This window comes from the organism of the source record quoted next, unplaced genomic scaffold, assembly GCF_019419815.1.
Source record: "Pyrus x bretschneideri cultivar Hongxiangsu unplaced genomic scaffold, Pyrus_bretschneideri_v1 Contig21, whole genome shotgun sequence".
NCBI classification, from domain to species: Eukaryota; Viridiplantae; Streptophyta; class Magnoliopsida; order Rosales; family Rosaceae; genus Pyrus; species Pyrus x bretschneideri.
The window spans coordinates 2,481,659-2,602,885 of NW_025999513.1; the positions used below are offsets into that span (position 1 = coordinate 2,481,659).

The window sequence follows — 121,227 nt, forward strand, 5'->3', positions numbered from 1 at the left end:
TAGTATTAGTAGGATGAAACTACAATACAAGGCTTATACTTTTGAATAAGATGTTTTACAAATAACATGATCAGAACACTTTGTGCATTTCTCCCTATTACCACTGATATCTAGAGAGAGAAGGAGATGGGTTTACAGTTTTCTTTGGGGCGTGTTCCCTAAGAGTTAAGGGCTAAAGTCCTAGGTTATTAAGAAATCTGGTCCCAATTGTAGGATGGCAGAGTTGTAAAATAAGTTGATGGCAGTGTACTAGAGAGACTCACTAGAGTTGTAAAATAAGGATAAAGCAGCAGAATGTTGCAGCAGCTCAGCCCATAAACCATACAAACATGCGTTGCCAGGTCGAGACATAATTGGTTACATAATGTGTACTTGTTATATAATGATTGATTTTTTAGCAAGATACTGAATGTATTGTTAAATATTCAATATGATTCTATAAGATTTAGTTTTGCTCAAGTAACAGATTCTAGTCGATTGAAAATATCTTCTAATCAATTCAAAAAGTATTTCGATTCCATAGAATACGCACAACTCATGATTAAAATTATATCTATATAGTTCATTTTGTAAAATAAACTTACAGTTGCATTTTAATAAAATTCATCATGCAGTCCTCTAATATAAAAACAAAAAAGAACATCAAATATAGAAAAATGCATGATTATTTTGTTGAAATATCCCACATCGGTTGACATAGAAAAAGAAAAGTTTAAATATCCAAATCTCACTTCAACTAATATCGAAGCCTTTTGTTATAAACCCTAAACTTGTTGGATTGTGCAGATAATAATTAACAAGTTGGAGATTGTTGTGTTCCTTTCAAGTGCAAATATAAGGATAGTATAACGGCACAAGTACGGGTTTCGAACCACATGAACTGATTAGACCTTTATGACTTACTAGCTTTATGTGAACCCTAACTAAACAATGAAAGTGATAAATTGAGTTTGGATTTTGTTGGAAAAGTAAAGTAACTTAAAATGCAAGAGAATGTGAATATGAATGATAAATTGATGGAACTAGAGATATTGATTTCACCATAACAAGTCAATTCCATGAAAAGTAACTCAAACGTATTCAGTTCTCCAACTTACAACTAGGGTTCGTTTTACTTATTTATGATTATCCATTTGATGTGTAGTTGTGATGAAGTACTCCCAATCTGCAACCTAGTTGTGATGTTCAACTTAGATTACCAATTAAGATTCCATTAAGAACTGTTGGAGCCCAAAAATGTCACACACCAATCCAACCAAGTTTCAAAGCCTAATTGTCATGCAAAGCCTACATTCAAGCCCAAACACATGTCAAGGCATGAGATTGATGAGGAATATATTTACAAACACGCTATGCCACGGTGATTAAGCCTAATACTCACTCCATGCTCATGCCTCTTCATCACGCCATGCTTCCTCATGCGAATCACTGCCATGCTAAGCCCAAGTCACATATTCGAGACTTGTCAAGTGGATTGTGGTGTGGATGGTTACAGAAAGTTATTGGGCCTACATGGAATTAAGGTTATGGAAGACTTTGGGCTCCTTGGGGCCCCAAGATCCAAACACATACCTTTGCATTTCACACGTGCATCATTGAGAAAGAACTAGCTTAGTTTACCTTTTTCCCTAGCAAGCTAACTCCCTTAGTTAGGACAAAAATAGATTCTTGCATTAAATGTATGTTAAGCCCAGCAAGTTAGGCATTTAATGCTAACTTTCCCTTCCCAACCTGCACAGACAACCAATGCACAAGAGCCATGAGACGCGCTACCAGAAATAGCGTCTATGGAAGGTCGCCCTAGGAAAGTTGCATCTCAGGAAGAAACAAATTGCAAGGTTTCATCAATGTAGCTATCTTACACCAAAAGGGGAATAATATGAGGCTACGGAGAAAGAAAGGGGAATACCAAGCCACAAAGGGAGATTCCCTTGAAGCCTAAAGGAAAACCCTTCACTTACATAAGGAGGGAAAAGCCATTACATAAATGAGAGGAGAGGAACACGCATAATAACATAGAAATAGAGATAGAGATAATGTAGTGAGAGAGAACCACCTAGGACAAAGCCCAGAGAGTTCCATTTAGCCCAAAAGCATACTCCAAGCCTCAAGAATCACCATTCATGGAACCTTAGTAATTCCCACAGCTTTCTATCAAACATCTCAACCATTAGCCTTACTATCACCCTAGGAAAGCCTAAATCATGCAGCTAAGAATGCCATGCAACCATGCAAATCCCTTCTCTCTCATGTTAAACTGATAATCTTCTAGCTTCCATAGCACACTTCACTTAAGAAAGTCATTATCTTGATCAATCAGGCTATATTCAAGTCGTTGATATTACCAAGGTATTTCCTAAGACAAGCTAACTCTTGCAAGATATTCTGGGACTTGGTACGAATCCGCACCAAGGAAGACAAGAGGATTTTCTCAAAGTCCAAGTCTACCTCGACCTGAAAGTCTTTTAACAAGAACAATAAAACTTCAAAGAACCAAAGAAATCACATGGCATGATGTTTGCATAACAATTTCTTCATTCGTTCACATGTCCACCAAGATTAAGCATGATGTGTACTATAACCTTGATCAAATAATCTATGGAAAACTCTAACAGGAATCAAACATTAAGATAAACAAACAAATTAAACTATAAAATCAATGAATGAAACAAGAGAACAAATTGGTAATTGAATACTTTAACTTAATTTCATAGAGTAGTTTTGCAAGGCTACATCCATTAGTACAAAAACACACTTGCGCGATGGCAACTTGCGCGACGAAGCAAGTTGAATTGTGCAAAGTATGTTTGCACAACGGTGACAACAAAACATCACGCAAAGACATTTTGCACAACGGAACTTTGCACAACGAAGACCAACATGGCACAAAACAGCTTCGTGCAACGAAGGAACACCTTCGTGGCCCAATGTTGGGAAAAAAAGGGTAAAAGTCTTGGTTTGGCGTCAAAATATTGCGCGACACACAAGCCACGTCACGGAAACGTCTTTTGCGTGACGAAGGTGTGCATTCGTTGCGCAAAATAGCTTTGCATGATGTAGGTGCACCTTTGTCACGCAAAGCAGTTTTGCATGATGCGCAATGAATGCATGCCTTCGTCACGCAAAGTCAACAACTTTGTGGTATAACATAAGATTTTGTGGTATCCACTTGTGTAAATATTTTAAATTGACGATTAAATTAGTTCATTGTATTCATATAGGATCAAGGAGTGTAGTTGTAAAAAATCATCAAAATCGAAGTTAAAATAACTGCTAAATCGTGAATTTTCGTTTATAACCGTCGAAAAGTTTTGTTCTGTTACTTGATCTCTGAGTTTTTTTTTTTTTTTTTTTTTTTTTTTTGCAATTTTTGGCGTATGCGATCTCGAAGCATATGCAAACAAGTTTGACGGTTGGATCATTGAAATTAGTTTCATAGGATGCGTATCACATCAAATGATAGATTCACTAACACTTAGAGTTTATTTATATTTTTTATTAAGTATAACATAAAATTTTGTGGTATCCACTAGTGTAAATATTTTAAATTGAAGATCGAATTCATTCATTATATTCATATAGGATCAAGGAGTGTAACTGTAAAAAATCATCAAAATCGAAGTTAAAACTACCGTTAAATAATGAGTTTTCGTTTATAACCATCGAAAAGTTTCGTCCTGTTACTTGATCTCTGAATGTTTGTTTTTTGCGATTTTAAGCGTATGTTATCTCGAAGCATACGCAAACAAGTTTGGCGATTGGATCGTTGAAGTTGGTTTCGTAGGATGCGTATCCCATCAAAACGATAGATTCACTAACACTTAAGAGTTTATTTATACTTTTCATTAAGTATAACATAAGATTTGTGGTATTCACTAGTGTAAATATTTTAAATTGAAGATCGAATTCATTCATTGTATTCATATAAGGTCAAGGAGTGTAGCTATAAAAAATCAGTTAAATCGTGATTTTTTGTTTATAACCATTGAAAAGTTTTGTCCGGTTACTTGCTCTCTGAATGTTTATTTTTTGCAATTTTCAGCGTATGCAATCTCAAAGTATATACAAACAAGTTTGACGATTAGATCATTGAAACTAGTTTCGTAGAATGCGTATCCCATCAAAACAATAGATTCACTAACACTTGAAGTTTATTTATACTTTCATTAAGTATAACATAAGATTTTGTAGTATCCACTAGTGTAAATATTTTAAATTGAAGATCGAATTCATTCATTGTATTCATGTACGGTCAAGGAGTGTAGCTGTAAAAAATCATCAAAATCGAAGTTAAAACTACCGTTAAATCGTGATTTTTCGTTTATAACCTTAAAAAGTTTTATCCCGTTACTTGCTCTCTAAATGTTTATTTTTTGTGATTTTCGTTGTATGCGATCTCGAAATATATACAAACAAGTTTGACGATTGGATCGTTGAAACTAATTTCATAGAATGCGTATCCCATCAAGTTGAATGGTATATATATTTATTAAGTAGCTTAAATTTATTTTTTTTGTACGTATAACACTTAAGAAATTGAATGGTATGTATATTTATTAAGTAGCTTTAAATTTATTATTGTAGTTTGGATCGGGTTTTTGTTGGAAAAATAGATTATTGTGGGTTTTATGTAAGAAAAAGTTGAATTTAAAAGGAGTAAAGTCACATTTTCAATAAATTTTAAAATTAAAAAAAATAAAAATAACTAGCACAACACCACAGTGTGATAGTTGCACAAAGAGCCTTTGCATGACGTCATAATTTATACATGCATCACGCAAGTGGGTGAAATTTTGGGGCTCCAATTGTCAAAATTAGGCGCTCTTTTGAATTCGAAAAAATGGGGTAAAATTAGGCATTGCAATTTTCAATTGTCCAAACATTTCTCTTTTACTTGGTCTCTCACTTCCCTCTCTCTCACTTCGGTCGTCCTTGTCTTCCTTCATCTGCCACTTCCTTGAGTGATTTTCGAAGACGCTGAACATCCACCACATGCAATACAGTGCATGAGGAATTCTTCGCCGTTACCCACCCATCGTTAGATAAAGACAAAGGTAACTGGGTAATTAGGAAGCCCTAATTATCATATATACACTTAAATTAGGGTTTTATTTGTTGTTACTTTAAGTGTAATTAGGATAATTAGGGTAATTAGGGTTTTATTTGGTGAGTGTTGCAAGAATCTATGTTTGCTTTAATCCTAAATTAGGGTTTTATTTGAAAGCTCTGGTTGCAAATTTGTGATTTTTTTTAATTGGTTGCGGGGCAAATGCATAGGTAATTGGGCTCAGGAAAATGGAAAGAAGGAAAGTTCTAAAATTAGATATTGCTATTATTATGTAATAGAAACTACAGTAACCTTTTTACACTCCTCTGCACACTTTTTACACCTGCTTATTAGTCACTTATTAATAACTTAACATGCTTAGCAAACCACTCATCTGAACACTTTTCTGCACACTTTTTACAGCTGCTTATTAGTCACTTATTAATAACTTGACATGCTTAGCAAACCACTCATCTGCACACTTTTTGTAGCTGCTTCATCTTCAACATTGTACCTCATGGTCCAACTTTTGGAAGTATCTTCACATAGCTTGTTTTAGTTTTCAGACTACATGCTAATTAATGTAAGATAGAACTTGTGGAAAGTGGCTTGATCTTGTGCATATTTAGCATAAGAAGAACCCTTGCAAAAGATGGCATATAATTAATAGTACAAAGATGCAACTCTTCTGGTGTGATTTGATTACTTACTAGCGTAACTGAACCAGTGATGATGGGGTTGATTAGGCTTTGTTGTCTTGTCAATTCGGCCAAAGGAATTTGTAATCCTTTTAGAAAAACAAATTATATAATATAATACATGTAAGAGAATTAGTGCATTCCTATAACAAGTTGGAGATGGACTGGAAGCAAAAGTCGTTATGTTCCACTATGAAGAGAAAGAAATGTATAACCAAACTATGTAAAGCAAGCAAATGAAAATTACTAAATGAGAATTTGAAAATAATAAATGAGAATTTGCAATGCGCCTATGTCGTAAGATACAATTTTAGGATTAATAATTGGATTAAGGTAGATTTCCATTATATAAATCATGTACCAATTGCCATCTATGATGACTTCTTATCCCTTCAAACTTTCTCTCTACCTTAGCTAGCTAGCTATGAACTTGATGATATTATCATGATGTCAATCAATTTAATCATTGAATCACTACTTTTATTTCAAATGGTAGCTACAAGCAAACTTGATGATATTATCATGATGTCAATCAATTTAATCATTCCATGTACTTAAACTTTCAATTTACTTTGAGAACTATTAAATGTAATGAACTTTGGTATTGCCCTTGTTCCCTTAATCTGTATATTGCCTTTGTTTCCTATATCTTCTCTGCAACCTATTGGAGTCTACGTGAGAAATGGCTCATTTCTTATGTTTCACATGGCAGCTCATTTAGAACAAAGAGGGTGTGCTTTACCACAAGGATATTTGTCTTGCAAAGTAATACTTTCCCATCCAAAAGTTTGGTACATCCTGAAGTCCTCTCATGTTTTCAATTGCTCTAATTTATTATTACGTGGTCTTCTTTGAGTTCTATTTCCCTCCAAATTGCTAGTGCTTTGCTTTCTCATGTTTCTTGCTTCGAACATTACTAGTGAACAACGACTGATTCCTGAACATTTCTTCAACTATCAAGGGGGCGCTTGGGAGGTATTGACATGTAGGTGTAGATATATGTGGTTTGACATGTAGGTGTAGATTTTTTGTCCCCAAGTGTCTATCTTTGCTTTCTCTTTTTAAGAAGAACTTGTTGCTTTTCAATGATATGGTATTGTGATTGATGGGAGCAAAGCAAATGTGAGGATGAATTATAATTGCTATTTAATACTTGTTTGTGACAAGTGGTTTACTAGATGTCACTTGGTTCCATTTTCTTTTCTAATTTTCTCTGCTTCTGTTTTTTTTTTTTTTTTTTCCTTTTTTTTTTTTTTTGGGTTAGTAGATATAGTGGACTGGGATTGGTTACACAGTGCTAACCATAACTTCCCTTATCCAATTTTGAGCTAATTTATTGATAAGGATTCCATATGCATACATCTCCTTTCTGTTTCCCACTCTAAAGAATCAGATACCTCTCTACATTTTGCTACTGACTGGTTTAGACTGGTTGATGCCCTTGTTGACATCCAAGTTCTGTCTTGTATGTGAGTCGAAAAGGAATTTGTTGGGTGGCATCTTTTTACTATTTTCTTCTTTCCACATGTTTCTTGTGTGAACTTTACAAGAACCTCTTTTGATTGATTTTCTTCAAGTACTACTACCTCTATCTTTTATGTTCCTGTGTAATTTTCAAACTTAGACCTCATGCCATCAAAATCACATGGATCATTCCACATGATTCATTTACTAAAACACTAGGATTTTCTTTGTGTATGAGCTAAACATACAAAACATTGTAGGTTGAAAAAATATGAATGCAAAGATGTAGAATATTACTTTGTATTGATTGAATCGAATACCCATTACTTTGTTTTTTTTTTTCCTAAAATGATTAGTTTCAAATGCAAGAAAGGATTAGTTTCTAATGTTATATTTTTATGGTTCAAAAAGTGTATAGATTTCGCAGTTGATCGTTCCTGGTCGAAGTATGACTAATGCTCCTCTCACATTTTCAGCAGCTACTGCTTCATCCATGAGTGCTCCATTGATTGAGGAACCTACACCCCTTACTGAGGATACTCCTACGACGTCCTAGATTGCGGCCCAAGAAGCAGCCCGAGAAGCCCAGATTGTAGCCCAGTTATCGGCTAGGACGAGAAGACGAGTATAATTTTACAGGCCTTACATATGTCCAACCTTTAAATCTCGATACCAGCACCTGATCTTGCTCCATCTTCGACCTTCTAGCCACATCGCCCAGCCGATACGCAATAACCTGATGCATCAAATCTAGATGACTACTTGTAGTTTTTTCTTTTATGTTCGGACATCTTGTATGTACATTTTCATATATTTTATAATTAAATACTTTTTCTTGGTTTATTAATTATTGTTTATAATTTAATTACAATATTTATAAAAAAAATTAAATAAAAAATATTTTGTCAAAAAAAAAAAAAGGGTTTGCGTAACGAAGGTGTAACCTGCATTGTGCAAAAGGTCTTTGCGCGATGCGGGTTACTTCTTCGTCACACAAACCTTATTTTCACTACCTTTGCGCGACGGTTTTCACGTGATTAAGTGATCGTTGGACTAATTTTCAGGCAACGTTTTTTGACTTTGTGCTACAACAATACCTACGTCATGCAAAGTATTTTTTGTACTAGTGATCGAAATCCCTAGCTATGAACTTAATTACATAAATGATCACTGAATATATAAATATGAAGAACAACATGAGTGAAATTAAAGTTTATAGAAGAAACCCTTGAAGCAATTCTAATGTGGAACTCCTTTAAAAACAGTGTAGTTGCGTGGTTCCTTTGATGGCAGCAGATGGTGAAGGGAAATAGGGTTTTGTTTCTAGAAGAAAGGCCAAAAAAAGAGAGAAGAGAGAGCGAGCTTTGTGCATCCACAAGAGGGAGCTTGTGTAAAAGTGGCTGAAAAGCTAGATTTTATAAGTAAAAGCAGCTGTTATAGAATACCAACACAACTCAATAATTGAGCCTTTATTTCAAACCTTTTTTTTGTTTTCTGTTATTGGTCTCTTAAAAGGCCATATTCATCACCATATTCAATTGTTCACTTTGAATCTCTCTCTACAATAGAATCCTTATTGAATTCTCCACTTTCAGCACCATTTTGCCTTATTTGCCCTCAAATGGACTCTAAAATACAATTAACTGCACGTTAACACAAAAGAGGGTAAAACACAATCAATTTAACTCAAAAATATCACAAAGAGACTAGGAATAGATGGTATAGATGCATGACATATATAAGTTATCAAATACCCCCAAACCTAGTTTTTGCTAGTCCTCGAGCAAAACTAGAACTAAAAATAAACAAAACAAAGAAAAATCTAGCTAGATCACGTTCGATGGTTAAGTGATTGCACTGAGTAAGTGAAACAAGCCTTTAAACCTCTAGGTATCCCTAGTAGGGGGAGTTGTGTCTCCTGAGGGTTTACAGTGATGACGTCCACAAACATTTATAGACTCTGCAAACAAATTGGTTAAAGCATACTTGAAACAAACTAATAATAATCAATGAAAGCTTAGTCCTACGTTTAAACTAAAAGTCTGTCACTCCAATGAATCGTATCATGTGTGTAGTGTAAAACCATAACTCTATGACTCATGATTTCAAAGACACCATACTCAAATGCCTAAGATAGAATTCGTCTCAACTCTAGTCCTCACATATTTCACTCAAAATTTTACACATATCCTAATGTGTGGTCTCTTAACAAACATATGTGAGTGGAGTTATGTAAAAGTGAATCAAAATGCTCATATAGGAAATATGAAATAAAAGCACGATTTCTGAACAAGTCTCATGAAGGGAATCAAATATTAAGAATATGGATAGCACACATACTTACCAGCACCCATGAATACATCCCAAAGATCAGCTAGGTCTTTCACAAGGTTTTAATGTAAGGCTTAGGCACGAGGCTATGAAAGACTGGATAGGAAATACTAGAGCTTGGGACATACCAAAGTGTCTTTGTTGTGAAATAAGCAGGCTCTTCACTTGAATTGGTCTTTGTTATTTGTTCTTGGTGTCCATGACCCATGTGTGGTAGTGAAAGGATTTGGAAATTACATCTTTGATTTTGTTTCTTTTCTTTTTTTTTTCTTTTTATTTGCAATTCCAACACATGTTACCTTGGTACACACCACATTCTTGATCTAGAGCTTAATCTATCTTTATCTTCATCACTTTGGTATTCCCCAAACTATAAGGTATGGTTTAATGGGCTAAGATGGGTAGAGTTTGGTGAGGGTGATAAAAGAATTAGGTTAAAAGTATTTGACTACAACAAGGGTGAATGGAGCACACAAAGGGATGGGAATTAGGCCTTGTAGTGGTTAAAACATGCAAAGCCTAACATCGTCTCAATTTCATTCATAGGTGCTGACAAGCACATGGCATCTGCAACATAGGATTATTCTTAGCATTCAATCAAACAGAAATAATTAGATCATTTGAAGTGAAACTGAAATAAAAAGATGGGAGTAGAAACACTTTAAACCCTTTCAAAGAAGCAAATAGGTTCAAAATAGCTCGCTAGGGTAGTCTTCACTATTCTTCTTCCAAAATTTGAGCATGATACTTTAACCATAATAAATCAAAAAGTACTAGCCTTGTGAAAAAAATTATGATACAAAACATTTTCATGACAACACCATAGTCTTGATTGTAAACATAGCCCTCATATACATTCACATTAGTAAGCAAAAGCAAATTTTAGCCAAAAACTAAAATCAAACAGAAAATTTCAACCACACAGCCAAACCTACACTAAGCATTGTCCTCAATGCGTAAAAAAACGAATGAAATGTTGTAATGCAGCAAGACAGAGAGCGCAAAGAATTAAAGTAAAATGAAAACTAAAAGAAAACAAATAAAAGAAAGAACACAAACCCAGCTAGGTTGCCTCCTAGCAAGCGCTTTATTTAATGTCTAAGCAAGACATGGTACCATGATAGATGAACGCCTAGGGTGGCAGGAAATCAAGGTACCTCCGAACCTTGGTTGGAAGAAGTGGTTTCTTTCAAGGGACTTTGAATATGGTGCGTTGAATTTCCAAAAGAACTTTGTTGTGATGGCATTTTAGTCTCTCCTTGTGAAGAACCATATCCTCAAAAATCATTGAATGATGTGGCTGGACCAATGATTTCAATGGATGAGTGCTTAGCTACTAAGGATGAACAAAATTCATTCAAGGCAGCAATCTCATCGTCCAACTCCGAATCTTCTTTCATATGGTGAATGGGCAGCAATGATTTGTCGTCGTCTAACCTTCAATTCATTTTCCTCTTGATTTGGTAGCCAATCATCTTCCAAAGACTCCAAACATGCCACCTAAAAAGATGTAAAACAACATGGAGAATCTGACATAGAATTTGAAAAACATTCAATTGAATTAGAAGACTAAGGAAGAGCTTCAAACACTCATCATGCTTTTGTTTGACAAATCTCCTTGGAAAAGGAACTAGTGGAACATATCGCTTGGGAGGAGTGTAAAGCTCTTTATCTTCGTAAAACTCAAGAACCTCACTATGAAAATATGCACAACAAGCTTCCTTTGGTTGTTCCTCTTTTTCTTTTTCATAATCACCACCGGATTGTTGTTCATTTAAAGCTTGAACAATCTGAATCTGCTTCGAATTTTCAACTTAGTTAGTGCTATGAAGTGGTTCTGAATAGTGTTACTCGTTGATTGTTGAAATTGCAAATTGTTTTGAGCAAGTAGCTTCAAAAGTATCCTCTAAAGAATTGTAAAAAGAGTCATGTTGTGGTGGATGTGCAAATTCTTGATTTGGAGCTTCCATGTTGTTCCAAGGGTCATGATAAAGGTTCCTCCATATAGGTCTATATGTGTTTGACAATGGTTGCAGTGGCCCTTGGTTTGGTGTGAGTGTTTTCGGACAAACGTAGAAAATTCATCTCTCATTGGCCATAATTGAAGAGGATGGCTGGTCTGACCACATAAAGGACATACACCATACATCATATTATACCACTTGAAATCAAAACAAACTAAATTAAAAGTATAAAAAAAAAAAAAAAAAAATCTAAACTAATCAAACAAAAACATATAGGGTTTATAAAGAAAGCAATTAGAGGAGACTAAACACCAAAATTTTGTTGTGTTCCTTTCAAATGCAAATATAAGGATAATATAATGGCACAAGTAAGGGTGTCATACCACAAGGACTTATTAGACCTCTATAAGTTACTAACTTTATGTAAAACCTAACTAAACAATGAAACTAAAAATTGATTTTGGATTTTTGTTTGAAAAGTAAAGTAACTTGAAATGCAAAAATATGTAAATATGAATGACAGATTGATGGAACTAGGGATACCGATTTCACCTTTACAAGCCAACTCCATGAAAATTAAGTCAAACGTACTCAGCTCTCCAATTTGCAACTAGGGTTCGTTTTACTTATTTATAATCATCCATTTGATGTGTGGTTGTGATTAAGTACTCTTAATCTGCAACCTAGTTGTGATGTTCAACTTAGATTACCAATTAAGAATCCATTAAGAATAATAAAACTTCAAAGAACCAAAGAAATCACATGGCAGGATGTTTGCATAGCAGTTTCTTCATTCATTCACATGTCCACCAAGATTAAGCATGATGTGTACTATAACCTTGATCAAATAATCTGTGGGAAACCCTAATGGTGATCGAACATTAAGATAAACAAACAAATTAAACTATAAAATCAGTGAATGAAACAAGAAAACATATTAGTAATTGAATACTTCAACTTAATAACATAGAGTAGTTTTGCGAGGCTACATCTAAATCCCCAACTATGAACTTAATTATACAACATGATAACATATTATATAAATATGAAGAACAATATGAGTGAAATTAAAGTTCATAGAAGAAACCTCCTAAAGCAATTCTCATGTGGAACTCCTTCAAGAACAGTGTGGCTGGGTGGTTTCTTTGATGGCAGTAGATGGTGAAGGGAAATAGGGTTTTGTTTCTGGAAGAAAAGCCAAAGAAAGAGAAGAGAGTGCTCTGGGCAGCCCCAAGATGGGGCTTGTGTAAAAGTGATTGAAAGATAGATTTTATAAGGTAAAAGTGGCTGTTATAGAATGGCAACACATCTCAATAATTGAGCCTTTATTTCAATTTTTTTTTTTTACTGTTATTGGTCTCTTAAAGGGCCATATTCATCACCATATTCAATTGTTCACTTTGAATCTCTCTACAATAAAATCCTTATTGAATTCTCCACTTTCAACACCATTTTGCCTCATTTGCCCTCAAATGGACTTTAAAATACAATTAACTGCACATTAACAAAAGAGGGTAAACGCAACCAGTTTAACTCAAAAATATCACAAAGAGACTAGGAATGAATGGTATAGATGCATGAAATATATGAGTTATCAAGGACAATATTGATGTGGTTGGAAGTGGACATTTGGCTCATCTCTTTGATAATCTGACAAAGTATCAGAACCAAAAAGCAGGCTTGTACTGTCACATGATGGGTGGGTCCCTTGGCCCCACGAGATGATGGTGGGTCCCTTGGCCCCGTGTGTTGGATGAGTTCCCTTGACTCCACGTGGTTGCTAATTATTTTGTTGAAATATCCTACATCGGCTAGAGACATGAAAGAGGAGTTTAAATATCCCAACCCCATTACCAAGGCCTTTTGGGCTACAATCTTGCATCTATCGGACTGTGCAAATGATAATTAACAAGTTGAGGACAATATCAATGTTTTGAAAATAAATCTTTAGCTCGTCTCTCTGATAACTTGACATATTTTTGGAGTGCAAATATCTGTGTTTTTATGCTCTATCCCGCAAGCTCAATGCAAATGCCTAATAGGCTTTGTTTTCTTTTGGGAGAGAATGGTTAATTATTATTTATTACTGCACTAGCTGCATGCATGTCTCACACCAAGTCAAAATACAAGCAAGAGGAAGGGTGATTTTTTCCTTTCTTTAGATATCAATTTGGAATAGTGCATGTTACTCCCACTGTTTTTATTTCGGAGAGGTTTTTGGTAACAATTCTAGGAGCATTTAGCTAGCTATTTTTCTTTCCCTAAATGAATATTAAGGAAAAGGAAATAGAAACTAGAAAAAGCAATGTTATGGGGTCACGGATTATTTTATTGTCTATCAATTTGTTTGTTAACTACAGACATGGTAGGCAAGAGACACACTCCTTCACCAACTGTAACTTCACGCTGTCGTTTAAAGTTTGCAGCTTTCGCATAGAAGCTTCGTGTCACAATGGTGTAAAGGGGGAGGCTTCAGCTGGTTTGCAGCTTCAGCCCATCAACCCACAAGATCAAAACCTTCAATCTCTTTAGGCACCATGCACTACCGCTACATAGATTGCATATCGATAACTCCCACATGAAACCTTAAGCGATGCGAAATCCGAGTTGATGCATCCGTGGTACCTCAAGGCCGCTGGCCCTTCATCAGACGTTACAAGTACATAATCAAGGTTGGTAAGTTTAGGTGGTTTGGTGGTAGCTACATATGGATTGAGGTCGGTTAGATTGACAATCATGTCCATGAATTGGTTTTTGGGTACCAACTACCAACCAGTCCATAATAATCTCAGCAAAAGATCATGCTCTACTGGCAGTATAGGATACCTGATGGCTTTCCAGGTTCTTTCTATCAATCATGTTGGGATATTATTGATTTAGATGTTATTGCATTCGTACAAGTTTTTTTAAGCGGGCTGACTTTATCCAAATGCTAATTACAACTTTGTGGTCCTTATCCCTAAGGTAGAAGGGGCTACCACCATTGCTCAGTATCGGCCAATTGCTCTTGCTAACTTTCTATTCAAAATTATTCTCAAGATTCTCGCTGATCGACATGGCCCTATTGCCACTCACATAATTTCTTCTCATCAATTGGCATTTTTTTAAGGGTTGACGTATTTCTGATTGCATTGGCTAGTTTCAGAAGGGTTCAATTTTATGGATAAAAAGGCAATTCTTGGTAATGTGGACATAAAAGATGACTTTCTATGCCTCTCACGTATATCACGAAGGAAGTGCAGTTGCAGACAAATTTGCTAACATGGGCTTGTCTTCTCCAACTTTGGTATAGCATGATTCTCGTCCAAAGGCGCTTCATGCCGCTTTTTTTTTTTTCTTTTTTCTGACTATGTTGGCTTTCCCGGTTTCCACTTCTCAAATTAATGTGCATTTCTGCATATAGGTTTGTCTAACTTTCTTGTTTTATTTTTTCTTAACCTTGTGATGTTCCTTGTTCTATTTTGTAGGTTTAGACCTTCAGGTTCGGCTTTAAAGGGGTTAGGTTTTATGTCTCCCCCTCTTTTCCTTGCATCTTTATTGTTTTTGTTTTTAGAAGGGTAAGGTTCATATCCCCTTTTCTTTTGGGGTTAGCTTTATGCCCCCCCCCTCCCAAAAAAAACAAATTAGGCGTATCATTTTTTTTATTAATAAAACTCCCCTCGTACCGTCAAGGTTTTTTTTTTTATAAAAAAAGAAAAAAGAAAAAAGAAAAAAAAAACCCCGTTTGGTACTCAAAGTTCAAAGTTTAATATTGAAAATTGTTTTTAAGTTAAATACCAAATTTTATGAAAAAATGTTCTGAAGAGAAGTTAATCAAAGTTATTTTTAAGAATGATCAAAATCATTGACCAAGCAGACCCTAAATTATTTACATGAATTCCCTCTTCCCCTTTATTTTATCACACTATTGTTTATGTACAAACTAGTTTTTGTATTTTGTATAATGACATTTTACACTATCATACACAAATTTCCAGTCTTAATTGTTGCCAGATAATCAAAGGCGATTCCGGTAGTGTTTAGTGTGTTCTTGAAAACTAAAAGCAGTTTTGGATGCTTTCCCCCGAAGCTTCGGGCCAGTTTGGGAGTGTGATTCATCATTCTAGGAGGACCCTCCAACACTCACTCTAGGAAAAGTGCTTCCCCTCAGAAGTGATTTTGACGGGAGCTTTTTAAAGTGCTTTTTCAACAAGATTCATGAATTTCTAATAAAATATTTGGTAGACTTCTCACGAGCATAAATGACAAGTACTTTATACAAAAGCATTCCAAAACAGGCTCCCAATCACCACATGGAGCACCAACAAACGCTCTCTGGTACCGCACATGTTCAGAACCTACTGCTAAGTTGCTACCTAGTTGCAGATTACCCTGAACAACTAAATTTATAACCAGTAAACATGGGCAGCCAAACACAAAACTCCTAATATATAGAACAATAATTTGGAGGCTTTTTTGAGTCACCTGTTCGTCGTAAATCGCAGAAATAGCTACCAAGAAAATTACAAACCCTACTCGTACAACCGGCTGCAATGATTCCAGGGCAATCCCAAACACTTTGGCCCAAAAGAAATAAAATAACTTAAGAATACATCATTGGGACATAAAATTATGAGGTTTGCTACAGATTATGATTACTCAAAAGTTCAACCTAGGATTTCTAAGTTTCGGAGTTTGTATGAGTTTTGCTGTGCTCCAGTATCAATTCGTAGAGGTTGTCAGCTGTAGGACGATTCTCCGGATTCTCCTCCGTACATTGGTAAAACAAGTCAACAAGAAATCTCAGTGTGTCTAAGTCAGCCTCTGTTCCATCAAGTTCTGCGCCCGCTGGAGTCATTACTGGCTCATTCAACGACCGAAACACCTCCAAGTCATCCGTTAAATTTGGTCGTTTTCCCTTCTGCAAGCAACAAACAAGAAGCAGCAGATTACTTCAGAAGTAACAAAACATTGAACGTACAATTTCATTAAAAGATACACAGAGGCAACCTAAAAAAATTAGCTAACGCTCTCGACAGTCTACATGCTTGATTGAGTCTTAATGCCAAGCCAACTTAGGCTGTGGAATAATGAAGCAATATCATATGAGAATAACATATTCACTTTCTCACTTCACTGACAGGAATAGAAATCTGGTTCAACAAACAACAACTATTGATGTATTCCACGTATGCAGCATGTACGAATTCAAATCAACAAATGTATGGAGACCTCAAAATCTTACAAATAAATCCCACTACTCATTCTTATTACACAATCTCTAACAATCCATACAAAATTGTCCATAAAATAGAGATAGAACAAGAGAAGTAGTACCGTCAGAAGTTCATGAATCTCCAAGTCAGGTACTCCTAAGTACGGAATTTGCAAAGTCAACATTTCCAACAGCAAGCACCCAAATGACCAGATATCAATTTCCTGTTACCAAAAGGGAAACAAGCTTAACAACACAAAAAACCAAAGTGACACAAATTTAAGATAGCAAAAAGCTACAATATTGGTGTTCGAACCCTTGGAACCATCTCGGACTCCAATGGGAACGTTTTTTTTTTTTTTTAGATAGATTGATTTTATGCAGTGCTATTTGTGGTTGTCCTAGCTTTAAAACAGTTGTTTGACAACAAAAGATACGGTCGATTATACTAACTAGATCCTATTCTAACATATTTCAAAAGAAAACTTGTCTATAACTTAATGAACATAGTAAATGAACACTTCAATGCATATCTATATCATTTTGTATACAAATAGTTCACCACCAAACAGATGTAAAAGAGGTACAGATCAGAGAATAAATCAATGATTAGAAATATGTGACAAACTGACCAGAGGAACTTACCAATCCATAAATATTTTGTTCATGCACTGCTCGCAAAACCTCTGGGGCCATCCAGCGAGGTGTTCCAGCACAAACATTAGCAGAAGGTATTCCAACGTGGGCAATGCAGCATGTATGCAAGTAAGATCGAAGGGGAATTGCCCTATCAAAATCACAGAGCTTCACAACAGGTGTTCCATCAGCTCTCTTTCTATCCAGATCAATCAATATGTTTGCACTTTTTATGTCCCGGTGAATAATGTGCTTTGAATGCAGCTCCACCAGTGCACATGCAACATTTTTAGCAATGCGCAAAGCTAACTCCACTGGGAGATGCTTCTCACCAGCTTTTGATAACTTTTCTATATAATTCTGTCAGATGATGGGGATGAAAATATTAAAAAAAAAAAAAAATACAAATCAACCCCAGCAAAATTAAACCTGAAACTTTACTATCTACAGTTGAATTCACCTGTAAGGAACCCCCTTTTATGTCCTCCATCCAAATTATAGACTGCAATATACGATGCTCACGATTACCATCTCCAGGAGGAACCCACTTGGAAGATATCTGATGTCCATACATTTCCACTATGCAAGGGTGTTTCAAAGCACCTAAAATCCTTATTTCCCCTAAGCAGTTGTAGTCAAAGTTCCTAATTTCATCCATTGAAGTTCCATATACCACGGAAGTACGCATCTGCAGCATCCACAAGCAAACAAAAGCAAGATTTAGATCATTAATTGTAGTAACAAGCCTAGGAATTTTCAGACCTATCAAATAATTGCCAGCACAGCCAACTACTTAAGGCCTGAAAATAGCTCCAAAGTTTTCCGGCCGGACAATGGATTAAACTTCAAGAAACACACCTTTCCTGCTGCCTCATTTGATCCATATTTGCGCCGGACGAGAGAAGTAACAGAGTTTTTCAGAGTTTCATCACAAGAGGGCATATAAGGTAAGGAGGTAGGAGCAGGGCTGTTTCGAATTGGAAGATAAACTTTGGTCCGACTGAGAGGAATATACCTGCCATCACAAATTGAATTTACACACAAAGTCTCAGCAATAAATATCCTCTAAGAAATAAACATATTATGCCATGTTTTTGGTATGTAATAAAATTTATATTCGAAAAAATCACCATATGTTTTACCACCCAAGCAGGCGAAATTACTTTGGTATTGCAAACACAGTGACCCAGAACATGAATAAGCTCTAAAAAAACATTTTACTGTATTCAGAGCATCTTCAATAGTGAAGAATTACCAAGATCATTTACATGATATACTGACCTACAATAATATTCGGGATCCGTCTCCGCTCTTATATCATGTGGACGACATGCATCAACTAACATTCGAATCTCTTTGGCACCTCTCTTGATTAATACAATATTCCACGCATGTGGCATGAAATCCAAATAACCCCTAATAAGCTCACAAGGTACTCGAGGCTCCACCCAATCACAAAGATACTACAGAAATAAAGTTTCATCAGATTAGAATACCAAATTAATACCTATTGCAAATAATAGACATCGGTACAAATAATAAATGATAAATTTAATACAAGAATAACCTTCAATAGCAATGCTCTATGCCGACACACACCAAACTGCAAGGTTCCAATGGGAACTACAATGGAATTTCGTCGTGCTTTGATAGAATGAAGAGATTTCTCACAGACATCAGAAAAAATGATATCTTCAACATTCTTTACAACTGGTTTAGTGGACAAACTAATAAAGCCCTTGTTTCCAGTTGGGCAGGTGCAAACAAAAGGCTTCTTGTAGTCTGAAAGAGGATTAGCTTTTCGTGACCATTCAACAAGAGCACTCCTATCACTCCCCCCAAAGTGATCTGATACAAACAGAGCAAGTAGTGATGCAATCTGCAGCATATCAGCCTTATTTCCATCCGTATTTAAACGATTCACCAATTCTTGGGCAGAACATAAAATTACATCCAACTCTTTATCCCATTGCCTGGAGATAAATTAAACGATACGACCATTATCAGTAGAAAACCAAGAGGACAGCAAATACGTGTCAACATAAACGACTTGCATAAATAATAACCTGTCCAAGAGAACGACTTCACGTGAGTCAAGACGGAACTTTTCATCATAGAGTTCTAGTGGCATGAATGGCCTGTCACGCCCTGCATCGTAAAAGCCATCTGAAAGATGGTCCTCAGTGCTGCAAACCGAGATGTCATTATATTTCCGAGACAAGTTTGAACTATTAGAACTGTATCTAGGATGTTTGGGCCGTCTCGGATTATCAAGGCACCCATCAGGGTGCCTTTTGGGTTGACAAATACTTTTTGATGTATCTGAAGATGAACCTTCATCTTCCTCACCATAAACCCGTTGATTGGGGGCCAACGATGCATCAAACTCACAACAATCCTTTTCATCACTTTCATCTACTGCACTAGAGTCTGGACTCACTGATGAGGAATTTCCTACAGAATGCTCCTTCAAACTCATATCATGGCACACAACATTTTCACTTTGCACTTCCCTAGATAGTAAATCTTTCTCAACATCATCATCCAGATTGATAATGACTGATGCACCTTCAGGGTAAGATTCAGAAGCAAGAAGGTCAGGGTTGCCTGGTTTGCATTCTCCATCTTCCTTCACATGTAACTGCTTGGAAAGATCAAGACCTTTCAACTTCCTGCTGTTGTTTAAGCGTTCTTGACGAGCTCTCTGCTGCAACCTATACCCTTGCTTCCTCCACCTACCTGACCTCCGAGTTGCACAGCACCTACTGGTCGATGAATGCGTGAAAATTAGACTCGTTGAGTTATGATGAAAGCCTGTAAACACATTAACAGTACGATATCAAATACTAATATATATAATAGAGAGAATCAAGGAGAGAGCGTTGACTACCTAAAACTGAACACTAAATAAATTACATATGTAATTCCACAGCCTTACCTCTACGAAAATGGCTTTCATTATTTTTCTGAAGGGGGGTTTCATATACATCCATTTCAACAGAGGAAATGGAAATACCATCACTGTGTATGTCCTTCCCACTTCCTTCCAAATTGCAACATATCCATGAGGGTATTTGACAGAAAGTGAGAAGCTTGTTGTACTGCACCAAAGAAGATCACAAAACAAACCGTTAGGTTTACATATAATATTAAAAAAAACAACTAAATAACAATTACTCTAAAAGAAAGTTAAGACTATACATAATACAATTCAAAAATAAAAGAAACCAAAAACCTAATTAATAAACCATGGCTTTGCAAGTGAACTTAAACACTGTTTGCAGAAGTAGAAACAAAATGAATTAAAACAGAATATGCACCATGGTTGTAAGAAACATGATCGCCTAAAACTTTAAAGTTTATGTTAAGGTTTTAAGTGGTTCAGCACAAAAAGAATAAGCACACTGCCATCATGAAGAGAGTAGCAGCAGAATATGATTTTCCGCAAGTTATAACGGATAGTATGTGGAATAAAATAAAATCTTGATCCAATGAATTAAGTGTTGGAATGTCATCAGTGGAAATAACAGATAGAAGAATACAAACCCTGAAAAGGAATACTTGACTATAATAATCCTAGTTTGTAGTAGTATGTAAGTACCTGAAGATTTAAAATCTGAAGGTTGTGCATCAAGTCAAGTTCAAGAAACCCTAGTGATGTCAACCTATTATTTGACAGGTCCATGATCTCCAACCTTTGCAAAGAGGACAAAGTCGAAGGTAATTCCACCAATTTATTATTAGCAACTTTTAACGATATCAAATCATTTAAATTACTGATTTCAGCAGGCAAATTCTTCATCTTGTTGAATGAAAGATCTAGATATTCCAAAGTGTTTAAGCAGCCAATTTCTGGAGGGAGGTATCTGCAGTAAACACACCATAAAATGGATAAGTTAAAGTAGGTAACTATTTTTCCCATGGAAAAAAAAATAAAAAATAAAAAAATAAAAAGAACCATTTTTTATGATTTACTGGATGCCTAAATTACACAAACATAGACAACCATTTTAATGGTAATTACAATAATAAAAAACACAATTTCACTCAATAGCTAACCAAATAGCGATAATTAACAAGAAGATTACCAGATCCTTAAGTTCCAGACCACAAACAAAACTCCCATCAGTGTTTCATCAGAAAGATCGATTATTGACTAAGAAAATGTTCTTGAAGACATCATGTTACCAGTACATTAAACTTGCATAGAAACACCTCTACTACATATTAATATTATATCTTTCACCAATACAAGGGTCTCACTTTACAATCCCATTAATTATGATTTCTCTTCTTTATGTTACATTTCTGAGTGTTTGTTAGCAGTTGCATATCAGAGAGTTTGCAGAAACGGAATTGTATAACCATCAGAATGGTGAAACATGGATCACATACAAAGTTAAAAGCTTTATATATCTCTTAAGAGAGAGACAAGAAACGTCTAGGGGTAAAAACCCAAGTAACTAATGAAGTCATCCTACTACATCATCTAGCCTATGATCCTTGCAGCTCGACTTCACTCCTTCCGAACGCATTCAAGCTCACTCACTAGCCAAAACACACATATGCTGAAACCATTTAAGAGTTCAATTTCATGTGGGTTCATCTTTTACTAGTCAAAGCTGCTCCAAAGAAAACCCTTGATAACATATGAACAATCTCACTGCCCATGCAGTCTACTTCACTACATAAAAACTTGAATCGAAATAACTCAAATGAAAAACACAGCAATCAGCGTTGTACTTGAGCAGAAAAAAGCTTTACCTTATGGAGAAGTGACAAACAGAGAGCTTGGTGAGGCACTTGAGCCGAGCAATCTCGCTCAATATCTGAAACCCCGAAGGCCTCGTCGGCACTTTGGAAAGCTCAAGCTCCTTCAAGCCACTCAATTTATCCAACGGCAACCCACCAAACTCCGGCGACGACATCCTCACTTGCAAGCATTCCAAGCTCTCAAACTCCATTGCCGCTGACGGCGAAAATAAATTAATCTCATTCCCAAAGAACTTCAGCGTCCTCAACCGCTTGTGAGAGCCAATCGACTGGGGCAATAAATTAAGCACGTTTTTGTACAAATACAAAGCCCCGACATCCTCAGAATTCTCCCCAATCGAAAAGTCCAAGCTTTTGCCGGATATGTCGACAACCCTAGGGTCGTCGTCTCCGTCGACCGCCGCACCGCCGTCTTCATCTTCGACAGTCGGATTGGAGGTTTCAGCTTCTGATTGCTCAGGTACCTTAGTGCTTTCGGGGGCAGCTTCGTCAGAATTGGGGACTTGCATTGATAATTGGAGCCGGAATCCGGCGAAAAAACCCGAATTTCTGAAGCGGGCAGGCCGAGAGATCTGTTTGGGAGGCGAGAAAATATAGGATTAATGGCATTGGAGGAAAAGAAATGAGAGGGAAAATCGAAAGAGGAGCGGGGAAGTAGACGGACCGCTCCTTTGGTGAATAATTTAGAGAGAGAAAAACCCTAGAAAACTCTGGAGCTTACAAATAAGTCCTCACTCTAGTTTCCACGAAGCAAAAGGAGCCCTTTGCATCGGCCGCACTGTTATATATAGCTATATATATAAATGGCCGATGCTTTCATTTCTTTTCTTTCAATTTGATTTTTTTTTTTTTTAAAGTACATTGCTGGTAAGCGATACGACTACAATGTACAACTTAATTTGATATCGAATTCGTCATTTACGAGATTTTTTTAACTAAAAAGAAGGTTTTTTAGCCAAAATAGTCCCTAAAATTTACATCACACGTTACTTTGGTCCTGAGATTGAAATCAATAGAAATGGTCCATGAGATTATTCACTTTCCATTATTTTGATCATTTCGTTAAAAACTCTGTTAAGTGTTCCCGAGCTCTTCGCTAGAAGTTTGGGCAATTTTCAAAGTTTCGTAACTCAATCGTTTCTTAACAAAATTTGACCCATAATATATCAAAATGAAGATGGGAAAGTGTAGAACAAGATTATACCTATTTGGAAGCCCAATGGTTGCTGGAGATGGCTGGAAAATAGCCCGAAAGGCGATTGATCGACGGAAAAAATGGAAAACTCGCCAGAAACTGGGTAAATTTTAAACGTTCATAACTTCTTTAATACTCAACGAAATCGGGTGATTCAAAAACAAAAATCATACTATTCAACGAGACGAAGAGAATGGTATCTTTCTCGACGACTAATTTTCCATGATTTAACCGAAAAAAAAAGCTCGAAAGTGGCTAACTCGAGACCAAGATAGCCACTTTCAAACCATTTTCCGGTCAAACCATGACTATTTAGCCGTTGAGAAGGGTACCATTCTCTTCGGCTTGTCGAGAAGTATGATTTTTGTCTTTGAATCACTCGATTTCTTTGAGCATTGAAGAAGTTATGAACGTTTAAAGTTTACCCGATTTCCAGTGAGTTTTCCAATTTTTCATCGAACTAGTCACATTTCAAACTATTTTTGAGCTTCCAAATAGGTATAATCTTGTTCTACACTTTTCTATCTTCATTTTAATATATTATGGTTTGAATTTGGATAAGAATATTGAGTTACGAAGCTTTGAAAATTGTTCAAACTTTCGGCCAAGAGCTTTGGACACTTAACAGAGTTTTTAACAAAATGATCAAAATAATAGATGGTGAACAATTTCAGAGACCATTTTTATTGATTTTCAATTTCAATGACTAAAATGATGTGTTTTGTAAATCTCAAAAATTATTTTAATTAAAAAACCTAAAAAAAATACTACAAAATCGTACTATGTCATTCAATTTGAGTTAAAATGAAATACCTTAATAGAGCACTCCGCGGCGGCACCGCGACTTTCTTTCACAAGTTGTGCAGAATCCTGAATTAAATATGTTACCTTTGTTTGGAGGACGTGCCTAAAACGACAACCGTATTGGGTTTTTATAAACGAAATTTTTGGGAAAAAAAAGTTTGTGCATTAAATAGTACTTGGCAAAAGGAAATGACATTCACATATTGTTTTTAGGAGTAAAACCGTTTGCCCCTCTGAACCAGGGTTATTTCGGGGCGAGAACCTATTTGAAAACGTTATATTGAATCTCGAACCGATTCTTTTTGGGAGATGACTTCGAAAGGTGAAGCCGAACCTCGATATTTCCGAATTCTAGAATTTCCAAAAAAATTTCGGTACTTCAATACCGTTCAGAAAGTAGATGAACTACGAAGTAAGGGTGTTCTCCTCCTTTCAAAGAGAGGTCCATACATATAAGGTTGCTTCCTTCCTCTTCGGATAAGATTAATTGACATGCATGTAGGGGTGACATAAAATCATGAAACTGCAAAACCGAATCAAGTCAGACAAGATAAATCGTGACAACATTGTTAAAAAAAAATAAATGCCAACATAAGTTCAAGAACTGAACCAAACCATTCTAACCAGTTCCAGTTCCTATTTTTATTTTTACAAAACCGTCAAAATCGGATCTAACCGTTTGTTTTTTTTTTTTTTAATATCAAACTCACCTTAGCCCGTTTTATATTTAGGCCCATATGAAATTTAATTAATTCCAAGCCTATAAGCCTAGACCCCTCTTGTTTAAAGCTGACATATGAAATTTACAAAACTCTTTAACACGCAACCTCCATCTCATAATGCCCCAAACATAAGTTTTCTTCCCTATGTGCTTTGCTTGATGTTATGGTTTAACAATATTAGAATTTATTTTATTTAAGAGTGTTGCAGGAAGTAGTATTGTTAGTCATTATTTGGATTTATGTTTCTTGCTGGCACAGATTTGTGTATGTATAGCATGGTCTAGCTAGGTACTAGGGTGAAGTTAGGGATGGGCAAAGGTTATGGCATTCAGATAATCGTGGTTATTTACCTATAACTGTTTATGTTCATATCCTTATAACCGTTTACCCATAGGATAATTGCATAAACAGTTATACTCATATCCTTAAACGTTTATAAATGGTTAATCATACTCATAACCGTGTACCCATTTAACCATAACCGTGTACCCATTTAACCATAACCATTTATCCGTTTTTGAACCCGTTTATCCTTTTTTTACTCATTTACCCTTTTTTCACCCGTCTACATGTTTTTTTTAACAACTTGAAAATTACAAAAGAAAATTTGTCATAATTTTCGTTTTCTGACAGTTAAACACCATTATAGATACATTTTAGCATGCATTTCCTTATATTTCACGAATAAACGATTATACCTATAACCGTTTGTTCGTCTAAACGGTTACCTCATGAACTTTAAATGGGCGGGTAACCGCGGTTATCCAAATCCATGGGTGTTTTGCTCATCCCTAGGTGGAGTAAAACTAGCTAGGGGCACAAAAATCAAGGAAGTAGAAGATTTGAAAATATATGCATATAATTTTGGTTAAAACTGTAAACTGATAAGAACCCAATTGAAACCGCCTTGAACAAAACGGTACGGTTTTACTAATAAATTTAAACGGAACTGCACCGAACCAAACCGTTGATACTTTTTTATTTCGGTTTCAATGTAAGGGTTCAACCGGGGTGAACTAGACCTTGCCCACCCTTACATTCATGCTTAGAAATTCAAGTTAGTCAAATTGACAATGCAAATTCAAATCCAATTGCATAAATCCAATTCCAGAAACAAAAAATTGCAGAAACCCCAATTTTCACAAACCCTAGAAATCAACCACATAAAAAATAATTTGAATCGTAGAAATCAAACCCTAGAAATCGTTTATGATGCGACGCAAAATGATGCCTCTCCATGAACATGACGTCTAGACTCAAACCGAGACTGAGAGATTGAGTTCATTTTGGACTTTCGAGAGAGAGAATTAGAGTGTGTGACTGGTGTGGGTAGTGGAGTCGCTTTTTAGGCATGGATTTGCGTGGTGTGGGATGACTGAGAAGGAGATGAGTTGAGAGAGAGTTTTGTGTTTGGTCAGAGAAGAGTGAAGACTAGTAAAAAGAGAGATAGAGCAAGAAGGGAGGTCGAAACTCGAGAGTGACTGAAGAGAGTTTTTATTTATGAATGAACAGTTGAGATTAAATCTCAACCAAATCCAACGACCTATAATAATTAGAATTGTATATTTAATAATATTATTTAATTATAAATTACTATATTTATAATTTTCCGAAAGCAACCAGTGAGGGCGACCGGCTAGATAGACTGGGCTGGAGCTATCAGATTGCATTAGGAATTTCAACCGACTGGATAGATAGGGATTCTCTTTGAGTTTATGGCTGACTATTTAACCTCATTCTTGAACAACAAAGCATCTTTGATATTTTTGTTGAAATAGGTCGCTTCATTAGTCTTCTCGATGAGTGAGGCATTCTATGCTTGACTATTTCTGTGACATGCAGACGACTAAACTACATTCATGGTTAAGACATTTTCTTTGAGTATCTTTGCCCATACAGTTTGATACCAGTTTGGAGAACCTATATTTTTACAAATATGGTTAAAGTAGTCTAGGAGCATGTGACATGTACACCAAAAAGGGGTATGCTTGAGATTGTCTTGAATGAGTAATTCTGACAACCAAAAGCGCTTGCGCTTTTAACTGAGTTTTGCGAAAAAATGTAGAAGTGTTTATGGGTCATAGCAAACTTTCCATGTAAGCACTTTTTGGTTATCTTTTAAGAAGTAGTCATTAGTATTTTTTTTTAAATCACTTGGATTTAGTAAAAATTTCAACGTGTTTATAGTGAAAGAAATTTTAACAAAAACACTTATGAGAAGAATAACTTCCACAGCAATATGAATCAAACTCCTATAATAAACTAGAAAATTTGAGTTTATGAGGGTGACTCCAATTATTGAGTTCAATATATTGAACTCGTGAGTTTGATACTATCAAACTTGTGAGTTTATGAGGGTGACTCCAATTATTGACTCACTTTTTGAGAAATATCTATCAAACTCATATCAATGTATCAATTTGTACTATAGAAATCAAACTTAGATTGTCTGATTTCTATATATAAAAATCAAATGCAATTGAGCTACTCTGGAATGCCAAAATGAAACAATTCAAATGAGTGGTAGAATTACCATGAGCAAGGAGGAAATTGTTTAAACAAATTAAAACTTTTAGTCATTTGATTTAGCCGTTTGATAATCATTTCGTTTTTTCAGTTTTAACTTTTTTGAAAATGAAAAAAAAAAAAAATATAACTACCTTCAGTTTTCAAAAAAAAATAGTGAAAACTCAAAGTCAAATTTAAAAAAAAATCAAGAAATTAGTTTTCAGTTTCTTTATTTGAATATTGAAAACTGAAATAGTTACCAAACAAAATTTTAGTTTTAGAAAAAATAACAACAAAAAAGGGTCTCAACAAAAAATGAAATAATTATCAAACGACTACTTAGGAAACAAACTTTTGTTTTAAAAAAAATTGTAAATTGTTTTTGTTTTAGCTAGAGGAAGCCCCCTTGAGCGCCCTATCACACCTTTCGGGTCAAACTTCACTTGAGCAGTTATATTCCAAGTGTTGAAGGTAGAAAAATGAACTAAAGAAATACACATAATATTTTTACAAAACTTCAATCAAAACTAGATTTTTTTTTACTTATTTTTAGCTACACTCTCTAGAACTTAATTTCAATCTCATTTTGCCATCTAAAATTGAAAAGTTGCCACTCTGCTGCATGACATTCGATTTTGATCCCACTTTGCCCTTTGAAACTCAAAAATAGCTACTTTACTCCCTAAAACTTGATTTCGCTCTCAATTGCCTTTGAAACTTAAAAGTCACCACCTTATTCCTGAAACTCACTATTTACTCCACCTTCTCTTGTTTTTATGTATTCTGTAGTTAACCGTTAAGTTTACTTATGTGGCATAATTATGGCCCACTTATGATGATGTGGCAAAAGTACGAGTTTGAATTATAAGAGCATCTTCAAAGGAAATGTCAAAATGTCCACATAGGTTATAAAAGTAAAAAAAAAAACCACAATAATATTCCCCAACCGAAATGCCAATTCCTATGTGGTGATGACAAGGATTGGCAGCAAGGGCTTGCTGTCACATTTGACAGCAGCTTCAAATATTTTATTATTATTTTTATCTCCTCTCTTACTCTATTCTCCTCGCCTTTTTCTTCCCTTTTCTCAAAACCAAACCCAAAAATCAACCTCACGATCTCAATCTAAAACATGGAGAGGAAAGTGGATGGGTTAATATGAATTTCTTTTTATCGATTCACATCCTCAAGATCAAGAACAGCTACAGGGATTGAGATCGAGCTCCTTCTCTGTGTTCTACGCTTTCTAAAACACAAATCACAGTCGAAATTAATCTTGTGCAAAAAAATCAAGAAACCCTAATGACCCAAATCCAATTTCAAAATTAAATCTTGTCCAATTTCCAGAAAGTTTTCTTCTTAGAAGCCTAGAATTTCCACCCACCTCTCAGACTTTGACCGCTTTCCTTTGTTTTCAAACAATGCGATGCCGCAAAGGCCTAAAACTCCAGAGATTGTTGTGGAATCAGTCAGTCTCTGTGCTCCCTTCTTCATCACATCACGCTCTCTCTCCCTCCTTCTCTCCTCCCGCGAATTAAACAATCAAAGACTTCATATTTGGGGTTTTGATTTCACTTTTAGAATATTTGCAGTCTAATTCGAATAATTTTTATTATCAATTATTTATATATGTAAAATTAAAATATATAATATAATTATTAAAATAAAATTGTGTAATAAAATAATAGTTTAATTTGACATATCGGGTAGAGAACAAAATTTTAAAAAATGTCAAAATGCTACATAAGCCTTCAAATTCAAATTTTATGTTTAAAAAATGTCTAAAGGACTAAATTGATGAGTTATCAAAATATAAAGACCAAAATTAAAAATAAAAAAACCGACGCCTCTTCGCTTCCCTTCTTCCCGCCCTTTAAATAGAGCCCCTCCCTCACATCCCTCCACATTTCAAAAATCCAAACCTCTCTCGTTTCCCAGAAGCCAAACACTCACTCAATCGTTCAACCACAACAAAGATGCTCGCTACTCTCAAGTAAATCGCAGATTTGAAAGCTCCATTTTCTTCCTTTCAGCTCGAGTCACCGAGTGTTCTTCTCTGAAATTGAAGCCTAACTTTATCTGCGATGATGCTCAGGGCCGAAGAGCAGAGCCAGCAGCTGCAGCTCGTCGAGCGCGAGGACATTGAGGATGAAGAGGACCTGTTCGAAGCGATCGACAAGTGTAAGCTTCCTCACTGACCTTCTCTTCCGTTCACTTTCCGATTACGTACTTCAATTCTCGATTTCTACCGTTTCAACAGTGTTCTCGTTTAATTTTAGGAAAATCGAAATCGTAAACTAATTTTCTCGATTTATTTGAATATTTATTGTTTCTAGCTCGATCGGTTTCTGTTATCGAATTCCATTTCACCTTTTTGCCTCTCATTTGTTAATTTCTGTTGGATTTGCTTTATTTCTCTCAAAAACTCCTCAAATCCTAGGAGCATCGCTTCTTTTAAGTAATTAAGTTTAATTTCTTGGTGAAATAGAATTAGTTTCATACGATGCTCACAGTAGACATAAATTTGGAGCCATTTTTGCCTCAAAAGCGAGTTTTGTGCAGTGATTGCTCAGGGAATCAATGCCGGAGATATTAAGAAGCTTCAGGATGCAGGGATCTACACCTGCAATGGCTTGATGATGCATACGAAGAAGGTACAAACGAATTTCCGTTCCGATTTCTTAATCTGTGTATGTTAAAGTTCCTTTTCCTTACTCCGATTTCTGTTTGGCAGAACTTGACTGGAATCAAAGGATTATCAGAGGCAAAAGTTGATAAGATATGCGAAGCCGCTGAAAAGATAGTGGTTAGCACTTAGCACTCAAGATTTTCCATATTTCGAAACATTCATGTGTGATTTTCTTTGAATTTCTGTGATTGCTAGCCTTAATTTCGTTTTTCGTAATGTACTTTTTTCGTTTATGTTTTTGCTTTACAGAACTTTGGATATATTACTGGAAGTGACGCTCTGATCAAAGTAAGATCACAGTTGCTATAGTTGTGATTTGGCTCTATGCAAATCCAGTAGATCTGAGCCGTCAGATTAAGTCCTTTTTCTCTCGCACAGATTTATCAAGAGCAGAGGTCATGCTCTAATGTAAAATTGAGAAGTTGAATTTTGTTTTTGTGTACAGAGAAAGTCGGTGATTAAGATTACAACCGGAAGCCATGCCCTTGATGAACTCCTAGGCGGTAATTTCGCGCTGTTAGTTATTCAATCTGGTATGGTTTATTGTGATTACTTGTTTGTTTGAGGTAATTTGTGTGAAAATAAAATGAAGGTGGAGTTGAAACTATGTCAATCACGGAAGCGTTTGGAGAATTCCGGTGAGGACATTAGTCATATATAGCAGTGTTTCTTTGATGCATTATTGCCGTCCATTGCTTGTATCGAAACTAAGAAGCTTTCATTTGCAATTGCAATTCTAATATTTTGACACGAACTTCTTTACTGCCATATAAAATGTTGATATCAGGTGTGGGAAAACACAGCTTGCTCATACTCTCTGCGTTTCTACACAGGTTCCTCTCTCTCCCGAGTTATTTCCTATCATACAGGGAAATCATTTAGCCATTGTGTAGAACTCTGTCGGGTTCTTTTACGAACTCGAAAATAAGTCTGGGATTTGAGTAGAGTTTTGAAATGTCAGCGTCTATCGACTGCAATTCACAGATTTTCTTGCATTAGTTTTAAGAATCTAAGATGACAGACTTTGATTTGCTATAAGGGATTATATATGATCCGTTTATAATCGTGCTGTGCTGTGTAGTTTAGTGATAATTGTGGTTTTCGAACTGCTGCATGCAAAACTTTCTAAAGCGTAATGCCAGGATTTCACGTATTGGAATATGAATTTTAACTCGAATATCAGAAGATACGCATCAAGCCTTGCTGACTGAGATGTCTATTACTTTGCAGCTTCCCACCAACATGAAGGGAGGGAATGGAAAAGTTGCTTACATTGATACTGAAGGAACCTTGTATCCTTTCTGTTTGTCCATCTCTTGTAATATTTCGTACAGCGTATTTCGATTGAAAAAATGAACAAAATTAAAATTAGCTTAAACAAATCCACTTTAGTTCAATTCAAGTTTGTTGTCTTCTTAACTATATGCACCTGCAGCCGACCTGATCGAATTGTGCCAATAGCTGAAAGATTTGGCTTGGATCCAGGAGCTGTCCTGGACAATGTAAGCTTTCATTTTCTCCATATACAGCAGTTAAAGCTGCGAGCGATTATATTTCGGAACTAACCGTGTCATTTTCTTCTTCCGCTGCAAAGATCATTTATGCTCGTGCATATACATATGAGCATCAGTATAACCTGCTTCTTGGTCTGGCTGCAAAAATGTCTGAAGAGCCATTCAGACTTCTGGTAAGACTTCACTAACCTGAAACTCTTTATGGACAAATATCAACAGTCCAGGAATATTGATTCATATCGTCAGTGTTTTTTCAGATTGTGGATTCGGTGATTGCCCTCTTTCGAGTTGACTTTACAGGACGAGGAGAGCTTGCAGACCGCCAGGTCTGCTCCAAAGACTCCCTGCAATGTCTTAGATTTAGATTTGGTGTTGTTCTGACATGAGAAAGCTTTTATATGCAGCAAAAACTAGCTCAGATGCTTTCCCGACTAACGAAGATAGCTGAGGAGTTCAACGTTGCTGTGTACATGACCAACCAAGGTAATGCCCAACTTTTGAAGATTTTTCTGCGCTCAAATCATTTTGAAATCAATAAAAAGCTCAGGGCTTACTGGCGAATCATATAATTGTGCAGTGATAGCCGACCCTGGTGGTGGAGTGTTCATATCAGACCCAAAGAAACCAGCAGGAGGACATGTGCTTGCCCATGCTGCAACAATCAGGCTGATGTTCAGGAAAGGCAAAGGTGAACAGCGTGTCTGCAAGGTGTTCGATGCCCCAAACCTGCCCGAGGCTGAAGCAATATCCTTCAGAGTCTACATTTTGATTTTCTGATTGTCCTCATCATCTATAGCAAGAATATGATCGTAAATCCAAGATGACGAAAAATTGCAGGAACTGCCTATATTCATTCGTTGTTATTCTTGACAGAAATGCACGTTTTCCAGATAACTGCAGGAGGCATTGCCGATGCAAAGGACTGAAGTTGACGGCCTTCGTCGACACAAGAGGCAAATGGAGATGCTATCCATATAATCGTAATTTGGTTCAAAACTTTAGTGATACGCAAAGTAACTTTCTTAAGAGTTGTCGGCGCACGAGAGCATGTTCACTCTTGCCTGTGCTCCGAGGTATAGCTTCATTTTGTTGAGCATAAACATAGTGCTGTAGCAACAACATATGTTAGAAATTACTAGTCGAATATCATAACATCTACTTCACTTTAACATGCTTCCATTACACGGTTCTTGAATGCATCTTCGGGGAAAAGATCAGCCCCCAAGGGCGCAGTATTATTTGATGTTCTATGCCAGAAGGTTCTGAGGGCCGTTACAGCTTATAGTTTTGATAGTGAGCAATTACATAATCGTGTCTTTCAAATTTTCAATAACCATATAAACTTTGGTAGCCATATTAAGGCAAACGGAGTCATGAATACGGAAAAACGATGGAGAAAAGTCAGATCAGAACTAATTCGAGGCCTACTTAATAGCCTTCTCAGTGAAAGTAGCTACGAACTTAGTAATTTGACGACCAGTTGGCAGCACTCCCGACTCTTGGGATGCCACTCGATTCCTTCTTAGTATCAGCATCGACCTTGAAATTTGCACCGCACATTTCACCTGAGCTATCCACACGTGGCACCGCCTTCAACTCATTGTGGGGATGCTCATAACTCCTCAAGCCTCCAGAGGAAGTGAAAAAACAACCTGAGAGAACAGTACCCACATAGTTATTAGAAGTCTACCACTCATACCGAGGATTCAAAGGAAAGCAATGCCATGTGAAACAAGAAAGGTAAGCAGACAAAAGACCTAGATTACCCCAATGAGCAAGATGAAAGATCCGTTACATGTTTACATGTGAATCAATTCCAAATTCCGATACACAAAACTATGGATTTCATACTACATTTGTGGCATCATATTCTTCCATGATTGAGATATAGCTGATACATTATACAACGCGGAAAGGACTCAATGAAAATGCTACACATTTTGTTCTATCAGGCCTAATACATTTGGTTATAGTTATATATACCTTTAGGAAATGGTGCAAAAGAATTCCCGCAGCCCTTCTTCACAACTTCTGAATCCTCTGAAAGAACAAGATGGCCTTCAGAATCAGTTCCCCAGAAGAACGGAACATTCCCATCAGGATCCTGCACATGAAAAGGGGTCGGCTCAACTACAAAACCAAATGACCAGTGGAAAGAAAGAGATCACAAGAACTTGACAGTAAAAAAGGAAGGGCAAGTGACGATTGAGGACACATTCTACGGAAGGAGGTTTACTTACAGTAGCTATAAAAGTGGCTTTGGATGCACTGTCAAAGAGAACAAATGCAAACTTCCCTTGGATATCTCTCACAACCTGGTCGGCAGGATAAGGACCTCGGTCTCTCAGAGTCCTGAAAGCTTCAATAACAATGATCACCTCATTGGCTGTCTTGTTCAATCCATATTGTTGCTTAAGAAGAGCAATATTCTCGATGTGGCCTTGGAACAGGCAGAAAATGTCGTCCACAACCGCAAACAACCTAACCAACATACAATGAATGAATATGTCTAACATTAAATGCAACAGAAAATCTGGTTCCTTCTGTTGTTTTTTTTTTGGAGAGAAAATTGATACGAGAACAAAGTCGGAGTTAATTTTTCAATGCAATTCCAAAGCTACTGATCATTAACCACAACAAAATCATAAGAATCAATCTTCTGCACTACAAAACAAATAAAAAAAAATGGCATTCAAATGAATGAAAAGCAATAAAGCTATGATCTCAGTCCAATTAATGTATGAAATTATACTTAAATTAGTAGGAGGATATTGCCAAAGAGTTAAACTGTTTTTTTGTTCCAAATCTCCACCAAACAAACCATATGTTCTTTGTCCTTATCAAGAAAAACAAAGAATTTACAGGAGGTAAAACTACATCACCAAATTTATGCAGATCATGCTTTATAAGCCCTTTACAAGATTCAAAAAATAATAAAAGCAGATAAACAAATTAAATTGAATGGCCAAACTCACGATTTCTTACAAATAAGGCCTAAATACATATGATCAAACAGAATATTTTTTTTAATTTTTTTTTGGTCAAACTCCATGAAAACACTCTGGAACAGATTTAATCCAAACCAACGTTCTCCGATCGTCAAAAAACTGATATCAATCTGTACCAAAACTAAGATCAACAAACACAGAAAAAGCCAACGACCCACGAATCTAAAAGCTCAGATCGACCAAAAACTACAAAAACGACAGAAAACAAAGAAATAGGCAATCATAATTTCTTGTTTTCTTTAAAGGGTATCTTCCATTTTGTTTATTTTAACAAAAAAATAAAAAATAAAAAAAAGGACCCAGGAATCATCGAGTTCGGATCAACCAAAAACTACAAAAACAAAGAAATGGGCAGTCTTAATTTGTTGTTTTCTTTAAAGGGTATTATCCATTTCACTGATTTTCCCAAAAAGAGAGATGATCTTTCAATGATGTTGTACCTTGGAAGAAGAGGGTTCTGTCTGTCGAGAGAGTAGGCGATTAGACCAGAAGCGCCAAGATTGACAGTGACGGAGGAAGGATGCACAGAAGCAAACTGCTGCGCCAGAAACCCATCTTTCAGGGCGGAGGCTGATCCGGACCGAGGGCTCTGCAGCGCCTCCGGGCATTTGGCGACCGACTTGTCGAACACTGCCAACATTTTCTGGATAGCTTAGTTTATCGATGAGTCAAACACACGCAAAGAAATGGCGGATAAAAGCAGAGAGAGAGAGAGAGAGTTGGATGTATGATCTAAAATTTGTCTTCCATGGGTAATCACGGATTAATATTATAAGCTTTAGAAAGGACTTTTGGTGTTCCAATATTGCCTTTACTACTTTGTACAAATTACAACTATTTGTTCCTATCTTGCCAGTGAATATCTTTGCTATTGACTGTAATTCGTTTTGCCAAAACGGGGAAAAATTGGTTACAATTACATTTACGAGTAAATTTCTGCAATAATTAGTGTCACACAGTTGTAATAATAATATTCTTTCTTTGTTCTTTTAAGTTGTAATATTTTAGTTGCTGCATATCAATGTTCATGACCACTAATTTGTAATTTTCTTTTAAAGAAAACGACTGTTGACAAGCAACGATTATTCGTCCTTTTAAAATTTAGAAAGATTACAAAAAATTTCACCTTATTTATTGCGACAAGCGAACTCAACACCTTGGAATTTGGGTTAAATGCATTTAAGTTGAGTTGACTATTTTTCACTAAAAAGGAAAGATCTCGTGGAGTATTACTTGTCATATCAAATAATTACTTGTATTAAGCTATAATTTGTAATACACACACGCGCATATCTATGTTAAGCATACCAGTGCAATTAGTGTGTTTATTAAAAATATAATTGTGTGAAGCTAACATAGAATTTCAATAGAATTTGGAGATCAAATTCTCATAAATTTGGTTACTTATAGGGTAAAAAAGTCGATCATGTTTAGTATAAATAAAAATATAAAATTAGAGAGTGAACATACAATGCTCGCACACCTGAATAATTCTTTTTCTGTTTGTTGTTCCTCTCTGTATCAAGTATCACCTACTCTTAGAATTAATTTTACAACACAAACTATATTATTATTTTATTTATTTCAATAATATGCATGTATATTCGTGATATCAATCAATATACAAATATAACCTTTCGAGCACTACTTTAATTTTAAAGATAAATTTTATTTGGCATAGTTATGCGTAGCACAAACATTAAAATGTTCGAACTGGTTTTGATGGAGCCTCTAGATTCAATTCGGGACACCCTCTTTTTTTATTGTATGCTTCCCTGATCTATGAATAAAATTGCTACAGTATCTTTTTCAAAAAAAAAAAAATGTATTAGGGGTGGATTTTTTTTCCAATAATTTGAGTCACAAAAAAAAAAAAAAATGGAAAAATAAAAGAGGAATGAGATTCATAACCTTTTTCTAAATCTAAATTTTGCTTGTGAGGAAACGAAAAGAAATTTAAAATTTGTTTGTAAATGAGAGGTTTTAGGTTCGATTCTCCCCAAAAATGAATTTGAATTACATTATTGCTAGCTCATTATGAAACTTAGGTCACTTTTCCATCCTTTAATGTAAATAATATCGTTTGTTAAAAAAAAAAAAAAAATCTAGTTAGAACTAGTTATGTCGTATTTGTAATAAGTCCAATATCTAGTTAAAACTAACTATGTCGTATTTGTAATAAGTTCAATATCTAGTTAAAACTAACCACATGCAGTGATAGCTTAGGGTATGTTTGGTATTGAATTTAGATCTAATTTTTTTGGAAACTGTCACTAGCACTCCAAAAATTTCATTCTGCACTCCTTACAAGTGTATTTTTCTTTCTAATTATAAAAAATTGAATTACATAATTAGATTTTTAGAGCGCTAATAACAATTTTTTATTTATTTTTGGAACATTTGCGCAAGTGTTATTCTGGGAAATTCTGTTGCATGCATTAAGAAGCTCATTTCCCTTTTTTATGGCAAAATAAGAAGCTCCATGACATTTCAAAGTGCCAGTCAACCAAAATAGTATTAACTTTTCATAACTTGTTACACAAAAGACGTATCTGAAATAATCTATAAGGCTCATCCTGTTGTTAAAATAGACAATAACACGACCCAGGCAGCTCAAACCCGATTGTATGCAACCGATTTGCTGAAAAGTTTGCGAATGTATACGACTTGTAAAGCACTCGCAGCAGCCAGCGCAAGATACTCTGCCACTGTATACAACACAACCCGTCTCCTTGTGCTCTCGTTTGCTGTGGCAGGCACAAAAAAGAATGTCATCAGAATCATAACATGTTACCAGGTCCTAAAACATGGATGTATTATCCACCGCATTATTTCGTTACTTAGTACTGGCATGAGCTAATAAGAAGCAGGTTAATGATATGCGGGTAGCCACTGAAAAATGGTTGTCGTGAGAGTTCTTGACTTCATAACATATGCACACAATCAACAACATTGGAGTATCACAAAAGTAACCAAGTAGTCCACATCGGTCTAGCATTAATTTTAACACTTGCACATGAGTCAATGCTTTATCACCATCTCAGTTAATACCTAAAATAAGCTGTCGAAAATTTTGATCTAATGAACTAATATTTGAAAAGTTAGCTAAACGCGGGTTGTACAGTACTGCACATTTAGTAGATAGTTATCAGCAAAGATATATTTTCAGTTTTATCAAAGCATAACTAAGTATTACTATTAGCATCATAACATGTGAGTATAGAATTGCAAAGGGAATAATAAACAAATCAAACAGAAGATATTGTAAACACAGATACATATGGTAATGAGGACATATAGGGATTAAAATTCAAGAAATTCCCATACGCTCACACAAAGTGGGGAGCAAGGGTCCCGTTAACAAATAGGGCATAGATCTAATTGCAGTACACTATAATGATATAGCATGACTGCAACATTGACAATTTTCTTGGTAAAGACAGACCAAAACTTACTATGACGATGTCGAACATCACGTGCTTTCAAGTACTTCTGCTCTAATGTAACTGATTCCAACGCCTCTCTAAGCTCAGCAATTTTAACATTTATAGGGTCTAGATGCTCTGCAACAAACAAACATCTAAAGGTTAAAGAAAATCTAAGGGGGGCAGAGATAAAACTGAAATCAGTCTCATATGTGTTACTGAGACTAACATACTTCAGCAAGCAATTCATAGTAGTTGACAGTCAAAGGGGAAAAGTGTTTTCCTTTTGGCCGTTCAGGACAACAATTACTTCAAATTGCATATCGAAACTTGAAAAGAAAATAACACAATGAAAACATATTGACAGAGAATTTCACAAACCATCTTTTGCAATATTGTGCTCGTTGGGAATATGTCCAACATGAATGTTAAAGGAAACAGTCTCTGGTGTTGAGTAAGGATTGTGGAAACAAAATTTGTACATCCCACTTCTTGGGGCTTTAAACTCAAACTTATCCCCAGATGTTCCCTTTGAAGTGTGCACCGTATTACCACCAGGAGATGTCACCTGCACAAAATACAACCATTAGGAATTTTTTTCATCAAGTAAAAGTTTATTTGAAAGAATAAGTGCAGCCAATGCAGACAAGAAGCATACAATAACAAAAATCAAGGACGTTAAGAAAACAAAATCTCTAGAAGAGGAAGGAAAGATACATAATCCTTCTTGATCCATTTACAGAAAGAGAGTTGCATGCCTTCAAATGCTTGGTGATCCCTCTCAACCCACCATCTCTAAGAAACAAATATCGAAACTGCCTTCCAAAGACCAAAAATCATGAACAATCTGCTCGCTAAACTCCAATCTAGCCAGATACCATTTCCTACACTCTTATGCAATACCCAAGTACCAACCAATACCAAGCTAGAGAAAACAGAAGTCATAGTGCCCAAGCTACAAAGTAGAGAATAGGTATGTAATGAACCGACTCTTTTGAGTTCTTAGTTCTTACGAACAAGAACCTCACCCCTTTTTGGTCCAATTATCCAATGTCAAAATCCTTTATTTAAGCAAGAACTTAAATTGCTGCCATGGAAAAACTGGGTGGATATAAACATAAACGTAATAAGATCTAAATTATTTGCAGCTGAAAACTAATAATTCTTATAAAATTGATAAATGATATTTTCATATAACACCACATTTTGGTTCCTAATGCACATTGTCATAATCTATTTACCAAGTACTACATGCATTCAGTATCCCAATGGTTCAAACCCCTACACTCCACATCTAAACTAAAAGTTATAAGACAAAGCATCTCAAGTATATGTCTAATGCAGTAGTATTATTGAAATAAATCTAGCAATACTTTGAAGGCTCGGATAATAAAATTTAACATAAATTTCAACTTGAATGACACAACCAAACTGAATTTTAACTTACCAAATTTATGAATTACCACAGAATAATATTAATCCAGGAAGGAAACAAAGTGGAAATCTTGAGCAGTAGTTTTACTAAAATCACAGACAAGGTTGTTTAAAAATTTTGTGCAAGATGGACAGAGGCATGACTATCTGAAATGGGTTCTCCCTACTAAGCACACCTGTAAGGATTGGTGACCGTCACCATTACGATCCACTACTTCTTCTATTCTTTTTGAAGCACAGACTCTAGCGGGATATTCAGACAGCCAATGTAGCTCTATTTTTGACAATTTCTCCAAGACCTTCCCTGGGTTCTCATCAGTTCCCACCTACTCGAACTATTTCTACTGACTTGATGCTGCTACAAACACTTGAAAAAGAGCACACCTTTGCTTAATAATCTTATCAGTTATCAATATTTTCGATTCGGGGGTTTGAATTTTCGAAACCAATAAACTAAGAATATCAAATAGTCTTCAGAACTGGCTTTGACTTACAAGCATCAAGATTGCAGCTTCAATTACCAATTTTAGTTCAAAAATCGATATCTTCAAAAAATTCTAACAAATTTTAATACCAAACAATTTAAAATCTACAATCTATAAGCAGATCCATTCCACAACAAAATTTGTCCCCTGCATAAACCCTAAAACCCAATTTGGCAAAATTTCGATGCAATTGCGGTTTGGGGATAAAACGTGAAAAGATAAAAACAGAACTCACGATTAAGTCGAGGCCAGGATGATCCGCGCCCCAGAAAATATCGTGATCGACGACCACGAAGTTGCCCGAAACGGTGTCGCCTTCGTAGAGGACATACTCGTACAAGCATTCGACATCGTTCACTGTCACCGATAGCGATGCAATCTTTCCGAAGAAGCTCACGAGAAGAAGACCAATCAGCATCAAACCCTTCGCGCTTCCCTCCATTTTTTTGTCTTTTCAGTTTTGGGGTCTGAGAGATTCAACTCGATGACGACAGCTTGAAGTTGAAGAGGGGAAGAAGAAGCAGGGACGGTGAAAACGGAGATTGATACGTGGCGATTGGCTATAAGTCCTTGACACGTCGCCAGGGCCACGTAAGCAGCCGGGTCAACTTAGTATCATTGGGCCTAGGGGATTTTCTTCGTGTGATTGGCCTTTGGTTGTAAGTTTTGGGCCAGTTAACATGCTGTATGTCGTCTGCATATACGACTCGAACTTAGGGTGGGCTAACTAGAATTAGTCGAACCCAACCCAAGTTTGAGTCAAGTTTTGAATAAGTTTGAGTTGATTAGAGGTTACTCGATGGGTTGGGTTCCATTTTTCATTAGTATATTTAATAGCTAAATATGTCTATGTGAGTCTTTTAAACATCAAAATGTAACTTGTCGTGATGATATTATCAGCTGGTCTAGCTTTCCATTGCACAAGTATTTTTTATTAGTTGAAGATGGAAGAAAAGTTTCAAATCCCTTTGGTTAAACTAGGCAGTCAAGGATTGGAGGTAAGCATGTTTTCATCTCACATTAATTCCTATGAAATCAACTATATTATGGTGATCAACTTCGAACCGTCTAAAGCAATGAACACAGTAACATGTGTGCCATGATGCCAGTAATTGAAAAGATATTCCTGGAGTAAGAATGTTTGAAACTTAACGTTTTGTAAAGGTGAAAAAAGATTTAGAATGGGTATTCCCCCCCCCCAAAAAAAAAGAAAAGATATCCTGGAGTAAGAATGTTTGAAACTTAACGTTCTGTAAAAGTGAAAAAAGATTTAGAATGGGTTCCCCCCCCCCCCCCCCCCAAAAAAAAAGAAAAGATATTCCTAGGGTAAGAATGTTTGAAACTTAACATTTCGTAAAGGTGAAAAAAGATTTAGAATGGGTTTTCATCCCCAAAAAAAAAAAATAAAAAAATAAAAAAAGATTTAGAAGGGTGACAGTGTTGAATTGTAATTTTGTCTTGGGTTGGGTCCAGCTCATGTTGAAAAGGCAACATAAGCACAATGGATGATTCATGCAAATGCTAGATAATTCTAGCAAAAGCATGTGGAATGCATGCATAAAATATTTAAGGACTTTTGTAGAAAGACCTAGAATTTGTCGGTGGAACGCATGCATACAATATCTAAGGTCTTTTGTAGAAAGACCTAGAATCTGTCGGTGGAATAGAATCTGTCGGTGGAACGCATGCATATTTTGTAGAAAGACCTAGAATTTGTCGGTGGAATGCATGCATAAATTATCTAAGATCTTTTGCATAAAATATGTGTGGTTAAGTCAATGGGAAGAGTAAGTTGGCAAAACCTTGCCTATAAATAGGCGAGGTAGTACACATTGTAACTAAAGTCGGAAGAACGAAGAAGTGAGAGTAGGAGTGAAGTAAAGAGTGTGAGGAGTAAGAAAGAGGGAAAAAACAAAAAGAAAAAAAATAATGGCGCCAGAATTGCCAAGGTATGTGGTGTTACAATCAAGGTACAACGCCAAATACTTGAGCTACATCAAGGAAGATGTGCAGATCCATGGCTTTTTCAAATTCTCCGGACAAGAGGTTGTGAGTCCGTACGCAAATCTCCAAGTGGAGATGGCAAAGAGTAGTGGAGCTAGCAAGGGACTGGTGCACATAAGGTGCTGCTACAACAATAAATACTGGGTCTGGTGGTCGCAAACCCATCATTGGATTGTTGCCGGCGCTGACGAACCCCAGGAGGATGAATCCAAATGGTCATGCACCTTGTTCAAACCAGTCTATGTGGACGAACACGATCCTGCTCAAGGCGTCCATTCACGTCACGTCCAGCTCCGAAACTATGCATGCTTATGGCGCACTGGCCCGCCCTATGGGTCCTGCTTATTTGCAGGAAGTGAAACACCTGACAACGACTTGTGCGATGTGTGCTTGATCGTTGATTGGGAGTCGCTGTTGGTTTTGCCCAAACATATAGCCTTCAAGGGCGACAACGGGAAGTACCTCAGCGCGCAGTGGATTGAGGGGTACCCTTACTTAAAGTTCTCGTCCGATGACATTGGAGATCCCACGGTGGGGAATGAGGTCTTCCAAACCGGGGACGGAAGCGTTCGCATTAAATCCGATCGCCATGGAAAATTCTGGAGGCGAAGCCCTAACTGGATATGGGCAGACTCAGAGCTTCATAACAATGAGAACAACATGGACATGTTGTTTTGGCCTGTCAAGGTTGACGGTAAGTTCTTGGCTCTCCGCAACTTGGGTAACAACTTATTTTGCAAAGGCTCACCACCGAGGGGAAATCTGATTGTCTCAACGCTGCTGTCCTCACCATTACCCAAAAGGCACGCTTGGAACTGGAAGAGGTGGTTGTGTCGAGAAGCATCTACAATGTCAACTACCGCGTCTTGGATGCGAGGGTCTATAACCAAACGGTCGTCACCATGGCCACCGGAGAGGCCCTCAACCGAACAGAAGAACAAAACACCGTAGAAATGAAGCTTTCGTATAAGAACACAAGGAGTAGTGTTTGGAACACAAACGTGTCACTCAAGTTAGGCATCAAGACCACCTTCGAAGCCGGAGTTCCTCTAATTGGAAATGGAAAAATCGAAGTGTCGGCTGAGTTTGGGGCAGTATTCCAGTAGGGGGAAACTGAGACATCGGAAAGTGTGGTGGAGACTATGTACAAGGTCACTGTGCCACTAATGACTATGGTGAAGGTGAGTCTGCTAGCAACCAGGACGGTGTGCGATGTCCCATTCTCTTACACTCAATGCGACACGCTTACTAATGGCAAACAGAATATATAAAACATGGACGATGAGGTTTACACCGGTGTCAACTACTACAACTTTCAGTTTGATGCAAGTATCGGAATCCTGGAGAAGTAGCTGTGAGGACCTCCTAGGACCTCCGAGGAGCAGCCCCTGGGCATGTGGAGGAGGAGATGAGTGATATGCTGTGGTGGCTACAGGGTTTGCGCAGCAGAAGAATAACGAAGAAGAATCTAGTTTTTTTTTATAAATGATTTGCCTCAAACGATGTCGTTTTGATCTAAGTCATTTAAAAGAAACATGTTATAATCGTTCTACATATATATCAAGAATTATGTAAAACTCCAATATATAAATAAATAAAGAGGAGTTAAGATATATCAAGAATTACGTAAAACTCCAATATATGTGATATAAATAAAGGTAATTTAGTCAAAAATCAACAAAAATTTTTCAGTTTGTTTGTACCATACTTAACTAATCCCGAAACCATTGAACACCGGTCAACAGTATACCGTCAAGGACCCATGAGAGTTTCCCTCCAACTAGAAGGCCAATCACAGTGCGACACTATCGATATCAGAGGCCAATCACAACACGACACGTGTTAATGTCAGAACAAAGCTAAAAACTCTCTTCTATAATAGGGGATCATTCTCCCACAATAATCCCTAATGTCATTTGTACTAAACTATTCACTAAAACTCATAAAGAAGAGCTTGAACCTATGTATTTGTGTAAACCCTTCACAATTAATGAGAACTCATATACTTCGTGGACGTAGCCAATCTGGGTAAACCACGTACATTTTGTGTTTGCTTCCCTGTCTCTATATCTTTACATACTTATTCAAATTGGTGACCAGAGCAATCTAGCGAAGGTCACAAACCTGACACTTTCTGTTGTACAAAAAGTCCTCACCGATTTTGTGCATCAACACTGTTTAATCATATATCAATGATGTATTTTTGTTTTGGATTTAATCAATGATATATTTTTATTATTAAAGATAGGTTAATAATGAATGCCACAAATGTTTTATGTCATTACCAATGGGGATAGAGGACATGGTGAGAAGAACAATCGCCGGTGTAGGGAGGGCAAGCAAAAGAGGAGGAAGAAGAAAAGTGGGAGACGGCGACTAAGCCCTCCATGAAGTGCTAGTATAGAGATGGGCCCATTATGTACCCGCCTACGCACATCCCAGCTATCACTAGCCTCGTCTTTAGTATTGATAGAGTCGTCACCATCTCTCTCTCTCTTTCTCTCTCTCTCTCTCTCTCTCTCTCTCTCCTCAGCTTTTGAAATCGAATTGGAATTAGCAGAATTAGGAGTCGGCGACGTCGATTCTCAATGGTTCGACTGCCGGTGTTTAGTTGGGACTTGTGGAGATCAAAGGCATGTGATTTCTCATATGTGAAAGGCTGTGAAATTCTATAACTTTTTAAGGTCTTTACATATGTAAAGGACAATGGGGTGATGATATTGTAAAGTAAATGTTCGAAGAAAGAATTCATTAAATCAGGAAAATATTTAGATACCAACGATGAAACTTGAGTAGGATTAAAAACTATTTTTTTTGTAGTCAACTTGATGTATCAAAGAGGAAACAGTTTTGCAAATTCTTGGAGCTTGACAATTTCGATTGCTAATTAAGTAATTGAAACTGTTTGGATTTTTTTTCTCCCTTTTCATGAAACTATTTCCGTACACATTCGCGTTTTCTCTACCACTGTTTACACACATATGATGCAAAATCAGAAAACAAACATTGTGGTCAGCAATTCAAAATTAGAAAACATATACTTCTACGATCAACAATTGAAAACCAGGAAACGAACACTGCATTGTAGTGTTTGAATCCAAATGTAAAAAACAAAACATGAAACGGACATTGCGTTGCAGTGTTTGAATCCAAATGTAAAAAATAGAACTGGAAATGAACATTGCATTGCAGTGTATGAATCCAAATGTAGAAATCAAGAGTCACGCGAGGTATTAAGCATAAAAGGCATGTGATTGATGAAAAAAATAAAATCAAGAAACAGACACTTCAACGCAGTGTTTGAATCGAAAAATAAAAAAACAATACTAGGAAACAAACATTGCATTACAATGTTTGAATCCAAATGGAAAAGGGGCATGTATGAGGTATGTGAGTGATGGAAAAAACAAAACTATGAAATGGACACTACAACACAGCGTCTGAATTCAAATGTATTTAAGTGTCACAAATACATGATTGATCTATTTATAATTAACATAAATATTGTTGATTTATTGTCAATATGGTAACTTTGTATTGATTATATACAAAATCACCCTATAAATAGAGAGGAGTTGATGTATATCAAGAATTATGTAAAACAACAATATATGTGATATATATATATATATATATATATATATATATATATATATATAAATAGGAGTTGATGAAATGAATAATTTTTTTTATGGATCTTGTTGATTCATAACATGCATGCAATATAGGTGATATATACATAAATAAAGAGGACTTGATGAAATAAATATTTTATTTATTTATTTATTTTTTATGGATCTTGTTGATTCATAACATGCATGCATGTAGGTTTTTGTTTTTTTTTGGTATGAAAATAGAGGTACTATTGATGTGCTATAGTCTATAATGTACATATTTTCTAAATTTTCATAATAAAATAAAAAGGTGAGTGCCGTGTAAATATCATATGTACGATATTGAATTTGAAGTGTACAAAAGATCGATGATTTGAAAGAATTATGTCCATTGATTTGGGGGTTGGGGTGGAGGGTGGAGTTTATACTTTATAAATCGTGCATTTAGAACAAAGGATCCATGGTTTCTGAGCTAATCTTCGGGTTGGGGAAGTTCTTCAAGCCAAGATGCGGGGCATTTCGTCCTTCGCATAGGGGAATGACGTCAGCCTATCCACGCGTCGACCATCGTCGACATGCTCTGCTTCGACTTTTCCTCTGACTTTCCTTCACGTTGCAGTCTTCTCTCCTCTTATATATCACTCTTCCTCTGTCTTTCTTTCTCTACTGAAAAAGCCCTAACTTTTCATCTTCACCTCTTCTATTTATTCATGTAATTACCAGGTTAACTTAAATTTTGGCAGTATTTATGACACACTCCAATTCAGAATGTTTACCTGGACACCCGAATCATGATGTGCTGGCCGACACCAAGAAGGTGACGAAGCCATAAAGTGTAGTGATGTGGAAAATGTGAATAAATAAAAACCTAAAAGTGACTAATTTAGAGTGTGCATGTGAGCGGGATTGAAATTATATCACACAAGTGATGTCAGAATATAGATAAATTGTAGTAAAAGAAGAGGAAGGACAATTATACCGAAAGGATAAGTCTCCTATATGATAGTTTTTACCAGCAATCCGCGCCATCACGAAACCTTTGCCACTACAATCCTGGAGGGGCCAAAAACAAGGGTGAGTATGCCTGAAAAATAAAATTTTGTAAAACCTTTTTGAAAAGTGTAATCCTTCGCTATAAAACAAGTATATGATTTCCCAAAAATATTATAATAATAGTATGTAATAGGTACCCTGCATCACAAGTAAGCTATTGGATGTAGGCACAACAAGAACGCATCTCAACATCAAATCTCAATTCGTTATTACAGGAAGTCAATGCCCATTAATTTATGTAGGCATACAAGTCCACTGTAGAGACATTCAAACAATGGAACAGGCTGGGTGTAGGTTTTACATTCTAGTACTACATCACATGAGCTGCTCTAGTCGCATCACATACGAGTCCAAAACATCACACAAAAGGACAAGTTAACACCTAACTCTGGATCCAAAGCGAATGTAAACGGTGCATGTGAACTACACGTGAAGCTAGTCCTTGGCCTAGGACAATACAAATAGCTAAGAGACAACGTGCAAATATGTAGTAATGAGCATATAGAATGCAAGGATGTCATGCCATAGTTTAGGCTCACAAATAATATTAAAAACATAAAGTGCATGAAAAGTCTATTTGTAAAGCTAAATATGACATGTCACATTATAATATATAAAAGCAGTTGTCGGGAAGAAATCACATATACACATATATACATAAAAACAAAAAGATTAGTAAAACTCAATAGTAATCATAGTAAGAAAGTCAAAGTCTTCAATAGTAATCATACTTGAGCATAATATAGGAAAACATTAGTAAAACTCAACTTAAATGATCAAATTGGAGAAAATGGTTGGTGGATTCGGAATAGCGCATCGAACTACGCTAAGAGGGGTCCCAGACAAATTGGGTAACTCATCGGAAAACTGGACAAACTTCAAATGTCCATAACTTTGTCAATACTTAATGAAATTGAGTGATTCAAATACCAAAATCATACCTCAGAATGAGACGAACAGATTCATATCCTTCTCGATGGCTAAATTGTCATGTTTTGGCTGGAAAATGGCCTGAAAGGCGCAGGGGTCCACTGAGTATGTCCATTCACGCTCGTCGAAAACTGGAAAAGAGATAAAGATGTGCATGCAGAGTTAGGGCTCGAATGTCATTCAACATTTCACCCAATTTATCATAGAGACAAAGAGGGAGAAATTTAATGTACTAAGGACACCCACAACTTCGAACTCGACGGCATTTCGCCGGAGTTCGTCGTCAGGGAAGACATGCATGCACATATATTGACAGGGTTAAAACCCCTCGAATTTGAGCTTAAAACTGACCATAACTTCACCTAGAACCAACATATGATTAATAAACACAAATATTGAACCATGAACCTCACCTGAGTTCAAGAATGGAGCTTGAGGCTCACGGCTTCAATGGAGCTGCACCTCATGGTGTTCCGATGATGCATGCAAGAACATAACTAGTTTCCCTAGGTCCCATAGGTTTTGAATATGAAGATTTGGGGTTAAATTTGTGAAGGAACGACTGCCAGACGTTGTTGGTTTTGATGGAGCTAGAGAGAGAGCTTTGAGAGTTAGAGAGAGAGAGTGAGGTTGCAGGAATGAAGAATGGCAGAAAGAGATGGAGTGAAAGAAAAGAAATAATAAAGAAAGCTAAAGAAATAGGTGTGAGATAAGAGTTTTAGAGTAGGGATGAATATAATAATGATTGAATGTGTAAGTAGAGAGATTGAGTGGTTGGCTGAACCAAGGCAGTGGTGCACAATGCATGAGGTTTTTAAAGTTTGAACTTATCTCAGGTGAATTTGCATTGTTTCGAACGTAACTTGTTCGTTATAACTCCGAATTGAGTTCCGTTTGTGGCCACATGCTCATAAAAATGAGTACTATTCAAGAATAGTAAAATAAGAGTGGAAAAATGAAGGGAAAATTGAGGTCCACGTGGAAGCCTACGTGGCATCTCAATGGCATTTTAAAAATTTCATTGCTACTTGGAATAAAATACAATAAATTTTAGAACGGGATGTCACAATCTACCCCTTTAAGAAAATTTCGTCCTCGAAATTAAAACAAAAGAATTTAATCAAAGAAGGAGTACGGATACAAGTCTCTCAGATCTTCTTCTGTTTCCCATGACGCCTCTTCAACATAATGGTATCTTCGAATTCCGTATCGCTTATGTCGACGTAATCGTAGTGGTGAGCACTACGAGAGTAGGGGTGTGTGTGTGTCTTTGGGTCAAGCCCAAACAATAATTAACTAGGCACGATGCCTAATTAATAAAATACTACTAGATATGGGCCTACTTGCCCACTTGCTTAACGAACCTAACAAATAAGTTATTGATATTACAGCCTGCAACCTTCAATACCAACAACCGATTGTTGTCTCGATAAACAAGTAATGGAATCCCGAGGGTGCAAAATTATTATTTTGCTTCTCATTGAGAAAAATGCATAAATCGTCCGACTTATGCATAGTTCGCATTCACGTGTTTGTAAGAACACATATTGCCTAGAAAGATGAGGAAAGGGACAAAAGTGACAAGGACTCAAATGTCCCTGTACAAAATCCACATAGGATTTCCATATAGCCGACCATGGGTGTTTCGTAATTTTCTAGCGTTAGGGAATACAATAAGAATAAATATGGAACGAGATTTTGCCAAGTGGTCTACAGAGTGTCCTTATAGACCAACAGAAGATGGGCATCCTAGTAATATAGTTAACAATCATCGAAATATCATCATAGTCTCCATGTGTACGAGGTTGTTCGTACGTGAAGTCCCTAGTGATATTTTCTCATTTCCATTTGGATATAAGGAGTGATTGTAACAACTCGAATGATTTCTTTCTTTCTGCTTTGACTAGTTGACAAATCAAGTTCTTGCTTAATGCCTAAGCAATATCCTTTTTATCCCAAGTCAAAAGTGGAAGGGTTGGACTTGGAAATTAGTTAACAAGGTTTCTTGATGATCAACAAGTAATGTTGCATCAATACTTATGAGTTATAACTGCAATAGGATATAACGGTTGAGTCATCCATGTGCTTTTCTGCTCAGGTCGCCAGTAACTATGTTTACACAACCGGGGTAGTATACGATAGTGCAATTGTAGACGTTGATTAATTTTTTCCATCGCCACCATTTGCAATCAAGCTTCTTCCAAGTGAAGATGTATGGAGGGGTTTAAGGGAGTTGATGAAGATTTTGGCATGTTTCTCCATAAAGAAACCGCCATCAAGTTTTAAGTGTAAGGGTAGAAATTGTCAACTTTAAGTCATAGGTAAGATAGTTCACTCCATATGGCTCCAGCTGTTGGAAGGCATAAATGATTACCTTACCATGCTGCATCAGCATATAGCCAGATCATTCGGTGAAGTATCACTGTAGATTTTGAAATTATTAGCGTCATCAAGAAGTGTAAGAACAATAGTTGAAAATAGACATCTCAATTGTTAGAAACTTAATCACATTGACATCTCAAATGAAACTAACTTCTTTACCGATCAACTTGTAAGAAATAAGGCTACGATGGAGAAAGTTAGCACATACTGTTAATGGTAATCGACAAGACCAAGGATACCTAGTATTTCACAAAACCTTGTGGGGTTTCCAATTTTTCTTCAACTACAACATTTTTGGGGATTGACAAGAATACCGTTTGATGAGCACATGTTTCCCAAAAAGAAACATGATCTGAATAAAACTTGCATTTGGGGAATTTAGTGTAAATATGATTTGTTTTGAAATTGCTTAGGTCAAATCATCGATGTTTAGAAAGTTTGACTTCATTATTGGAGTAAACAAGAAAGTTCTCAATAAGGTTATCATAAATCTCACGGTACATGGGCGGAATGCATGGTCCGTCATGTTCATGAACAATATTGGAGCATTTGTCAACCCGCATGGCATCACGAGGAACTCATAATGAACATGTTGAGTCATGAATGTAGTCTTAGGAACATCATCATTTTCAATCTTCAGATAGTCGTAACCAAACTTTAGATCAATCTCGAAGAAAGCTCGGGTTCTATAAAGTTGGTCGGAGAGATCAATTCAAGACATGGATTAACTGTTTTTAATCGTCGCCCAATTGAATTGCTAGTAAACAATGTATAATCTTAAGGTTCGGTCTTTACTCTTCATGAATGAAAGTAGAGGCCTTTATGATAAAGGTTCAAGGAAAGTAGGTGTTATACTTGGACATAGATCAATGGTGCCTTACACAACTCAATCTAGTGGTAGCACAGGTAGATATTTAGGAATGACGTTAGGAACTTAGTTTGACTGGGTTCACAATTTCTAGCTGTACTGGATTGTCGTCTTCCTCTACAACATGTGCTAATAAGCCTTCACAACTTTTCTCAATAAATGTTTCACCTTTACGGTGGGAATTTTGTGCTTTAGTTTTTGATGTTTGCCAGTGGAGTTAACTATAGGGATGAGAAGTCGTCGAAAAATGACTAGTTTTGGCTGATGCTCCATTAAAGGAATAATAATAATATAGTCGATCCATCTTTTGGATTACGTGGAATTCCAAGATATCTAACAAAATAAGATTAACTAGCATTATCGAATTGGTAATGGAAATAGTGCAACCACTACACTCGCACTGGCATAACAGACTTGCTTTGTGGCATTGGAATTCTCGAGATGTACCTGACTAAGGTACCATGTGGTTGAGGTATTTGAACAAACAAGGATAATATGACTGGTTGGTAGTTTTTGTCATTAACATGACTACAAGTTTGTTGCTCATGTATGGCTTGCTCCTAAGATTTCACGATTATGGTTTCGTTGTCCCTACATGTTTGGATATGTGTGTACGTCGGTTGTACCATTACCTAACCTTTCTATGGTATTCTAATAATGTCTGTCTCAATGGAACAATGAACCAATATCCTAGCAATGTTATGATATCCATGTTCCATTGAACCATTGTCCTAGCAATGTTATGATATACATGTACCATTATATTTTCAATATAAAGAAATCATACCGCTTGAATACTGGATGACAGCTCCCGAATACAAGATAATCTAGGTACGGTTAGAAGAGTAAGATTTATAGTAAGGCTGCCCCTATGAGGTGATTTTGTTGCTTTTAGGAACACTGACTACTGCTTTTGGTATGTAATTATGGAAACTAGTGTTTGTGAAACCACCCTAACCTGGAGAATGGGAATTGTCGTTAACTTTACCTCAGAATGGGATTTATCGAAATTCGATCTTCCTCCTGAAGATCCGAAATCATAATTGCTATGTTTGAAAGATTGATGTTGTTAGGGACCAAAAATGATTGTCTCCCAAATGTTCCTTCATTAAGTGCAACCAAATCAGCACTAACATGGTCACTCGAGACATTTTCAGAAACTTCGAGGTGAAGCAAAACCTTGAGGAAATTTTGTGAAATGGCACGAAAAAATAAAGATTACTAAGGATAAAAGCGCTTGCAGTATCCTAACAAAGAAGGGTTGGTAACGATGGTTAGGTTGTAGTTGTGATTAATCGATAAATTTTCGATGGTACACAATTATCGATACAATTACCTTACTTCAGGGTCAACAAAACGTCTCCATTTGAGGTCTCTCTTTGGCAATGAGGTTTTTCATGTAAACTCTAGTGGTGGTCACCGAAGCATTCTTCTAGAAGGTCGGTAAGTCATAGAAAAGTGTTAGCAATAGTTGTTCCAAGTTGCTCAAAAGTCATGAAAAGTTGACATATTTCATGTTCGACGAGGTGGCATAATTATGACGTTAGAATTCAAGAACAGAGAATGCTTACATTACATGTGTGATGCATGCGATATTGCCTAACCTATGCTCTAATACCAAATTGACACACCCCGACTCGGAATGTCCACCTGGACACCCAAATTGCGATGTGCCGGTCTACACCAGGACGGTGACGAAGCCATAAAGTGTAGATATGTGAAAAATGTGAATAAATTAAAACCTAAAAGTGACTAATTTAGAGTGCGCATGTGAGTGGGATTGAACCCATATTACACAAGTGATGTCAGAGCATAGATAAATTGCAGTAAAAGAAGAGTAAGGATAATTATACCAAAAGAAGAAGTCTCCTACATGACAACTTATACCAGCAATCCTTGCCATCACGAAACCTTTGCCACTAAAATCCTGGAGGGGCCAAAAACAATGGTGAATGGGCCAGAAAAATAAAGTTTTGTAAAACCTTTTCAAAAAGTGTAACCCCTCGCTGTAAAACAAGTATATGATTTCCCAAAAATATTATAATAATAGTATGTAATAGGTACCCTGCGTCACAAGTAAGCTAATGTATGTAGGCATAACAACAAGGTATCTCAACATCAAATCTCAATTTGTTATTATAGGAAGTCAAAGCTCATTAATTTATGTAGGCACACAAGTCGCCTGTAGAGATATTCAAGCAATGGAACCAGTTGTGTATAGGTTTTACATTCTAGTACTACATCACGTGAGTTGCGCTAGTCGCATTACATAAGAGTTCAAAACATCACACAAGAGGACAGGTTGTCACCTAACTTTGGATCCAAAGTGAATGTAGATGGTGCATGTGAAGCTAGTCCTTGACCCAGGATAGTACAAATAGCTAAGAGACACCGTGCAAACATGTAATGAGCAGATAAAACACAAAGATGTCATGCCACAATTTATGCTCACAAATAATATTAAAAACATAAAGTGCACGAAAAGTCTATTTGTAAAGCTAAACATGGCATGTCACATCATAATATATAAAAGCAGTTGTCGGGAAGAAATCACATATATACATAAAAACAAAAAGACCCACTCACAGATACTTGTGATGTCACATCCTTTCGAGCCAAGAAAGTCGGAGTCTTCGATAGTAATTGCACCTAAGCATAATATAGGGAAACATTAGTAAAACTTAACTTAAACTATCAAATTTGAGAAAACGAACCGCAGATTTGGAATCAGTGTGTTGAACTACAATAAGAGGGGTTCAAGACAAATTTTGTAAAAACTCAACGAAAAGTCAACGGTCAACCCTAAAAAGTCAACCGAGACGCCCCGGTGGTCTACTATGTTAAAACTTCAGAAATTTCCTAAATGGATGTCAAAAATGGACTCGAGACGTCGAAATTAGCCTAGGAAGGTTTCCTAGAAAATTGCGTAAAAGTAAACACAAGGAATATTCTAAAAATATTTCTCGAGAATATTCAAAAGAATATTCCAGATTCATTTTGGAATTGAGCCGGGCAGGATCCCAGGTTCGGATTTGGATCCGAGTCATGGATATGGGGTTTTTTTTTTCGGTTGCCAATTGAAAACTGCACAATTTGTCGAATTTTCTAGTCAAAATTTAAACATCGATATCTCACTCGTTTTCTCAACAAAAATTGTCCCATAATATATCAAAACGAAGCTAGAAAATTGTAAAACAAGATTGTACCTGTTTGGAGTTCAAAAAGTGGTTGGAGATGGTCGAAAAATGGCCTGAAAAGTGACTGGTATGTCAAAAATTAGGTAACTCGCCGGAAAACTGGACAAACTTTAAACATCCATAACTTTGTCAATACTTAACGAAATTGAGTAATTCAAAAATAGAAATCATACCTCGGAACAAAATGAATAGATTCGTACCCTTCTTGATGCCTAAATAGTTGTAGGGGTTGCCGGAGTTCGTCCATTCACGCTCGTCGAAAACTGGAAAAGAGATAGAGATGTGCATGCAGAGGTTAGGGCTAGAATGGCATTTCAACATTTCACCCAGTTTATCATAGAGACAAAGAGGGAGAAATTTGATGTACTAGGGACACCCACCAACTTCGAACTCGACGACATTTTGTTGGAGTTTGTCGTCAGGGGAGACATGCATGTACATATATTTGCAAGGTTAAAACTCCTTGGATGTGAGCTTAAAACCAACCATAATTTCACCCAGAGCTTGCACAAGATCAATAAACACAAATATTGAACCATGAACCTCACCTGAGTTCAAGAATGGAGCTTGAGGCTCACGGCTTCAATGGAGCTGCACCTCATGGTGTTCTGATGATGCATGCAAGAACATAACTAGTTTCCCTAAGTCCTATAGGTTTTGAATATCAAGATTTGAGGTAAAATTTGTGAAGGAACGAGTGCTCGTGGTGGCTGGTTTTGATGGAGTTAGAGAGAGAGCTTCGAGAGTTAGAGATAGTAAGGTTGCAGGAATGAAGAAGGAGAGAGAGAGATAGTGAGTGAAAGAAAAAGAAATAATAAAGAAAGCTAAATAATAGGTGTGAGATAAGAGTGTTAAAGTAGGGATGAATATAATAATGATTGAGTGTGTAAGTAGAAAAAGGAAGTGACCGATTGAACCAAGGCAGTGGTGCACATTGCACGAGGTTGGTTTTTAAAGTTTAAACCGATTTAAGGTGAATTTGCATTATTTTGAACATAACATGTTTGTTATAACTCTGAATTGAGTTCCGTTTGTGGCCACGTGTTTATAAAAATAAGTACTATTCAAGAATAGTAAAATAAGAGTGGAAAAATAAAGGGAAAATTGAGGTCCACGTGGAAGGCCTACGTGGCATCTCAGTGGCATTTTTGAAATTTCATTGCTACTTGGAATAAAATACAATAAATTTTGGGACGAGATGTCATAATTTATCCCTAAATCTCCTGGGAGATAGTTATTTTATCCTTAAAACTGATGCGAGTTTTCGTATTTCAATTGATTCCAGCAACAGTTGCCTTGAGGTTGGTCTTAAACGGTTTCTAATCAATTCATCTATTAGATCCACGAAACCGACTGCAGCTTCATTAACTAAATGAATTGGTGCCTATACTGCATGCTTGGACTTTTTCTTGGTGGATCTGGCGAGTAATTTCTTCAACAAATCCTAAATTTTTCTTGAATGATCTGGGTGTATGTGCTCCTGTGGAAATATAAATGTTAAATTTGAATGCGTATTTGGTTGAATAATATATTGAAGTGCTGTTAAGGGAAGCCCAGAAGGAGGCAAAGACGCAACAAGCAACCTGTCTGGATTTCACTATTGAAAACTATGTATTTGTATTAACGAGATTTTATATTATTTTTGGGAATTTATATTAAATTTAGACTTTCCTTAAACTAATTACGAAGTTTGAATTTTGGGTCAGTAATCATTAAAAATCTGTGGACTTTATGGGGTCACCCTAAGTATAACTGGATAGATCTTGAAACCACGAGGGCATAGGAAAAAGTTGTTCGCGAATCGGGATTATAACGAAAAAGTTACCAGACATTTAGAATCGTTTTACTAAACTTTTTAAATGAAATAAACTCCCACCTTGTGGGAATGAGGCCCAATCAGGTAAGATTTATTGTGGACCAATCAGACTAAAGACAAGGGACCAATCAGATAAAGGATGGAGAACCAATCAGGAAAGGAGGGAGAGAAAGACCCTTCCCGTCTACCTATCCCCGCACAGCAACCCAGTTTTGACCCGAAGGGAATTCCGGCCACTTCCACCATTTTTTTAGGTGATTTTCGCCCAACCTTCACTTGCTAACAACACTCAACCTTTGTTCAACCTTTTTCCCTTCCAAAAACTGAGCCTTTTGGCTTATAAATTGTGAAGACGACGCACGGCATCGTGGGGATTCTCGACGGCGATTCGTCGATCCGGCGAGTTACACCACCCACCTCCACCCTTAATCGACTCTCCTTGGACCCAGGAACAAAACCCAACCAGTTGTAGGGGCATCGAAACACCAAGGAAGGAGAATCAAAGCTCTCCCATTCTAGGGTTTTCGACGAGTGAGAGCCAGCTACAAGTATAAAACTTGCTCTACTCATTGAGATCTAAATTTTTATGAAATTTGGTAATTTTTGGAAATAGTTGAATTTTCCGGCGAGTCGGGGCGACCGGCCATTGCGTGCTGCGGCGCGTGGGCCGAGACCTTACCTGACCATCCTAGGCTAATTTTGATTCCTCGATTCCATATTTGACATCCATGTAGTGAAATTTCGATGTTTTAATATAGTTTTGTAGTTGGCTGCCACTTGGTTATTATATGAATTGACGATCCGACCATTGGATGGACACGAAACTTTAATACGTAATAGTACGTAATATTTGAAGGCATTAGAAACTGACGGATTGGGAGTCCGACGTATGGATTGGGAATCCGACGGACGGATCCTCCCGAATTGGATTTCTAAGTTGTAAAACCAAACATTGATAGCAACCTAATTCTAGCAATTGGCCGAGATCTGACTGTTGGACCGTTCCGAAATTTTAGAATATTATTCTAGAAGATAAATGAGGCCATTGGGAAGTTATAGATCGAAAATCCATAGGCGGGTGTTCCAGATTGACTTGTATAGGTTTCTGGACCCCATATTTGACAGAGACTTGACTTTTGGTCAATATGTTACGAATTGATCTTAAATATTAAAATCAGTATTTCTAGGGACTATGTAGGGCTTAGTGGGCCTATATTGGTTAGTGAGTTGTCATCGGTTTACTTGTATGGGACATCATATTGTGTGATATATGTGTTTATTTATCGTGATTGATAAGTATGATAAATGTTATGACAATGTGATCCTAGAATCCTATTAGGAGTATTCTGTTGAACTTATATGCTTGTGTGAAATATTAGTTGGTGGCCATGAAAAGTTGATGGTGTAGGTGACTACGTTGAAACTCATCGGGGTTGAGATATGGGTAGGTTGTGTATTGAATTTACTGCACCATGTAGCGGTGGTACATGGATGGTCCTGCTTGGTACATTTGCGATAGGGGACCATACCTATTCAGGGTGATCATGCTTGGTATATTTACGATGGGTGATCACCACTTGCACTCTGAGATTATGCCTATAGTTCTACTTGGTGTATCCGTGATGAGGGACCATACGCATTCTAAAGGTGATGATGATTAGTTGTACTTGGTATATTTCAATAAGTGATCATATTTTGGTGGGGTATCACTTGATTTTATAATGTGAATCTATGGAAATGTGATTAGTCATTGATCTATGTTTATTAGTTGTGATTTGACTTGTGTATTGATGATATTTGTGAAATGTGATTTGAAGTGCTTGTTGAATTGTTCAATGAACAATAATTTGACGTGCATATTTGAAATGAGATTTGATTTGCATAATTGGTATGATGTGATGGAATGTGATGGCTAGTAGTGGACCATGAACCCATTGTCATGGAGTTTGTTGCTGCGAGACTTGTTTCACATATCATATCATTATTCCATTTCTTGTTTCATTGAGCTTTTGTATTTTGAGTATTTGTTTCATGTATTGTTCTTCGAGCGTTCTTGGACTTCAATTTGGTTATGTTGAGTGATCCGGAACTGGGTTTCCGTTAAGGTTCCGTTGAGTGGTCTGGTTCTCTGCTTCGTATGGATTCAGTTGAGTGGTCCAGAATTCCTCGTGATCCTCAATTTCTTTGAGTGGTCCGAAATCGTATCTGGCTTGGATTTCATTAAGTGGTTCGATATGCATTGCACTTCGCGATTTGGTTGAGTGGTTAGGAATCGTATCTTGATTTGGATTCCGTTAAGTGGTCTAGAATCCCGCTTGGTGTTTTGGTTTCGTTGAGTGGTCCGGAACCCGATGTTGATGGATTTCGTTGAGTGGTCCGAAATCGCATCATTTGACTTGTTGGTTCTTTGGATTCAATTTTAGCTTAAGAGATGTAGGCTTTGGCTGAGCTGTGTCGCTCTAGCCCTGCATTTCGGTGTATTGTATGTGTTATTGATTGGTGTGATTGTGGAATGATGTTGGTTATGATTGTTGTTATTATGATTAGACTCGTTGACCAATATGGCTAGAGAATAATGTTGTGCTTCGTCGACTGTTCCTTGAGATGCTACATGCACTGAAATGTGGTATTGTGTGGAGATATAGTGAATTATGTGATGATTGTTCGAGTGTATTGTATGGTGAACTACAAACGGCTTGATTCCTATTGAGGGTATGTAGGCAGTTTAATGAGGATGTTAGATGCAACCATAAAGCATACGGAAAATTATTATGCAGTTGGATCTCGAGTTGTGCTTTGCTCATATTCCGGAGGTGGAGTATGTTTGAGATACGGGTATTTGCTGACGTTACGTGTCGATCTTGGACGTATGTCAGGATCGGAGGATGACAGGACCATTTTAATTTCTTTGTTCTGTATTTATTTACCGAGGGATTGACCAATGATATTATGTGCAAGTTTCCTTTTTCTGATTTTGGGTGTTTTGTTTTTAGGCTTGAATACCAGTTTTTCAAAGTCCTCGCTACTTAAGGACAAATCCAGGTCATTCACGGTATGCTAAATTTCAGAATTTGGAATTTAGAGTTGTGAAATGGCGTATGGGAATCATTTTCATATCAAAACTATTCCGGTTCCATTTATATATACTTCATTCAATTCGGATTTAGGGTTTGTTTGGACCACCATCTCCCTTGCTCTGATCACAGCTTGGTTTCCAGTTTTTTAGATAAAGTTCACTTTTTTTCCTTCAACAAAACAGTTAAGATTCCAAATTTATTCAACAATTTACTGATTTTATGTGTTTTTTTTCTTTAGGCTTATTTTCTTAAACATATGACCCAACTTTTTCTCTTAGAGAAAAGAGCACATATATTCACTTCGTGGATTGTTGTCCGCAAGAGAAACTTACAGATTACTTCATTTCGCTGGGTATTTAATTTTACCTTCAGCCTTGCAAATTTGTATTATTTAATGAAATGACACATGCTTTCTTTTATGCAGAAACCTTTGGTCTAACCTGGAAATTTTCTGTTTGGCCGACTGATCAATGCCGACGGGTAAATGTATAGTTGGTTGTAAAAACTTCTTCAATATTCTTGGATGTATCCTGACAACACTGAAAGGAATTACCATGTGGTCAGGTTTTTCAGATTGTGTTGTACAATTTCATATGTAGAATTAACCATTGTAAAATTCAATCATGCTTTTTTCTTAATGTGATGTGTTTCAGATAACGTGCTCTTCAACTAAGCGGTTGCAAAGCTTTTGTATAAAACTTTTAGCGTTTTATCCATCCTAGCAATTAGTCTACTAACTTATGCCTAATTTGTTAATCCCCTACCAAAATAAACAAATCATTTTAGTTAGTTTAAGCCAAATCACGTTAGTATTTTAGTTGTTTCATATACGTCAAAATAACACAGATTTTGTGCCTTTTGTAAATTTGTAATTATTGTGGGAGAAATTGCAATGGTGAACGGGAACAAAGAAAAGAATGGTGTTATTCTAGCCAAAAACCTTTTTCTCACTACATTGGGTACGATTGGTTAAATTTCAATTCATTGTAGTTGGATTGAAGCAATATTCTCTAATTTTTTTTTTTTTTTCATATAATAGTCCAACGTTTCATAATTTTTCTTATTCGCTTGCAGTGTGGAAAGGTTGTTCCTTATCTCATGGCCATGGCCTTTGTTGCTGCCACAAGTGCAAGGACGGAGCCAATGAAGGCTCACTGGGGGCATATGTCCCCACTCAAGTGATTCGTTTGTTAAGTCGTAGACTACAATTATATAATACACACGCGTTATTTTTGAAGAAACTATATGTACCTAGTATCCAACATACTTTTATACTGCGTATACTCGATATCAAATATTATATGAGCAAAAGTGCTTTTGTTCTGTCATTCAAACCGAAAAACCTCACTCTTGCGTAATTATGTATTAATATTTTTCTTATCACTTTGCCCTCTTCCACTGCTACACTGAAATTTTTGTAACATTGGAATTGTGATACATTATCATTTGAAATCATCCCTATTTTCATATTGGTTATAAGCCATCCTATAATAAGGTTTTCTTAATTGATTTTCAGATTGCCCCCACTAAAAGAAATTTCTAACTCCGTCCCTGCACAAGTGATACACATTTCAATTCACTTTCTGTGAGTAATTTCTCAATGTTTGTCCATAGTTCACACTAAATTGTTAAAAAGAATTCATTCTGCTAGAACCTGAAACTGAATTTAACTGCTCAAATTTGTATCTAAATTGATTAACTTATTGTTCTCATGTTTTGGATCTTTACAACACTACATTTCTTTCTTTTCTATGGATGTGTTTTCTTCTTGGTTCTAAAATGTAGTTTGCAAATGAGAATCCATGTGTCACTAATCTACCACAACTCAAAAGTTCCAAATCAAGAAGAGTTGGTCAAAGAGGCAGTGGCAAGTACTTTACAGAAGGCTCTTAGTTTTCATTCAATGATCAAGGCATATGACAATCATTGTATATTACAGAAGTCACATGTTTCAGCTCTTGGGTTTAGTAAGGGAAAAATTTATATATCCTGTTTACGTGTAACTCAATTTAAATTTAAGGGATTGTGTTTTCAAATGTTGCCTGCTCTTACTTGCATATATATCAAAATAATAATGATTTTTTGTCTTCTATAAATTTGTAGTTATTGTAGAAGAAACTACAATGGTGAAGAGGAACAAACATAAAACTAGTGCTATTCTACCAAAAGACCTTATTCTCACGAATTGGGTACGATTGCTTAATTTTTCAATTCATTGTAGCTAGATTGAAACAATATTTCTTAATATTTTTTACATGTAAATAGTCCAGATTTTTTTCTTTCAAAATGATAGTAATCTTCTATGACACAATTTTTTATATACTTAATCCTTCATAAAATTTGTAATCCTGCAGCAACGCGCAGGTACTATTTTCTAGTTAATCTCTATATCATCAACATACCAAATTGTGAGAAGAATGCAATGATGAAGAAATTTACAAGTGTTTGGGCCTAGAATTTTGAGCAAGAAATTGCCACCATCAATCGTCTTGGTGTCAACTTTTGATTGTCACTTTCGACACTAATTTTTCGGGGTTTCTTCACACTCTATGGGGCGCTTCTAAGAGCCTCCGTTACCAAGATCTCGGTTTTTTTTTATTTTTTTTTCTATTTTTTATTTTTAACAAACGAAAGAGGGTGGGAGAGTGAGGCAGTGAGCTAAGTCTTACAATGGTCTTACCATAATAATGTCATTCAACTTCGCCTTTGGCGAGAATTGAAACTAAGACCTTTCACTTACAAGTGAAGAGGAATACCACTAGACCATAGTACTAAATGGCAACCACGTTGAGTCTATCAAATTCATCCAAATGGGTATCACCCTATTCGACAAATGCCAAAATGTCGGCGGCATTTGGGAGTTCACTTTTCGGGGTTTTGACAAGGAAACCGACCCCTGCGTTCCAGAATCCAGCACTCTCCTTAAATTTAACAACATGGATCTCGATAAATTTCGGAAATTCGACATCGATTAAGAAATTTTGTGGAGGGTTTCTGTTTGGACCAGATTTTACATCATCGGCCCATACAACAAGGTCGTGAGTGAGCAGAGTTCTAGACCATTGGATGATTGAGTTTTTAAGATAATTTTCAGTTATTATTGAGAAATAATATTGTGGTTTTTAATCATAATTATTATCTCTTAATTATTAATGCCAAGGACTCCAGCCGTTCCTTTTCTCCCTTCTGCTTCATTTCCTTTCCGTAACGCGTGATGCTATTCATACCATATTTTTATACCACATTTCTATACCACCTTAGGTGGCATCTGATATGCATAGCCACATCATTTGAAAAATTTGCAAAACCCAAGGAAACGAAGGAGAAAGACTCCTTGTATACCACAATCATCATTTAATTAACTAGTTTTTCTTAATTATTAGTTTATTAAATAATGAAATAAATTAAAAAATCTAATTGATTCAAATGGTGTGGCTATTCATATCAAATGCCACCTAAGGTGATATGAAAACATGGTACAAAAACATGGTATAAATAACATTACTCTTTCATAACCGACAAAGGCTTAATCACCAATTTATTGTCATGTGCCTCTTGGTTTTCCTCGCTGCAGACAATCCCATCTTTCCTTCTTCATCTTATCATTTATGACACACCCCAATCTAAAATCAAGGCGTGATAGGTGACGTAGCCATGTGCATATTAGTTAACTTTCGGTTTTTAATTACTTGTATTTTTCATATCCAATTGCACGCCTTGATTTTAGATTGCGGTGTGTCAATTTAACTTCCAAGAAATTTTAATACATGACATGGAACGAAATCAAAATAAAATGAATACCAAACCAAATCTATATTGTAAACCCCAAAACGTGTACTCAAATTGGTCTACACCAGCTCATTAAATTAAAACCAAGGATTTATAACATGATTTTGATCAAATTCATAAGTCTGACTATAAAAACACAAAGTCATATAATTCCCCTCATTTATATGGACAAGGATCGTCTGCCCTCCACTTTCGGTGCCCTCCCCATGCCCTTTTGCTTGTGTGGTCACGGTTAAGTCATGTTAATATTTTATATTACTATTCGTTTTTGTCTTATATATCTATAAAAAAATAATATAAAATATTGACATGATTTAACTATGACCACACAAAATGAGAGGGTACGAGAAGGACATCGAAAGTGAAGGGCAGACAATCTTTGTCCCATTTATATTCAACATATTGTCAGAGAATGTAACTTTCAGAGTGAAATAAAATATACACTCATCATTGACTAATATTACATCAAAATTTTGATAAATTAATAGAGAAATTACTAAGCGGGTATAATGAAAGCGAATTAGACATGCACTTTTTAGTAATTATTAGTAGTGCTGACAAATACCAACCCAACAGCTTTGCCCAACCCAACTTCGACGAACACTACGACTTGAAGCTTGTCGGAGGAAGACGACGATGAATCTTGTCAGAGGGAGACGACGGTGAATCTTGTGGGAGGAAGACGACGACGAATCTTGTGGGAGGAAGACGATGGCGAAACTTATTGGAGGAAGACGATCGCGAAACTTGTTGGAGGAAGACGATGACCACGCTTAGCAAAGGAAGACGACGGTGACAACAATGGGCAAAGATTCAATGATGGGAAAAGAAGGCATGGAGGGTGGTGGCGGCAATGGCGCCGACAAGGTGGGTGGGTTTTAGTCTCCATTGTCGAGGTTGGGTGATGGGAGGTGGTGGTGGTTGTTGGGTGGGAGGGAAGAGGAAGGGGAGGACGATGTATTTTTCAATTTTGAGGGTTAGGTAGGATGTTTAATTTATTTTCTTAATTTAAAAAAAAAATTCAATATTAGAGTTTGTTGATATTAGACAATTTTAGGCCCACATAATGGTGCATCCCAGGAAAGAAGCCATGAAAAGCTCTAAGAAGTTCAAGAAACCCAGGGTGCAAGTGGGCTTAGAAGAAAATATCCCCGAGTGCTATAACCGACCACCTAAGAGCTAAGCCCGACCAGGATGTGTAAAGAGCTTTTCGACCATCAGGGGCACGTGGGCTGGTTGACAGCTTTATGTCACAAGTCTCCAGGAACAGGCTTACTCAGATGTCAATCATGCCATGTGGTAGCTCCCAGTTAGTGGCACATAGCTAGGATGGGATGTAAAGGTAGTTGAAATGGCACTCGGAGAGGCACAGTTAGATAACCAAGCCCAAGTGTCCCGCTCGCCCTACATCATTCTGACATAACACGCTATTTCAATTGAACACATGTCACGTCACCGCCAAATATCTGGTTGATAGATAGAAAAGTGTTAGAATGCTAGTGTACATAAATGGGGCATTAAATGCCAATTGGGGGAAGATCCAAGTCTCATGGGTTCATTAAGCACCTATATAAAGGGGTGAGAACCTCTTGTATTGGGGCCAGACAACTGAAGAGAGGGAAATAATTTATGTATTAGCCGAGCACTATTTTAAGTTTTATAATCAATAGAATCGGAGCAACAGATATTTCAATTTTAAAGGGTGAACTATTTGCCCATAGCTCAAGCCCACGGTTTAATACTTTAATCTGTTAACCTGTAGACAAATTAATGGTGAAGAAGAATCCGATCAAGAATAGTTGTGTGAGTTCTGTGGCTTTTATCCGCAAAAATCTTATGAAGTCATTGTGTCCGGTGTCTGGTGTCTACACTGCAGAGGGTGCCTTTGAGTTGGTGAGAAGTAGACATGTCACCTGAATTCATGTAAAGCTGCAAAGGGTTCCTCTGGTTACATACAACCAAGCCAGTTTTTCATTTCACAAGTATTTCTGATTTGTTGAAGATGGAAGAAAAGTCCCAGATTCAAATCCCTTTAGTTAAACTGGGCAGTCAAGGATTGGAGGTAAGCACGTTTTCATCTCACTTCAATTCCTAACAAGTCAACTATATTATGCTCATCAACTTCGAACCGACTAATTAAGAGCAGATTTCTCAACTCTTTATTTACCTTCAAGTTTGAATCAGACTTTTGTACGCTGATTGATTTATATATGTTCAACTCGGAAACAAAAAAGTGAAATTTTCGGTCTTAAAATATGAGGGAGTAGCTCTTCTCTGATTTATTCCTCTGAATCATACAGCTACTTATTAGTAGATTACTCTCACTGGGGAGAATACCTGATTAAAACAATCAAACTCTAAGAGTTGAGAAATCAGTTTGGTTCGTATATACTTTTTTTGCTTTTTTCGTTTTTTTTTTTTTTCGTTTACTGGGTTTAGTATATATACTTGGTTGGAAGTTGGTATTTTCTTCATGTGGGAGTATATAAATTGGTGATTATTTAACAAGAAACTTGCTGTTAAATTAATTTCTGTCATGGTTTTTACTTTCATCCGCATCGCAGGTTTCTAGACTGGGTTATGGATGTGGGGAACTATCTGGAATATACAGTGGCGATAAAGTACCTCTCACTCATGGATGTGCAATCATTAAGGTAGCATTCAATAGGGGGATCACCTTCTTCGATACTTCAGATTCATACGGTCTTAACCATCACAATGAATTATTGCTTGGAGAGGTAAATGTTGTTTTTTTCTCTGAAATCCAATCAAGATGAGATTAGATCAGTTTCTTGCACTAAGTAATTGTTGAGTACGCAGTGCAATGTAATTAAAGAGGAAAACGAAAGTAACACAACATAATGTTTGATACGGCATTCTTACAGAATTAATTTAATCTTCTTGTATTTACAGGCTTTGAAACAGCTTCCTAGAGAGAGAGTTCAATTGGCTACAAAGTTTGGCGTTGTCATGTCGGGCGACTATCAATTTCAAATGAATGGAACCCCAGAGTATGTAAGAGAAAGCTGTGAAGCTAGTCTTAAGCGGCTGGATGTCAGCTACATCGATCTGTACTATCAGCACCGTGTTGATATTTCAGTGCCAATTGAGGATACGGTAAGCATTGACAGACTTTCGGCCTTCCATATATCATCCTTTCTGTCCATTGTTTCCAAGTGCAAGTATATTACCTCTATATCTTGATGGCTAATGGCTAATCTGTATTGAATTACCTTGCATGAGGAAGATGGGGGAGCTTAAGAAGCTGCTAAATGAAGGAAAGATAAGATACATTGGTCTATCGGAAGCTAGTGCCGACACAATAACTAGAGCTCATGCTGTTCATCCCATCACTGCTGTGCAAATGGAGCACTCTCTGTGAAGTCGTGAAACTGAAAATGATATCATTCCCCTTTGCCGGTTTGTTACCTTTACCTATCTGAGTTTTACAATGTCAAGTTCACAAGTTTATTTTCCTAGCTGGGTGAAGATTGCTGTTTTCAGAAACATGGAGTTAATGGATTTGGTTGATTCCCAGATCAAATAATGTAATATTAATTCAAAATCTGAGTGGGGAAAATAATATTCATCAGTATTTCACCTAATTGTACTTACAGGAAGCTTGGAATCGGGATAGTATCATACAGTCCACTTGGTCGTGGATTTTTTGGTGGGAAGGCAATGTTAGAGAGCTTGCCTGAAGAGAGTTTGCTGATATGTTACTTCACTTATATATAAGTATATAGACATAGGTTTGGGTGGCTTATTTCGTTAGAGCAATCACTTAATTCCGAACTCACATTGTTGCGGTCGTGTCTAAGTATACGCATACTAGGTTCAATGGCAAGAATTTGGAAAAGAACAAACTTCTGTATAGCAAATTTGCCAGCCTTGCTACAAAGTATGCCTGTACTGCTCCTCAATTAGCTCTGGCGTGGCTTCTCCATCAGGACAATTATATTATTCCGATCCCTGGTATATTTATATCTTAATTAATTCTCTTTCTCTTAAACATAAAGCTGTTCTCTTACTCCTTTGTTATTGAACATAGATTTTAAATACAATTTAACGTTTGAAGTTGTTAATCAACGCAATTAATGAATACTTATGTTCCATATATTTTGATTATATGCAGCGACAACTCAAGTTAAGAACCTTGATATCAACATTGGATCGATGGATGTGAAGCTTACAGAAGAGGACTTGAAAGAAATTGCTGATGCTGTGCCCGTTGATGAAGTTGGTGGTGATCGAGAATTCGAATTTCTTGCGAAATATGCCTGGAACTATGCAAATACCCCATCAAAGCAATCAATATTATCTGTGCCAAAAATAAAAATAAATTATCAAGTTTTGAGTACAGACATTTGATCTTTCTGGTTTGCATAGTTGCCCTTGCACCAGTGAAGATGGACTGATGGAGATCCCTCCATCTCGTTTCTTTCTAATATTGTTTGCTTTTGTTTTTGGTAAACCTTACATGTCTGCTGCTTTATCTTCTTCAAGTAAATAACTTTTAACTCTGAGTGTATGATCTATTTATCAATTGGTCATTGTTTGCTAGTTTTGTCGGCATGCCTAGCAATGATGTTAGCACTTCCCTCAGTACGCCAATTTCCTTGTCGTTAGGTTTCTCATTAGGTGTGGACTCGGAAAACTAAAAACCGAAAAAAAATCGAGCCTAATACTGAATCGATAAAAACTGAAACGAAACTAAAGAATTGAACCAAACTGACAACTATTGATTCTGTTTCGGGTTTGATGACTCAAAAACAAAATCAAACTGAACCTGATGTTTATAAAAAAAAAAAAAAAAAAAAAACGTAATTATGTTGCAAGGTCTGAAAACCTTCAATGTAAAAAAAAAAAAAAAAAAAAGCTTAATTATCTTGCAAAAAGCCCTATATAGAAAACCCTAGCTAGCAATTATAAATACGGGTACGTTAATACTTGAGTCTCCCTAGGGTTTGCTGTTGTTGGCTTTGGCTTTGAGCATTGTTTACTAAGAAACAACGATGTTAACTCTCAAGCTCTCTAGCTCACTAGCTCCGGCATCCTCGCTGTGAGCTCTTTTGCTTCGGTAACCCATTGTGAGCCTTTTTGCATCCTTTTTGGATTCTGTCTCCAACGTCTTGGTGGTGAAAGCTACGCCCTTTTCGGCTAAGTTAGTGGGTCAGCTCATTGATGAGAGTGAACGCGAATTTTTTGTTTTATATATGTAATTCATTGAATCCAATGATTGATATTTAATATGATCAAATCTAACGTAAAAAAAAAAAAAAAAGCCAATGTGCCAAATTTAAATTCAACTGCTAAAATAATTAAAAAATTATTTAAATCAAAATTCACCAAAAAACTTTGTAAATACGTATATATTTGTTCAAACATCCATACAAATTGCACATTTTCCCTACAATTCTTCCAATTTTTCCTTCTACCATCTTTCAAAACCATTTCTTTCCATTTCCAATTTCTCCAAGATGTTAAAAGATCATATTAGAGGTTGGTTTAATGATTTTTCAATATTTATCAGAATCTAAATATTTTTAGGTTAAAATATTCAAAAATTAAATTAGGATAGTCTACATAATATTTTTTTTTAAGGTTACTTTGAAAAAAAAAAAAGCTTAAATTCATGCTTTAATAATCGCAGGCTAAAAATTTATTGGGGCAGAAAAGCTGTTTTTGGTTAAAAATTTTAGGTTTTAACCTAAGAGTTGGAAATAGTCTTATAATCTTTTACACTACGTTTGGATGAAGAAATTTAATTTGGATGAAGAAATTTAAGATTATTAAGAAATTTTAAAATGACGAAAATTGAAATGACGAGATTTTATTTTCTAAAATTTGTGAATTTTCTTATTTGGTTAACTTAAAAGAACAATAAAATTGAATACGGAATTTGTTATTTTTAAACTCTCAATCATAAAAATTGGAAAATGACACCAATTCACATGGAATTTAAACTTGGGATACGAAGGTTCCAAATTCCAAGTTTTTTTTTTTCACACGGAAATTCTAAATTTCTATGCGTTTGAATCCAAACAAGGAAATTGATGCATTTCAATTTATAAATTCTGACTTTTATCTAAATTTCAAATTTATTTTTCTCATCTAAATATAATATTATAGTCTCATGAAAAAAAATTTACATTTAACTTTTAAAAACTAAAATTTGGTAGTTTTATAACTTATCTTGGGGATGCTCTACATTGGCCCATTGCTCAAAAGATCAAAGAAAATGCATGCCAAAAATAAGATGAAAAAAAAAAAGAAGTGAAAACCTCGAACAAATGTGACCTCAGAAATGTCTGACTGCTACATAGTGGTGTCTGCAGACGCCACGTCTCTCTCTCCACCATGTGTGGACAACAAAATCACGTGGCCAGTTATTAGTGGTAAAGGCAAATGGAGTGACGTGGCCCCATATATCCACCGTTCATGAGCAAAATCACGTGGCCAGTTATTAGGGGTAAAGGCAAATGGAGTGACGTGGCCCCATATATCCACCGTTCATGAGCTTCCCCTACTCGGGCCATTGCATTGCACTATAAAACGCCACTCAAGGCATTCAAGATTAATACACAAGAACTAAAGATCAACCACTTCAAACTAAGCCGTCAAAGTTTCCTATCTCCTCTTTGTTTATCTTTAATTTGGGATTACTGCAATAGCATCACATACAATGGCAGCATCACCTTCCATGCAATCGCTTCTAGCTAGCTCGGTAGTTTATGGAGCTGGAAAGAGCAGATCAGTGAGAGTTAGCCACCTTGTTCCTGCTAATAGGTTCCGTCGCATGGTTGTCCGCTCCACGGCCGAGGTAACTACGTCTTTGCATGTCTAGTTTGGTCATTTGATTAACATCATAATCATATATATTGTACAAAATATCCTAGTTAACCATGTACTTAATTTGATTAATCTTCTTTCATTTGCAGAATGGTCAGGAGGAGCGACCATCTTCTTCAATACCAGAGGCATCCAAAATCCCACCACCGCCTCCTACACCTACTCCTTTTCCTCCTCGTCCAAAGAAGGCCAGCACTAAGTTCTCAGATGTGTTTGCATTCAGTGGGCCAGCCCCGGAGAGAATCAACGGCAGACTTGCAATGGTAGGGTTTGTTTCAGCTTTGGCAGTGGAGCTATCCAAGGGCCAGGATGTGTTTTCTCAGATCTCCGACGGTGGAGTTTCGTTATTCCTTGGAACTAGTATTTTGCTCTCAGTGGCATCTGCGATTCCTCTATTCAAAGGAGTCAGCGTGGAGTCCAAATCAAATGGGCTCATGACGTCTGATGCCGAGCTCTGGAACGGAAGGTTGGCCATGTTAGGTTTGGTTGCTTTGGCCTTCACTGAGTATGTGAAGGGAGGGACTCTTGTTTGATTAGGTCCTAATTCGTACGGGTGTTTTGTAGCTTTAATTATTCCTTGGAAAAGTTTCCACATGTAATTAGGGTTTACCAGTTTTTATAAGAAATTCGGGATGTCGTCAAAACTCTAAATAAGGATCAAACTATTCGTAGTTCGTTAAGCCATTCGTAGTTTGTCATTCGTCAAACTCTACTCTTTTGGTAAAATACTTCTAGTAGAAAACATAGGGTACTACACTACACATCAACCATAAGCTAAACACAAGTATCATCTTGTCATGCAAGCATGTATGCTATTCCCACACATATGCTTTCCAATTCATCTTTCATATAAATCACTATGTTTCACATAATACCGCAATTCATAGTATGCAACATCTCCAAAAAAAAAAAAATCACATTGTTTTCCTCTAGCCACAATGGTCTAATCATAATGACAACAATTACAACCAACATTATTCCATAATCACATCAATTAATAACACATCATATACCAACATGCAGGGTTAAAGCGATACAGTTCAGTCGAAACTTACATCTCTAAAGTTGATATCAAATCAAAGGAACCAATAAGTCAAACGCTGCGATTTTGGACCACTCAACGAAATCCATCAACATCGGGTTCCAGACCACTTAACGGAACCAAGACACCAAAAGGGATTCTAGACCACTCAACGGAATCAAGACGCCAATGGGGATTTCGGACCTCTCAACAAAATCCAAACCATGATACGATTCCGGACCATCATTCAACGAAATTCAAGTAGATACGATTCCGGATCATCACTCAACAGAATCGTGGAGTAGAAGGGATTCCGTACCATCACTCAATGGAACTGAGTGGAAGGCCAAGGGACATATCAATGGCTCGAAGGAACAAAACATGAACCAAGTGCTCAATTTACAAAGGCTCAACGAAATGAAACATGGCATTAGTACTAAATTGAGAACGGGTCAACAAAGCGAGAAGTGAAACAATATCAAAGCAACAAATCCTCATCACAATGGGTTAACGGTCCACTACTAGCTCTCACATTTCACAAGCAATTCAATATGCATTTCAAATCACATGTCACAAACATTTCCAATACACAAGTCAAATCACATTTTCAATAGAAAACACATTTATAAAACCAAGTCATATCTACAAAGGATACTAAATATGGAAACAGGGTAATAACTATACCATATATATTAGTCACTCATATTCCATCACATTAGGCTAAACATACAAATCAACCACATTCCACAACAAGTTCAATACATAAGTCAAATCACATAAAATAAACAAGCATATCACAATGTAATGTCATCAATACGTAAATCGAGGAAGGCACGTCATCATGCTGAGCCTAATAAGCTCCATGGAGTCTCAACAACATTCTAAGATCAACAACACGCTAGAAGAACTCGGACTAGTTGATTAAAAGCCAACCGTCAATTAAGGTCGAGAGTAGGGTCCACAACCCTAGAAATCTAAACAGGAAGATCCACCTATTAGCTTTCTAATCCGTAACTTCCCAAAGTCCACATAATTATTCTAGAACAACATACTAAAATTTCTTTATGATCTAACAGTTGGATCTCCGCCCATCGCAAATTCAAGTGACGGCCAACGTTTGATTTTACAAATTTAGAAATCCAATTCGGGAAGATCCGTACGTAGGATTCCTGATCCGTAAGTTCCTATTGTCCTCAAATATTATGTACTATTATGTATTAAAGTTTGATGCCGATCCAACGGACAGATTTCCAATTTCATCCAAACCCACCAGAAACCCTAGAAATGGGTGGCTTCAATCCGCCGTCACTTGGGCTCCGCCGCCCCTAAAGTTGTTTGGGCTTTGTTCCTAGGTCCAAGGGAATTAGATTAAGGGTGGTGGTGGGTGGTGAAACTCGCCGGAACGGCGGGATAGCCATCGAACCCTCCCGCGAACCCGGTGTCCTCCTTCACGAATTTTGGACCAAAAACCCTTCGATCTTGGACGATGATGGTAGATGGAAGGTCGTGGAAGAGGTTGCAGGTGATGGATGGGTGAAAATCGCCTGAAAAACGGCTGAGAACCGCCGGAAAACACTCTGGTTCGAAACTGGGTCGCTGCATGTGGATGGGTCGACGGGAAGGGAGGTCATTTCTCTCCCTTTCCTGATTGGTCCCTTCCTTCCCCGCCCCCTCCTCCTCCTTTAATTTTTTATTGGTTCCAAAAAACAAAAAAAAAAAAAAAAAAAGGTCTGATTGGCCATCTTTCCCACAAGGTGGGAGTTTAATTAAATTATTATAATATCTATACTAATTAATAAAACATTTACTGTCAATCAAAACCTATGAAATTACCAGTTTAACATTCTAATTAAAAAAGAACATGATTAAGAAATATGGGGCATAAATGTAATTTCATACAACCAAATTTTGCTGTTTTTTTTTTTCAAAACCTCACCTATATATTATCCTAATATATCTCTAATTATAAAAAAAATAAAAAAAATAAAATTTCCGACTCTCATATTCTCTATCACTCTCTTCCTTTCTCCTTTTATTTCAAAAACAAAAATAAAAAAATTTCTCACGCACTTTGTGTGTGCCCATATGCTAGTAAAATTTAATAAAATGACTTCAAATATCCGTAACTATACCGTTCAAACCCGAATTCGCAAACGGTTTTCGCCTATCCGTTCGTGGTTTCGAGATCAATTTGAAAACGTTACTTGTGACCTCAAAAGGTCCACAAATTTTAAATAATTAATTTCCAAACTTCAAACTTCGTAACTAGTGTAATTAAAATCTAAATTAAAATAAATTAATATAAATTCTCCAAAAATAGTATAAAATCTCAATAATACAAATACGTAGATTATAACAGTAAAATCTAGGAATGAGATTTCACATGTTTCCTATGAGTTTTAATATGACTTCTTGACAATTAATAGTGCCTTAAAAAGTCCTGCTATTATATTTGGTTGGTAAGAAAAAATGTAAATACAAAACCACCAAAGTCCGAAACCCAAGCAGCAAGGGACTAACAAGATTGACCCAAAGGAGCAAGGGCATCGGCAATCATCATCTTTCAAGACGCGTTTGTATCAAAGAATCGTCAATAATATTGTTATTTTTGTGTGACTAACATAAAAATTATTGATCCGCATGACAACAACAAATGGTCATCCAAAGACTACTGCTGGTGTGAGTGTGATATTGACCAAACTCTCAAAGAGACGGCACATGGACATGTACAAAGTACTGGTGTGATGTTAGTCTAATTGCCTTATCTTTGATAAGATTGTCAAAGTAGGTCGTGGATAATTTGAGTAATTGTGACGAGTTTAGTATTGTAGACAAGTTATTTTGACCATCCATGCCAATTAATATTGGGGTGTGCTATCTACACATTTTTTTTTACTTCTCACACACCTTTTTTTACTTCTCACACACCATTTGTTAATTTCTATATGTTGATCTTCTTCAATCCATCCGATCCGAAGGCCAAAAATTAGAAGGGTGTGTGAGAAGTAAAAAGGGATGTGTGGATATCACATCCCTTAATATTTAGTCGGTATAGAAAGATTCCAAGTACTCCAAGTTTTTTTTAGAATCTCTTTCCAAGTATTCCTCCACCTCTTTGACCCTGAGCCTCTATCTCGTAATCGGGTGCATCTTCGTTTCACATGTCTAAACCACCTTAACCGATTTTCTGTCATCTTATCTTCAATTTCGGCTACACCTACTTTACCTATGCCACTTAAATTATAAAATATGAATTTGTTTTCTAGGGAGATAACCATGTTGTTTGTCCTTATCAATTATAACATACAAAATAATATATCATATGACTTGTATTTCGGACACCTGTGAAAAATTTTCAAACAATGGAAGATAAAAGAAAGTTCCTTCTATTAGACCAGTAGATTTTGCGAACAATGGAGAAAATGAGGCCGCCTTAATTATATTCAGAGCCGATCAAATGTACGGAGGCCTAAGATGAAAATAAAATGAGGTCTTCTTGAATAAGATATTTTTTTTCCTTCTTATCAAGAATAAGGTGAATGACTCTAGCAGAGAGTACATACGTTATGTGTGTGAACAATTTCTATTAATAAGTGCATATTTTTTTTAATATTTCATAATTACTGTTTTGTCCTCCTTATGTAAATATTGTGTATCAAAAGTGATGGTAAAATTAGAAAAATAAGTATATGCTTGTCATTTTCTTAAAAAAAAAAAAGGGTAAAAATAGGAAAAATAGGGATATGATTGTCATTTTGTCAAAAGGTACAAAATTACTATCTTGCCCTCATTTTGTCAATAATGTGTATCAAAAGTGAGGACAAAATAGAAAAAAAAAAGAGAAAAGTTGACAATGAGGAATCGCTTAATAATATAGAAGTATAGATAACAAGAATATGAAGAAAACATAAGCGTACTTGAGAATTAATGAGGCCCAAAACGCATATACCATTGCACCCAGCTGCATGTATGGAAAAGACCAGCACAAAGCTGTCCTAGCTATAAAACAATGCAATTATACAAGTGACTGTGAGAGAGTGAGAGTAATCATGTAACATTTTTCTTCCCGACGAAAATGAAGCATAAAGATCCATCCGCTAGTTCAATTGTGTTTGCTATTGCTACATGGTGTCCCCTAGCTGAAAGCTTGAAACGAGTTGTGGCCCCGTACGTGAGACATTCGTCTTTTGCTCAAAATATCAACCAAAAAAAAAAAAAATGGTAAAGACCTAACGTAAAAATTGGGCAAGCAACACTGGATCAAGAGGGCGGGTGTTGTTACATGTGAAATGTCAGTTTCCGTAGGATTATGTACAGAAATATTATCTGTGAAGCCTTTTAATTTGTTTTCCTTTTTATAACGTTTTTGGATTTCATTTTTTATTTAGGAAAACTAATGAAAAGGGTTTAAAAACTTTGAGTTTTAATGATAAGGATAAAATAAAAGGTAAATTGAATAGTACCAGGATTGACTTTTTAGTGTAAAAATGTGGTTTTTCGTTAAAGTGAATAGTACTACGGGATTTTCATTAAAACTTGCTTTTTTTTTTTTTTCGGATGCTGAATGCTACAAATTCCTACTTTTCTCTGCCTCCTTCCCCTCTACTTGCACCAGTTGCGACGGAGAGAGGGAAAGGGAAGAGTGGGGATCTCACCACCATAGATTACGTCATTGGTAAATTTGTAATTTTTGTTACTGTTATTTGTTAATTAAACCCTCCTTTTTTTTTTTTTAAGGTCAGTTAATTAATCAGTTAATAGTGTTGCTGTTAATGATTTAGTTTAGTTAATCAGTTAATAATGCTGCTGCTAATGATTTACTTTTAGTATAACGAAGCTGTTAATGATTTGGTTTTGAGTTTAAATCTGATTAGCGAAAATCGGAGGGTTTAAGGTGGCACTTGCTTTGGATGTGACTGCCAGAGAAATTCAAGCTTCTACTAAGGTAATTATCGATAATTGGATTGTTTAATGCGATCAAACGTGGTAGTCTAAAGTTAAATTTTATGGCTACAAGTTTCTAATTAGAATACTAATGCTGCAATTCATGATGATCAATATGTTCTGACTTAAACAGTTACCGTAAATGTATTGTTACTTTGTGATGAATGAGTTATCTTTTGCATATAAGACTTTTGTTTCTCGATACTAAGTCTAAAATATAGATTTCAAAGAAAAACGTTGATCCAGTATAAGCGAGTTGTGGTTTTGTAGTTTTTATATGTTTCCAAATAAAAGTTAGGATCTACAGAGATTAGAAAGTGAAAAAGGGCAAAGGAAAGCGATGCTGACTCACGAAAGATGGTTCAAGTCTCTGTCCAACAACACCAATACTGTCCCCACTTGGCCACTTGCTCAATCCGTCAAGTGTGGGATTTTAATCCAAAAAGTCTCGGTGATAGTTAGAGTGGAGTAATTCTATTTAAAGGGCTTGTTCTCAAGCCTTCTAGGCGATGTGGGACAGAGGAATTCTAACACTCCCTTGCACGTGAGACCCCATTTTATGGGTCACATGTGAAGTTCCACACATCGGCAAACCACGTGGAGCCAAGCCGGGGCTCACCCGTTCGCGTTGGGCCAGTGGCACGTGGCATCTCTTGGTTTACGTGGAGCTATGTCAGGGCTCACCCATTCGTGCGGGGCCAAAGGGGACCCACCCGTTTACGTGGATGTATGGGCCTGTCTCCTGGCTTTGATACCTTATTAAATTTCAGGTAGACATGTCATAGACCTACACGTGACATCTCTTGGCCTACGTGGAGTCATGTTGGGGCTTACCCATTAACGAGGGGCCAAAGGGGACCCACCCATTCACTTGGATGTACGGGCCCATCTCCTGCTCTGATACCATCTTAAATTTCAGGTAGATGGGTCATGGACCTACTCCAACAATACTGATACTGTCCCCATTTGGCCACCTACTTAATCCATCAGGTGTGGGGTGTTAATACAAAAGGTCTCGGTGATAGTTAGAGTGGGGTAATTCTATTTAAAGGGCTTGTTCTCAAACCTTCTAGCCGATGTAGGATAGAGGAATTCTAACATGTATGCTTAGTCCGTAAGAGAAGAAGAGAAAACGAAAACCACACCAAACAACTCGCTTTCAAAGCTCTTTTTCTTTTTCTCTTTTGACATAAATCTCCCTTTGTTAGATTGCTAGGGGGCTGAACTGTGTGAGGGCCATGTATGTTTTATTACGGTCGTATCTATAGCTTTGGGAACCGGAGAAAAGAAGTGGAACAAACCATTTGCATGGCAGAGGCCGACTTGATTCTTTCTCGAATTTGTAGTGCACAAAAATGGTTTAGTATATATGTGAAGGGGATGAGGGAATGCAGATATGCAAATGTTGTATCAAAGATGATTCCTTTACAGAGTTCGGTGCTTACATTTGTAGTTTTAAAATCAGTGTGGATGTTTCATAACATTGAAGGATCCCCTATTCTAAGAAGTGTTATTGCATTCAATTTCATGATTTGTATAGTGAAATATATCTATGAACTGTCTTTTTTCTTGGTCAAAATATAAGTTTATATTGTACTAATGAATTATTTCGAGTATATATTTGAATGCGGCTGGTGAACTTGGACTGAGTTTGATATGTTGATCACTTGAAGCGAATTGCTTTGTAGCTATGATTTGATTTTCAAGAGATTAATTCACTGTCTTAGGCATCCTAATTTCTAAGAAATCTATTGAGCTAAGTTGTTTTTAGTAGGAAATTATGGTTGCTGGTGTTAGCAATGGATTGAGTCTTTCTATTTGCTATGATTATATATCTAAACAAGCATGACCTTAAATTAGGTGCAAATGACAAATTTTGTTCACAAAAGAAAATGGATAGGTGTATGGTTATTAATCTTTGTTTTTCTTCCATTACGTTATCTGATTTTTTGGTTGTTACTGCTGTGAAATCAAATCCATTTGATGCATTGCGCTTCTAGAAGAAGTGTGACGTTCATGAACTATTTTCGTTCAATTGCTCCTTAAACATAAGAGGGCATACTAGCATAAACTCTTTGTCACAAGGTAGAATAAAACTTATGTAATCGACTCATTTTTCATGTCATGCCATGTTGGTTTGGTGAAGTTTATTTGGACTGTTATGAACCTATAATTATGTTATCCGAATTGCAGCATATAAACTTGGTTGTTTCTTTCTGACGCCATTGAGGCACAAATGTTGTTCTTGCATTAAGTAATTTTCTTTATATTGAAATTTAATAAATTTAATTTTCCTTTCTATCCAAATGTATTAAAGTAATTTTGAGTTGTATGACATGACTGTTCAATTATGGCCTTGGCCGAGGCGCCTTGCAGTTTACTGAACATTTCACCTAGGCCTTAAACTTTCATATTTTTCGTTAGACCATATTAGTTGTGTTGGATTTAAAATATTTCTAAAATCTCTTTTCTTTTGGTGTGGCTTTGGTCATTTAACTAAAATTTCATTAGATTTGGTCCTCGAATTTGAAAGTCTCTGAGTTGCTAATGGATTTACTTTGGAAATTTCATAAATTTGGTTTTGTACTGAAAATTGGAGTTGAGAATATATGGAATATAGTTGTTGGATTGGTGTTTGTACTATAGAAACTTAGATGTGCTTACCCCCTTTTCATTGACATCCACGGATACAATATTTGTTAGAGCTTATGAGACAAGAAGGGATTGTGTGAGAGGTGTAATTGTTGGGGCGGAGGGTACTCCTTACCATGGTCTCTTCTTCTTGGATGTTTGCTTCCCCATTGGCTATCCCGATGTACCACCAGTATGTGATAATTTTGAACGCCTAGAATTGATTTATATTTGTTTACATCTTTGGCCTAACCGGGAACTCCGTTATACAGAATGTCTACTACCACTCTGGTGGCCTTCGATTTAATCCAAATTTGTACAATTGTGGAAAAGTATGCCTTATGTTCTGGAAAAACCAAATTGCATGTGTATTTGGTGGTTTTCTGCATTTTTTGCATCTTCATTTTCCTTACTTTTGTGGTCTTTGCTTTCATTTTACTGGAGCTACCCTTCTTCTTTCTCATGGTCCCTAAACATGTGCAAGTTTGTATTTTTCTGATGGATTATACTATTGGGAACGTAGTTACTTTTATTTTTATATTTGTTTGTTGGGTTTGTTGTTTTTCGAAAATTATTTAAACTCTGTAATCTGTATATAGAGTGTTAAATGAGTATATTATTAATGGGTTGAATTTTGTTTTCGAAAGGACTATTACATGTTTTGTGTCAATTTGGCTGTGATAGTAAGATTACTTCATGAAACAGTGTAATTGTTGTGGCATGTTAATGTCGAATCTTTTCTTAATTTAATTTCGGAGAAATGTGTTTAACTGTTATTAACTAAATTGCAAAAGATAAAGTTGGTACAAGGAAGAGGAAAATGATAGAGAGAAAACCAAAGAGATTGTATTGATTGAATAAGAAAATGTATACAAATGAACTTAATGAAATACTAGCTATACAATCCCTTATATAGCCATATATCCCAATTACAATAATACCCTTCTAACAATACTAACATTTATGTTATTACTCCCCCCTCAAACTGAACTTGGGACCAAGTGAAGTTTGAAGTAGCTAGAGCGCTGAAACTGATCTGGAACTGCTAGACCAAGATGTCTGCAATGTTTCAAGAACATTGGATTGTGCAATCCTTTGGTAAATACATCTGCAATTATTGTTATGAAGCTAAACACTGCATAAAACCCCAAACCCCTGTCTTATGCTGTTTGGAGCAGTGTATGATAGTCTGGAGTTGTTGACATTAATGAGCGGGAAATAATGCTTCACTAAACATGCTTTCCTGGCCGAAGTCTGCAGTTTGACCCTCATTTCCACTAGATGCTTCATCTGAGGTGCTGGCAAAAGAAAATCATTACGCGAATCCACAAATACCATAGTCAATTACTCTCATCCAGGAATGCAATTACTCCACCAATACACCATCATTCTGTAATTTCAAAGGATGTGGAACATTCTGTGGAATAATCAATTACTCTTCACCAGGAATTTCAAAGAGCTCAATTGATCAACCCATGAGGCTTGCTGAAATTTATGTTGCTGTTGAAAATGCTTTGCCTAATACAGTTTCTAATCCTAATCTGTTGAAGTCTTTGTCATCTACAGAGGAGTCGGAGCAAAACAAAAAAAAATATCGTGAACTAACTGAAGCTTTACAGAGACTGGCACCAAATCAACTAAGGAGAATGACACTCCCAAGAAACCAAATCTATCAAGGAGAATTACACTCCAAGAATCCAAAACAACCAAGGAGAATGACATTCCTTTTCACTTCACTGACATGAAACTTAACAAAAAATTATATCGATTTCTACCAAGAAAGACTTACATTTTCTTTGACAGTAAAACAAATTTGATATAACAAGAGATTGATACTCCTGTGCACTTCGCAGAATTTACACTTACTTAACCAAGAAGGAATGACACTTTCTTGGGATGAATATACATCATATCACCAGACTACACTTCAGCATATGAAAATCTCAAGATCACAACTATCACAAAAACCCCTGATTTTGCAGAAATCGAAAGCATCACATAAATTGCACTACCCAGAACACAGTAAATCGTCTCAACAATATTATAGACATATGCATGAATTTGAAGAACTGAATCACCTGATCTGCACCAAAAATTGAACCAAAACCAAATCTTTAAGCCTCCACAATCAACAATTCTTCAAGAAACCGACAAGCAAACTAGTTGACGATGACAATCGGCCTTGGAATTCATCAAACAGAAAGAAATTCTCACTGACGCAAATCAACAAATAGGTAGAATGCACAGACCTTTACTCTACTGAAACCCCATAATTCTAGCACCAAGAAACTCCACCAAGAACAAGAAATCATCCACAAGAACCAATCAACTACAAATCATGCGGCAGAAGAATGAAAGATCACCAAGGATCAGACCAACCCTTTTTCGCAGTTGCGATTTCTAGGGTTTCTTACTAGGAGAAATCCGAGCCGTTCGAGGGAGGATCTGAGAACCCAATCAAATGGCATTGCAGAGGCAGGGAGCGATGAATGCTACCATGCTCGACGACATAATCAAGCGGCCCATATTTGTCTGACTAGCCAAGTCGGGGACGCAGGTTCAGCTCTCAGAGTAGAGATCAAGCAGCCCTGTGTTGCTTCCAGGAAAATCTTTCTTCAGCAGCCCAATTTGCTTGAGCTCGAAGCCCCAGTCAAAATTTGTAATGAAACCCATATGAAATCAAAGAAAACCTATGCGAAATCTCAAAGAAGTTTACAGAGAAAGAAAGGAAGAAAGAGCTCTTGCATTACGAATACGAAAATACGCAGAAACGAAAGAAAGTAATGAAGAAAGAAAGAAGAGGAATCGACCACCAAGATCCATGGCGTGAGCCACGTCATGGATTTGTGGTGGGCATGCAATAATCTAGCTGCATTACTGAAAATATTAGAGAAGTTAAACCTCGAAAAATTATTGTGATAAGATTTATGACTTGTTCTTTGTGCTGTGTTTGGAGAGCCACGTCTCTTAAACCACCATGCATGTATGTGGACAAAGACAACAGCAAATGCCCACAAAACTCTCCAAGCTATCAAACAAATGCAAGTAATGACTGCGAGAGAGGAATAGACTTGTTTCACAAAGATATATCACTACAGTAACATTGTGTGTCAATAACACATTAATTTCTTTCTACAAACCCCTCTTTCGGCGAGGGTAGTCATAACTCATGAGCAGTTACAATACAAATGTCGTCCCTCTAGTTGAAACATTTGAACAATGTGACCTCATAAATCACTGCCTAGCACAACGTCCCTCAAACCACCGAGTGTGGACAAGAGAACGCGTGTCACAATGTTGCCAAATATCCACCGCCCATTTGTTTCCCTTTCTTTTGGCCGCTGCACTATAAAACCCTACACAAGGCTCAACTCTGATAACATCGATCAAGAACAAGCATCTTCAACAAAGCACTAGTTTCCTTCTTGAATCTGAATTGCTTGCATTAGTGCTTAACAATTACACTGTATACTGCAAATTATAATGGCAGCATCAGCTTCCATGCAATCGCTTCTAGCTAGCTCGGTAGTTTATGTTGTTCCTTGGAACTAGTATTTTGCTCTCAGTTGCATCTGTGATTCCTCTTTTCAAAGGAGTCAGCGTGGTCTCCAAATCAAATGGGATCATGACATCAGATGCCGAGCTCTGGAACGGAAGGTTGGCCATGTTAGGTTTGGTTGCTTTGGCCTTCACTGAGTATGTCAAGGGTGGGACTCTTGTTTGATTAGGTCTTGTAAAAGTATCTCCAATGTAATTGGAAAGAAGCTTAGGAGTTGTTTGGTATTCGATTTGAAAATTATCTCTAGTTCTTAAAACAATGAACGTAACTAGTACTCATTAGTTTAAAAAAACGAAGAAATTGAATCCAAAAAAAATACTAAACGAGCAGTAAATTAGGGAAAATTATTGTCATTTCATTGAAACTTAACGACTACAACAAACATTGAAACTAAGAACAAATAACAGCATGATTCAAATTCATAGTTTCTGCAATGCCATGGCAAGGGTAACATCATCCCAATTGGCAGCCGTTGGTGCTACTAACTTCGCATAGTCGTGGAAGGGCTTGAATCCGACCTGAAACCCCTCGCCATAATTCTCTCAATTTTTTCTCCAAACTTGCCCGACGCAGAAGGAAGCCTCTTATTGTCATCCTTGGCCTTTGCGGAAATGGCTTGCCCTTTTTGTCCGTCACGATCACCACCTGCAACCGAACCACCATATTTCAAGCGTTTGTTAGCATGGGCCACCAACAATGCCATCCCTGCAGCAACCGCTGCCACATTTATTTGTTCATCGCATTCATCGTCCGAATCATCTAGTAGCATCTGCATAACCATGCTCCTCCTCTTGTTCATTGTAATATTGAAAGATGAAATTGTAGCAAGTAAGGTTCTAAAAATTGTTAGGTGCTAGTCGGGCGGTGGACAGGAGCCTAGTTGGGTGCCTAGGCGGATTTATATAAATTTATTATATATCTTGTAAATAAGTGTCTATTTACACCTAACAAAAAACTATACTTACATAGAGAATACACAAAGTATATACATCCAAAAAAACCTTGTATGTTTAGTTATTTACAAAAAAAAAACCTAACCTAAAGATGATAAAAGATTCGACAACGAACTCCTAGACATTTTGTTTAATTTATTATATATTCTCATTTCTCCATCCATTATTTATTAAGAAGTAATTTTCTTTATTCATTGAATGATTTCTGATTCTAACACCGAAACCCAATTACTCTCATCTTATTTTTGTTTATGCCGTCAATTCCAAAGTCTCATCCCTTCTCTTCACTTCTCCCTACCCAAACCCAATTACTCTCATCTTTTTCTTTAAGCCGTCAATTCCAAAGTTCCATCCCTTCTCTTCACTTCTCCCTACCAAAACCCAATTGCTCTTATCTTCTTTTTCTTTATGCCGTCAATTCCAAAGTCTCCATCCCTTCTCTTCGCTTCTCCCTTGGTTTAACCAAGCCTTGCCCATTTACCCTCTCCCTGCGGTGTTGTCCTGTCATCAACCAAACAAGCCTTCATGTTCATCAAACCTCAGATCCCGACCAACCCAATCCAAAAATCAACTGAATTGTGTAGGTCAGTGTAGTGGTGATCCCCAATGGCGATGGTTTCAAGAAGTTCCAGACAGCTCCCTCTCTCTTCTTTCAACAATAAAATTGCAGATCTCTCTCCCTCAACAAATCACTCTCTTGTCGTCAGTACAAATGAGTTTTTTTTTTTTTTTTTGGTTACAAAACCAAGATGCTGCCGTGGCTACCTAGCCTATGTTGCCCGCCCAGCGGCCGCCACAGATTAATAGCCCTTCCGATTTGTTGAACAATTTCATAATAATCGTGGCGGAAGCCCGCCGTCTAGGCGCTAGACGGCCGTCTAGCCCGCGTTTTAGAACACTAGCAAGTATGAAGCTTACGATGAGATAGAAAAATAGTGCATGTCAGACTGGCCCTCAACTTTATATAGACAGAATAATTGAACTGCAAATTGCAACGGATAGATTAACGGTAACATGTTCTGGGTACAAATACGACAAAAGGAGACAAAAGGAGACAAAAGGAGACAACTTATCGGTAGAAAATGAGCATCTTCTCTTTATTCACCATTACAAGGGAGATTTGGATTTTGGAATACATTTTCGTGAAAGACCTAGTTGCGTAGCGTTGCAAACATTTACACAGAAAAGAATGACAAGAATACATCTTTGCTACTATTTCACGTATTTACACATCCACTGACAAACCTCAATGTCTCGTCTTGCGGCATCTTTAAGTGTTGCATTTACGGATCAAGAAAGACTGCTTGCTTGGTCGACTCCCCATTTACGTAATCGTTGGACTCCAGTTCATATTCACTCTGTTTCTGCACAACACCAAATAATTGTTACTAGAACAATAATCAAACATGCTGACGGAGAGAATATTAAGAGACTAAATCAACTAAAGACGGGACTATGCAAATCAAATTTCATGAAAGTATACGCATATATGCCTTTGCCAGCATATGATGCTTGCAGATATGTACATACTTCGGAAGGAGGATCAACTGGAAACAAATTTATGGATCGAGGATTGAAATTGAGTGTGCTGCAAACACATGAAAGAAAACAGATGTCAGTTAAAAAGATGACCCAAAGACAGCACCTAATCGCAACTGCACTCAACCCGCAAGGGATGCAAAATGGATAATAAGATTCATAATTAAATCGATGAACATCCAACATGTTCAATATTAACACGGGAAGTTCTGCACCGTGCAAAATTGACTAATATATAACCTATTTCAAATAAGGACGCGGGGGAGGGGGGGGGGGTGTGGGGAATGAGCACATTGTTGCTTTTTATTTTTTTCCCCTCTATAAGGAGAGAAGACAGTTTACCAGCGGGATAGAACTAGCTGCCACAGGTACGGAATAAAGAACTCCTCCGGACGACTCTCTTGTTCATATGTGAACCGCAACTGAGTAAACATCTGAGAAAACAAGATTTTCATGACATTATAAACAATCTCCAGGTAGCAACTGCGCTCTCAGGCCAAATGAGAATTCATTCTTTTCATTTCTTTTCTTTTTTCACCTTCATCCCTTCACCCCGCCATGATCTGCAATTCATTATTATGACTCGGAGTACTTTCTCTACTGACCATTCACCATCCGTTCTCTGGGCATCCATGCGACTATTGAAAAAATCTAATACCTACAAAGCCAAACAAACAATACAATTCAAATACACTAAGAAAAAATGGTCCAAGTATTTGCCAAAACTTGCCCATTTATATAAAAACAGGATATGCTACAAGTTCTGTAACATACAGTGTAGATGTTTTCAAGCAGCTCGCTGAAGCGTGGATGATTCCTGAAAGGCTGAAAAACCTCCTGCCTGTGCATTATTGCATATACAACCTGTCCATTGCATACAGTGAGGTATACGGAAAACATAAACTTTACAATGTGATAGCATTAATAATTTTGTGTGAACAATATAACACTACACACACAGACCCCTGCTAGTGTACATGATAGTACCTCAGGATTTCGTGGCAGGGCATAAGTCAAAATTGCATTTAATATTTCAAGGACTAGTCTCAAGAAGTCGGTATATATATGCATCTCCGTTGACTGCAAATGGAAAAATTTTAGCTGAGTCGACAAAAGAACGTGAAAGGGTGACAATGATAAGTTAAGGAATTCTGTCATTACTGTATCATCTGCAAGTCCATTTCCTTCAAATGGGTTGCCTTTGGCTAATCGCATCTGCTTATCTCGCATTTCTGCTAATTTGTTATACCTAAATCAAATGTTACACAGAGAAATATTTTTAAATATGTTAACAAAAACTCATGCCAGAAGTGTATGAAAGAATAACATTGTAAACCACAAAACAAATAGAAATGAAAAATATAAAGCTCATGGAAAACACCATAGACATAAAAGGGCATACTTTCGAGAGAGCATATCAAAAAGGCTGACCAATCTCTGGGATGCATATGCACTCAAACGGTGGACATGAGGTGCCATGTTCGCCAAAGTTGCCAGACAAGTTGTATGGAGATAAACATCCTATAACAATTTAACAAACCAGACATGATAATTAGGTAACTTACAAATCTTCAAAGAAATGCTGCACATGAACATACCACCCAAAAACTATTGTCATGACTTTGTTAAAGTATTTAAAAGCTTAATCTTGAGATTTTACATCCAATTGACATAAATATCAAGTCATATAAGCAATCTGACAATAACACTCGCAAGAAAATTAATGAAAGTTCACAGTGAAAATGGAAAGATGGATACCCGCAACTTAGATAGGTTATACTGCACTGTCCGTATCAGAGTAATGACCATTAAGGAACCAAGAGATGTCTGATGGAGGAGACGTTCTTTATACCATGGCACACTAGGAACTATCTGTTGACGTGATAAATACATTAATAGGAGCCTTATGTATAAAAAAATTTTGTGCTGGCTACCGCAGGTGATCCTTACCAATTTGTGAATGCTGGCATTAAAAGAAGAATCCTGACTAAGTATGAGAAGAATAATCAGCAACATGTAGATTTGATTAGGTGTCCTCTTTGGAGCATTGTATAAAGCTTCAAGAATAGGCATCAACTGTTTATTTCATAAAACATATTAGCATCAAGTTTTCCTATCAATGTAGAAGCAAACAGAAATGACTAGTCCAAAATAACATGAAACACAAAATTGGTAAATCACTACCTATGAAATATAGCCAAAGACTAATACTTGAGCACATAATAAGGCAGAAAAACAATATGCATCTTAATAACATTTTTTCATGACATGATAAGCTTCTGTTCCATACCAGTGTATCTAAATCAGTTCGCACCAAGACATACTCCAGAAAGGCGGCATTCCCTTGCAACAAAGAGTAAAGTAAAAGAGCAGCAGCCTCATCAGCCAAGTACCTGCAGAAAACACAACAAAACTGTTTGGTGATACTCAAAAAACACAAACGGGAAACAAACTTGGAGCAAGGTTGAAATAAGGAATAGAGATTATATATGTTTGAATTAAGAATTAGAGATTTCTATTTTCGCTCTTGAATTGCAACTTGGAGGTTGAACAAGGATAACATATCGCACCCATGTAAATCAAGATGAAACCACAGAGGCATTTGAATCTAGGCAACAACCTATTGATAAATAGGTAATTCACCGACTATGTAGGAATCAAAGATATAAAAGTCATGTGCAACCAAAAGAAAAAGATAAAAGAGCCATGCACATGAATACCACATTGAACTAATTTGTCAACTATATACAAATTACAAAACGATATTCATTTTACCTCGGTTGGAGTTAATGGTACTCACTGGTATATATCTACGTGGTATTTTTGACATCTCCCTTGGAGATGGTCTATAACAAAACATTTTTCCTCTCCCACACCACTAAGATCTTATTAAACCCTAATTTGGTGTCAACAATCTTATTGTCTACATAATGATGCAGACAAAGAGTTAGCCTATACTTGATAAATAGTAAATCTAATCTAAAAATAAAAGAATAAAAGGAAAGAGAGCCACTCACATCCCAAAAGCATCAAACAGAGAGGCAAAAGGTAACCTCAAAACTGGACCAATATGTGCATTACCCTCAGTATCTGCTCGATCAACTGCAAGCAAGGAACATATCTACTCAAGTTATGTGAATATACCTTCGAAATAAGATTACGTAAAGAGACAGACAAGAAAGTATCTCACATTCAACATCTGTTGCATGTTCCAACGCCTTGCAGTAAGGGTTGTCAGAAAAATGTGTACTCCCTTTCAAAAGGGAGTCTGAAGTAGTTGTATCATTACTTTTATCTGTAATTGGTTCATTGCCCACAACACATTTACGATAATGAATGAGAATAAGTAGCACGTGGAGACTGCTGTCTGCCAACAGACTTCTTGAGCCTTCACCTCTTGAACTGACAAGAAAGTTGAATGGCAATAACATGAAATTTGCTGCATATCAAAAATTGATGTCAACAACTCCCTGAGAAATTGAAGTTTCACTACTGCCCAGGTAAACAACCTTTTTATAAGCAAACAATAAGTTTTAATAATGCATCAAGGATACCGCCATACCAGCTGCAGAACCAACTCTTTGTAAAACACCGGGCTGACTTCCTTCAGAATATACAGAATAAGATGCACTATTTAGGGATATGGAAGGTCCCGTAATGTAACTGAGGAGCAGTCTACGGACAACCAAGAGAACCAAAGAACTTTCCTGAGCATTGCAGAAGTGGTGTAAGATAATTGAAACAACGGAATATTTGGATGAAACACAACCCAAGAGTTTCATCAAGTAACCTGAGACATTGCTGCATCGATAAATGGGTTCACATCTTCCGGTCCTGGAGACGGCCCAGAAAGAAGCTGAGTTGACATTGCAACCAGCATGAAGTTAAGCAGCTCCAAATGAAGGAGGTACGTATCAGGACTGGTGACAAAGATGATACATAATTAGAAAAAACACAACATAATCTCAGTGATAAGGAACAAATGGGTGCTTGAGGATGTACCTTACATCTATTGACCCAATAAAGCTAAGCACACTATGCATAACAAATTCCTGAATGTTTAAATCTGCAAAATTGATAAACAAAAATAACTATAGATTTATGTTGTGGTCATATATATCATATTTTAAAATCAAATGAAGCCTAACCCAGGTAATAAAGATAAATAAACCAACAAAAAAGGAACATAAACATAATTGAACTCAGAAAGATGGTGGAGTACCCAGGTAATAAAGATAACCAAACCAAATAAAAGATAAAACACATGGTTGAACTCGGAAAGATGGTAGAGAAGAAAGGCAAAAGCTTCAAAGATAACCAAACCAAATGAAAGATGAAACAGACATAATTGAACTCGGAAGGATGGTAGAGAAGGAATGAGTTTGCAGAAGAAAAACAAAGTCTTCAGCAGCATGTAGACAACAGTCGTCATCAGCTTCATTCAAACCAATCTTCTCTTCAGTCCCTGTCACTAAGAGAACGAGATTTCCATGTCCAGAATCACCATGACAAAGGCATGATAAAACCCTAATTTTAGGGCAAGACAAGGAAAAGGCAAGACAAGGCAAGGCAAGACAAAGACCAATTAAGGCAAGGGAAGGCAAGTTAAATTCTGGCAAAGGCAAGGGCAAAGCAAGGCAAGGCAAAAGTAAAGTCAAGGGCAAAGTAAGGCAAAGGCAAGACAAAACCAATTAAGGCAAAGTAAGGCAAGGTAAGGCAACACAAAGCACAGGAAGGACAAAGTAGTGGAAGCATCATCTTATCACATCATCATGCATATGACATCCAGGTACTTGTGCATGAACTTCATCAACAACATAATCATCGGCAGGTGTATGGCCTGTGGGTACATAAAGATATTTAGCTTCGCACACCCACAGGGAAGCAAGCACAATAGGGTTCAATCTGTTGAAAAAAACCCGCACACTGGATCTTGTTCTTTGATGTAACCAACGGCAATAGACTAAACTAGCAAATATAGAAAACTTAGAAACACACAAGAATTATACTGGTTCGGCAGAACTTATGCCTACGTCCAGTTGTGATTTCCCTAGGTAGAGAAATCACCACTTCTTTGATTAATAATAGAGATTACAGAACTTATGCAAACCCTAGAACTAATCTCAAAACTCTCTGCTGTTTTTCTGTTTTCTCTCTCTGCTGAAAATCAGCCTTGCCGCACCCTATTTATAGATATAGGGTTGGCTTACATGTCCTTTACAGATTATAATTCCTATTCTAAGTGGAATAGGAAAATAGACTTCCTTTCCAATTCCAAATAGACTTCTAGGATTTCTAATCTAAATTGAATAAGGAAACTAAGATTCTTTCCTAGCCCTTTTAGGAGAAGAATTGGTGCACCCTTTCCCTAAAACAATCCTAAACAGAAAAGGACACAAATTGACGAGCCAAAAACTAACAATCTCCACCTTGGTGAGTCAAACCAAGTCTTGATCGTTTGCACCCCAGAGTATCTTTGAACCTTCTTGAAGTAGCTCTGGAAAACTTCAAGAGTCTTCACCTTGGCAACCTCCTTCTTGCCTCATTGCACCTCAGGTGAGGAGGTGCTCCACTTTAATCAATCAACGAGATTGATCAAGTTCAAACAATGCTTGAACTTCTTGGCCGACACTATCTTTGTAAGGAAATCTGCGGCATTGTCATCTGTATGAACCTTTTCAATCCAAATTTCCTTAGACTCCACCCAATCTCTGATTCTGTGATACCTTGCTTCAATGTGCTTTGATCTTCCAGAAAAAACCTGATTCTTTGCCAAGTGAATGGCACTTTGACTATCACACTTAAGCTTCACACAATCTTGAGTGATTCCCATTTGACTAACTAAGCCACTAAGCCAAATTGCTTCCTTTCCAGCTTCGGCCAATGCAATATACTCTGCCTCTGTGGTCGATAAAGCTGTAATTGGTTGCAGTAGTGCCCTCCAACTGATTGGTCCTCCTGCGCATGTAAACACATAACCAGAAGTTGACCTTCTCTTGTCCAAGTCCCCTGCATAATCGGCATCCACATATCCTAGCACCCCTGCATTTTCCTTTTGCTTCTCAAACATAATCCTTTGTCGCCAAGAACCCTTCAAATAACGCAAAATCCACTTGACTACATCCCAATGTTGCTTTCCTGGATTTGCCATGTATCTGGAAACGACACTGATTGCTTGAGCTATGTCAGGACGTGTGCATACCATTGCATACATGAGGCAGCCCACGGCATTAGCATAAGGCACCTTCTTCATTTCTTGTTGCTCTTCCTCGGACGTAGGACACTGTTGTCCACTTAACCTGAAGTGTGCTGCCAAAGGAGTCGAAACTACCTTTGCTTCTTGCATGTTGAACTTCTCAAGAACCTTCTGAATATACTTGGCTTGTGATATCCAAATCCTTCCAGCGGTCCTATCTCTCTGAATTTCCATGCCAAGGATCTTCTGTGCGGCACCTAGATCCTTCATGTCAAACTCCTCGCTCAACATCCTTTTCAAGTCTTGAATTCTAGACTTGTCTTGACAAGCAATTAACATGTCATCCACATATAGCAATAGCAATATGATCATCCCATCTTGGAACACATGATAGTACACACAACAGTCATACAAACACCTTCTAAAATTAATTTTCAGCATGAATGAATCAAACCTCTTGTACCACTGTCTTGGAGACTGTTTCAGGCCATACAGGGACTTCCTTAGCTGACATACTAGGTTTTCTTTCCCATATTCAACAAACCCTTCTGGTTGAGCCATGAATATCGTCTCCTCTAAATCCCCATGAAGAAACGCTGTCTTCACATCCATCTGCTCAATCTCCATGTCATGCTGAGCTGCCATTGCTAAAAGCAATCGGATAGAAGTATGCTTGACTACAGGTGAAAAGATCTCATCATAATCCACCCCTTCCTTTTGTGAGTACCCCTTAGCCACGAGCCTTGCTTTGAATCTCACGGCATCTTGTTCATGTAGTCCTTCCTTTTTCCTAAATACCCACTTGCATCCAACTAGCTTTCTGTCTTTGGGTTTAGGAACCAACTCCCAAACAGAGTTCTTGTAAAGAGACTCCATTTCCTCTGTCATAGCACTTATCCAACTATCTCGCTCATCACTTGCTATAGCTTCTCGATAAGTAGTCGGATCTCCTTGACTAATGTTAAGAGCATAATTAACTTCGTTTTGGTCAAACCCAAACCTGTCAAGTTTCTTCTTGTTCCGCTTAGGTTTGTCCAGTGCTATGCATCTTTGGAATGCAGGTGGATTGTTGGGTGGAGTTTGACTCCTTTGGGATATCTGGCGGATTGGAGTACCTTCAATCTGTCCTATTTCTTGCTCCACCTGATTCCTAACTGGTGAATGATGCTGATGCTCTTCTTCTTCCTCAAAACCATCAGATTCGGCCTCTTGCTCAATTTGCTCCACCTGAGCTTCTTCCTCATCTGACCTGATTAACGGAATCTTTGTTGCTTCTATTTCAGCATCATCCTTCTTCTCCCTACTGCTCTCGACTTTATTCAGAGGCATGGTTGTCTCATCAAAGACAACATCTCGACTGACAACCTTTTTCCTGTTGTTGAAATCCCAAAGCTTGAAACCCTTCACTCCTTTCTCAAAACCTAGGAATATGCAATGTATAGACTTCGGTTTGAGCTTGGACCTTTCATCACTTGGAATATGTGCATAAGCACTACAGCCGAACACCCTGAGCTTGGAATAATCCACCGGCTTCTCAGACCATACCTCTTCTGCACTCTTAAAACCGAGAACTGTAGATGGTGATCTGTTAATCAAATAACTTGCATGATTAACAGCCTCTGCCCAAAAACTATCAGGCAATCCTGCATGAAATCGCATGCTCCTTTCTCTCTCCATGAGAGATCGGTTCATCCTCTCAGCAGCTCCATTTTGTTGGGGATTCTTCTTTACTGTGAAGTGCCTTATGATGCCTTCCTGCTTGCAGTAATCGGTGAACTCCTTACTTGTATATTCACCTCCATTGTCACTTCTCAGATACTTGATCTTTCTTCCAGTTTGATTCTCGGTTTCTGTTTTCCATTCCTTGAACTTCGCAAAAACCTCGGATTTCTGCTTCATGAAATAAATCCAAATCTTCCTAGAAAAATCATCCATGAAAGTAACAAAATACCTGGCTCCACCATTTGATTTAGTTGGAGCAGGACCCCAAACATCTGAGTGAATATAGCTGAGTCGCTCCTTACTTCGGCTATCTGCACTGCTACTTGCGAATGATACCTTTCTTTGCTTCCCAAGAACACAGTATTCACAAAAGTCCAGTTTGCAAGCTGACACGCCTTCCAACAGGCCTTGCTTGTGTAATTCTTGCAATCCCTTCTGGCTTATGTGCCCGAGCCTATGATGCCATAGTTCAGTCTTGTCTTCTATACTTTGATTTACAGAAACAGCTGCTCCCCCGACTATAGTGGTCCCAATTAACTTATACAACTTATTGGGTTGTAGGTCACCCCGCATTACCACTAGCGAACCTTTGGTTACCCTGAGTCTTCCTTTTTTAGATTTGTACCCATAACCGGCCTCATCTAAAGTACCCAAGGAAATCAAATTCTTTCTTAGTCTAGGGACATACCTGACGTTCCCCAAAGCTCGTATCATCCCATCGAACATTCTGATTCGAACAGTGCCGATTCCTCTTACAGGACATGAAGAATCATCCCCCATTAAGACTTCCCCGCTGCTGACTTCTTTGTAAGTATCGAACCATTCTTTTACTGCACACATATGAAACGTGCATCCAGTATCCAAAATCCAATTGGAAGCCTTGGAGCCCGATGTTACCGAAAGAAGTTCCCCGTCACTCTCATGTTCGGTGACTGCACTAGCGGAACCTGAGCTTCCTTCCATCTTGGCTTTCTTTTCTTTCCAAATCTTGCAGTTCCTCTTCCAATGATCGGCTGAACCACATTCGAAGCAACCTTCCTTCTTTTCCTTTTTCTTCTTGGATTTTGACCTACCTCTGTTGCCAGTTTTCTCTTCCCTTGTCTTTTCCCGCCCCCTCTCCTTGCCTTTGGCATAAAGGCCTTGAGAGCTTTCAGTTATATCATCTAGTTTAGCATATGACTGAAGAGCTTGAATTACGTCTTCAAGCTTCAAGGACTCTTTTCCAAACATTAGAGTTGTTCGAAAGTGCTTGAAAGACGAAGGTAGAGACCTTAGCAGGATGATAGCCATATCATCATCTTTGTAAGTTTCTTCGACTTTCTGAAGATTAGCTATGCAATTCTGGAACCTGCATACGTGATCTTCAATATCACCTCCTTCTTCTAGTCGAAGCCCGAATAGTTCATCCTTTAGAAAAAGTTTATTGGACACGGTTTTGCCCATATAAACATTCTCCAATTTTTCCCATGCTTCCTGGGCAGACATCTTTTCGGTGATGTGTGACCGAACTGATCTTGTGAGATGGATCTCGATGGAACTCTTGGCCTTCTTGAGAACCTTATTCCATGCTGCTTCTGTCATGCTTTCCGGCTTCTTACCATCAAGTGCATCATCCAAATCCTGCTGTATCAGTACGTTCTTCATCATCCTTTGCCAGTCCGTGAAGTCATCCTTGCCGTCAAAGGGTTTTAACGCAGGTCCTTGATCCGCATTCATCTTCCCTTTTAACATCGTAGAACACCTTGATCCTAGCTCTGATACCAATTGTTGAAAAAAACCCGCACACTGGATCTTGTTCTTTGATGTAACCAACGGCAATAGACTAAACTAGCAAATATAGAAAACTTAGAAACACACAAGAATTATACTGGTTCGGCAGAACTTATGCCTACGTCCAGTTGTGATTTCCCTAGGTAGAGAAATCACCACTTCTTTGATTAATAATAGAGATTACAGAACTTATGCAAACCCTAGAACTAATCTCAAAACTCTCTGCTGTTTTTCTGTTTTCTCTCTCTGCTGAAAATCAGCCTTGCCGCACCCTATTTATAGATATAGGGTTGGCTTACATGTCCTTTACAGATTATAATTCCTATTCTAAGTGGAATAGGAAAATAGACTTCCTTTCCAATTCCAAATAGACTTCTAGGATTTCTAATCTAAATTGAATAAGGAAACTAAGATTCTTTCCTAGCCCTTTTAGGAGAAGAATTGGTGCACCCTTTCCCTAAAACAATCCTAAACAGAAAAGGACACAAATTGACGAGCCAAAAACTAACACAATCAAGGACCGAATTTGGCTCTGATGCCAAGTTAAACAAAGTATTTTAGAATTCCGCACACCTCAAAAATCTTCTCCATATGGAGGAATTTATAGAATACAAAATACAAACCAAATTGAACAAGTAAACCTATTCCCTTGTCGACTTTCCAAAATAAAATGTCTAAAATACTAACACCTATTAACCAATCTGCATAGAAGTAGGTTCTATTTGATTCGCAAGACCACAGTTACCATCAGACTAGGAAGGAGAGTAAACTACCCTTTCACCTACCAAGTCTCATGACATTTTGAATAAAAAATTTATGATGGAATTTCGTGAAGATTCATAAGAAAATCATAAACGGGCTTTGACAGAAACTCATTCTTGGATTGATATTAATTATTGTCAACAGAATACAAGTGAAGTACCTTTTGAAATATCTGTTGGCATTGGCTCACTTTCATCAAGGGATAAATGCAACTCTTCAATCTTCTCGTCCTTTGCATTTTCAATGAAGTACTTTAGAAAGATGGATGAGATGTACACTGCATTTACAGCCTTCATATAAACAAGAGAAGGCACACTAGAAGAAGTTGAAATCGATTCTTGCAAACACCATGCCATGTGGATCAAAATCTTTGCAAGATGCCTGGTATGATAGTTGTTTCGTGCTGCAAATGAGGGAAAATGAGATATAGAAACATAAATATATATATATATATATATATAATATAACAAAGAGCCAGATAAGCACATGCATATAAGCTAACAGACGGTCAACTGGAAATGTGTTTAAAATGGATTCTCATGCACATTTCTAGAACTTACAAGAATTATGGGTGCATGCTTGGTACGAAAAGAGTTACCAATCTCAAGATTCAAGAAGCATGACCAAATAATATCATCAAAACTTTACATAACCCTTTTGGAAAAAGGGGAAGCTCAGCAAACAAATCATTCAATACCCAGAAGCAAATCACAATTTTTCACATTTTGCGGTAACCTTAAACAGTCATGATTGAGTTTGTGATATATTTGCCAATTTGCAAATACTTACAGGATTTAAATTCTGAAAAATCTTGTGTTCCCACAAATGGATTATGGGTTTGGATTCACCAGAGTTCATTCTTTTGGCTGGGTTATTTAGAAAGTCATCTGAAAAAGTGTTTTAAGTCACTGCTCAACCTATTAACCAACATCTAATATTTCTAGGAGTTCATCCCATAACAGTTTTAGGTTCCATTGTAGATATTTAACTTTCATAAGGAGAGATATGAATCTAATTTGATAACATAGGTGCTTTGACAATCTGACCAGAAAACATTCAGGTAGTGAGCACTATGGCTGCTCTAAAATAAATACTATCATTTAATCTACCCCACTATTTCTATATACACTCGGGCAGAAGTTTGGACAATTCTCTTCTTCGCTTACTAATTGATAGAAGGAGTGATTGGTCGTATTGCTAAATGCTATTGAACTGGAGCTAGATATTCCTTTGCTCAAAACTTTATAGTCCTTATTTGTATCTACTATGGAAGAGTGAAATAGATAAAAAGCTTAAATGCTTTGAAAATAAGGCTCCCAGAAAGAAAAAAATTTAAATAAAATGAACAATAGCTTTTGACAACAGTTTTCAACTACATATCAAAGAGCATTGGTGATGAAGGAGCATTCAACAAATTAGAGTTTTTCTACTTTCTTATGTGTGAGGCACAGCAACCTTGCAGTGATTCCAAGGTACCTTCAGGGTGATGCCAAAATTTTTCTAATTTCTCTAGTGGAGTGATTCCAATGCACCTTTGGTGTGATGCCAAAGGCCAAAGTGAGTCCGGATCTTCTTCTAGATTCCTATCTATTTATACTACCCTACATCAATTGGGGGATCTCAGTAACCCACAGACGGTTTAGTATTTTTCTCAGTCTGACAACCAGTCCAACAGAAAGCCTCTTGTAGAAAGATCCTATGGCCTTGGTTTAACACAAGCTCAGAATTAAGCAGTTAGGTAAGCGTAGGAAGTCTCTAAAGACCGAATCTCGAACCAAAAGGTATTTTGTACATGAATGTATTCAATGTATGAGGAAAAAAAAAAACAAACCAAATTCCGCACGGCACAAGTTTTTCTCCACTAATTTCTGCCCCAAGATAGTTGCTTTTTTTTTAGTTATTTAATTAATTATTGTGCTCTGTGCAGTGGATTAAGTAATTTTGGGTCCATTGGGGGACAATTAACTGTCTCTAACAACGGTTTACACTCTAACAATCAAAATCTGTTAACCTACGTTGATCCTAATCCTTATTAGAACATTCATAATCAATATCCAAAACTACAAACCGACAGAGTCATGGTTCGATTTCATCATTAATAATGCCAATGCCGTAGATAACAGAACCCTTATTGCATTTTTGGTGCGCAGTAATATAAAGGGAGCGTTTTGTTATATAGAGATAGAGATTGACGAACCGAGAGTCTGGCAAGCTTGATGAACGCGGTCAGGCTGCCACTGGAGGTTGAGAGGGAGTTCGAGGAGTTTATTCCAGAAATCGGAGGATATTGGAAACGACTCGTCGCCGATGAAGGTAGTAATAAGGTACTCCGCCGTGTCAAGTGGGCGCGCGGCGAAGCTGCTTCTGCTGCCCCAGCGCGGCGTAGAAGGCACGGCTCCCATTTCAACAAATGCAGAAAAGTCGTATTGTATGCACCGAGTGAAGAAAATGAACCGACGACGACTAGGATAAAAGGGCCGGCGAGGAGATCTCGGAGGTGCAATTGGCGGAGGTCGTCAATGGCGATGGAATTACAGAGAGTGTTTGGGGTTTGGGGGTTTAGATCTTCGGCGGAGATTGAAATCGAGATTTGAGGCGTTTGCTCGCACCGGTGGAGAAGACGAAGAAAGAAAAGGGATGCTTGCAAAGGAAGGTGTGATTTAAGCACTTTCCAGAGAGGTACAACTGCGAGTCTACGACTTTGGGAGCATTTATCGGTTTTGAAAAAAACGACAATGCGTCGTCCAAATTTCATTTCATTGTACTCCCTTGTTTAATTTCCCTTTTTACCCTCTATAATAATTTTTAGGTATTTCTCAATTTTCTCTCCTACTTATAAAAAGCAGTCAATTTCCTCTCTAAATTTTAATTTAGTTGGTTATCTCCCGAATTTTTATAATTAAGCAATTTCTCCTGGCATTAGATTTTGGAATTTTTCATCTAATTTTCTATCCATTTTGATCACTTGGCAAATGTTTAATGGTAATGAAGTAATTTTATTCCTAATGTGAACAACATATTGCTTTTTTCTTCTTCTTTTCCACTACGTGACTCTATACACCTTTTGTTTGAATTAGTCATGGGAGTTTAGTTAGTAGTTTACCAAAATAAAATTACCTTTTCGCCCTCATGGGGTTGCCATGTGTTGTCTGTGTGACCAAGAAGGATGAAATTTTTTAAAATGTAACATCAAGGGGTAAATTGGCTATATAAAAGTTCTGGAGGTAATCAGCTAAAATTAAAGCTCATTATGAATATATTTGTACAAACTCATCATTCTTAAGATTTGAACCTAAAACTTTTCACTTAATAATCACCACCTTTATTTACAATTTTTTTGCATTGAAAAAAAATTAAACGAGAGAGTCTTCATTCTTAAGTATATTATGGTTACTTAATGGTTTAAATTCACATGACCATAATAAACAATAATCCAAACTAATTCAAATTATTCAATACTCATAACATTTAATACTACGTAGCATGATATAATTCTTCCCATAAATTAACCATTTTTATTTTTTTTAAAAGAGTAATCCAAATTGATTATTGAGAGTATTGTCTTGTTTGAATTTTCTGAAATAGGCGTTAGAAATAAAATTCGAGCAGTCAACTGCAATGGCATTTTAGTCATCCTATATATAGCTTGGAAGAAACACTTTTTTTCGCTAAAATTGCTTGTTCCAGGTTTCATGATTGGCACCGTCGGCGAAGCATCACGTTTACGAAGGTTTTGTTTTAGGCAATATTTTGTTGAAAACCATTACTTCAATTTAAAGTCTTTCTCTGTCGATCAGCAAACTTTTATATATATATCCAATATCAAGTATTATAATATAAATGTATAGTATTATAAAACTTAATGTATCGGACCGCATTTCTGATATCCTGCAAAATCTCCCCAAACAATTCTCATTTGAATTAATTGATCAAGGACCATCCGATGACAACACGCTTTAGCCGCATGATGTTTTACGTGCTTTGTGCGAGCGAGTCTCTTAACCACACTTAGATTAAGCCTAAACTTTGATGGAGTGCGCAACGTGCCACCAACTTAACGTGCACGCTTTCCATCACCATTGACTTGGGGAGATCCAAGGCTCATGGGTTTGATGGTAATTGAAGCTTAGTTGGGGATCTTACCTTTGTCAATTTTTAAGCCAAAAATAGTCTCTGAGATTTAAATCACTCCTCACTTTAGTTCTTAACAACAAAAATCGATTGAAGTGGTTCCTAAGTTTGTCCACTGTAAATCATTTTAATTATTCCGTGAAAATTTGTCAATATCTTGTTAAGTTTGATCAGGTCTCAAATGTCCTCATTTCCAAGGAACGACATTCACGAGTTAAGTTGGAGTTATTAACAGTGGCATGTTGATTCCCACTTTGAAATCAGAATAATTGTCACACTTTTTATATTATTACACTATATATTTGGATATTTTTTTATCTATACGCTTGTATCAGAGAACATATAAATATTTTTTTTGACGAGTCATTATTCAATGTGACTTTCACTCCGTGTCATAACTCATATTATAAAAAGCACTCAATATAACTTATACTTAATTTTGTTAGGTTTTCTACGTGAGACTTTTTCACATTCTTCAACATAAGTAGGGTAATTTTATTGATGAATTGGCATTATCTTCATGGTTATTGAGGAATGGTTTATACCAATCATAATATATGTGTTGGAAAATGTTGATCAAATGGTAGGGATTGACAATTTGACAGAGACAAATTAAACCAGTGGATAGGTTAGGATATGGTTGTGGGTGTCGGTGGCCATGGACGAGCTTTCTAGTTTCTACTATCATGTCAAGATAAGGTCTTGTTTTGGTGTTTAGGGAAACTTTGTTATATCCACCAACAGAAAATGAAATCTCAACTCCAACCAAATAAACAAAACAAAATGTTAGTGCTTTCCAAAGCATTTCAATAACATCTATATTCAAATTTTCTTGTGCTTTTGGTTTTGTTTTTTTATGTACACATAATATCTTTGAACTTTTTTTAGAATAGTATAATAATACAAACGAAAATATGATATTTGTTTAGAATAAGAATGTAATTGTGTAAATCCTAATAGATATGGGAATGTATCTTATATTCCTATTAGGAGTTGATTACCTATTAAATGTTGTAATCCTAAAAGGAAATGTTTTTACATATCCTACTACTATAAATAAAGGCACAACGGGGTGAATCAAACACATCTCACAATTAAATCACTCTCTCTTCTCTCTAATTGTGGCCAGCCCCCTCTCTCTCTTTAAACCCTAGATCGTTCAATCAAATAGGCTTACAACACGTTATCAGCACTCTCTTGCTAGAAGCTGAGGAATTAACGCACTGTAGGAGGAGGCTGTCATCCACAAAATTTAAAGGCTTGTTCGGTTTTTGCTAATCAGGTACACTTAAAATAAAAGAAGATATTTGAAACGTCCACGAAGCATGAAAACATTCCCCATGATGCATGAACCCCTCTGTGTTTATATTTTCCTTATGATATATATATATATATATATATATATATATTTGTTTCATGCATTGTACAATTAAACTATTATGTGGAATATGTGAGTCAATGTATAAACTTAAATTAGAAGCATATTTAGGGTTTCCTAAACCCTAGGTTCGAAAAATTTTGGGTAATCATTGGGATCTCCGTGGCAACACCACGACATCACCGTAGATGGCGTTGACAAGCTGGGCCACGTGCGCAACCCTTTATGGGCCTACTGCTCCCTCTCAAACAAAACCAAGCCTCGGCTTGGGTTCCATGTCGCACGAGCCTGCAGGCCTGCTCCCTTGTCTCGGCCCACGACCTACATGCTGCAACCTTTATGGTTGCTAGGCTTTGCAGCTGTCCCGGCCTGCACACATACAACCAGCCCATTGTGGCTAGGCTTCTCGCACCAAACCCATAGGGCAACTTTCACTGGACCTTGTCCTGTGCACCCCCTCGGCCCAGACATGAAACCCAGCTATGGCTGGGGTTTCTCCCACCCCTCGTGACCTGCAGTTTACTCTTGAGGCCTTTTTAGGGCCCTGCCCATTACTCAAGGCACCGAACCCGAGCCCAATTATTTTTGGGGCAATATTTTCGACCCAAATGCTATTATTTTAGCATTCTAAATAATTTTAACTCGTATGTTAATATTATTTTTGCTTCTACAATCGACCCCGTATGGCCCGATTTATTGAATTAATTAAAAGTGACATGCAGTCCGTTAATCTGATAATGAATCCAAAATTATTGACCTGAAGATCATATTTTGGACATTAACGATTCAATAATTTATTTTTTATACTTTGAACCGTCACATACTTTCATAGTAACAAAGCTCTCACACTTGAGTTCCCGAAGAACCTCAAATCCACTATATTCAAATTAATATATTGCATTATATGTTTCTTGCAGGAACCTCTCATTATGAACTAATTGCTTATAAAACTAAATTGAACCTATAGTTTCAAATTTAGTGCCTTTGAAACTCGAAGTTTTTCATTCAAAACATACCACATGAAACCTATAGTTTTCATGCATAAATTAAACCAATACATGTCTATAGAACCTGTATGTTCGACGATATATGTCTATAGCTTACCATATGACTAATCACATTTTTCCCTCTATCTTAGGGACATGTCGAACTTGAACAAGCTCGATTTCTCCGCTCTAGAAGTCTCTGGAAGAAACTATCTGAAGTGGGTTTAAGATGTGAAGCTCGATCTGACTGCAAAGGGTATTATAGCCACCATCGAGACACTTATCGCCGACAAACCTATTAACGAATCTCAGAAGGTTATTGCAATGCTCTTCATTCGAAGACATATCCATGATGCACTGTAGACTGAGTATCTCACTGAGGAGGATCCACACACCCTCTGGCTTGCTCTGGCGACTGTTTCGATCACCAGAAAGACATATACTTGCCTGAAGCAAGACACGACCAGCAGTATCTTCGCTTCCAAGACTTTAAGTTAGTGAATGAATACAACTCTGAATTTTGTAGAATCCATTCACTATTGAAATTCTGCAAAGTGGAACTAACAGAGATGTCCTGGAAAAGACATATTCGACCTTCCATGTCACCAACATTATCCTGCAGCAACAATATAGGGCACACAAATTCACCAAGTTTTCGGATTTGATCTCTGTTTTACTTCTCGCTGAAAAGAAGAACCAACTTTTGATGAAGAATCATCAATCTCAACCCACTGGCTCGAACGCCGCGCCTGAAGCGCATGCGACTCATTCTAGTAGCCATAAATGACGAAAGCATCGTCATGGCCCTGGACATGAGCGGAAAGCCCCACCACGGGCCCAAGGCCAACAAAGTGCCGCACCTAAGGGAAGAAATGTGACCCAACAACGTCTATCACTCGCCTTTAAGGCCCCAAACTTCAAGAATAAGGGCAAACCTCCCGTTTAGCCTGCTTCTACTGAACTGGACATGTGTTGTCGCAATGGATCAAGAGATCATTGGTCACGTGTATGCCGAGTTTCCCCTGAGGCTATTGCCAAGTATCATTCCTATCGTGAGTCTAACTTTGCACATGTGGATCATTTGGAAGATGCAACTATATTAATAGAGATATCGGAATTTTAGGAGGCATCAGCACCTATGGATGAATAAATTAGCCATGTTTTTAGGATGTTTACCCCTAGTGGCCGAGCCCACTATGAGTGGCCGGCCCCTACCCCCCCTATTTTCTAGGTTTAATTTTGAACAATTCTTTCTAAGTATTTGGAATAATTTGTTTGGTTTTGGTTTGTTTTGAATTATGGATTGTTATTTGAATGGATATCATTTTCTCGAATTGCTTAATTGAATGAATGAACCTATATTTATGCATGTGACCAATTCAATCAATTTATTTCTAGGTATGTCTAGTGGGGACGTTAATTATCTGGCAAATAGTGCAACAACGCATACCATCTTGCATGAACGACGCTATTTTACTAACTTAATACCCAAGAAAGCTCATTTGATAACTTTTTCATACCCATCCAACCTGATTAAAGGATACGGAAAGACACGTATCATGTTGTCCAATGGTACTATCTTGACCATTAAGGAGGCACTCTATTCTTCACGTTTCGGAAGAACATTGCTAAGTTTTAGAGACATTCGAGATAATCAATATCATATTGAAACCACTGAAGATCATAGTTCTAAATTTTTTTGTATCACTTCATACGAATATGGCCCAAAGCATATTTACGAGAAGTTGGAATGTCTGCCGAGTGGGTTGTACATCACAACCATGCACAACATAGAAGCCCACAGTGTGGCCGGCCCCATGCTTGAGTTCCCGGACACTTTGTTGCTTTGGCTTGACCGTTTGGGACATCCTGGACGTGACATGATACGTCGTATCCTCAAATCTTCACATGGGCATAAGTTACATCCCTATGATGGACTCCCGCCAAGCAAAGCGTGTTCTTTAGGGAAGTTGAATACTCAACCCTCATATACAAAGATTATTCACGACCCCCCTAAATTTCTTCAGAGGAAAGGGACATTTGTGGACCTAGCCAACCAACCTGTAGACCATTTAGATATTTTATAGCGTTGGTTGATACATCGACATGATGGTTACATGTTTGCCAGTTGTCCACACGCAATGCCACGTTTGCTAAACTTTTAGCTCAAATCATTAAGCTAAGGGCTCACCACCCTGATTATCCAATTAAGTCGATTCAACTGGATAACGCTGGAGAGTTTACGTCACAAACTTTTGACGATTATTACATGTCAATAGGGATCGATGTGAAACATCTTGTACCCCATGTTCACACCTAAAATGGTCTGGCAGAAGCTTTCATAAAGTGTCTTCAATTGATCGCTCGAACTTTGGTTATGAGAACCAAACTGTCGATATCTACCTAGGGCTATGCAATATTGCACGTAGTTATATTGGTCCACCTGAGGCCCACCGCTACTCAACCATATTCACCATTACAGTTAGTCATTGGATATGAGCCTGACGTTTCCCATTTACGGTTGTTTAGGTGCGCCATTTATGTGCCAATAGCGCCGCCGCTACATACCAAAATGGATCGTCAGAGAAAAATAGGAATCTATGTCGGTTATTATTTTGCATCAATTGTTCGCTACTTAGAACCCTTGACAGGAGATCTCTTTACCACACTTTTTGCAAATTGTCACTTTCATGAGACAGTCTTCCCATCGTTAGGGGGAGATAAGCATGCTAACGTTCCCGTCGAACGCGGTGAATTGTCGTGGTATGCTCTCACTATGTCTCATTTAGATCCCCACACTACCCAGTTTGAAATTGAGGTGCGTCGAATTATAGATTTTCAGAGCATTGCTTAAAGCATGCTGGATACTTTGATCCAGCAAAGGTGACAAGATCATATATACCCGTTGCAAACACATCTGCAAGGATAGATGTACCCCGCATAGTCAACAACCTGCCTGGGAAGGTTGCACATTCCATACGGCAAAGTACATTGGCGGCTAGCCAATCATCTGCTCCAACCCTGAAGCATAGCAGACCTCTTGGTTCAAATGATTCACAACCCTAGAAGAGGAAAATGGCACCAACTAGTGAACCTAGTTTGAATCCAACCATCACCCACTCATATGTTCCAACGTATGAGGTTATTCTAGATTACGGTGATGTTTAAGACAAAACATGTCGGTCTCCTGAGAATCACGAGATTTCGGTCCACTATGCAGTATTGGATGAAGTTTGGAATAGGAATGAGATGATTGTCAATGATGCATTCATGTACTCAGTAGCTACTGACATCATGCTTAGCGATGACATTGAACCACGTTCTGTTGATGAACATCGACGTATAACTAATTGGTCAAACTGGAAACGAACAATCCAGGTCGAACTCGATTCACTCGCAAAACGTAACGTATTTAGACCTATCGTTCCTACAGCACCACGCGTGAAACCTGTTAGCTGCAAGTGAGTTTTCATAAGGAAGTGTAATGAGAATAATGAAATAGTACGATACAAAGCACGCCTTGTAGCGCAAGGCTTTTCTCAGCACCCTGGGATTGATTCTGAGGAGACGTATTCCCTTGTAATGGACGTTATAACGTTTCGGTACCTAATCAGTTTGGTAGTTTCTGAAAAACTGAATATGCAGCTTATGGACATGGTAACCGTATATCTCTTTAGGGATCTAGATACGGAAATATACATGAAGGTTCCAAAAGGACTTCCATTGACTGGTTCAAATAGTTTTAGACCACGGAACACTCTCTTAATTAGGTTGAGAAGGTTACTCTACGGATTAAAACAATCCGAGCAGATGTGGTATAACCGTTTGAGTGAATATTTGACAAGTCAGGGTTATGTGAACAACGAACTATGCCCATGCATGTTCATAAAGAATTCACATTCCGAATTTGTAATCATTGCAGTTTATGTCAATGACATGAACTTCTGCAGGGATTCTCGCAGAGCTTAAGGAAATTGCTACACACTTGAAATCGGAATTTGAGATGAATGATCTTGGGAAAACTTGATATTGTCTCAGCCTGGAGATTGAGCATTGTTCGAATGGAATCCTAGTACATCAATCGAACTACACCCAAAAGGTGATGCGTCATTTTAATTAGGATAAAGCGAAACCTTCGAGTACACCCATGGTCGTTTGGACTCTAGATGCTAAACTAGATCCCTCCCGTCCAAAGGAGGATGAGGAAGAGATTTTGGAACCCGAAGTTCCTTACCTAAGTGCAATTGGGGCTTTATTGTACTTGGCTCAGTGCACTAGACCTAATATCTCTTTCGCTGTTAATCTTTTGGCAAGGTACAACAATGCGCCCACATGCAGGCACTGGAATGGTGTTAAAGACATTTTCTGCTACCTCAAGGGTACTACGGATTTGGGCTTGTTATATACCCTCAAATCTTCGAGTATTGTCGCCCATATGGTTCTCAGGTTAATTCTTGCCTTGTTGGTTACTCAGATACTGAATATCTGTCTGACCCACATAGGGCACATTCTCAAACGGGTTATGCCTTTATCGTTGGAGACACCGCTATATCTTGAAGGTCTACCAAGCAAACAATAGTTATGACTTCATCTAACCATGCTGAGATTTTCACCCTGCATGAAGCATCGCGTAAGTGATTTTGGCTGAGAGAAGTTATGGAACATATTTGAAGCACTAGTGGTCTTACATCAATTGTTGACCTTCCTACGATGATCTTTGAAGATAATGTAGCATGTAACGAGCAATTGAAGAAGGGATACATCAAGGGAGACAATACCAAGCACGTAGCGTCGAAGTTCTTTTACTCACACCAGTATCAGCAGCATCAAAACATTGAAGTCAAACAAATCCATTCCCAGGACAACCTGGCCGATCTCTTGACCAAGTCTACATTTCAAAAGCTTGTCAAAGGAATCGGTATGCATAAATTATCTGAGTTGAATCGCTTATAATTCTCTTATTTAGAAGTTATGTCTAACTCAAGGGGAATATCTAGAAGCATACTCACATGATCTTAATGTACTCTTTTTCCTATGATTAGGAGCATTTTTCCCACTGGATTTTTGCTACAGGTTTTAATGAGGCACCCATCCTGGGATGAACATTCTTCGTTGAGTTCACTACTTACATCTTGTTTAACGTTTGTTTAAAGACATTATGCATACTTCTCACTTTTCTCCTTAGTCTATGAGTTTTCCCCATGCCTTAGGTTTTACCATAGCAAGGTTTTTGTGAGTTTTACTACAAATGCATACTTCAATTAAATTTGAGACTCGCTATCACCCGTTGTACCGATGACTTCATCAACTATTCTACCTTATCTGCTGAAGATCTGATGTAATGGTTTGTTGAGTATTTACACACTCAAGGGGGAGTGTTGCAGTCATATTTAGAATAGGAATGTGATTGTGCAAATCCTAGTAGATATGGGAATGTATCTTATATTCCTATTAGGAGTTGATTACCTATTAAATGTTGTAATCCTAAAGGGAAAGGTTTTTACCTATCCTACTACTATAAATAAAGGCACAATGGGGTGAATCAAACACACATCACAATTAAATCACTTTCTCTTCTCTCTAATTGTGGCCGGCCCCCTCTCTCTCTAAACCTTAGATCATTCAATCAAATAGGCCTACAACAATATTATAAATCCATTACAGTTTGACACGCGCGAATAAATATAATTAATTTTTTAAATTTTGATAAGTTGTTCATGCGTATATGTATAGTGCTAGAATTTTGTTTGACTTTTTTCAAAGACCTTTTTCACATAAAAGTTACATTTTAGAGAATAAAAATTCAAATTCAACTCACTTTGTGTTTATTTTTTCAATTAAAAAAAAAACTTACTTTGTGTTTTTGAAAGAAACGTACTTTGCAACACTAAAATTTTCACAACAAGAATCATTTAGAGCATGACAAGTGAAATGACGATGAATATTTTATCCAAGTGAAAAGATGAGGATTTTTTGCTTATACAACTTATAGTTGTCAGATTGTTTTTTTTGTTTTTTTAATTTTCTATTTCTTCGTTTCAAAATCTTAGTTTTTTTTTCTTTTTTTTTTCTTTTGAAACCCTGTCAATCCAAAGTAGATTTAGCCTAACTGACACGCCCAATCCTAATATCCACTGAACACCAAGGTAGGCACGTGCTGGCCGACACCCGAAGGTGACGAAGTCATATTGACATGCATGAGAAATAACAACATAAATAAAAGTTATGAATTTAAATATAATTAATATTAAATGAGGAACGTGTTCAGAGCATACAACTGAACTAGGACACTAAAAAGGAATAATATAAAATTGAATGAATAAAAGAATGGGTCCTACACCGAGGGGACTCGAAGATATCAATGCGAGAGTACCTTGATGCTAGGATTATACGCCTCGATTCTAAGTCCTAAGGGGCGCAAAACAAACATGAGTGGACCAAGTTGATACATATATATATATATATATATAATAGTACAACAATTATTCAATAACGTACTAACCCCCAAAGTTTTATGAAAACTTATAGCATAATATGTGATAGGTTTTTCCGAAAACCCTAGCATGCCATAAAACCTTTCATAAAACATATGTCGTATATAGTGTGCTAAATAGTGGTATCATAATCGACCCGTAGGCCAATATAATATCTTCCGACTCGTAAGCGAATAAATGTCATCACCCATAGGCAGAACAGTGACCACTAGATACGCACAAAACATTGAATATAATATTTCCAAACACACGTACATATATCTGAAAACATCTTCATAGTATATAGTCATCCGTCATATATACTACAAAGAGTGTAAAAACATGTTCCTAAATAGTATATAGTCATCCATCATATATACTACAAAGGACATAAATTCGATAAAGTATGGTATTCCAAAATATTCTCAGTAAATCATCATAATCATAAACTGTAAATCTAATTTACTTATAAAACGTTTCATAAAATGTAATCATTAAATCATGCTTTTCATGTATGCATTTCTACTATTAAAACATGCATTTTAGAAGGGGTCCACTCACAGATACTTCGCCGTTGAAAAATCACGCAAACTAGTGAAGTTGGAAACGCCACAAACAATTGCCCCTAAGCACATAAAGGGTCCAATTAATAAAGCTCTAATCAAATGATTGAATTGGGGAAAATGGATGTCGGAAACGAATTCAGGACGTCGAATTACCCCAAGAAAGGTCCCGGGTAAATTTCGAAAAAGTCAACACGAGAATATTCCCTAACGAAATATTCCGTTAGGTCAACAGTTGGGTCAATAGGGTTTTGGGCTTGAGGCTATTGGGCCAGAGGCCCAAGTTCGTACTGCCTAAGGGCCTGGGTCTAACAGGTTTCTGGGGTGGATGGGTTTGGAAGCTAGGCTGGGCTTAAAGCTTGGGTTGGGCTCAGCTTAAAGGGCCAAGGTCTGGGGTCTGAGCTTGGGTTGGGCTCATGCAATATACCAAATCGAAGCCCAATGAATGAGGAAGAAAACCATACCACTTTCATAACATGTGGTGGCCAGAGTTGGAAAGTGGTCTGAAAGTCATAGGTATTCGCCGAAATTTTAGGTTTAGCTTCTTCGAGGTATTCTTCGTCCAAAAACCATAGAACTATTCATAGACATTACAAAACACTCCTAAACATGATCTACGGGGTTCAATGAGCTTACCATGGTCAAGGGTTCGCCGGAGGAGGAGGTGTACAATGGCCACCCATGGTGCCACGAGACACGGAGAGCTTGTGTGCTTCTCCTTTGCTCTAGATTTCGTGGAGCTCAAGGGGAGAGAAGAATGGTGGTGTGGGTGGTGGTCGTCAGAGTGGGTATAACGGTGGTGGTCTTAGTGGTTGCTGACGGAGAGGAGAGAAGAGCGAAGACGAGGGAAAAAGACAGAAATGGAACCGAGGGAGAGAAAGAGAGAGAAAGAGATTTGGGCCCTGGGGGACAAAACCAAAACAAATGGGCCCCACGGGCACACACATTAAGATCCAAAAATAATTTTTAAAATAAATATCTCAAACTTAGTGAAATTACCAAAAATACCCATTCGTTCCATAAATTCCGAGACGAGTTGTTACATTAACATATATTGAAAGAAATTCAAATAGACAACAATCGCGTAAGTGGTGCATTGTTTGTATATATATTGTACTAATAAGTGAACATTCCCCTACTAGTGCTAACAATTGTCAATGCTAATTAAATTTCTAATCACCAAATATTAGTATTGTTAAATAGGTTAGAAGAGCCACTTTAGTGATATTCCTCTTCACTTGTAAGTATGTTCAATTCTCGCTAAAGGCGAATTTGAACCACATTATTGCTAACCCATTATAAGGCTAAGCCCACCCGCTCCCCCGTAGATAATATCGTTTGTTCATAAAAAAGAAATTAAAAAAAACAAGTTTAGAAGATTGATCCAAAACTAAAAATTCCAAATGGCCAAATAGTTGGGGCTTCCCCAAACTCTGATTTCAAACCCTTTACTTATTCTTCATAACGAGCTGTCTCTTGAGACTAGAACATCCCTCCATGCATACAATCTCAAATACTCTTTTGAAGGGATCCTGGCATTCCCATGTGTGAGTGAGATCATCAAACTTCAAAACCATCACATTCATTCCATGTCTAGAGCTCTGGGATGATGATGAGGACAATGATTTAGTGTCACCATTTACATTATATGGCATGTACAAATACTTATGGACCTCCATGGACCATGGCCTCTTTGTTCGCCCTTTAATTTCATGTGTTTATTCAGAAGGTATGTTATAACACCTACTTTACTTGTCATTGTAAACACGAATAATTCCTGAAACACAAGCGACAAGAATACGTGTACAAAATATATATTTTGTGTTTAATGATTTTGGGGTTACAATCTCTTTGTAATTTGATCCTCTGATTCTATCTTCGTACGATGTGGGTTTGTGGATGAGTTGTTGATCCAAAGGGCCGTCGGGGCTTGATCTAAGGATGCACAGTTGATGAATGGATCTTCAAGGGGCGTTGGGCTTGATCTTGAAGAATGGGTGTATGAGTTTGTTGAGGTTGTTGATCCAAAGGGTCGTTGGGGCTTGATCTTAGGATGAACGGGTGATGAATGATGAACACTTTCTTCAAGGGGCCGTCGGGGCTTGATCTTGAGTTAGTGGGAGTTCTTCAAGGGCCGTTGAGGCTTGATCTTGAAGGTTGATGGATGAGCGGATCTTCAAGGGCTTTTGGGCTTAATCTTGAAGAACGATTGGATGATGAATGATGAACACTTTCCTCAAGGGCCGTCGGGGCTTGATCTTGAGTTGGTGGAAGTTCTTCAAGGGCCGTTGGGGCTTGATCTTGAAGGTTGATTTGACGAAGAACGAAGAGTGCTTTCTTGATCCTTCGGGATTTGCTTGAGAGCTTTAGAGTTCCGAAGCTTGAAGGTTTTGGTGTGATATCAATTTCCCTTCCTTTCTTCCTTCCTTCCTTCTTCTCCTTCTTCCTTCCTTCTTCCCAAAATGAATGCCTTTGGCCTCCTATTTATAGAATTCCAAAACTTGATTTTTGGATTTAAATAATCAGATGAAATAAATCATTTCTGCCAGGTATTGACACGTGTCCTATTTGATGACTTTTCCAATTTATTTCGATTTTTCGTTGAGTCACACGCTACATGTAAAATTTATGTGATACGTGAGCGTTGAAATTTTAATTATTGGTCAACATTTATTTCACCGAAATTTTGATGTCTACAAATGCCCCCACTTCAAGGCGCGTCGTAGACATGTGCTTGTCACGTGTAGAAGATGCGTTTTGAAGTCCCTTAATGTAGATGTCAACCCAAGGGCCGTCGAGGCTTGATCTTGAATTGGGCTGGAAATTTCTTCAAGGGCCATCGAGGCTTGATCTTGAGTTCGATTGGAAGATTTTCTGGTTTCCTCCAATCGTTGATTTTCCGCAGGCTTACTCTTGAACTGAGCTAGAGGATTCTTTTGGTCTCCTCCGAAGGTCTGAACTTACTCATTTGATCTGGAGTTGAATTTGATTCAAGGGTGGTGAACACTTGATTTTGAATCGGACTTGTGATTTCTTCAAGGGCCATCGAGGCTTGATCTTGAACTGGGCTGGAGGATTCTTTTGGTCTCCCCCTATCGTTGATTTTCCTTTGTGCTACTCTTGAACTGGGCAGCAGGATTCTTTTGGTCTTCCCCGAAGGTCTGAGCTTACTCTTTTTTTTCTGTTTCTTTGTTCAATCTCTCCAATTCGTATTGAAGAGGGTTAGAGGATAGCTCAGCATATGCAGTTGTAGCTTGTCTCCACATGCTTCAATGCATCATTTTCACTTGCCTTACTTGCTCCCCTTTGCAGAAGTGGTATTTCCTTATGCAGGTTTAGCATCTTCTCTTGTACTATTTGTTCCTGATGCAGGAGTTGAATGCAAACCTTGCATTTGAATGGACCATCACTTCTTGGTGGCAGCGCAAGTTTGAGTGGAGGTTCCGACATATTGCTTTCTCTGTCCTTGTCCTGGCAGGTGAGAACAAGGGCAAAGGAAAAGATAGGGGAAAAGCATGATATGAGATACCTTTGCTTTCGCCCTTAATGATATGAGATACTTTTGCCTTGGTGTCATTTGTTTGCAAGGGTATTCCCGGAGAGGAAGAAAACTGAGCATTTTGAGATGCTTTGCTGGGAGTGTACTCTCGGAGGTGAGGAAGAGTTGGGCATTTTTTTTTTCTTGTTTGCAGGTTTGCCTTGCCATAAAAGATGAAGGTCGACATATATAGGGATTTCCCAATAGCAAGTGGTGGTACTGTTCTTTTACCCTTGTCGACAAACGTTTTGATCCCGCAAATCCGGCTTTTTGAAATAGTGATGACTCTTCGATCTTTGAACACGCCTCTTTGATTTCTGAACGACGCCTCTTCGATTTCTGAACGAGTGCCTCTTTTGACAAAGCTGCACGCGTTTTCTGAAAAGCAGAGAAAGCGTCGCCTAACTTACGCTTGTCAGCTAAAGATGTGTAGCTGCGATGATAACCTTCACGTGATCTTTTGACAAAGTGGCACCCGTGCTCTGAAAAGCCGCGAAAGCGTCGCCAGCCTCCACGTGTTTTCAACTTTGTCGGAGATCTTTTGACAAAGTTGAACACGTTTTCTGAAAAGCAGAGAAAGCGTCGCCTAACTTACGCCGGAAAATCCAGCTTTTGAGATTTGCAGAGCGATGTCTCTTCATTTTTTGAACAAGCGGCCCTTCGATTTCTGAGCAAGCGCCTCTTCGTTTTTATAGAGGTATTGATCACCTCTAACATGCACACTTCGAAGGTTGCTCATTCCTGAAAATCATCTCCGGCCTTTTGAGTTTTAACTCTATCCACCCATCTCTTTTAACACCTTTGAAAAATGGCTAACCCATCGAACCTTAGCTTAGAATTGAGTCTCAGCAGTGATCCGGTTGCGCCGCTTCAAGGTAATGTATGGTGTCCTTCTTTCTTATCTTCTAACGGTCCTCTTACAGGTGAAGACTCAGTGATGCAGGACGCCACAACAGCTACAATAGTGGCTCGGAACCTCCTCACTCCCAAAGACAGTCAGCTGCTTTCAGGACGGTCTGATGAGTTGGCCGTTCAAGAATCCCTGGCTCTGAGTGTTCAGTGCGTTGGCTCTGTGTCCAACATGGGCCAACGCCTTCTTGCTCGCTCCCGTCAGGTTGAATCCTTGATGGCGGAGGTGGAGAGTCTTAAGCAGGAGATCAAACAGCTTAAGTACGAGAATAGAAGTTTGCATGTGCTTGCAAATAACTATTCGTCGGCCATGAAGAGGAAGCTTGATGAGATGCAAGAATCTCAAGGTCGCATTCAAAGTGACCGTCAAAGGCTTGCGTCTTTCTTCCAGAGGCACATTTTTCCGGCGTCATCTAGCGTTCCACCAAGTATTGGGGCCTCGAATGATCTATCTTCTTCGGTGCCTTCTGCTCCTGGAGTTTGGCCAAGTAGTGGGGCTTCACGTGAACATCCTTTGTGAAAGCTCCGTCTTTTTTTTTTTTTTTTTTTTTTTGTATGCCCTTGTAATTTCTCGGAGATCAATGTACATGTTTTATTTTATTCAGTGTATTGTGCTAAATACCAATAAAACATATATATCACCAAGATGTGTTATTTCTTTTTTTTTTTTTTTTTTTTTTTTTTTTTAACACACTTTTGCAAGTGATGCCGTGCACCACCCTCTCCTTATTTTCTTCTTGACTTGCTAACAGTAGCTTGCCATTGTGAGTGGTTTCAGCTTTTGGCATTGTGAGAGCCGAATGCCCTCCAATCTGCTAATTTAAACAGTTGGCAGCTGGTGAAAGATGCTTCCCAACATCATCATTGCTATCTCTTTTTTTTATTTTATTCTTTTTGAAAGATGTTTCCCAACATCATCATTGCCACCTTTTTTTTTTATTCTTTTGCCTTCACGCCTGAAGCCTTTATAATTATATATATATATATATATATATATATATATATATATATATATATTTATTACTTGATGTCCTCCACCATGAAAGTTTTTTTTTTTTATTTTTTTTTTCTTTTACATGGTGCCATCTACCATCAATGTTTTTATTATATATATATATATATATATATATATATTTTTTTTTTTTTAATAAATTTTTTTTTTCTTTTGAAAGATGCTTCCCAGCATCATCATTGCTACTTTTTTTTTTTTTTTTTTTTTCTTTATAAGGCTATCTGCAAGGCTGAGTTCGTGGGTGAAAACCCAGGCCGAGTCCGAGAGAAGACGGAGGAGATCTTTGGGTGTGAGTTGACAAACTTTGATTTTGTCAATCACATTCAAAGGCAGCAGCAGAGGCAAGCAGGCGGATGAGATCTTTGGATGTGAGTTGACAAACTTTGATTTTGTTGATCACATTCAAAGGCAGCAGTCATGGCGGAGGTGCAGAAGCAGCAAGATCTTGAGGCAGAGTGTAAGGCGTCGAGCTTCACGACCGGCTAGTCGTTTGACGGCGGTCACTGAAGTTTCTTCGCCGATTTTGATCATGGTGGCCAGGGTGACGAGCTGGTTGATGTGGCTGAGCTGACCATGGAAGATGATTTACTTGCTTGTCCTGCCTTACATGGTGAAACTGAGTGAAGCTATGGTTCGAGCAGAGCCCGGGGCCTGAGTGTCGGGGAGGACTGGGGATCCGAGGTGGGCCCAGAAGCAAAGCAAACACCTGAAGTGTACCAAGAGCGAAGAGAGCGATCCCAAGGTTTCTGTGCGTGTCATACTTGATGCCGGCAGAATCGTCGTCGAGTTTAATACCGGTAGCCCATCCTGCGACGCCAACAGCGTATGCCAAGGTCTGGCGAGCGACATGAAGGTAAAACCATGCAGGGTCCGCGGACTTGAAAACTTTCAAGTACCTTGCTACCATGGCACCAAAAGGCATCAAGATTCCCCAACTCACTGCATTCAGCACTCCGTGACGGTTTCTCTTTCTAATGGTTGAGCAGCTACCACCGGTGGATGCTGTCTGGCCGGAAAGCAAATTCAAAGTCCCCTTGACGTTAAGATTGGCGGCGACGGATTTGTGAAGGGGAGAGTCTTTCGCTGGCTTTTGTATTCACTACTGCACAAGCACAGAGAGAAAGGGGGTTGAAAAAGGTGACCTCACGTGGAATGCGAGGGAGTGAGCGGCTTCTAACTGCGTACTCATTTTGGGCTTCCTGCTCGACAATCCCTCACAAAACCGCAAATTCAAATCTTCGAGCTACTTGCAACACTGTCCCACGGCAGCTAGGCCCTGATCCCCAACATAGCAACCCGGCGTCCGATAAGCTGCTCGAATCAAGCACGCCGTCGTCGGAGCTATTGGAAGAATGCAGCCTCACCGACAAAACCGCAGCAATATCCATCCCAATGACAACCTTTCCGGTATATCCAGCTTTAGCTATGGCTGTCTTTAGCAGTTCAAGACCCTCTTTGTTTTCCTGAATATTGGGGCAAAGCCACCTTCGTCCCCAACATTTGTGGCATCTTGTCTATACTTCTTCTTAATTACAGCCTTCAGGTGATGATATACTTCAACACCCATCTTCATAGCTTCCTTGAAAGAAGATGCTCCGACAGGGAGGATCATAAATTCCTGCATTGCTAGTTTATTGCCTGCATGAGAACCTCCGTTAATGACATTAAATGCAGGTACGGGCAGCACCAAGGTCTTGTTCCCAGCAAGATTGGCTACATGCTTGTAAAGAGGGATCTTGTTCACAAGGGCACCGGCTTTGCAAACAGCTAGAGACACCGCCGGTATAGCATTTGCTCCGAGCTTCTGTTTCTTGAAACTCTTACAGGGTTTCTGCTTGCACTCCTTCGAGAAGATCTAACTGGGCTTCTGCTTCTGGAGACCCTTGCAGGGCTTCTGCTTGCTCTCCTTCGAGAAACTATGACTGGACTACGCATTTCGAGAGGGCTGGCAATTGTCGAGACCATCGTGATTGAAAACCAGCGCCATTTTGTGCGACTTGGCGCTGCCGTCGGCCACCAGTAGCTTCGCGATTACCGGAAACTTTAGACCCTCCCACGCCTGGCGATCAAACAGCGTTTCCTTGTCATATATTACAATCTGCTTTGGAATCCCAAACGTGTCGCTCTCGTGCTCGATTCTCAGCTCCGAGACCACCTGCAACATGGAAATCCGATTGTGCAGGCGCTCGATTGCCTCTGGCGCGTCGATTATAACCCCGTCAGGGTTCTTGACCCTGAACTCCGCCAGCTCCTGCTTCCAATCGTCTCCGTAGAGCTTGTGCAGCACGCAGTCGAACGACCCCTGATCTGCCAGCGAGCGCTCAGTGTCGATCCGAACGAGATCGATGCCCCGCGATCTGGCTAGGTTGACCAGCGACTCTTGGATGAAGCTTTGCTGCTTCTTGGGCAATGAAATTGGCAGCGGTTGCTGCTGGCTTCCAAGCAATGCTGCAGACGGGGCAGAGGAGAAGGCTGTTCTTCTTGGCGTGGGCGGAGATGCAGTTGGTGTGGACGAGCTGGAAGGTCAGACCAAGTTTGCAGCTCCAATTTCTCCTTTTTCTTGCTTGCTTTTCTGTTACTGTTTGTGATTGTTTCAGCTAACGATTTCAGCTTCCTCTTTCTTCCGCCCATGGCGAGAGCCCAATGTCAGTGCCGTTTAGAGAGAGAGAGAGAGATGCAGGGAGAGAAATCAAAGAGAGCTATGAATGAGCAAAGAATCTGAGCATTGGGGATTGAAGCCTAGAAGACTTGTAGGCCGAGTGCTCAGTCAAGCCCAAGGCCCATTGAGGGAATCGCATGCTGCTTTGAGAGTGAGTAAGGCCCGGTTCTTTTGGGTATATGGGCCTTCGTCCTCAACACAACAACCCAGCCCACCATTTTGGGCTTGTCGACATTTTGCTTTCTCTTTTTTTTTTTTTTTTTTTATAGTAGAGAATATATATATATATATATATATATATATATTTTTTTTTTTTTAATACATAGAAACATATGTACCTTTTTTTTTCTTTTCTTTTGTAATAAAATTGACTTTCTTTAATGAAACATTTATTTATTTATTTTGATGTGACTGTACTTGAAGTTTTGAAGTTTCAAGTTGCCTACGTACTCTTCCAACGAAGAGATCAAGTCATAACGTAGTTCAAACGAGCGATGGTTTTGATGATGATTTTGATGATGATTTTGCCGTACACAATTTATGCTCTTGCGGGCCAGGAGCGTCTTGGTGCCGTTTGCATTTTCAGCTCATGCAAGCAAGGAGCGTTTGTTGTCGCCTTTTATGCTCGTGCGGACAAGGAGCTTTGGTTGTCGCCTTTTAGGCTCGTGCGAACGAGGAGCTTGTGTGAATTTGTCAAATGATCTTAGAGGGGCATTCTTTGCAATCTTCATAGCAAGGAGTCTTGACTGAGTGATTGAAGACGTCTTTTGGGAAGAAATCGCGCATTGTGATGGCAACGGACGATCTTTGTGTCATAACTTCATCATCCTCAACACTTTCATGTAGCTTTGAAGGTTGACGGTAGCTGCTTTGCCCCCTTTCTGATTGATGAACTTGTGGAGGAGACCTATGTTTCTTGTGCATTTTCTTTGGAGTGACATAAGTCCATCCTTCAACTTCACTTGACTTGAATGACATGATTTTGGAGCATGCCCCCAGCGGTTGAGGTGAAGATTTTGAGTTCAAAGAGCCAGAAGTGACGGTGGTATAGTTTGACTTCACCACATCATTAAGATCTAGCTCGATGATCCCTTTCTGAGCCAACTTCATGATGAGATCTTTTAGCACAAAGCACTTTTCCGTCGGATGACTAATGAAGCGGTGGAATTTACAGTACCTTGGACTGTCAGTACGGTTCATATCTTCTGGCCGTTTGCACTCAGGTAGGTCGATCACCTTTTTGTCAAGCAAGTCTTTCAACATGGCAACCACGTCAGAGTCGGGGAATGGATAAGTCTTCTCCTCAAGCTCCTTCAAAGTGCGTCTACGTATCTCTTGATCACGAAAAGCTTCGGTTTGAATCGCCTTGCTTCGTGTAGGGATTTTGACTGGAGTTGTGTTGACCGTCATTACTTCCTTGGTGGGTTTCCACGTAGCCTTATCCACCTTTGGCCCCAAAACTTTGTCATTCTAGTAGTCAGCGATCTGTTCTTTCTTCCCATGACGGTTGATGCTTAACTTCATATCATGGGCGCGGGTGGCTAACTCTTCAAATGTTCGTGGTTTGATGCCTTGAAGGATGTAGTGTAGTCCCCACTGCATGCCTTGAACGCACATCTCAATGGCAGAGGTTTCAGAAAGCCGATCTTTGCAATCCAGACTTAAAGAACGCCATCTATTTATGTAGTTGACGACGGGTTATTCTTTCCACTGTTTCGTGCTGGTCAGCTCTAGCATGCTTACAGTACGACGAGTGCTGTAGAAACGGTTGAGGAATTCCCTTTCTAGCTGGTCCTAACTGTTGATAGACTCAGGTTCGAGGTCAGTGTACCAGTCAAAAGCGTTACTTTTTAGCGAACGCACGAACTGTTTGACGAGGTAGTCTCCCTCTGTCCCAGCATTGTTGCAAGTTTCAATGAAATGGGCGACATGTTGCTTCGGGTTGCCTTTTCCATCGAACTGCATGAATTTTGGGGGCTGATAACCCCTTGGCATCTTCAAAGCGTCAATCTTCTTGGAGTAAGGCTTTGAGTACAGTACGGAGTCATGCGAGCTTCCTTCGTACTGTGTCTTGATAGTGCTTGCGATCATCTCCTGTAGCTGCTGGATAGAGAGAGATCCCATGGATGTCGTTGCTTGGTCTAACTTCGGCTTCTCTTCAACTTTCTCCGCTGGAGGCTCCTCTTCTTCGTCACCTTCTTTCTTTAGTAGGCCAACAATTGGGTCGACTTTCACGTCGGGCAGCGCATCTAGTTGGTTGACAAGTGCGGCAATCTGCAAGTCCTTCTCTTCCACAGTTCGTGTGAGCTTTGCGATTGCTTCATTCATCTGAGCTAGCTGCTCCTCGATTGAAGTTGCTCCAGTGGTCATGACTTGCATGGTTGTACTGCCGCTCGAATCAGCGTCGGAGAGTAGAGACTCTGAGTATTTCCTCGGGCTTTCCCCCCTTGATGCCCTTAGCGAGGCTAGGGTGATCACAGGCTCGTACCTCAGGTGCTCTTGTTCCTTTGACAGGGTTAATGCAGGGGCGGAAGCCGCGGCAAAAAGATCTCTTGCCTTACTTCAGGTTATGATGCCCGAAATATCACCACTTGCGGCGATGATGTTCTTGTTCTTTGCTTTGATTGCAGGAACAACTTGATCCTTTCTTGATGCCATTTGCGTTTTTTGATGATTTGAGGATAGAGATGAGAGGTAGAGATGTCCCACTGGGCGTGCCAAATTTGTAAACACGAATAATTCCTGAAACACAAGCGACAAGAATACGTGTACAAAATATATATTTTGTGTTTAATGATTTTGGGGTTACAATCTCTTTGTAATTTGATCCTCTGATTCTATCTTCGTACGATGTGGGTTTGTGGATGAGTTGTTGATCCAAAGGGCCGTCGGGGCTTGATCTAAGGATGCACAGTTGATGAATGGATCTTCAAGGGGCGTTGGGCTTGATCTTGAAGAATAGGTGTATGAGTTTGTTGAGGTTGTTGATCCAAAGGGTCGTTGGGGCTTGATCTTAGGATGAACGGGTGATGAATGATGAACACTTTCTTCAAGGGGCCGTCGGGGCTTGATCTTGAGTTAGTGGGAGTTCTTCAAGGGCCGTTGAGGCTTGATCTTGAAGGTTGATGGATGAGCGGATCTTCAAGGGCTTTTGGGCTTAATCTTGAAGAACGATTGGATGTGTGGATTTGTTGAGGTTGTTGATCCAAAGAGCCGTTGGGGCTTGAACTTAGGATGAACGGATGATGAACGATGAACACTTTCTTCAAGGGGCCGTCGGGGCTTGATCTTGAGTTAGTGGGAGTTCTTCAAGGGCCGTTGAGGCTTGATCTTGAAGGTTGATGGATGAGCGGATCTTCAAGGGCTTTTGGGCTTAATCTTGAAGAACGATTGGATGATGAACGATGAACACTTTCCTCAAGGGCCGTCGGGGCTTGATCTTGAGTTGGTGGAAGTTCTTCAAGGGCCGTTGGGGTTTGATCTTGAAGGTTGATTTGACGAAGAACGAAGAGTGCTTTCTTGATCCTTCGGGATTTGCTTGAGAGCTTTAGAGTTCCGAAGCTTGAAGGTTTTGGTGTGATATCAATTTCCCTTCCTTTCTTCCTTCCTTCCTTCTTCTCCTTCTTCCTTCCTTCTTCCCAAAATGAATGCCTTTGGCCTCCTATTTATAGAATTCCAAAACTTGATTTTTGGATTTAAATAATAAGATGAAATAAATCATTTCTGCCAGGTATTGACACGTGTCCTATTTGATGACTTTTCCAATTTATTTCGATTTTTCGTTGAGTCACACGCTACATGTAAAATTTATGTGATACGTGAGCGTTGAAATTTTAATTATTGGTCAACATTTATTTCACCGAAATTTTGATGTCTACAGTCATATTTTTTCGCTTATATTGTAATCAGTTGTCAACTTGTTATGAACATTTACATTGAGATATATATATATGAGTAGAAAATAATACAAATTAGCGAGAATAACAGTACTTTTTTATTCTAAAAAATAAAATGTCCCGTGTGGAGAAAGGTTTTTTTACATGCGAAATAATATCGTAGAAACCCTACGTAGGAAATGTGGGAAATTTGTCAATTGTGAATTGAGTAAACTTGGTCCTTGAACTTTCAGTATAGTTTAGGCTTCGTCTTGAACTAAAATTCTATTAATTTTAGTCTCTAAAGTTTCCTTAATGTAAAGCATTGGATCTAGTTTTTTATTATTAAAAAAAAAAAAATTAAACCAAGCTTTACCTCTAGCCACCCGCAACCACCCGAGCCCCCTCCCCCCAACCATCCGCCCCGCCCCGCCCCCTACATCCAACCTCCTGCATCCACACCACCCTTTACCTCTTTCTGTAAATAAAATAGGTTGATTGTTTGAAATCCTTTTGTAGGTGATGTTGATTATTTAAAATCTCTTTGGTCCTTTTTTCTGGGTTGTTCTAGTGAAGGAGGTTCACTATTTGATGAAGAGCAAGATGGTGGAGAGGTCGCAATAATTGGTGGGGAGGGTGCCGAGGGGAGAGAGAATGGCAGCTACACTGTTACGAAAAGTTACTAATCTATAAAAACTGCTAGGTTATGGCAGCTATACGTAATGTTACTAATTTACGTGGCGGTACGTGGCGGTGTTACGAACTCAGGAAAAATTACTCCCTCGATAATGGCAGCCATAGTCATGAACATCATGTGCAACCTTATCGCTTTCAGAAGACAAGCTTTTCCATGTCTTCCAACGAATTGCAGATGTTGCACCGTAACATTTTCTGTCAGTTAAAGCAAGCTAATATTCTAAAAAAAAAATAATAATTCTCTTTGGCCCGGAAAGAGAAAAAGTGATATACTGCCAATCCGTATCTTTAACAACTGGACATGTATAGTATGCTTCGTTATTATGTTAGGCTCTTGGCCCCCTAAGCTTTAAGAAAAGATCACAACCATATAACGCATTACAAGCGATATTGGCTTTGGGGGGTCGAAATAGGACCTCGTTTTTGTATGTAAAAGT

The 121,227-nt window shown here is 37.7% G+C and overlaps 8 protein-coding genes across 8 annotated transcripts; 4 read left to right on the forward strand and 4 right to left on the reverse strand.

Annotated features, from left to right (window-relative positions):
• Positions 1-15,905: 15,905 nt before the first annotated feature.
• Positions 15,906-22,616, reverse strand: LOC103961132. The gene is made up of 11 exons (XM_009373656.3): positions 22,099-22,616; positions 20,936-21,200; positions 20,273-20,435; positions 19,401-20,148; positions 18,902-19,307; positions 18,616-18,797; positions 18,193-18,349; positions 17,795-18,022; positions 17,344-17,694; positions 16,821-16,922; positions 15,906-16,404 (listed from the first exon to the last, which is right to left on the reverse strand). Exons 1-11 carry the CDS (start codon positions 22,614-22,616, stop codon positions 16,165-16,167), a joined length of 3,360 nt encoding a protein of 1,119 aa, XP_009371931.2. The 3' UTR covers positions 15,906-16,164.
• A 6,605-nt stretch (positions 22,617-29,221) lies between these two features.
• On the forward strand, positions 29,222-32,840 carry LOC103964750 (meiotic recombination protein DMC1 homolog). The gene is made up of 15 exons (XM_009377720.3): positions 29,222-29,329; positions 29,432-29,517; positions 29,899-29,990; positions 30,071-30,142; positions 30,275-30,313; positions 30,471-30,528; positions 30,618-30,663; positions 30,813-30,858; positions 31,256-31,317; positions 31,461-31,527; positions 31,620-31,712; positions 31,797-31,865; positions 31,944-32,022; positions 32,117-32,283; positions 32,421-32,840. Exons 1-15 carry the CDS (start codon positions 29,313-29,315, stop codon positions 32,463-32,465), a joined length of 1,038 nt encoding a protein of 345 aa, XP_009375995.1. The 5' UTR covers positions 29,222-29,312; the 3' UTR covers positions 32,466-32,840.
• On the reverse strand, positions 32,741-35,254 carry LOC103964749 (stem-specific protein TSJT1). The gene is made up of 4 exons (XM_009377718.3): positions 34,988-35,254; positions 33,780-34,020; positions 33,523-33,643; positions 32,741-33,191 (listed from the first exon to the last, which is right to left on the reverse strand). Exons 1-4 carry the CDS (start codon positions 35,185-35,187, stop codon positions 33,001-33,003), a joined length of 753 nt encoding a protein of 250 aa, XP_009375993.2. The 5' UTR covers positions 35,188-35,254; the 3' UTR covers positions 32,741-33,000.
• Positions 35,255-37,043: 1,789 nt separating this feature from the next.
• On the reverse strand, positions 37,044-40,394 carry LOC103964748 (transmembrane emp24 domain-containing protein p24beta3). Its single transcript, XM_009377717.3, has 4 exons — positions 40,127-40,394; positions 38,354-38,540; positions 38,003-38,110; positions 37,044-37,294 (listed from the first exon to the last, which is right to left on the reverse strand). Exons 1-4 carry the CDS (start codon positions 40,331-40,333, stop codon positions 37,161-37,163), a joined length of 636 nt encoding a protein of 211 aa, XP_009375992.2. The 5' UTR covers positions 40,334-40,394; the 3' UTR covers positions 37,044-37,160.
• Positions 40,395-41,820: 1,426 nt separating this feature from the next.
• On the forward strand, positions 41,821-43,001 carry LOC103964769. The gene is made up of 2 exons (XM_048584242.1): positions 41,821-42,563; positions 42,638-43,001. Exons 1-2 carry the CDS (start codon positions 41,821-41,823, stop codon positions 42,999-43,001), a joined length of 1,107 nt encoding a protein of 368 aa, XP_048440199.1.
• A 20,985-nt stretch (positions 43,002-63,986) lies between these two features.
• LOC103961137 (perakine reductase) lies at positions 63,987-67,147 on the forward strand. Its single transcript, XM_048584354.1, is given in 8 exon segments — positions 63,987-64,683; positions 65,186-65,359; positions 65,535-65,738; positions 65,869-66,041; positions 66,239-66,335; positions 66,443-66,596; positions 66,757-66,980; positions 66,983-67,147. Coding segments are annotated over 8 exon segments (1,143 nt in total). The 5' UTR covers positions 63,987-64,623; the 3' UTR covers positions 67,040-67,147.
• Positions 67,148-69,193: 2,046 nt separating this feature from the next.
• LOC103961140 (early light-induced protein 1, chloroplastic-like) lies at positions 69,194-70,115 on the forward strand. The gene is made up of 2 exons (XM_009373664.3): positions 69,194-69,444; positions 69,563-70,115. The coding sequence occupies exons 1-2, from the start codon at positions 69,307-69,309 to the stop codon at positions 70,004-70,006; spliced, it is 582 nt and encodes a 193-aa protein (XP_009371939.1). The 5' UTR covers positions 69,194-69,306; the 3' UTR covers positions 70,007-70,115.
• Positions 70,116-83,657: 13,542 nt separating this feature from the next.
• On the reverse strand, positions 83,658-97,266 carry LOC103961138 (dymeclin-like). The gene is made up of 18 exons (XM_009373662.3): positions 96,768-97,266; positions 94,731-94,973; positions 88,123-88,186; positions 87,911-88,040; positions 87,683-87,827; positions 87,311-87,559; positions 87,138-87,222; positions 86,411-86,513; positions 86,071-86,196; positions 85,879-85,992; positions 85,523-85,641; positions 85,282-85,369; positions 85,108-85,200; positions 84,895-84,984; positions 84,659-84,778; positions 84,463-84,554; positions 84,112-84,169; positions 83,658-83,945 (listed from the first exon to the last, which is right to left on the reverse strand). The coding sequence occupies exons 1-18, from the start codon at positions 96,970-96,972 to the stop codon at positions 83,865-83,867; spliced, it is 2,205 nt and encodes a 734-aa protein (XP_009371937.2). The 5' UTR covers positions 96,973-97,266; the 3' UTR covers positions 83,658-83,864.
• Positions 97,267-121,227: the final 23,961 nt, after the last annotated feature.

Bases quoted from the DNA above. Each gene is read 5' to 3' on its own strand.
- LOC103964769 (XM_048584242.1), top strand. From the start codon at position 41,821: ATGGCGCCAGAATTGCCAAGGTATGTGGTGTTACAATCAAGGTACAAC. The intron at 42,564-42,637 runs GTTGTTTTGGCC...TATTTTGCAAAG, and splicing joins AATGAGAACAACATGGACAT to GCTCACCACCGAGGGGAAAT.
- LOC103961132 (XM_009373656.3), bottom strand. From the start codon at position 22,616: ATGCAAGTCCCCAATTCTGACGAAGCTGCCCCCGAAAGCACTAAGGTA. The intron at 18,023-18,192 runs GTGTGTTTCTTG...TGGATGCTGCAG, and splicing joins CAAATGAGGCAGCAGGAAAG to ATGCGTACTTCCGTGGTATA. The intron at 17,695-17,794 runs GTGAATTCAACT...ATCATCTGACAG, and splicing joins TAAAAGGGGGTTCCTTACAG to AATTATATAGAAAAGTTATC.
- LOC103961138 (XM_009373662.3), bottom strand. From the start codon at position 96,972: ATGGGAGCCGTGCCTTCTACGCCGCGCTGGGGCAGCAGAAGCAGCTTC. The intron at 88,041-88,122 runs GTACATCCTCAA...CTTTGTCACCAG, and splicing joins ATTGGGTCAATAGATGTAAG to TCCTGATACGTACCTCCTTC. The intron at 83,946-84,111 runs GTATGTACATAT...GGTGTTGTGCAG, and splicing joins CAGTTGATCCTCCTTCCGAA to AAACAGAGTGAATATGAACT.
- LOC103964750 (XM_009377720.3), top strand. The intron at 30,859-31,255 runs GTTCCTCTCTCT...ATTACTTTGCAG, and splicing joins CTCTCTGCGTTTCTACACAG to CTTCCCACCAACATGAAGGG. The intron at 31,866-31,943 runs GTCTGCTCCAAA...TTTTATATGCAG, and splicing joins GAGAGCTTGCAGACCGCCAG to CAAAAACTAGCTCAGATGCT.
- LOC103964749 (XM_009377718.3), bottom strand. From the start codon at position 35,187: ATGTTGGCAGTGTTCGACAAGTCGGTCGCCAAATGCCCGGAGGCGCTG. The intron at 34,021-34,987 runs GTACAACATCAT...TATGTTGGTTAG, and splicing joins CAGAACCCTCTTCTTCCAAG to GTTGTTTGCGGTTGTGGACG. The intron at 33,192-33,522 runs GTATATATAACT...CTGTTCTCTCAG, and splicing joins TTTTGCACCATTTCCTAAAG to GTTGTTTTTTCACTTCCTCT.
- LOC103964748 (XM_009377717.3), bottom strand. From the start codon at position 40,333: ATGGAGGGAAGCGCGAAGGGTTTGATGCTGATTGGTCTTCTTCTCGTG. The intron at 38,111-38,353 runs GTTTGTGAAATT...TGTTTGTTGCAG, and splicing joins GCACAATATTGCAAAAGATG to AGCATCTAGACCCTATAAAT. The intron at 37,295-38,002 runs GTAAGTTTTGGT...TGCCTGCCACAG, and splicing joins TGATGTTCGACATCGTCATA to CAAACGAGAGCACAAGGAGA.
- LOC103961140 (XM_009373664.3), top strand. From the start codon at position 69,307: ATGGCAGCATCACCTTCCATGCAATCGCTTCTAGCTAGCTCGGTAGTT. The intron at 69,445-69,562 runs GTAACTACGTCT...TTTCATTTGCAG, and splicing joins TTGTCCGCTCCACGGCCGAG to AATGGTCAGGAGGAGCGACC.